At 42.9% G+C, this 144,179-nt stretch overlaps 2 protein-coding genes and 1 pseudogene across 9 annotated transcripts; 1 reads left to right on the forward strand and 2 right to left on the reverse strand.

Moving 5' to 3' along the window:
- Window positions 1-1,279: 1,279 nt before the first annotated feature.
- On the reverse strand, window positions 1,280-5,725 carry LOC132511893 (regulatory factor X-associated protein-like; annotated as a pseudogene).
- Window positions 5,726-19,459: 13,734 nt separating this feature from the next.
- COIL (coilin) lies at window positions 19,460-35,960 on the reverse strand. Of its 2 annotated transcripts, XM_060134651.1 has the most exons (7): window positions 35,708-35,960; window positions 26,917-28,021; window positions 26,707-26,793; window positions 26,167-26,214; window positions 24,178-24,247; window positions 21,421-21,509; window positions 19,460-19,775 (listed from the first exon to the last, which is right to left on the reverse strand). In XM_060134651.1, exons 1-7 carry the CDS (start codon window positions 35,950-35,952, stop codon window positions 19,665-19,667), a joined length of 1,755 nt encoding a protein of 584 aa, XP_059990634.1. In that variant the 5' UTR covers window positions 35,953-35,960; the 3' UTR covers window positions 19,460-19,664. The 2 variants fall into 2 exon arrangements, with proteins under 2 accessions (XP_059990634.1, XP_059990635.1); XM_060134652.1 differs by lacking the exons at window positions 19,460-19,775; window positions 21,421-21,509 and having other exon boundaries at window positions 24,214-24,247; window positions 26,167-26,268; window positions 26,704-26,793.
- A 9,040-nt stretch (window positions 35,961-45,000) lies between these two features.
- On the forward strand, window positions 45,001-116,606 carry SCPEP1 (serine carboxypeptidase 1). 7 transcript variants are annotated; one of them, XR_009537799.1, is made up of 16 exons: window positions 45,001-45,102; window positions 46,968-47,116; window positions 51,555-51,644; window positions 53,798-53,953; window positions 54,297-54,371; window positions 66,835-66,907; window positions 70,985-71,022; window positions 71,512-71,640; window positions 72,254-72,347; window positions 73,128-73,241; window positions 75,836-75,973; window positions 76,984-77,147; window positions 94,375-94,607; window positions 96,132-96,253; window positions 96,961-97,073; window positions 116,097-116,606. XR_009537799.1 is itself a non-coding variant. In XM_060135945.1 (13 exons), exons 1-13 carry the CDS (start codon window positions 45,039-45,041, stop codon window positions 89,040-89,042), a joined length of 1,347 nt encoding a protein of 448 aa, XP_059991928.1. In that variant the 5' UTR covers window positions 45,001-45,038; the 3' UTR covers window positions 89,043-89,465. The 7 variants fall into 7 exon arrangements, 1 of the variants encoding a protein (XP_059991928.1); XR_009537801.1 differs by lacking the exon at window positions 116,097-116,606 and adding an exon at window positions 109,806-109,961; XR_009537800.1 differs by lacking the exon at window positions 96,132-96,253 and having other exon boundaries at window positions 116,097-116,604.
- The last annotated feature ends 27,573 nt before the right edge of the window (window positions 116,607-144,179 follow it).

The following is a 144,179-nucleotide window of genomic DNA, read 5'->3' on the forward strand; positions in this document are numbered from 1 at the left end:
AATAAATAAAATGAACAAAAAGATTCCTTCTCTCCTTAAGTACATCTTAGAACAGCCATGACTAAGTTTAACTTGATACATGTTTCAGAGTTTAAAACCCAAGAAACTAACAAATTTTTGCACAAGTTTAACTTGAGGCATATGCATTTATTGTCCTAACACTGGAAATACTTTCTTGACATTTGATTTGATACTCTTATTGGTAAGCTTTGCCTTTTAAAAGTTTTCCTGGGAGAAAATACAAGAAAAAGGTATCTATCCAGATTACCCATCACTCTTTGAACATTACTTAGGAATAACACAATCTTAAAATAGCTCAATTTTGAAAAACACTGAGAAAATGCTGGAGTGTTACTCTTACACTCAGGATCTCTTTTTGAAAAAGAAATGAGTATAAAAAAGTAATTTTGTCCTGACATTGGTGGGATGAGACACATTGGTACTGTTCACAAATTCTACACACAGGACTGCCTGTTTTAAATAAGATCAACACAAATAGGGAACAAGAAGTAGAGAAGCCAACTTTAGGAGATGCATTCATTCCAGGGTACTTGGTTAATGCCTCTCGGGTTTTACCAGCGTATCTCTGAAAGGAGATGCACATCCTAATCTCACAGCTATTTAACAGTGATCACTTTCCTTATACACAGAAAATATGCTTACCTCTTTGACAGCTCCAGTCTTGACTGCAAAGAAAAGGTTATTACAAGAACCCAATTCTAGGTGCCCAGCTACATTTTATCATCACAAATAGCTCTCAGTGTTTCTAAACAGGAGGATTATTGGCATTACGTGTAACATAATTTTTAGTTGTGGGGGACCATTCCAGACACTTAGCATTCCTGTCCTATTCACTAAAAACCAGCAGTTTTCAAGGTCGCTGTGACAAACAAAAACATACCCATATGTTTCCAACTGCCCCTTAATGAGAATCACTGAGATCCAAGATTAAAATCTATTAACTTCGTGACTCCCACAGAAAGCAACTGCTTCATTACCTTCAGTAACAATGACTGAAGAGGAACACGTTGTTTAAAAAAACATTGTAATTAAATATTACTTTGGAAAGATAAGCTGATTTCTTCACATCCACAGTGATCTGAAAGGATTAGATGCACAATGTGCAAAACTTATCGTCCCCAATTGGACACATACAGTGACAGGAAAATGACTGTTTACCTTCTACTGGCAAATCTTACCCCATTTATCTTTAGTATAAAAATATGTCCACCCACTACAATAAGATAAAAAAACGTATAGATCTTCTTGATAAATTCCCTCACACTGATGTTCCTGGAAACTGCTGTTGTCTTTGCTCCAAAACTTGCTAATATAATAGTTGTTGCTGTTTCTGTAAAAACTGCACCACTTCTGGACTTCTTAGTAAGAAGTCTTTTTTAATTTAACACTTGTTCTGAAAGAGTAGGTCTTGCAGGTTGATCCCCAAAAGATCCTGTTTTCTGTTTAACAGTAGAGAGTGTATTATCTGCACTTTCCTCAAGTTTGACGTTTCCTGCGCTGCCAGCCTGGGTGGCCGCACTGCAGTTCAGGGCTTGGTCACTTTTCTTCTTCTTGTGCTTATCCTTGTACATCTTGTTGCGATGTTTCTTGCACATCCACGGCTTGCGCTGTTTGGCCACCTGGCTCGTGATCTCGCTGCAGCCCTCGTAGGTGCAGGTCTTGCTCATGAGGCCCCCGCCGCTGCCCCTGCCTCTGCCCCGGCCCCGGGTTCCCGCACTGCCGCCCTCTCCCCCAGAGTGGGTCTCCTCGTCCTCCAGATCCTCCAAACTAGCCGTGCTCTCGCCTCCCCCCGGGGTCCGAAGTGTCCAGCAGGTCTGTCTCATCTTCCCTCGCCTCCTCCTCGCCATCCCCCGCCACTTCGCACAGGTACCGAACGGGCTTGCTAGCCCTGGCGCTGCCCCCCCAGGGCCGGAGCCTGCCGCAGGACACATTTCGGCCGCAGTCTCGTCCTGCTCTCCACAGGGGCGCATCACCAGCAGGGTAAACTGTGAGGCCGCAGCCGGGACGGGGGCTGGAGCCAGGGCCTGGCCGGGGGCAGGGGCGGGGGCCCCGGGGCGGAGCGCCCCGCTAGCGGCGCCGGCCCCGCGCCCTCGGCGACAGCCTGCACCTCCGTGCTGCTGAGACCTGGCGAGGGTCCACGACCCCAACATTTCAGCACCTGCCGGTCCCAAGTGCACTTAGCAAACCAAGACCCGGGACCCGCGAGAGGAAAAGGGGCTGGAATATAGTTGATTAACAATGTTGTGTTAGTTTCAGGTGTACAGCAAAGTGATTCAGTTATACATATACATGTATCTATTCTTTTCCAAATTATTTTCCCATTTAGGTTGTTACATAATATTGAGCAGAGTTCCCTGTGCTATACAGTAGGTTCTTGTTGGTTATCCATTTTAAATATAACATTGTGTACATGTCAATCCCAAACGCCCTAACTATCCCGTCTTCCAGTTACATTTCTGGTGGTTGTTCTAGGGATTATAATTTGCATCCTTAACTCATCACAGTCTATTTAGAATGAATATATTAAATGAATGAATATGTAAAATATGAGAATCTTATTACATTAAAATTGTATTTACCGCCTCTTTTGCTATTGTTGTCATGTGTTTTACATAGACATACATAATAAACCCCACACTATCGTGAAAGTCATTAACAAGGAAGTCATTAGACTAGGGTGGCTCTAATGCTTTGACCCCCAAAGTAAGCAAGCCAAAACCTAAGCCAGAGTCAATTTCTATAAATGCCTCAAGGGTAAAAAATCAAAACTTGAGAACAGCCAATCACAAACAGCCAACTAGACTTTCCCAGATGATGCAACTGCTCAAGCTAGAGCCCGTTAAATAATGTCCTTGCTTTGCTCCTGCGACTGCTCTGTAAAAGCCTTTTCCCTTGGCTCCTGACAGTAGAGTGCCCTCTAACCAGTTTCAGTTTGGCACTGCCTGATTCAAATCAATGTTTGCTCCAATGAACTCTTCAAAAGTTTAATGTGCCTCAGTTTATCTTTTAACAGTATTATATTATTACATTTACTTTATTTTTTTTATAAATTTATTTATTTATTTTTGGCTGTGTTGGGTCTTTGTTGCTGTGCACGGGCTTTCTCTAGTTGTGGCGAGCTGGGACTACTCTTCGTTGCAGTGTGCGGCCTTCTCATTGCGGTGGCTTCTCTGGTTGTGGAGCATGGGCTCTGGGCGCAGAGGCTTCACTAGTTGTGGCACACAGGCTCAGTAGGTGTGATGCACAGGCTTAGTTGCTCCCCGACATGTGGGGTCTTCCCGGACCAGGGCTCGAACCCGTGTCCCTTGCATTGGCAGGCGGATTCTTAACCACTGCGCCACCAGGGAAGTCCCCATTGTGGGTGATATATTTTAAGAAGTCTGGATTACATTGTCTTCCTTTAAAGGGTATTGATTTTTGTTCTGGTAGGTAGTTAAATTACAGGTATATCCTTTTGGCCATTTTAGCCTTGGTTTTATTCTTTATTAGAGTGGGTGTATTTCAGTTTGGACCTTTTTTTTTTAAAATAAGTTGATTTATTTATTTTTATTATTATTTATTTATTTATTTTTGGCTGCATTGGGTCTTCGTTGCTGCACGCAGGCTTTCTCCAGTTGGGTAGAGTGAGGGCTACTCTTTGTTGTCGTGCGCGGGCTTCAGTAGTTGTGTCACGTGGGGTCAGTAGTTGTGGCTTGTGGGCTCACTAGTTGTGGCACACGGGCTTAGTTGCTCCACGGCATGTGGGATCTTCCCTGACCAGGGCTCGAACCTCTGTCCTCTGCATTGGCAGGTGGATTCTTAACCACTGCACCACCAGGGAAGTCCCTCAGTTTGGACTTTAATCTTAGAGCTCAGCCCTTAAACTAAGACATATTCCTGACTCCTAAATTTTGTCTTTTCTGGAGTCTCACCTGAAAGTCCAAAGTGCTCATAGAAGTCTCTGCACTCTGGCTTGGCCAGACACTAATACCTCTCAGAACAGCTCAGAACAGCACAACCTCTAGTATCACCATTCAGCTCTCAGCCCACAACAGATCATCTTTGCTAGGCCTCACAGAACCTCACCCTGTGCCTGTGCAGCCTAGCTGTCACCCAGGGACCATGGTGAATTCCTGTGCAACTTCCTCTTCTTTAATAACCTGCCCCCAATTTTCAGCTGCTTTAGTAGCCTAGTAACCCACTCCCTGCCCCCTCAGCTCAGCGCGCCATCCTTCCACTTAGGATTCACCTCCATGCACCACAGAAGAAATCTGCGATGATTGTGAGGCTTACTTCACATGTTTCTCATCTCTCCAGTATCATACCCCTACACCAACCATCTTTTGCTTGAAAAAAGGTGCATCACATATCTCGTTCAGTTCTATAGTTGTTCAATGAGAGGGAATCTTGTGCCAATTACTCTGTTATAGCCAGAGGTGGACATTATTATGTCTTTTTTTACTTTTTTAAAAAAAATTATCTTCTCATTTCTCTTTATTTATTTTATTTATTTGTTTTGGCTGCGTAGGGTCTTAGTTGCAGCATGCAGGATCTTTGTTGAGGCATGTGGGAATCTTTCTTGTGGCACAGGCTCTTCTTGTGGCCACAGGCTTCTCTCTAGTTGTGGCATGCGGGTTTTCTCTCTCTAGTTGCAGTGCTCGGGCTCCAGGGCACGTGAGCTCTGTAACTGCAACACACAGGTACTCTCATTGAAAAGTGTGAGCTCAGTAGTTGTGGCGCACTGGCTTAGTTGCCCTGCGGCATGTGGGATCTTAGTTCCCCGACCAGGGATCGAACCCACGTCTCCTGCATTGGAAGATGGATTCTTTACCACTGGACCACCAGGGAAGTCCCCTATTCTGTCTTTTTTGACATCAGATTCTTTCAGAACTTTTTGTTTCTCATGGTTTTTGTTTTTGTTTTTTTAATATTTATTTATTTTGGCTGCACTGGGTCTTAGTTGCAGCACATTGGATCTTCGTTGAGGCATGCAGGATATTTTAGTTGTGGCATGTGGGCTTCTTAGTTGTGGCACGTGGACTCTTAGTTGTGGCATGTGAACTCTTAGTTGTGGCATGCATGTGGGATCTAGTTCCCCAACCAATGACGTGTCCCCTGGGTTGGGAGCATGGAGTCTTACCCACTGGACCACCAGGGAAGTCCCTGTTTCTCATGTTTTTGATGCTCCTTTCTACTGGGGCCCTAAGCTTAGGCCTAGCCCACCATTTGGATAATCCAGCACCACCCTGTCTCCTATTCCAATTTTTTCCCACTCTATCTTCTAATCCTAAAAATGGATTAAGATCAAGAGAATAAGGAGACAAGCCACAGAATGGGAGAAAATATTGGCAAAACACATAGCTGGCAAAAGACTGTTACTCAAAGTATACAAAGAACTCTTAAAACTGAATAATAAGAAAACAAACAACCCAAATAAAATATGGGAAAAGACCTGAACAAGCATTTTACCAGAGAAGATATACAAATGTCAAATAAGCATATGAAAAGGTGCTCCACGTGATATGTCACCAGGGAAACGCAAATTAAAGCAAAGAAATACCATTCTACATTGATTAGAATGGCCCAAATCTAGAAGCCTGACAACACCCAACAGGAACTCGCCTTCATTGTTGCTGGGAATACAAAAATGGTACAGCTACTTTGGAACAGTTTAGCAGTTTCTTACAGAGCTAAACATAGTCTTACCATTCAATTCAGCAATCATGCTCATTGACATTTACCCAAAGGAGTTGAAAATTTATATCCACACAAAAGCCTACACACAGATATTTATTTCAGCTTTATGCATAATTGCCACAACTTGGAAGCAGTCAAGATGTCCTTCAGTAGGTGAATGGGTAAATCAACTTTGGTACATCCAGACTATGGAATATTATTCAGCTAAAAAGAGATAAGCCATCAAGTTATGACATGGAGGAAAGTTAACGTGTATTACTAAGTGAAAGAAGACAAGGCTACATACTGTATGATTCCAATTATATGACTTCTTGGATAAGGCAAAATATAGGGAGACTCTACAAAGGATTAGTGGTTTCCGGAGGATTTTTAAGGTTATGAAACTATTCCGTGTGATACCATAATGGGGGGTACATGTCATTTAGTAATACATTTAGTAAATGCATTTAGTAAAACCCATAGACTGTACAACACCAAAGTGAACCTTAGCACAAACTATGGACTTTGAGTGATAATGATGTATCTATGTAGGTTCATCAATTGTAACAAATGTACCACTGTGGTCTCTGATGTTGCATGTGTGGGGTCAGGGGTAGATGGGAACTCTCCCACAGTACAGTTTTTTGCTGTGACCCTAAAACTACTCTAGAAAGAAAGTCTATTTTGAAAAATGGATTAGGAGTCAAAACGATGTTGGATTAAACAAATGCTAGAGGGAACTCCAGCTAAAGGAAATGTAACACACTTAGGGAATTTCCAGGAGAATGTGTTGTTTACATGGGTTATGAAGCCATCTAAAGCTAGACAGAGTTCATTTATACTTAGAACATTAGCCCATTCTTTTAACTGGACTCACAGAGGAAGCAATAGTTCTACGAATTCAAAACATCAAATAATTGCTTAACAACAAACAAACACGATGGGCATTTTAGAGCCCAGGAGTTTATCATCCTGAGTAGTATGCTTTAGACTAATTTTAAAAATGAGTTGTGGAAAAAAAAAAAAAAAGTAAAAAAAAAAAAAAAAAAAAATGAGTTGTGGGGCCTCCCTGGTGGTGCAGTGGTTGGGAGTCTGCCTGCCAATGCAGAGAACACGGGTTCGTGCCCCGGTCCGGGAAGATTCCCACATGCCGCGGAGCGGCTGGGCCCGTGAGCCATGGCCGCTGAGACTGCGCGTCCGGAGCCTGTGCTCCGCAACGGGAGAGGCCACAGCAGTGAGAGGCCTGCGTACCACAAAAAAAAAAAAAAAAAAAAAGAGTTGTATTTCTATGCATTTTATCCCCAATGATATTCATTGTGGCTTTTTTTCATAATAACAGCAACCTGGAAACTATCTAAACATTTAGTAATAAAGGACTGCTTAAGTAAATTGATACATCCATGTGATGTGACAGTATACGAACCTTCACAAAGATGCTACAGGCGAATATTTAAGGACATGGGGGAATACTTTCATGATAACTTTTTTTTTTTGTTTAGTTTTTGAGGTGATTGTATTTTTATTCTAGCTTTAATTCCATTTTAAGAAAAACAGTTTGCTAAAATGTTTTATTAAAAATTATGAAACATTTGGGGAAAACATATTTTTACTTTGTTTCCCTATCTCTCATTTTTTTTTTCTTTTGAGAAAGACCAAAGACACACCATCATTTTGCATCTGTTATATTTACTTATATTCTTTTTTGTTGCTATTGTTCTAGCCATGATGTGATATTCTAGGTGAAGTTTTTAACCACTATATAGCAACATCATTTGGGAGTAGGTTAAATAGCCATTTGCATGTATTGATTTTATGTTTCTAGATATTAATGTTTTTCTTTTTTCTTTTTTGGTTTTCTTGAAGTATAGTTGATTACTGTTGTGTAATTTCTGCTATACAGCAAAGTGATTCAGTTATACATATATATATATTCCTTTTTTATATTCTTTTGCATTATGGTTTATCACAGGTTATTGAATATTAGTTCCCTGTGCTATATAGTAGGACCCTGTTGTTTATCCATTGTATATATAATAGCTTACATCATGATAACATTTTTAAATTTTTTTTTTATTTTTTGCGGTACGCAGGCCTCTCACTGTTGTGGCCTCTCCCGTTGCGGAGCACAGGCTCCGGACGCGCAGGCTCAGTGGCCATGGCTCACGGGCCCAGTCGCTCCATGGCATGTGGGATCTTCCCGGACTGGGGCACGAACCCGTGTCCCCTGCATCAGCAGGCGGACTCCCAACCACTGCGCCACCAGGGAAGCCCCATGATAACATTTTTAAGTGAACAAAGCAACATGCAGAAGAGTATATACAATTTGATCCTGTTTCATTTAAATTTATTTGTGTGTAGAAAGAGGTTATACATCAAAATGTTTAGTTATTTGTGGGTAAATGTATTATGGGCATTTTTCTTCTTTATCATTTATGCATTTTCTAAATTTTTACACTGTATATATTGTTTTTAAGAAGAAAAATATATAATTTTTAAAATGAGTTGAATGATATGAACAAAAAGGAGTTAATGTTAGAAATAGGGAAGATGGTTGATTTTTATCAACTTTATTTCCACAGAAGAATGATGGTTCATGACATTAAGCAAAATGTTATTACATTAAATTAGAATCATACTAATCTTCTCATAATGTGCCCCCCCGCCCAAAAAAAGAAAGTAGTAAGTGAACAGTATTTTCTATAGTTTACCCTTCTTCTATAGGAAATGGCCAGGTACGCCTCTTATATACCAGGAGCTTTGTATCAATTTTTTAGGAACCCTCATAACTCTGAGTTTGCGTTCTCCTTCAGCTCCCCGTTTCTTCGGAGCTCTTAAGTGACTTGTCCAAGTTCCTATGACTTTTATATGAGACATCTGTTAAAAACAAACAAAAACAAACAAACAAAAAGACCCCAACAACCTACATTATAAGATTCCGAAATACACACTTAAGCGGCTTAAGATTCTTGTTGGTATAGCACAGTGGTCAAAGACACCGACACCAGCTCTGGAGCTCAGAATAGCTGGTTTCAAATCCCAAGTCTGCCGTTTATTCTGTGTGTCTTCTGGACAAATTACTTGGCTTCTTGGTGCCTCCGTGTGTTAGCCATAAAAGGGAGGCAACTTGACTTAGGGTTTCTGTGAGGATCAAATGAGTGAAGGTATGTAAAGCACTTAAAACAGTAAGAACTCAATAACTGATAAAGGTCAGCTGGAGCGCAATGTCACATCCATTCTCTTCCATCCTACGAGCCAGATCGTTGCTCAGATGCAGTATTGTGACTGGAAAGCAGGGCTCCAACTCTGCTGATCTATTGTTCTTAGCTCCTGTCTGCCAGGGAGCCCTCACTAGTTTAAATCGCCATGGCCTCTGAGGGTGTGCGACCTGCAAAAAGCCACCTTGAGGGTATGATCAGAGCGTTAGTATACTCCTTCAGTTAGATGAGCCAAAAGAAATGCTCTAAAGTTGGAGTTTTTCATCTGAGGTCCTTGGATCTCCAGTGTTACCTGTGTTTGTGGCTGTCCTTCAAACCCACACAGTAAAATCAGGGACATTATATTATAGTTGTACCTCATTTGGAAACAAAGATGGTATCTCCACTTTGTCCACCAAACTTGGCTGTTTCCAGAAATTAAATCTGGAATTCAAAATAGAAGATTAGCCATGTTTTTATCACTGTCATTACTGTAATTATTTGACTAGCTTTCTCTAGATTGTTGCCCAAAAGGAGATCCAAAGAGGGTTGGCAGACTGGCAGTTTTAATGCAATAAGTGTTTGGAAATCCAAGGGTTTTATAAGACAGCATTTGTTTTAAAAAATGGGAAGGGGGAGCATGTTACCTATATTTCTTCTATTTCTATATTGTTGTTAAAAATCTTAATATGACCATGCATGACACATCATACATTTGGATTTATATGGAAGGGAAAAAAAAAACTAAAACTATTTCACTGGTTATTATCATAAAGAAATTAAAAAAAAAAAGCAGCAAGATCCTTATGTTGCACACAGAGCAGCTCATTCTAATTATCTATTAAGAGGCCAAAAATACATTCTGGAACTCAATTGTGCTTGGCTTTTTTTACCTAATGATTTTGCAAGAGCTCATTCTTAAGAGATTTAGCTCCAAACCTTTTGCTCAGCTCCTAACAGTGGAATTTTGTTTGTTTGTTTCTTCTTGCTCAGCTACTAACCACGTGATGGGGAGGTGGGACCCTGCACGTTTGGCCACACCCCATCAGCTGCTGGCAACTGGCCACTGCCAGGTCTGGATGTCTGCGGAGGCACCGTGATTGAGGCCCTGGGTCACATTTCCTTGGTGTCCCCCAGGCTCTCCGCCCCCACAGAGGGTTATGCTTTTGGACAATTGCAGATCCCTTATTCTTTCCCCCGTCGCCTGGGGTAACTGTGGAGCCTCAGGAAGACAGAAACATCTATGACGGTCAAGGTTTGCTGTACGTTTCTTACTCCATGTTGGAAATCCATCAGGGCCTGTATCACTAAGCTGCTTCTGCATCTTCTCTCCCCGCGCCCACCCCAACCCTACAACTTCTGTCCTTCCTGTTGCCCAGTAGTTCTGCTTTCTGATGTTTTCCTAAGTAACATTCCTACTGATACCATATCCCTTTAAAACCTACTACAAAATTATACAGGTATGGCATGCTCGTGGCAATACATTTACAGAGAGGAAGGATTAAAACAGTGAAAAGCCCCCATCCATCAGTCCCTCTGTGCAGAGGTGACCACTATTAAGTTTCACAGAAGTCCTTCCAGAATATTTTTATCCATATCCTGTATCAGGAACCTCTTTTCTAATGCAAATGGGAAATATACTCTATAACTATATTATGTGCTACTATTTGCATTTTCACTTAATACTACATCTATGTCTTCCCTGGAATCTTCTACTGCTGGGGAGGTAGTAGAGCTTAGTGGTTAAGAGGACAGACCCTGAAGCGGACAACCTAGATCTGGACCCCGGCTCCTTCATCTGCTAGCTGTGTGATCACAGGCAAGGGACTTAACCTCTGTGCCTCAGTTTGCTCTTCTGTAGAAAGGAAATACTAACAGTTCCTATCTCATGTAAATGAATTAACACATGTAAAGTGCTTAGAAAAACATCGGGCCCAGAGCTGTCGTCATCACCTCTATTCTCCAAACTTCCCTGTCACGATCTTCTCATCTCCAGCCGTGGGTCTCAGTCTGGGACCCCTCCTAGGCTATGAGGATGACCGGGCCAGCATGGTGGTAGGGCTGCTCAGAGCCGCTCAGGCCATGCTGGGTCCATTTCCTGCTCCTGAATGAACTGCTGTGTCATGAAACAGTGTGCAAATGTGTGAGGTACCCAAAGGGCTCATGGCATCCTGTGTGCCAAGACTTGGATCCCCACAGCTTTGGGCCAGCCAGAACCCATGGGTGGTCACCTCTGGCCCCTAACAGCGTCATTTTCTTCTCCCAGTATGCTCTACCAATATAATTCTCTATGTGAGCCCCTGTGTAGGAAAGGTCACAAAGCACTGCTCACAGCACTCACTGAATGTATCAGTCCTGGCCCAGATAAAACATTCGGCCTCTGAAAGCCCTAAGCCAGCCCCCAGTTGTAGTGGCTGTGTCACTCCCTTTTTCCTCTGCAATGAAAGCCCCAAGAGAACGCTTCACAGCAGAGAGCAGGTGTAGTCAAGCAGAAGTCCCTTTGAGTAGTCGGATGGGCAGGGCAGTACCAGCGTTCCGCCTGTGTCCTCCTCTGCCTCAGTACTTGGCAGATCTTCCTGTGCACGCGTCCCCTGTTTGGCTGGGGTTTGGTTAATGCAACTTCCGACACAGCAGGTCTGGGGTGGGCGGAGACCCTGCATTCCTAATCAGCTCCCAGGAAGGGGCCGCTGCTGATGTGCGGACCCACGGAGCAGCAAGGTCTTGCCTTAGCTTGCTGAACCCTCTCCCTCAGTGTTTGAAACCCAGGAGCCAAGAGAGTGGTTTGTGCCATTGACCCTGAGGCTGTATCTCAGCGAAACCGACCTGGTTCAGTGGAAACTTGCTGGCTGAGATGTGTCACCAACACAACCAATGCCTTTGGACTCTGTTATTATGGGTTTGTTTTTTAAAAGAAAAAAATTCAGACATTACCTTATAGCCACATTTCATACAGTAAAACCCTCCCCAATCCAGTCACTTAACACGTGGGGTAGCATTACTGCAAGGTTAACAAATTTACCAGCCTGTGTGTCCTGCAGAGCAAACTGCCAATCCCCTTATATCCCAAATGCATTTTTTCTGGGGTTTCATTATACTTATGTTCCCATAATCTCTCACTGGTTCATCTCCGAATGACTTTTCTGTTAACTGGAACAAAACAAAACAAAACAAAAAACCACCTGAGTTGTTTTCTTAATATAACCACTTTGAAAGTGGAGATCATGTGTTCTAAGTGGCTAGAACCCTGGGAGAAAAGCGGTACCACTCAAACATTAGAATAAGACACAACAGTTTGGAGATAATGGGTGGATGCGCAGAAATCTCCAAGCCTCCTATTCTAAAAAGCATCACTGATGAGAATTAGATGACTGACCTCCTCCTACCTGCAAGAGGAAATTAGAGAAAATCTAAACATGACAAATATGATATGAAATATGACACATTATTTCTAACAGGTGAAAATAAATTAAAAATAAGGGGGTTCAAGTGCTACCAAAAATTTGGAGCAGGACGTTGGGCAAGTCACGTAATGGAAACATAAATGATAATGTCCCATCAAGCGCTTGCTATGTGCCAGGGCCTGTGCTAAAATGTTTACATGCATTAGTATCTCACTCAGTCCTCACCACACTCCTGTTGGCGGATATTGTGATGAGGAAAATCGAGGCTCGGAGAGCTTAGATAACTTGTCTTATGAAAAAACTACTAAGAAGAGTATAAGGCAGAACTGTACCTGGTTCATCAGACGCCAGCACCCATGTTCTAACCACAAGCATCTCTGTTATTTCACCTATGCTGAGTCTGCCGTTTCAGGGTAAAAGGGAGGTTGGGCTTCATTATTCCAAAGGTGGCTTCTGGCTTTAACATTTTGTGACCCTACAATGACCGAAGATTGTATGCTTAGATTCCAGTAAAGACTCACAGTTCAGGGCTTCCCTGGTGGCGCAGTGGTTGAGAGTCCGCCTGCCGATGCAGGGGACGCGGGTTCGTGCCCCGGTCCGGGAAGATTCCCACATGCCGCGGAGTGGCTGGGCCCGTGAGCCATGGCCGCTGAGCCTGTGCGTCCGGAGCCTGTGCTCCGCAACGGGAGAGGCCACAACAGTGAGAGGCCCGCGTACCGCAAAAAAAAAAAAAAAAAAGACTCACAGTTCAGACCGGAGCTTTATTTCTCCCTTGAGTCCACTGGGACACGGAAGGGATGATATTCTCCTGGCTGACCCATTCCCATGGGGGTGCCTGGACGGTTTAAAGAGCTGCTCACTGTAACCCCACTCTCATTTAGGCAGTGAATCTTTAGAATGAACATCTTAAAACAGGATACCTAAATATAACTTGAAAGTGAAATGAATCCACCATAAAGAATGTCCTATGCTAATACTCAGTAGAGACTTTTCTTTCTGAAGTTTAAGTTGGAGTTTACTTCATTTTTATTTTTTTATTTAATGGGGCCGCGCTGCGTGGCACGGAGGATCTTGGTTCCCTGACCAGGGATAGAACCCGTTCCCCCTGCAGTAGAAGCACAGAGTCTTAACCACTGGACCGCCAAGGAAGTCCCAGAGTTGGAGTTTATTATTATTATTTGGCCACTCCACACGGCTTGTGGGATTTAAGTTCCCTGACCAGGGATCGAACCCAGGCCCTTGGCAGTAAGAGCAAGGAGCTCTAACCTCTGGACCGCCAGGGAATTCGCCAGAGTTGATTAATTAGGTTCTTTTGAGTCTTACTAAAGTCTTAAGAGTAGACCAGTACTTTCTGAATGTAACATTTTCAAGCATTACTTTAACATTTCATTATAAATCTAAGGGTGGGTTAGTCTCAGTCTACAAACGAAGACACTCACCCTTTGTCACCCAGCTCAGATGAGGACGCAACTCGGATTTCAAAACCCGTTTTCTTTCCACTATGACAGCAGTTCTCCAGATGTAGTCTGTGGACTCCTGCAGGTCCTCTAGATGCTTTGGGGGGGGGTCTGTGAGGTCAAAACTCCTAAGACATCATTTGTCTTTTCACATCTTGATGTTTGCAATGATGGTGCAAAAGCAACAAACTGCTGCACTTGAGCACCAATCTAGTCAGTGGTGTCCTTGGCCTTACTCACAGTAGGAAAGAAAAAAAAAGCCAGTTGCACTTAAGAATGTCCCTGATGGAGCAGAGACTATTGTTATTAAGTCGTGACCCTTAAAGGCACAGTTTCCACAGCATACCGCAGTACGGCAGTTGTCTTAAGAAAAACCACTCGTGCAACTGGTCCCATTGCGAGCTGGACTGCCCCATTTTTCAGGGAACACCAGTGTTACTTGAAATAAGTACAGACAGAAAATCAGTGGTCATTCTGACATGGGTATTGGCAGACATTGTCTTGACAATGAATGAAGTGAGCCTCTCACTTCAAGAACAACTGACAGTGTTAGCTGCCAATGAAAAAATTTGAGCTTTCAAGCAAAAATTAGAATTTTGGAAAACTCCTATCTGCTATAGTGAGCTGATAGCTTCCCACTACTTAGACTTTTCTGATGAGATGAGGTGCTTGGCAGTATTAATAAGTGTAATTTTAAAATACTGCATAATTAAATGTGTCAGGATTTGAAAGATGGCAGATATCCAGCAACCCTCCCAACAAGGTCTGATCACAACCCAGGGGGTGAAGGTATTGCAGACTCTTCCTTGGGGGCTCTATCTCAGCCCTAGGGATTGTGGCTGCTCCTCATATATGACTCCAGCCCCTGCTATAGTTAGTAGTTCTCTGGTTGAATTACCGTGTGGTCTCTCTCTCTCCTGATTGGATCGAGGCTGATACAGCTGGCCTTGCAGGCAAGCGCTGAGATCAGTCACCAGGGAAGAAAACCAAACCAGAACAGTCACTGCTGTGAAGGGAAGAGAGCAAGGAGAGGGGCACGACCAACCACCCTCCTCATCTTTGTCAACAGCAAGAGCTGTCTATTTGACACGGAGGAGGGTGGGGATGCGGTTTGAAGGAGAAAGTTTGGAACAGCTGCTTTTAGATATAAATAAAGAATTGAAAATTAGACTCAAGGGCTTCCCTGATGGCGCAGTGGTTGAGAGTCTGCCTGCCAATGCAAGGGACACGGGTTCGAGCTCTGGTCTGGGAAGATCCCATATGCCGCGGAGCAACTAGGCCCGTGAGCCGCAACTACTGAGCCTGCACGTCTGCAGCCTGTGCTCCACAACAAGAGAGTCCGCGACAGTGAGAGGCCCGCGCACCGCGATGAAGAGTGGCCCCCACTTGCTGCAACTAGAGAAAGCCCTCGCACAGAAACGAAGACCCAACACAGCCAAAAATAAATAAATAAATATTTTTTTTAAAAAAGTAAAATAAAATAATTTTTTAAAAAGATTTTTAAAAAAAGAAAGAAAATTGGACTCAAATAGTACCTACACTCCAGCAGGCTAGTTCTTTCACCAGTGCAAAGAGTCTTCGTGACGTCATCCCTTCAGAACAGTTAAAGGACTAGGGAGTGAATGACCCAACCGGTTCAGGTTTGGAAGTAGCTTAAAAAATAGTTAACAGGTGATGAAGTTACCATCACAGTGTCCAAGATGAGGACAGCAAAGAGGAGACCAATCATATCAGTGATGTGAGTTGAACTGGAGAGCTTGAAGGTTTCACAAGAAGAGGAAAAAGACCCAGTGTGAAATTGGACCAAGTCAGGGTCAGAGTCTTTCTATATAGAGTTGAACAGCTGAGAGCTAAAACAGTTTAGAACTTAACAGTGACCACGGTCACTGCAGCATTATTTACAATAGCCAAGATGTGGAAACAACCTAAGTGTCCATCCATGGTATGTATCATGTGGTAATACATACCATGGAGTATTATTCAGCCTTAAAAAAGGAAATCCTGCCTATGTGACAACATAGATGAACCAAAGGGCATTATGCCAAGTGAAATAAACCAGTCACAGAGGGACAAATACTGCATGACTGCACTTACATAAGGTATCTAGAAAAATCAAACCCATAGAAGCAGGGAATGGTGGTTTCCAGAGACTGGAGCTAGAGGAAACAGGGAGCTCTTGTTCAATGGGTATAAAGTTTGTTATGCGAGATGAATGCATTCTAGAGATCTGCTGTACAATATAGTTAACAATACTGTATCGCGCACTTAAAATTTTTGTTAAGAGGGTACAAAACAAAAACAAAACAAAAACAAAAAAAAGTGTATGGAAACTTTCGGAGGTGACAGATATTTATTACCTTGATTGTGGTGATGGTTTCACAACTGTGTGCATTTATCAAATTGAATAAATATGTGCAGTTTTTGGTATATCAGTTATAACTCAATAAAGCTGTTTTTTTAAAATTTTTAATCCAAACCAAAACAATAAACACTTGATTAAAAAAAAAAAGAAGAAAGAACTTAATGGTGAGGAGACAACCTGAAGATGGACAAAACTGGGCCATGGGGCCAGAAAGGTAATTAGCCAGAAGGTTCACATGAGCTCCCAAGGATAAAGGCAGCAAGGGGAAATGTGAGGCAGGCACCCTGATGCTGCTGACACTCAGGCCAAGACAGAGCCTCTTTAGGGACAGCCACCATCCTGCTCTGAAATGACACTAGACTCTCCCTCTTCTGGTTGGGTGGTCTTTGGCAAGTTATTCAATTTTGAGTTGAGAGGAGTTAGATGAGTCACTGCTGTGAGCCCAGAGAATAATCCTAGAATAATACGGGCTGACATCAAGAACTGTGCTTCTGGACCACCAGTCCAGGAGCAGCGAGGCACATTCAGTCCCTGGCATGGGCTTTCTGCCTAGCACCTGTTTTCACCTCTCCTCTTCTCTGTCACTCCTAGAATAAACGGTATTGTTTAGAGTTTCCACAACTGAAAATTACGTCTGATTTCGAGCAGTAAGAAATACATTTACATTTTACATGGTGATCCAGGACACCTGGATATGGCATATGGCTATATGTAAATTATGTCTTTCATAAAGCAAACTGAAATTTACTAAATGTGGTACACTATTTTTCTATTCTATTTCATTTTTCAAAATGCAGGTCATGACCCCCTAAATCAATACCATGACTCTTCTAGTAGACTGCTATTCATAGTTTGAAAACCACCACCATAGAGGAAAAAGGTGACTAATAAACTGATTATAATCTGAAGAAAAGACACCCTGAGGTCAACACTTTCCTGTGGTCTAGTCAATGTTTAGTAGTTATCTTTTTTTTTAAACTGAGGTATAACTGACATATAACGTAAGTCTCAGGAGTACAATATATTCAGTATTTGTATACGTAGCAAAATGATCACCACAAGTCTAGTTACCAGACGTAGTAACAATTTTTTTTCTTGTGATGAGAATCTCTAAGATCTACTCTCTTAACAACTTTCAAATACAGTATGCAATACAGTATTAACTACAGTCACCATGCTGTATCTTACATCCCCAGGACTTATTTATTTTATAACTAGAAGTTTATACCTTTTGACCTCCTTCACCCATTTTGCCCACCACCCAGCCCCTGCCTCTGCCAACCACCAATCTGTTCTTTGTAAGTTTGGGTTTTTTTTTGAAATTCCACAGATAAATGAGATCATACACTATTTGTCTTTCTCTGTCTGACTTAATTCATTTAGCATAATGCCCTCAAGATCCATCCATGTTATCACAAATGACAAGATTTCATTCTTTTTTCTGGCTGAATATATATATATATATATATATATATATACACACATACACACACACACACACACACACACACACTACATTTTCTTCATCCATTCATCCATCGATGGACATCAGTGTTTCCGTATCTTGGCTATTGTAAACAATGCTGCAATGAACATGGGGGTGCACATATCTTTTTGAGTTAGTGTTTTGCTTTTTTTCACATCTTTATTGGAGTATAAATGCTTTACAATGTTGTGTTAGTTTCTGCTGTACAACAAAGTGAATCAGCTATACATATACATATATCCCCATATCCTTTTCCTCTTGAGCCTCCCTCCCACCCTCCCTATCCCACCCCTCTAGGTGGTCACAAAGCACTGAGCTGATCTCCCTGTGCTATGCAGCAGCTTCCCACCAGCCATCCATTTTACATTCGGTACTGTGTATACATCAATGCTACTCTCTCACTTCATCCCAGCTTCCCCTCCCCCGTCCCCTTGCCCTCAAGTCTGTTCTTTACGTCTGTGTCTTTATTCCTGCCCTACCACTAGGTTCATCAGTACCGCTTTTCAAAATTCCATATAGATGTGTTAGCATACGGTACTTATTTTTCTCCTTCTGACTTCGAGTCAGTGTTTTTGTTTTCTTCGGATAAATACCCACAAGTGAAATTGCTGGATCATATGGTAGTTCTACTTTTAATTTTTTGAGGAATCTCCATACTGTTTTCCATAGTGGATGTATCAATTTACACCCATAGTGCACAGGGGTTCCCTTTTCTGCACACGCTTTCCAACAATTGTTATTTCTTTTCTTTTTGATAAAAGCCATCCTAACAGGTGTGAGGTGATATCTCACTGTGGTTTTGATTTGCATTTCCCAGATTAGTGACGTTGAGCGTTTTTTTTTTCATGCACCTGTTGGCCTTTACTATTTGTCTTGTTTTCCAAACCCTAGAAAGAAAGCATGCTTACACAAGAAACCCAGTGCCAAGATTCCATCATTCGTGTTAATCTCACTCTTTCTGGAGTCATACCTCTCAAATCAATAAATACACACTTTGATACACATCAATGTCATGCAAATTAAAACTGGACAGCATCTCCTTTGGTCCAATAGCTCCCAAATCTAACAAACTCCATTGGACTAAACCTTGCAACACCAGAGTCTTTAGTCAAGGCAAACCTTGTTCCAGAAATTTTTAATCTTTTGCATTACTATAAAACAAGACAGCAATTTGCAAAACTCAACCGAACAAGATGACTCAGCACGGAAGTTTAGTTCAATATGATTTTATTTAAAATCTGCAAAGCTGAAGGAGGGATCTGATGTTTTGTGAAAAGAAAACAATTTTCACACTATATATTTTAAGCTTTTTAGTTCTGTGCTGAATAATAACAGAAAAGGAAGTTTCTGTTCACGATCCCAACTCCAGCACACTCAGCCAGGTGCTCGGGATTTGGAGCAAGATAACCCTGGTCTGAGCCCACAGTAAATCCTCTCCCCCGAGTGGAGCCCCAGTTCTTCCCCAGGCACACATACTTATTTCCACTGCTCTCCACAGGCCCTAAGAATCCTTCATTTTAAAGAAAGTTGGAAAGAGTATGAAAGGATTCCTTAACTCACTGCCTGCAATAAACCCAACTACTGGTTAACGCTTGACAATTACAAGTATAAAATACTTGAAATGTATAAGACGTTCCATATTGAATGGAACATCTTAAATGTTAAAAAATTAAGTCAAGTAACATGCTTTCACGTTTTAAAATATTACTTAATAAAACTTACTGAGACAAGAAATGCAGCACTTTTTTGTACTTGGTATTATAAACTCCTACTGACAATGGCTACTTGATGGTCAAACAAAATAAAAACGAGAAGAAACCATACATACTGCTTTATACACAAAGCCTGAAGAATGTCATGCCTGCTTTATACACAATGCCTGAAGAATGTCATGTTCTGAATTTTGTTACTAAAATTAAGCCTGCGGAAAAAAAAGAGGTCTAAAAAAGCAACACCCATGTTATTTTAAATGATGAGGTAGATTTTTTCCTATGCGGTAAAGATAACCAAAAATGCATACAACTCTCAAATTTTCTTTAAAAGAAAAAAAAGAAGTTCAAGTTATAGTCACTTTCACAAATAAGACATTTATAAACCATGAGGTGGAGAGATCATACTCAGGGAAGCTCCGCACTTTGTGTTACTTGGAGGTTCGATAATCAGTCTTGGATCAATTAATTCTCTCCAGAAAATGGTGATCTGAGGAAAAACAGAAAATATTCAGTTTAGAGACTTCATTTTGAGGTCGTATGACTTTTAGTCATTTAAAAAGTCAATTTCCATTTATGCAGAATGCTTGAAGACCTGGAGTAATTTGAGTCCCAGTAAACTCAGTTCATTTAGGGTGGAAGGTCTTGTTTACCTAGAATGCAGCTAAATTTTACAGTAAACATACTTCATCTTTCTTTGATTTAGAGCAGGGGCTGCATGGGGAGGGTAGCTGGTTACAAAGCGGTCAGGAGGATTTGCCCAGCAAGCCTCTGTGGAAAGGCAGCCCACAGACCTCCCGGGAGGCAGATGTGGCCCAGGAAGGTTATCACTATACTGCTGATGCCCTTTTGTGCAGCTCTGTAGTTCTTTTCCTGTGCTGCCTAAAAATAGGAGGTATTTCACATTTTATCAAGAGAAAGCAAAGCTAACATTGGCCATATGAATAATGAGAGCCATCTAGTGTCAAAAAAGGTAATTACAGGCCCTATTTCAGGCTGCTGCTTAGTGAGGCCTCCAAGAGGAAAGCCTTCAACGTTTAATTTTCCAATGTAGTTTCCAAGAATACATTTCTACAAAAAAGTGGGGCTGCATATATTGCAAATGAAGAAGTACAGGAGACTGGGCAACATCTGCTGAGCCTACCACAGACCCTAAAAATGTGCTTTTGGAGTAAATCCCTGAGTGGCATCTACCCCAAAGACAAAGCAAAACATACAGTCAGCTTAGGGTTTCCACAAATTCACATTTCAGATAAAACGTGACTCTGCAGTACTAAAACTCAGAATACTATCATAACATTTCAAGTATAAACACCTTAAGAAGTGGTTTCTTAACTATAAATTCTACTCACTTCAATGCTACCATATTCTAATGAGGCAGCCATTCCAGCAACTCTGCAAGTCTACAAAGCTCTAAACCATATACTTCCTAAAATGGAAATTTAAGGACTGAAACAAAATCAAAAGACAGATTCATCATTTCACGTCATTCTTCAAAACAACCTGTGCTGTTGTAAGTCAGAATCATGGTTAACGTTTGAGAGGTAGTAGTAAGTGCAAGGAGGTGTGATGGAGATTTCTGGAGGGGCTGCTCATGTGCTATTTCTTGATCTGGGTGCTGGTTACTACATGGGGTATGTTCATTGGTGAAAATCGCCCAAGCTGTACATTTATGTGTACTTTTGTTTTTAAAATGCTACTCTTTTCTACTGACACCCTTATAAAACTGTGATTTGATCTGATTTGATTTTGATTTTTGGCCATGCCTCATGGCTTGTGGGATCTCAGTTCCCTGACCAAGGACTAAACCAGGGCCATGGCAGTGAAAGCCCAGAATCTTAACCACTAGGCCACCAGGGAACTCCCAAAACTGATTTTATGCAACTGTACACTCTTAAATAAGACTTATTTGTGCATCTTGTCTTATAGGCTCTCTGACGTTCAAGATGCACCCTAACTTGGCACTTGGCACTGTCACAGCCATCCTGCAGGCACGACAGAGGTCCCCAAGGCTGAGATCCTTTATGATTTTAACACAGGCAGTTCAGGAAGCTTCAGTGTCCCCTTCCAGGCCACCAGTGGCCAGTCAAGAGAGTGGACGACCAAGGAAACCCCAAGAAGAGAAGCGCGCCTACCCTCTTCTCCTGCGTCACCGCGTACTCCACTACCTCGGCTCCATTTTCGTTGTGATAAACCAGATCAAACTTCCCAGGTTCTTTCACGGCTGAAAGCAGACGGTAGGAAGGAGAGACAGTAAGTCATTTCCCAGTAGTGAAATGTTCCTCTACAGGGAATTCATATCATTAGAAAAACAACCACAAACACACTGTCCATTGATGTGGAGGCTGGCGACACACATGAAAGTATGGAGTGCTCAGTGACGGGAGAGCCTTCGAAAACCCTGTATCAAAAGACAGGAGCTTCTCGGCTACTGATCAGTGACAATCTTTCCTTCATCAAAAAGAAATGAGCTTGATCCGCTACCACTAGTAATCCCAGAAAAGAACGTGTAACCACAAGATAATCCCCAAAATAGCTGGTATGTTTCAACAAGGGACGGTAATGTGAATTCTGCCAAGTCCTTATATCTTGCTGTATCCTCAGAAATCACACAGGCTTACTACTTGGTAATACAGCAGTCCTCACTTTACATGGTAGGGTGGGGCCGTTAAAGTGACCATGCAGGCTGAAATCATGCAAAACAATCTTAATCAATGGGAAAACTTATGATTGTCTCATGAGCTTTAAAATTTTTTGTCAAAACTTTAAAACCTTTACTGTATAGGGAAATGAAAAAAATACTACAACTGCTATTTATGTAGTACACGGATCTAATTTAAAACAGAAATACTGAGAATTAAAGTGTTCTATGTCTTTGTAAGAAACTTATCAAGGGTAGTTTAAGCAGTGCTCACCTTCTTGTCATGTAACCACAGTACAGAGTGAGAATCTTTTCTACGCCTTACATAACTGTCATACTCCTCTCAGTTTGTTATTCTTTGAGCTTTTAACGTCATGAAATAGCTCTCAGAGTTTCTTTTCCACAGTTTTGCGAAGTTTTTGCTGATGTCACTTCTAGGACATCCTCATCCCTTTCATCACAACCACTTTCCTCGTTGACGTCAAGAAGCTCACATAAAGCTCAATGTCAACATTCCCACAGTGAGCTACTTCTTCTACGATTTCACTTAAACTCGATTTGGATGTCACTTTTAGCATTATCACTTTTTGTTTCTTTGTTGTGCTTTCATCTTTGTTGGCCAATTCCCTATTTCAATTATCCATTTTTGTAAGGTGTTACGTGGATTTACCACTGAGAGACAAGGAAGCAGCACAACTACACACTTTGCTGTGTTATGGGAATTGAGTAACAGATGCACAGTGACCAACCACCAACAGACTTTGAAAGAAGTGATGTGACTTGTACTAATCATATAGCCATGTGTTATTTATGCAGTGATTTGTGGACGGGAGAGCTAGCGGTACTCTATACAGTTACTTACAGTTAAGAGTTACATACCAACGTCACCGGGGAGCTGGTTTTATTTAACTAAATCATGGTAACTGAAATTGATGTATATTAGAAACATGCAAAGTACTACCTGTACTTTTGCTAGAAAACAGATAAAGTGTTTCCTGATGCTCCCAAAAAGAAAAGTTCTAATTGGATGTCATCACTGTCAATCACCTGACAAGAAGTGATCAGGCTGTGTCCACAAAATTTGATCATGGACAAACCTCTGTCCACCATTCCAAAGAAGGGGGATTTCTTCAAATGAAACCTAATCAGAAGAAAGCTGGAAAACCAGTGGAAGGTGTGTGTGTGTTTGTGTGTGTGTGTGTGTGTCTGTGTGCGTGTGTCTGTGTGTGTCTGTGTGTGTGTTTTCTGGCTGCACTGCATGGCTTGTGTGATCTTTGTTCCCCGACCAGGGGTTTCTCTGAAAAACCTTTTTGAATGATTTCTGTGTACTGGAGTTTTGAATCTTTTACTCACTACCTTATTTAAACACGAACAGAAAATAATCAATTCCTTAGAGTCTGCTAAAGAAAAAGACATCTCCTCTACTCCCTGGCCAGGGACCCCTGCAAACACAACCCCAGTTAAGCCATATACAGTAAAAGCCCTCTTATTCCAGGATTTCAGAACCAATAATGGGTGGGGTGAATCAGGGATAAAGCAGGGAACCATTTAAAATAATGTGTGAGCGTGTGGATACACTTATACTTTAGACATTTTATTTTGACTTAACACACAGAAGTATGTTCATTTGCCAATCTTTTGAAACAGAGCTAGCAGGTCTTATGAGTCCACCAACTAGAGCTGTCTTTCTTTTATAAATCATATCCTTAATGTATATATGTAATTTCCACAATTTTTGAGTTTTGAGGGTTTTTTTTAAAGTGATGCAAGAATGAATAATAATAAAAAAAAGAACACAAAAGCTAGCAACACAATGTAAGTGTAGAATCGTCACAGATTTTTACCAAATTCCTCCCAATCTCTTATAGCTGACCCACCACATATAATTCAAAAGCAAATTTTTCAGTAACAATCCTGAGTCAGCATTCAACTTAGGTTTCACAGACATAATTTTTTTTGCCATCAATTTTCATCAATTTATGTAATTTTATGAAATTACATAACTACAGTAACAAGAACAACTCGCCTAACAGCTCTGGGAACAAACCCAACAACTCTTAGTAGACACGCATCTCCACTTGTGGGAGTGCAGCACCCATCCTCCCGGCCCCTCTGTGCTGACAGAGGTATGCAGAGCGCCAGGCAGCCATGGGGGCCAAGGAAGACGGCAGCGCCTGTGTGTGAAAGCTGTTTAGAAACCAGTGTAGATGTGAAGAGCCTACATTGCCAAATTCTTTTCTAGAACACTCACCAGGTAAAGATGAAAGAATTTCTATATCTACTTGCTGGGTCTCCGGATTATGGCTTAATATTTTTCCTTCCTTTCAAAAACAAAAGTTCAAGTCAAAAATCAACATGTCAACTATTACGAATATACTAAAGCCACTGAATCGCACAATTTAAAACAGTTAAATAGTGAGTTTTGTTATGTGGGTTTTATCTCAACAAAAAAAGTTTTTAAATAAATCAACATGCATTTGAAATAGAACTCCCACATACCAAGCCAGCATTTCCCCTGGTCTCAATCATCCCAGGAGCAGGTACCAAACAGGGACAGCCCCTATAGCCAACAGCCTGCTACTTATTCAGACTAGCTGATCCTAAGCTGTCTCCCTCACCCTGCCTTGCCTACACCAAGGAAACCCCGATAAAAGCTCCTCCCTCCTGCTTCTGCCTCCCAGCCACAACCAGGTGCTGTCCCCCGTGGTCCTGCCTGGTGTGGCATCCCCCTCTTCTCTCGGGAAATGTAAGTAATAAATTCCTTTCTCAGTAGCACTGACTTCTCTGTGTCATCACTCAGTCACCTCCATAAATTAAAATTCCACGGATACAAATGAGACAGGTTAGAGGCTGAGGAGACTACATTCTTTGAAGGTAGATTTGACTTTTAAAGACAAGCTTAATGAATAAAGCCAATGATCTAGCTGGATAAAAGTACTTGACATCAAAGCAAAAAAGTGATACTGATTTTCACCCTTGAAACGGTTTTGAAAGCAACTTCAAAAAAGTTCTAAAAACACTGGGAAATAAAGTAAGCAAATAGCTTACCAAGATGATAACTATAATGACGAACATCCATTTAATATGAGTTTAAAAAAAATCAATATCATCTAGAATCAACAATCGGTAGAGGCCGTGGGACATACCAATTCATGTTTATCTCCATTTCCTCATGTACCACAGAATTGAATTAGTCATCTATGGTAGGGTGAAAAAACATCCTGGTTTGCCCAAGACAGGTCCATTTACATTTCCTTTCAGTATAATTATTAATACAATATTCACTTTTTTCACTCACAAGTGTTCTGATTTATATAAGTTATGTGGTCACCTATATTAAGGGGCTAAGATGAAAAAGATGATAAAACACCAGTTACCCAGAACTAACCAACCAAATCCCTTCATGAACTGATTCTTCTTCTAGCCTGCTTTTGAAGAAAGATTCTTACCAAGATTTTAAAAGGCTACCTAGGGATCAACTCAGATTGAATCAAATCTTCTTATACCTTATCCGTATCACTATATTATACGTTATAATATTATACGTTATATATTAACGTTATCAATTATTCCCTTAAAAAAATGGACTTACATTCTGAATCTCACATCAAAATAAGAAAGTATGCATTTTAACAAGATTTTCAGCAAAATTTTGAATGGGTGAGAAAGGGAAGGAAACATGTAATTACTGATTGAGTCAAACTTTTACTGAACTGTGATAAAGTTCATATGCCAACATGAAGTCCCATACAAATATTCAGTGAGTAAATTCCAAAGACAGTATTTGTGAACTACCAGTGGTTAACTGGTAAAGCAAAACAAAACATATTAGATGATAATAACCAGTAGTAATTCACAAATATATGAAGTAGATTCCTATGCTGAAAATAATCAAATTTTCTGGCTGAGAGCTATCTATTTTTCTCTTTCAAAGTTTAGGATCATGGGAGAGGGGTACTCAAATAACTTTGTGTATCTAAGCTGATTAGAAATAAATGAGTAATAAAAAAAAATTAAAATCGTCATTCTCATTCTATATTCTTCCCAAGTATTAAGAAAAATAACATTGGGAGACTTCAAAGTGATACTATCAAAAAGTTTACATTTTGAAAATATTTTTTCTACTTTATGACATTATTTACTCCATAAAAATCCGTATTATCCATATTAGCAGTATTAAACATGACTTTAGCTTCTTTAATATACTGACGTTTGATTATTTTAAAATAAAGAACCTTACCTTGTAGTCAGAAACATCAGGAGAATAATCGGATGTTAGTTCCAAAAGCTAAAAAAGAAGAAAAAAACTCACAAATACACATGCCCTGTGGCTCCTTTCCCCTACTCCTGAGAAAACAAAACACACAATATTGGGGTGCCCACTCCACCTCTCTGGGAGCCCTACCATGAGCCTGTGGCAAAACAGGGGTTCCAGTAGGAAAGTTTTTTTGGGGGTTTTGGAGGCTTTTGGGGTGATATGTAGAGGCTTTTTTTATTGAGCACTTGCTACGTTCCAGACACCAGGCTGAGCCATTTCTACTCATTCAGAAAACAATTACTAGGCACCTACTACATGCTAGGCAGGAGAACACGAAAGATATGATCCAGGAAGAGTTATTATAAATATGATTTAATATAAAGTAGTTTAATAAATTTATTAAATTTTATTAATATATATTAAATTATAAATATAAATGTAACCTGACATGTTAATGAGTAAGTTTATTTAGGGGGGAATAATCTTTTTTGTTGTAACTATTGTTGTTTTTTAAAAATATACCTTAAATGCAATCTTTTCTCCAACTTGAGGGGCAGCTGCTAAAAGCGGTAAGAGACTGTAGTCCTTCTTGTGTGTCTCTATGGGATTCTGAAAAACAGTATTAGTCATGTGATTTTGTTACTAGTGAGAAACTGTGAACCCATGACATCAATTCCAGAAACACTACATGAGGAAAGGGGAAGAGGTAAACTCACAATAAATAACACTTACCTGGATAACAGTAGATGAGTTTGTCACCATTTCATTCAACTGCTGTTGCTTCTGATAATCAGCATTTCTATTTAAAACACAGGGAACAGCATGCCCTCGTCCTCGACCTCTGCCCCGCATACCCCGACCCCTCGCTCCCTTCCAAGAAAGAAGGTCCTCTCCCCTACTCCAACCTCTTCCCAAAGTGATGGGGAGAGTCACATTGGGAGGAGGACCAAGGGCCTGTCTGCCACCATTTGAGTCCGACTGCTTCCATCCAGCAGCATTTGGAACCTGTGAGGATGGCCCTGGACAACGTTTTCCTGCAAAGAGACCTACAGTCTTTAAGAAATCTGCAGTACACACCGGGGTACTCTTTGACATCACACATTGGTTATCTGACTCTGAACTAGAGTCTGAACTAGAAGATGATGTTCTGGAGGTCTTGCCCTTGATGGGGGTAGAGGTAAAACCAGTATTTGCAGCCCCTTTGTTTGCAGTTGTGGTTTTCATAGAGGATCCTTCCTTTGATACTTCAGTCGAGATTTTCTCTGGGGAATGTGTGACCTCCAAGATGACATTGCTGAGACCATCACTGGTTGATTCATGATAAGACTCAGACTCTGAGGAGTCATCGGGACTCTCTTTTGTAGGAATGCTTGGGCCACCTTTTCTTTTGGCTTTCACAAGGCTGTTTCTAGCAGCAGGACCTTTTGGAGGACTGTACTTCAGGATGGTCCACTCTTTCACTGACTGTGCTTTAGAAGACTTGGGAGTCTTTGCCTGCTTTTTATATTCACATTTCTCCGTTTTCTTTGGTGATTTTCTTTCGGTCTCTCCACCATCAGCATCCACTACACCACATGTGGCTTTCTTTTTCCTCTTGTTTTTTTTACTCACACTCTGATCTGTGACAGCTTTTGGTTCTAGATCCAAAGTCTTCTCACTGTTATTGTTCTCATGCCTCTTCCAACGCTTCTTTGAATTTTTGTAATCTAGTTCGGTTTCTTCATCTTCCTCCAACTTAAATGCCCGCTTCTTTGCTTTTCTAGGTAATAAACGAGTACTATCACCATTGTTAACTGTTACAGGACTCTCAGCAACTCCTCTCTCTTCTAATTTAACTCTATCAAAAGAACAAGAGAGAAAGCTTTAGTAAGTAATTCATAAGTATGTCTCCAGGATGTAGTTATATACTAAGAGGACTGCAGACTGTCACTGTCATCAGGCAATGAAAAAATGTCAAATCGCTTAAGGACAAAAGACTCTTTTTAACAAAATGGCCTATATGGCATCACTTACGGTCAACTTTCAAATGACTAATTTTATTGATTGATCAACTACTGCATCCTAAACATTTCCTATAGATTTTCTCTAATCTAAACACGACCATGAAGTAAGTATCTTTCATTTTAAAACAGATCACAAAATTATGGTTCAGACAAGTAACTGCCCAGGATCCACAGCTAATAAGCCACAGAAATAGGATTCAAACCTGTTTGTGTAACGTCAACGTCCACAACCTTTCCACTACGTTATACGCCTGCGCTAAATGGTGATGATGCTAACTATCCGTTTTGGGTTTTAACTGTAAGCTACTATTTTAAAAATCAGATTTCATTTTTATTTTGTTTAAATTTAGGAAAACACCGACCATTTATAACTTATGTTCTCTGGGGTACTGACAGCCATCGTAAAATTCCAAAGCATTTGGTGATTATTGATTTTATGTGCCAACTTGACTAGGCCCTGGGGTGACCAGATATTTGGTTAAACATTGTTCTGGGCATGTCTGTCAGGGTGTTTCAGGATCAGATTAACATTTGAATTTGTACACTAAATAGACTGCCTTTGTGAGCAGATGGTCCCAGTGTGAATGGCCCTCACCCAATCCCCTGAAGGCCTGAACGGAATAAAAGGCTGAGCAAGAGGGAATCCGCTTTCCCTGCCTGCCTGTCTTTGAGCTGGGACGTCAGAAGAACTTCTGCCTCAGACTAGGAATCAGACTGAAACACACCATCTGCTTTCCTGGCCTTTGCACTTGGGCCGGAACTTTATCATCAGCTTTCCCAGGTCTCCAGCTTGCCGACTGCAGATCTTGGGACTTCTCTGTCTCCACAATCTCATGAGTCAGGTCCTTATAATAAATCTCATTTCTGTACCTAGAGCTATGTCTATGTCTATATCTATATCATCTCCTATTGTTTCTGTTTCTCTGGAGAACTCTGACTAATATACAGTTCATCCAAAGTCATTTCACTACAGTAAAGGAATTCTGTTCCTCCATGAACCGGCAACAGCTAATTCTAATAGGCACATCCCAGTGACAGAGAGCTGAGTGAGTGTCGTCAATGTCAAGCACATAATGGGTGTTTAAAAATGCCTGCTGGGGCTTCCCTGGTGGCGCAATGGTTAAGAATCCGCCTGCCAATGCAGGGGACATGGGTTCAAGCCCTGGTCCAGGAAGATCCCACATGCCATGGAGCAACTAGGCCCGTAAGCCACAACTACTGAGCCTGCACTCTAGAGCCCGTGAGCCAAAACTACTGAGCCCACATGCCACAACTACTGAAGCCCACAGGCCTAGAGCCCGTGCTCTGCAATGAGAAGTCACTGCAATGAGAAGCCCACTCACTGCAACAAAGAGTAGCCCCCGCTCACCGCAGCTAGAGAAAGCCCATGCACAGCAACGAAGACCCAATGCAGCCAAAAATAAATAAATTTATTTTAAAAAAATGTCTCCTAAAAACATACATTATTCTTTCAATACATTTACATCCAGCTGTATCTTTCATCAAGTACTTTTAGTGACCAGGGAAAGATGTGGACAATCATATTTGAAAATAAAGTACAGGGCTTCCCTGGTGGCACAGTGGTTAAGAATCTGCCTGCCAATGCAGGGGACATGGGTTCGAGCCCTGGTCCGGGAAGATCCCACATGCCGCGGAGCAACTAAGCCCATGCGCCACAACTACTGAGCCTGCGCTCTAGAGCCCGGGAGCCACAAGTACTGAGCCCACGGGCCTAGAGCCCGTGCTCCGCAACAAGAGAAGCCACCGCAATGAGAAGCCTGCGCCCCTCAACGAAGAGTAGCCCCCACTCGCCACAACTAGAGAAAGCCCGCACGCAGCAACGAAGACCCAATGCAGCCAAAAATAAATAAATTTATTTTTAAAAAATAGAAAATAAAGTATAATTGGTGAGTAATAAGATAGATTATAGGCATTCTTTAATTTTTTTTAAGGTATAGTAATCCTGTGGATTTATCTCAATGTGGTAGTTGAAAAAAATCCTCAATTATTCTTCAGAATACATAAAATACACAGACACATACAAGTGAAGATAAAATAAAAGCTACTGATACCAGGAGTAGGATGAAGAGAGAAATAAAACTCTGAAAGAGCAGGGACTTAAATAAAACTCACTACCCCCTGTTCTCAGCTGTGGACCTTGGCACCTAGCAGCAAGAAAGTAATTCTTAAACAGGCAAAAGCTAGTTTGGCATCCTGTGAATCTAAGAACTACTTAGGAACTTCCAGGATATGGAACTTTCCATAACATTCTTGATTAATTTGTTTTCACCTGTAGCAATGCTATGATTCAAGTTTCAATTCTGAGATGACAATTAGTACCAAACTTTCCATCACACTTTGAAAATGGATGCAAGACCTTCTGTTCAGTCACTGTGGTTCATTAATTCACTGGAACACTGCACGTGCTGCATCCCGTGTAGGCAGGACCCCTGGCTTTCAAAGGAGCCTACAACAGCATTATGCTTTCAAGAGCAGCTCCTGTCATCACCTCACCCATCCTGAAGATCATGGATCTGTGGACACTTGACCTGTGATTGCTGCAGCCTCGCTACCTGCTACTCCTGAAGAGAGTAATTTCAGTTTGGAGCATATTAAGACTGAGAAACAAAACACCATCCAGAGAACAAGAAACGTTTCACCTGGGTCTGCTCAGTTACCATTCTTTTCAGGGTGGACACTTTCCCTGGCAATGTTCTTCATTTCCCCACTTGGATCACAGACAACAAATGTAACTGTCCTTTTACAAACAGAAGTGAATGTAGCTGTCCTTTTACAAAGAAAAGTGAATTACCTGTATAATTAGCAATGAAAGAGATTTGATCCCAAGAAATGTTTAAAACAGACTCTCCACTGTTCATTCAAACTCTTTGCAGGGCAAACTGGGCACTAGTATCAAAATGCAAGGTATTCCCTTTCAATTTGCAAGTTCACCTCTAGGATTCTATCATACATAAATACAGACATGCCCATCTGCACTGCCTGACACCTCCCCACTCCCACTAGTCATTGCCTGCCAAGGCCAAAGTGACTGGATTCAAATCCTTCTTCTGCCTTTAGTTAAAAATTTAAAATATCATTACCTCAACTTTTCCCATCTGTACAAATGGGGGTAACAGTAATAATTATAGTACTCAGATGAGCTATCATATATATTTAGAGCCGTGCTGGGCTCAGAGCAAGTGCTATCTAAATGTTAGCTCTAATTTTTATTAATACAGTGAATGTTGTTAGTCCTCTGAGGGCAGGAGTTGATGGGTTTTTAATGAACTTGTCCCATCAAATGGAGGTGAAATTCAACAAAGAGGGTGAAAGCAGGGACCGGCAATCTCTTTGGGTCCCACCTGTTCCCTGCAGCCTCCCTCCTGCCTAGCTGCTGCTTGCAGTGCCCTGCATTACCACCTTCAGAGAAGTAAGTTACCTGACCAAGGGCACACAGCTAATGAGTCATAGAGCCAAGATTTGAATCCAGGGTTCTGATTCCAGGCCCTGAGCTCTTAATCACTCTGCTCTCTTACCTTTCGCACAATACTGAACAAAAGTAACTCATATATTTCTGGCATAAATACAGACCTGTACAACTCTTCTGGAGGCCAACTTGACAGTATTTATCAAATTTTAAAATTTGACCAAGGAGTACCCCTTCTGGGAATGTATCTTACTGAATCATTGCCCAAGTACACAAAGATATAGAAGAATACTCACCACAGCATTATGTAACAGTGAAAACCAGATGACAACTGCCAAGGGCTGAATGTTTTGGTGTCCCCCCCAAATTCATATGTTGAAATCCTAACCCTCCAATGTTATGGTGTTAGGAGATGGGGCCTTTGGGAAGTGATTACATCATAAGGGTAAAGCCCTCATGAATGGGATTAGCGCCCTTATGAAAGAGACCCCCAGGGCTCCCTAGTCCCCTTCTACCATGTAAGGACACAGGAAGAAGGTACCATCTGTGAACCAGAAAGCAAGCCCTCACCAGACCATAAGTCTGCCAGCACCTTGATCTTGGGCTCTTTGGCCTCTAAACTGTGAGAATTAAACTTCTGTTATTTATAAGCTACCCAGTTTATGGTATTTTTATTATAGAAGCCCAGTCAAACTAAGATTACCACCTAAAATGTCCATTAATAAGGGGCTGGTTAAATAAATTAACATGGCCATGCAAAGGAATAATATAGCATTTAAAAAGAATGACGTAGCAATTGCATCACATATCGTATATACTAAAATGAAAGATACCCAAGATACGTTAGGTTAAAAAAAGTGAGGTGCAGGAAAAATGTATATTATAATGACATGTGTATTTAAAGAGTGTAAGTATATATGTTTGCATATGTATGGAAAAGACACTCCAAATTTAACTGAGGATACTTCTGGAGAGTGGGGTGTAGGAAGAGTACGTGAGAAAAGAAATAAGGGATTCTGTACCCTGAACTATTTTGAAGTATAATTGTTTTTTAACAATAAGCCTTTTTGTTTGCTTTGTTTTAATAAAAGAATATGTTTCAATGTTCCACAATGAAAGCAGTCCAGGCCTAACTTCCACTGGTCTCTGTTCACCCACGGGCATTGGACAAACACACTCCTGGACATGAGAGAAGAGCTCTCAGTATTCTATATCCCCCAAACCATCAGCACGCTACAAAACGAGACTGAGCGTCAAGAGACCCAGAGCTGCACAAGGAGCGGCAGCCTTAACGGCAAGTATCTTCTTTGGCTCCCGAGGTTTCAGGAAACCAAACTGCCCTCAGCCTGGCTCAGACGCTCTGTCTTCTTCACTCCCACTGCCAGCCTCACAGACATGTCAAGAGGGGCTTGGCTGGCTATCCAAGGAGCCACTGATCACAGCAACATGAAATGAGAGCTCATCTCTAATGTTCAGCATTTAATAATCAGTATTAAATGCCGCAGAGTCAAAAGAGTGACAGAGGAGAGAAGGCATTCTGTTTCCTCACAGAATGACTCTTCAACAGGGAGATCTCACTCCAGCTGGTCGCTCTCCAGGTGCTGCAGCCAGGCCTCTGTGAAGCTCTCTTCAGGGGGTGTTATGGGATGTACTGTGTCCCCTCAAAATTCTTATGCTGAAGCCCTAACCCATAGTAGCTCTAAATGTGACTGTATTTAGAGACAGGGCCTTTAAAGAGGTAATCAAGTTAAGATGAGGCCGTTAAGAGCGGGGCCCTAATCCAATCTGACTGGTGTCCTTATGAGAGAGAAAATCTGGACACACAAAGAGACACCAGGTCACGTGCCTTTTTCTGAGAACAGAAAAAAGGTCATGTGAGGACACAGTAAGAAGAGAGACACCTACTAGCCAAGCAGAGAGGCCTCAAAAAGAAACAAAACTTGCCAACACTTAACCTTGGACTTCCAGCCTCCAGAACTGTGAGAGGGAAATTTCGGTTGCTTAAGCCTGTGGTGTTTTGTTAGAGCAGCCCTAGCAGATGGATGGGGCTCCAGGCAAATGGGAGCACTTCCTCCTCCCAGGGGAGATGGAGACCGCCTTGAGGAGCTCCACGTTAGCAGGCTGGGGGCAGAGGAAGTCAGATTCTGGGGGCTCAAAAGAAGGGGCTGTGAGGAAGTGGCCATGGCACACAAGTGTGGAGATGCTCGCGCCTCCAGGGCTAGTTCTCAGGATTCCCACAACCAGGCTCCGCTTCTCCTCATGGGAGCTCTCTCAGCACTCCTGGCAATCCCAACAGAATTCTTCTGCTGGTCAAACTCATCCCTTCACCAAGTCAGGGTAGCTTTTGCCTCCACAACTGTACGAGGTTATCCAACCTTCAAGGTACTGTGAAATTCCCTGACCATTTGTGTTCCACGATGATCTCTTCTTTTCAACCATCTTCTGCACTTAGCAGCAAAACCTGGTATGATTATCCAGTCAGATAATTATCCACTCCACATGACACAAGAACATAATATACAGAAACACAAAACTAGTTATTTTGGTCTACTCCAACAATATTGGGTATCTTTGAGAAAAGAAACTGTTTTCTTCTTTAGCTCTGAAGAAAAGTGAGTCTGTCAGGGGAAGACAGAGAATGACTATGGACATGAAACCACGAAAACATACAAAACTTTTCCAAATTCAACTTTTTCCTAAGGTCTGCCCCATTTACCACTGAAGCTAGCTGCAGAGGTATTTCTTGCCATATGCAATTGTGCATTCTGGTGTTTAGGAGGAATTCTGCCTGCCATTGTGCTGTATTTATTTCCCATAACAGCTTTCATGGTTTGCTTTTGACACTGTTGACTTCATTATAAAGAGTCTAATTTCCAGACAATTCATTAAATGAAGTATAACTGCAGTTAGCCATCAGCAAGTTATTAATTCATTAGACAGGAGATAGATGAGAAAGTAAACTTAACAGGAGAGGATGCAGTCCTTACAACGGCAATATTTAAATAGTCCCTGAATTGCAGAGAGAATGGAGATCTATTTCACAGTGAATAAAAAGGAAAAAGACCTCTTTTTGAAACTTGGATTATTTCAAATTGTCACTGGAAACGCTAAACGTTATTAGTAAATCAGTGTTCCTGCTTTTAAAAGAGAGAACGACACGCATATGCTCAAAGATGTAGCAGTTGTTCCAAGTTAAATTCCCTGATGCTCTGAAGAAATCTTATGAATCTGACATACTCTGGGGAAACGAATATTCAACATGCCACAAATGGCAAGCAGAAGTAAGTAACCTGGTTCACAACTCTAGAATTTTTTTCACTGTAGATGAAGCTTTTAAAAAGAAGCCCTGAATAAATCAGTCCAAGATATGAATCCGAACTGAAATCGTGTCTTACCATTTTATTGAGATAAATCAGCCACACGTGAGCAATTTACACCACAACCGCTCCTTGATACTCATCTCAGTATCATCTTTTAAAACTTCCAAAAGCATATTTAAAACTATTTTGTTTCCCAATTCACAACCCAAAAGGTTCCAAACACCTATTTAAGAGAACCCAGGTGAGACACTGAATGACGCCCACCAGTCCCAGCGGGTATTGCAGGAGCTCTGAGATTGGACACGCTGCAAGCGGTGAAGAAAACATGACTGCGGGTCCGTTTGCTTGGGTCTCCGGCACCTGACCCTGCGAACTGCCAGGGGAAGGCCGGGTCTCAGGCACGCCCGGCACCCCGCGCACCTAACACAGTGCCCGGCTAAGTGAGCGCTTGCTCAGTCAAGGCTGGAAGAAACGCGGGCCCTGCCCACACCCAAGATCAGGGTTTTTCCAAGTGTGGTCCACCAACCTTCTGCATTAGAAGCTTCCCGGGGAAAGATGCTAGTTACAAGGCAGACTCCTGAGCCCCAAACCTGACTGGACCAATCAGAATCTCCGGGGTTCACGGAAGTGCAGTTTGACAGCCCCCCCCAGCTCACCCCGACCCTCACCCGGACCCACACCCACACGCGGTCTCCAGACGCCGGAGGCGCCCCCGGACGTGCGCAGGCTCGTCCCCGGCGCCCCACCGCCGTGCCCCCATCCCGCCCGCGCACCTGAGGCAGTCGTTGTCTCGTACCAGGCGCGCACTCTCGGCGGGGGGCAAGAGCCCCCCCTCCAAGTAGAGGCCCAGGAGGGCCCCAGAACTGAAGCCGAAGCGCTGGCGGATGAGACTGATGAGATCCGTGACTACTCGGCATCTGTTCAAGTCGATGAGAAGCCAGAAGGACGTGCAGTGCGGGGTGGCTGGCGGCGGGTAATCAAATTGAAGGCGTAGCCTAACCGTCTCGGAGGCTGCCATCTTGCTCGATGCGCAACGGAAGCCGAGAGACTCCACGGGGCCGCCGAGAGGCGTGCTCGGGGCCCGCCCCCTGGAGCCTGTTAACGGGTGCCACCTGTTGGTGGCAAACGGCTGCTCCAGGCTTTGTGAATGACGAGAACGCGGAGCGGGATTGATTCAGGTCCGCTCAAGACAGGGCTAGGGAAGAGAATAAGCGAAATGCCTTTACTCCTTTCCTGCTGAGCCCTACGTAGGGTCCGAATTTAGGCAACTCTCTAGATAAACAAGCACTGCTCAGCTGTGGTCTTCTTCTAAGATATTTGCTCATATACATAAAATAATTTCAAAAACGTAACTCCCAATGCATCTAGTTTACAAAATGTTTCATCATACAGAGTTGCAAAAGATGTAATTCCTAATGTATTGTAAATATTGACATTTTAAAATAAAACCATTAATCACTCTTTTAAAAGTATTCAGTGGAATTTAAATACCTTAGCAGTTTAATACCTACCACCATGCAAATTTTAAAATATAAAAAATAGTCCTCTTATTAACTCTTAGGTAAGTGAATCAGAAGTTTTACATCACTTGAATTTCCATTCCATTTCTTCCGCATAGTATATTAACTCCTTTAGTTTTCATCACAAAGGTATGAATTATAAGCTATTATTATTCCCATTTTGAAGATTAAAAAAACCCAAAAAGTTCAGAGAGGCTAAGTAACTTCCCCAGGGTCACTGGACTAAGTACGTGGCTAATACCTTGCAGTCAGTAGATACGTTTAAAAAAGTTTTTTTTTAAGTTTTATTTTCCTGTGACCCTAATGCTCTAGGTCTTCTGGATTGAGTTATTACTATTATTAGAGGTACACAATTGATCAAAATAGCATAAAACGCCACACATTTTGTTACATAATTATTAAACGGAGAAAATAAAATGGACATGGACCATATCTATTAATAAAATAAATGGAGGTCTGTGTGGTTTTTTTAATTAGTCCAAGTCTCTGTGAATGGATATTGCTAAATGAGACAGGGCTCCCCATCAAACCTGGACCTATTTTTTGTTTTTATAGATGTGACGCCCTGAGAAAATATGTTCATTTGTGTAAGTAGACAAGAATGGAAGGACTTATGTTATTGGCTATATCAGTCAATTCCTTCAAACTCTTTCCAACTTACATGCTAAAATCACCTAGAGATCGTTCGTTAAAAATTATTTTCGGTACTCTTTCAGTCAACAATTCAGTTAGGTTCAATAATGTTAAAAACAAAGAATTGGGAATCACCTGACTTTCAAAGAAAGTGTTTACCCAGTCGCTAGAGTTGTTCACTTTCGCAATATCTGGGAAGGCTCTACTAAGATTTAAGTGATTATTATACCACTTACTTTTACAATTAGAGATGCCTTGTCTATGGCGCTAAACTTAGATGAAACGGGGGTAAAAATGACAATTCATAAAAATGGGGATTATGATCAAAGACCTGTATATTGATGACAGATGGATAGAGAGATGGGTGATTATATATAAATCATCCATATAAAACTCTTACATATAGATTTATTAGCAATTTAATCTGATAGTTGAAATCAATTATGTTTATAAATATTCATTTGATAGAATTGGAAGAGCATATCAACATCTAAGAAAGAAGAGTTAATCCCAATAAAATGAAGCTGGGTTCTCAAGTTCAGGGCATTGTTATATTTTTTGTATGAATGATTGCTGTCATGGACATGATTTACAGCAGAATCCACTACATGTTTCCCTAAAGTTAATCTAAATTTAATAATAGCTGGAGGAAACAAACAAGTACAGTAGGTGCTGTAAGGCTATGTGGATGGGGTCAGGAGGGAGAAAGACACTTTGAGAACAGAAACAGTGCCCAGGCGCATTCTCAGGCAATCAGCTGTAGGAAGGAGTCCCCGTGAAAGAAGGAGATGAACTGAATTCTCTTAAAACCACGCAGGCCTACCTCTCCTTAGAAAGTGCGTGTGACTCCTCAGGACACATTTACGCCCAGTTAGAAGACGGCTACTCCAAAACATGGAAGGTTAGCTAAGCTGTGTTTACCTGGCTAGTCTTGTTTCCTTTCTGGAGATGCGCAAAACACCACCATTCCCCCTATTATCGGGACCTCGAGTGTGTCCTCTGTGGTTTCTGGTGAGAAATCTGCTATCCTTGGAATTGTCTTTACTTTATAGGTAAGGTGTCAGTTTTCTCTGCTTTCAAGATTTTTTTTTTGTCTTTGGGTTTCAAAATTTTAATTATGCTGTGTCTTGGCATGGATTTTTTTAGGTTTATCCTGCTGGAGTTTCACTCAGCTTTGAGAATCTGTAGGTTTATATCTCATGCCAAATTTGGGGCATTTTCAGCCATTATTTCTTTGGGTACTTTTTCAGCCTCTCTTCCTAGGATTCCAATCGCTTAAACGTTAGGTCTCTTATTATAGTCCCACAGATTCTTGAGGCTCTTTTTTTTTTAACTTTATTTTCTTTCAGTTGTTCAGATTGTGAATTTTCTATTGTTCTCTTTCAGATCACTGATTATTTCCTCTCTCCCCTCCATTTTGTTGTAGAGTCCATCACTGAGCTTCTTACTTTGGTAATTGTATTTTTCAGTTCTAAAATTTCCTTCTGGTTCTCCTTTACATCTTCTATTCCTTTGCTGAGACTTTATATTTCCTTGCTGAGTCTTTCTTTTCTTTCATTCATTTCAACATGTTTATCCTGTCTGCTTTAAAATATTTGTCAGATAATTCTAACAACTCCATTATCTCCGTGTCGGCATCTATTAATTGTCTTTTTTTCAGTTTGAGATCTTCCTGGTTCTGGGTATGAAATTGAAGAAGTTGAAATCTGAACATTTTCATATTATGGTCTGAGATTCTGGATCTTGTTTATTCTGTTTTAGCTGTCTTTCTCTGACACTGCTCTGGTGGGGGAGGGGAGGTACGGCAGGTGGGGATTGAAGTCCAAGTTCCTTACCTGGGCTATGTTAACACCTGAAGGCGCAAGTGGCAGAGAAGCTCCTCCTTGCTGCTGCCACTGGTGGGAGTTCCCATCCTGGTTGACATGTAAGAATGGACTCGAGCAAACTCATTTGTCTCTGGTCCCTGATTTATTTTTATCTGAGTTTCGAAATTTGAGAAACAAGGTGCATTCTGATTCACCCCACATATAGAGTTGAATTCCTGTTGTTGCACCTACAGGATTTAAATTTAGAAACTGAAGCTGAAACTAAGGAGCATGAAAATAGCATTGGCTCCTGGGTTTTCCTCGCTCCTAAGAATGATTTCTAGTCCATTCCTTCTCTCATATTTTCCTGTTCTCACTCAGCTTTGTCAAGCACATTTATATCTTCCCTCCTCCTTGACTGGGGGGGCTTTGTTACGATTCCCTGCCTGCTATCATCCTTTTCGAGTTTTGGAAATAATTGCTATGGCGTTTAGTCCGGTTCCTTCAGGAAATTAGCCCTGAAGAAGAGAAAAAACACTTGTGTTGCAACTATGAAACAAAATTGCCTGCCCCCCCACCCCCCGCAGATCTGGTCATGTGATTGCGTGCCGAATCCTCTTCCCAGGATTCACACCACCTGCAGTGAATCCTGAATTAGTAGCTTGTCCGCAGTAGCTGCATTCTGATCCAGACCAACCGAGACCCCTTGTACTTTATTCTGCAACAATTCACTGCGAAGGCCTTTAACGAACCCCCAGGCAATGAGCCCCCATCAGCTTCTCAGACCTTTCCCCAACATATAATTTAAAAAATAAAGGATTGTTGCAAACACAGTTTTGAGATAAGTTTCTTCCAATCCTGTTGCCTCCCCCAAAGCTCTATTACATTTTTGATCTGTCCCGAGAGGACGAGTTTACATCACAGAAAATGCAAGTTCAAACTGAACCACAAGCACAAGCATCACCTTAAAAAATGTGCCTTTGCCACTCTCCATGAGAGAAAATTCCATTGGCTCTTCAGTCTTAACTCTCTTTTGCTGGTCTTTCTGCACAGTCCCCTTCTTTTCATCTATCTCGCTTCTTTCTCTCCTAGAAGGAAACCAAATTCCTCTCAAATTCCTGTGCAGCACAGTTTAGCAATTCTTTGTTGCCTTTGCTGATGCCCCTATACTCTCAGCTCCCACCTCCTCATGTCAAGGAACCAATAAGTTTTTTTTTTCTCATTATGGTTTATTACAGGATATTGAATACAGTTCTCTGTGCTATACAGTAGGACCGTGTTGTTTCTGTATTTTATATATAGTAGTTCGTATCTGCTACCCCCAAACTCCTAATTTATCCCTCCCCACACCCTTTTCCCTTTTTAATCATCCATTGGTTTTCTATGTCTGAGTCTATTTCCGTTTCATACATAAGTTAATTTGGGTCGTATTTTAGATTCCACGTATAAGTGATATTTGTCTTTCTCTTTCTGACTTACTTCAGTTAGTACAGTGGTTTCTAGGTCCATCCATGTTGCTGCAAATGGCATTATTTCATTCAAAGAGATATTTTTCTTAAACAAAGACCATTCCAGTTGTTGGGAGGAACTTTACTGCTGGCTCTTAGAATAACAATCTTTCACTTGGTTCCCAGGCGTGTTTTGTTGCTTTGATTCTAGTGATTATAAACTGTAAAGAAAAGGGGATATGTTAGTGTTTGCCCTCATAAAAGACCACCCAGTGTTGAAGGCCAGATTAAAATGGAGATTATAGTGCACCTACTCCCAGTGTGCTATACTTAACACCACCATTTATCTACACAGCCACTGTAAGTGACTCATTGGTGATTCTTGTGTCATAAGAGCATTTTGGGGGTTCCCTTGTTTGGTTAGCCTTTGCTTATATCGTCAAAAACTTAAACAGATGAAATAGTATGCATTTCAAGTCCTAAGGCATTTTAAGAATGGACTTCTACAATCCATCAGAGGTCTAGTCCTACTTTTTCCTAGCTTTTTCCTTATATTTTATTATAAAAATTTCCGGACACATATAAAGTTTGGAAAAAATATATAGTGAACACCCATATACCTGCCACCCATATTCCACCATTAACATCTTACTATAATACTTGCTTTATCACATATTTATCCATCTATTCATTGCTCTTTCCACCCATCATTCCATCGTATATTTTGGATACATTTTAAAGATTGCATACACTTCCTCCTAAACACTTCAAACCCATATGATTAACTAAAGGTGAAGTTTTGTTTACAATTTTTTCCTTTTCAAGCAAAATTTGTCTCTTATGAAACGAGCAAATCAAGTGTATGTTTGCTGAGTTTCGACAAATATATACATCTTTGTAATCCAAACACCTGTTACAAACAAGACAACAGGCCCCAAATGAAGTCACTTATGCTCAGCCCCACATCACCAAATCGAGACTTAATTACAGTTTTGGCTGTCCCAGAAATGGAATCTTAAACCAGTCCATCAGGATTTGCCTATTCAGCACCAGTTAATCTGCCTGAGAGACCCCTGCCATCCCGTAAAGGCAAGTAAACTTGCAATAACCAACCCACTTTTTTGTCTGTATAACTTCCTCATTCTGCTCCTTTCTACCTATAAAAGTCTTTCATTTTGTACATTGGAGATCCTTTCTATCTGCTAGGTTGAATGATGTCTGATTCATGAATCACTGAATAAAGCCAATAAGGTCTTTAAAATTTACTCAGTTGAGGGGACTTCCCTGGTGGCCCAATGTTTAAGACTCCACCCTCCCAATGCAGCGGGCACAGGTTTGATCCCTAGTCAGGGAACTAAGATCCCGCATGCTGCAAGACGTGGCCAAAAAAAAAAAAATTTTTTTACTCAGTTGAATTTTCTTCGTTAACACACCTATCAAAATGTGCAATATTACCACTACCCCCAGGAAATTTCATATCCCTTCCCTGTCAATGCCTACCTTTTATCCCTTTGATACCTGCCTTTTATCAACCACAGTTTCTAGTTGATTTTTACTCTGTCATTTTATCAGGGAGTTCCCTCCCCTCCATTACTTCTACTGAATAAGCCCATCCCATGATTTAAAAATAACACTTTTAACGTTATATTCAGTCGCCCCTCAGTATCTATAGGGGATTGGTTCCAAATCACCCCACAGATACCAAAATTCACAGATGCTCAAGTCCCTCATATAAAATAGTGTATTTGCATATAATCTCCCATACACTTTAAATCATCTCTAGATTACTTATAATACCTAATACATGCTATGTAAATAGTTGTAGATACAGGCGTGACTCATTTTATTGTACTTCACAGGTATTGCATTTTTCACAAATTGAAGGTTTGTGGCAACCCTGTTTCAAGGAAGTCTATTGGTGCCATTTTTCCAATAACATTTGCTCACTTTGCATCTTGTGTAACATTTTGGTAATTCTTCACAATTTGCCAATATTTCAAATTTTCATTATTATTATATTTGTTACGGTGATTTGTGATCTGTGATCTTTGGTGTTACTATTACAAAAAGATTATGACTTGCTGAAGGCTCAGATGACGGTCAGTATTTTTTTTAGCAATAAATTTTTTTTTAATTAAGACATGTACATTTTTTAAGGCATAACACTATTGCACACTTAATAGACTACAGTATACTGTAGACATAACTTTTACATGCACTGGGAAACAAAAACATCTGTGTGACTCTATTGTGGTGGTCTGGAATCAAACCGGCAATATCTCCAAGGTATGCCTGTACAATGTTAATGCTATGTAAATAGTTGCTTGCATGCAGTAAATTCAAGTTTTGCTTTTAGGAACTTTCTAGAATTTTTTCCAAATATTTTTGATCTCCTGTTGGTTGAATCCACAGATGTGGAATCCACAGATATGGAACCAGCCAATAGTGAGGGAGGGCTGACTTGCAGAATAACGGTTGCAGCCTTTAATGCAATAGTACCACTTCTATTTTATCTTAGAGAAATAACCCCAAATATGGAAAATACCATAGGCAAAATATAGATACTTATCATAGTGCTATTTTTCTGTGACAAAGTGAAGCCCTAGAGTCTAATTATGGAAGGGTTTAAGTGTATTTGAAGCTCTGGCGACACAGAACAACTTTGAATGTTTAGCTAGGAAAAGTTTAGGACAATCTTTGTTACATCATTACTTCTGTTTGACTAACGGTGTAACTTTTACATAAATAATATCTTTCAAATGTTTCTCCAGAGGCTCATCCCCAATACCAGCATTATGGGATTTTACTCATTCTGGAGCATCCCATGCTAAAGTTTAAGAGAACCTGGTTGCATATTTCTCTTCTCTGGCCCAAATCTCAGCACCCTCCCCCTTCATCTGCAGCACTCTGCCATTTCACAAGGCTGCAGATGAAAACATCTGTCTGTTAATTACCTGCAGGGGCAGAGGGTTAGAGAAGGGAACAGGAAAGAGAGAGTTGTCACATGTACTTTGTTTTTCTGTTTTGCCATGTGCACCTTTGAAGCAGAATATTTAGAAGTAACCTGACCCTCTTACCACCCTGCACAATCTTGTTTCCTAGCTCTGAGGTGAGTTATTCTGTACACCCTAAAATAAAAGTGACATTTAGACACACACACACACACACACACACACACACACACACAAGAAAACACCTCTCCCATCCTTTTTCCTCCCTTCCCCTTCCCAAACCTCTAATTGCCTCTTTAAAATGATTGTTGTCATGTTAACGAAACGGTTAGGTGTTACTTAGGTGGCTCGGTCCTTTATGTCTCAGCGTAGAAAGGATTCAGCGAGAGACAAACTGATAGGTAAGAAGTGATTTATTAGAATAGGACACTTGCGAGGCTTAACAAGCAGTCAGGCAAGCATTGCGATGCCCCGAGTACTTAGTGGGTTACATTTTTATAATCAGAGGAAGAGAGAGGAGGGGGAGAAGACCTTCTTTGTCTTTCTTGAGTAGATGTCATGCTTTCCTCATCAGTTCCTCCTCCAGATTGGGTTTTTTGTCCCTACATAGTCAGGCCAGAACTGTCATGGCACTTTGGAAAACTTATTTCAGGTCTCAGTACAATGAGGACCTTTCACTTTGATATGTCACCTTTCCATAAATGATTGTTTTTTGTGTGCACAGAGCATGCCACCATTGTTGTACTGTATTGTTCCGGGGCATGTCTCAGGCTTCTGTTGCATTATTTTGTTGCTAATCAAGCTAGCTTTATTTTGTTGTTAAGCAAGCCAATCTGGCTTTGATGCTAAGCCACTTGTTCTGCTTTGACTCAAGCAAGCCCACATTTTTTCAGGATTTTCCCATTACTTTCTTGAGTGATCATTAATCTACTGTGGTCTCCCAAAGCTCCCTAAAGTTCCCTGTCAACAATCCCCCTAACGGGTTTCTAAGCTAACTATTTGATTATCCTACTCAGTCCCTATCATTAACAACACAGAATTATGCCAATGACAAAGTATCGAGAAAGAAAACAGAATAAAAAATTTTATTATCCTATTTAAAAAGATGACGTAAAAGACTAGAGGAAAAAAAATCCCAAATGCCAACACTGTTTATGTAGTATCTAATTTTCCCCCCAAATTTCCAAAATGTCCATTATATTCGTAATTTTATAAGAAAAATAATTTTAAGAACAAATCTATGAAAACGGAATCCCACAGTTTCCAGATTAAGCTGGCCAGGTTTAATCTGATTGGGGCAGATGCAGCAGTTTGAAATGCCAGGTCTTTTGTTGGGGATGGAAGAGATGGGCGGGGCAGGAAGGACGGTCCTCGTGGTTATTTCTCTGTAGCGTCTCAGTTCTGTCGCACAACCCAAGTCAAATCAATGCATTAAACGCCTCTTCCTTTCTGCTTGTCCCCAAAACGGCAAAGAACGACGTAGTGGGGCAAAAAGAACACCCCGAGCGCCGTTGCAGGGATCCTAGTGGGCCAACTGGGCAAAGGGCGCGCGAGACGTCGCTAGCCTCTCCACCCGCCCAAGCCCCGCCCCGCCCCGCCCCGCCCCAGCCCCGCCCCCGACGCCCAGGCCCCGCCCCTGACGCCCAGGCTCCGCCCCCGTTCCGGCTCGGCCTCGCCCAGCCCGCAACCGTCACGTGCTGAGGCGCGGCGTCCAGCCCGTAGCTGATGCTGCCGCGCGGTATTCGTCATGGAGCTGGCGCCGCGGAGTTGTCTTATGCCGGTGCTGCTGCTGCTCCCGGGCCTGAGCACGGGTAGGTTCGGGCAAAAGTGTTTCAGCGGCCGGTGCCTCCTTCTCTTCTTTAGGGATAAGAATCTGTTAGTGGGTTTGTGCTTTTTAAAGCATATTCCTTTTCCCCTGTTTCTGCCTTGCGTAATTATTTTTGCTTTTGAGTCTCACTCTATTTTTTTTTTTCCGGATTCAAAGTTCTTTTTCTACTTTTTTCTGGCTCTGGGTGGTCTGCTGCCTTGTTTCTTCCCTGCGTGTAGGTAGAAGCAGTTTTGCAAAATGTAAGATTTGGAGAAGCTCCTGATCAATGAGGGTTCCGCAATCTTAAGGCCACCTCCCTTTTCCTGCCGCGATTGGCTGCTAAATGAGATTATAAGGTCTTTTTATTTTGAGCTGAAACACACGGTACCAAGACTGAAAAATCCTACCACGAATGAGACGTTTAATTGCGAGTAAGCCTTTCTCCCTCTACCTGATCAGAACAGGCAGGATAATATGTCCCCTCACCGCAGTCCTTTTTGGCAAAAACAAATTCGTGTTTAATGGGATGACTTGCAAATTGATTTTCAGTCTTTTCTTTAAGCAAAATGAGCCCTGGTGTGAATCAAGAACTGAGAATTCGAACTAACCACAAACTTGCCTTGTGATCTTAGGCAAGTTGCTTTACTTGTTTTCCCTTTTGTAAAATGGGGATCATATGACCCTTCGACTTGTGTCTGGGAAATGTTGTCGAATAGGTTGCCCCCCGATTTTTTTTATATAAATTTATTTTATTATTATTTATTTTTGGCTGCGTTGGGTCTTTGTTGCTGCGCGCGGGCTTTCTCTAGTTGCGGCGAGCGGGGGCATTTATTGAATGCCTGGTAAGTGCTAGGTATTGTACAACTATCTTGATTGTTTCAAGGATCTTGCATTTTTTAGTTGGTCTAACGATTAAGGAAATACCCTTTTTCATATTTGTTGCCGACCTTTCTTTGTTGTTTTGCCTTTTATTTTTGTTGTACAGAAATGTAACAAGTTTCTGTCCTCAACTCTTGAATTTTGTTTTATAGTCTCTAGGGTATGCTTTAATCGTTTCCCCATCCAGAGGTCAAAGAGACTTTCAACTCTATTTTCATATTATTTTTCACATCTAAATTTTAAAATTGAAATATCTGATCCACTTGGAATTTATTTTGGTTTAGAGTGTTAAGAAAGAACCTACATCTCTATTTTTTTTCTTCAAAAATCTTTTACTCCAGAGTAATATAGTGAGTAATCTTGCCCCACTAACTTGTGATGCTGCTTCTTCTTTTTTTTTTTTTTTTTGCGTTATGTGGGCCTCTCACTGTTGTGGCCTCACCCGTTGCGGAGCACAGGCTCCGGACGCGCAGGCTCAGCGGCCATGGCTCACGGGCCCAGCCGCTCCGCGGCATGTGGGATTTTCCCGGACCAGGGCATGAACCCGTGTCCCCTGCATCAGCAGGCGGACTCTCAACCACTGCGCCACCAGGGAAGCCCGTGATGCTTCTTTAATTGTATATTAAATGAGGAACAAAAATCAACGTGCTGCATTTTGAGATTTTTTTCCCCCAAAGTGTAAATCTCTCTCTTTTAAACAGAATTATAAACACGTTTTATGCTTCCTGTTAAAAATCCAAACATTACAGAGGGTGTAGGTGAAAATGTGAAAGCCTCCAGCCCCCTGTGCCACTATTAAGTTTGGTATGTTTTTTCATAGCTGAGTTTTTTGAGGTTTTTTTTCCTTATCTCCACAATATATTGGAGTAAATAAATTGTCTGAAGTATAAACCAAATCATCACTAGCCTAACCCAGCCGTGTCTCCTGGGCTGGGAATTTAACTGGACATAGACATTCTTCCGGAAAATCGAATTGTGCTTCTGTTTCAGGAGCTGTCATCAGCTGGCCCACAGAAGAGGGCAAGGAAGTATGGGATTATGTGACTGTCCGGAAGGACGCCCACATGTTCTGGTGGCTCTATTATGCCACCAGCCCCAGCAAGAACTTCTCAGAACTGCCCCTGGTCATGTGGCTTCAGGTAAAATTGGTTTCACTGCCTGGCCTGAGGTTGAGGCCAGGTTTCCCCCACTTACCACCTTGCTTGCCCTTAAAGGCTCACAGCTCAGCAGTGAAGAACTGATGTGGTCCAGCAGCCAGCTGGGGCTCTCCGAGGCTTGGGAATTCAGCGTCCTTCTGAGGCAGGCAAAGGCGATGGTACAGTCAAGGAAGCCAAATCAGAGAGTGAGAGGTTCTAGTCTTTTACGGGGGTCTTTTTCTATTGAGCCCAGCACAGGCAGCAGTAGGAACCTTACTGGAAGCTCCTGAAGACACATTTGACAATATGCTGACAGAAAGTGTTTCTGGAAGGTTCCAAAGCAAAGACTGAGGTACCCTGACCAGCCCTTCCTCTCCCCTCCCAGTCCTTTCCTAGATCTGAATTCCTTGCCCCTAGAAAAACTGGTATTTTCAAAGAACTCAGCCTTTTGTATCTTAGCATTAAGTGTCGGGCCCTATCCTTCTCCCTAAAGAGTGTTTGCATTTTTAATCTTGAGCTCTAGTGGTAGGATTGAAGACAGGAAACTGGTTGGAAATTATTTGAGGGCAGGCAGAGGATCCTTCCTTCCTTTCATTCCTAAAATGTCTGTACAAAGGTGGCCCACACCCACCTGGAAGACCAAGATCTAGGGAGGGGTTGAGGAATGCGGTCTTGCTTCACCTTCTGGAAACTGTAGGCATGGCCCAGCTGGGGCACCAGGTTGCTCACCAGTAAATAGGGCGCCCTAGGGCTTCCCTGGTGGCGCAGTGGTTGAGAGTCCGCCTGCCCATGCAGGGGACACGTGTTCGTGCCCCGGTCCGGGAGGATCCCACATGCCGCGGAGCGGCTGGGCCCGTGAGCCATGGCCGCTGAGCCTGCGCGTCTGGAGCCTGTGCTCCGCAGCGGGAGAGACCACAACAGTGAGAGGCCCGCGTACCGAAAAAAAAAAAAAAAATAGGGCGTCCTGATACTCACCCCCATGGGATGTAAATGTCACTTCCTCCAAAAATGTCATTATTCGTAAGCAGCCTCCCAGTGCCCCCAGCTTTGCTTTCCAGACCAGTGGATACAGGCTTTCTGATGAGATAAGAAGAGCAGTTTGCACGGAGGGGCCTTTTTCTCTTGGGATTATCGCAAGTCTTTTCTTTGAAGGCTGGGGTGAGGCTCAGCCCGAGAGCGCAGATATGAAAATGTCTCAGAAGAAGAACCCGTCTGTGTGTCCCAGGGAGCTTTTGTGCATCCCGGGCAGCTGGAGATGAAGCTGTGGCAGGGCTGTCAGGGAGAGCCGTGCAGTGGACAAGCCCAGTTCTGCCTTCCTCCCACTTAGAGCCGTGGCAAAACACTTCCCTTCTCTGGGCTTTGGTCTGCGGGATTTCAGCGGTTTTCAAACTTTTTATTAATCAGCAGAACTTCTTCCGCTCCCAAGTGAAAGCTTGCAGACCAGCCAAAGCAGAAGGAAGTGCTGGGGCCGAGGTTGGGGCAGAGTGTCAAGTCCCACCCATTCAGCCTCCCCTTTGTCACGTGCTGCCCCTCAGGCACTTTCTGGGCTTCCAGGAACACAGTTTGAAAACCACTGAATTTCTGAAACTGCAGACCTTCCTTCTGGTTGACTGCAGAGTAGGGCAGTTGTTTTATTTGAATGAGTTGCCAACATTTACAAATCAAGACATTTCCTTCCTTTTTCCAAAAACCAGGAGATGCGATTACTTGGGGCCTGAACTTGCTGTTCCGGAGCGGAGTGGTGGGGCCCCTCTTGCACACAGGCAGGAGCTTCTGGGGGACCCACCTGCCCTCTCTGCTCCGTGTGGTGCACTTCTGGCCCCTCAAGACCGTGCAGTTTGTGACCTTTGGTTTCTGTGAGCTGAGATGCTATTTGATGGTTATCAACGGGCTCACTGTCCTGCTCTTCATCTCCTCAGAGGCCCAAGGGAAGGGGAAAAGAGTATGATTGAGGAAGAAATAATTAATTCAGGTTAAAAGGAGATCTCTTTTAGCAGCCTACTGAGAATCCATGCACTGACTTCTCTGGACAGGTCTTTGGGAGTCAAGGTCACGTCATCTGAGTGGAGTAGCTCTGAGTGATGTAGTGTGCTACGTTAGGTACACTTTCAAGTCATTTAAGCGTTTTAGTTTGCCCTTGGACACACTTGCCATATTTCAGAGTCACTGCATAGTCCCGGGCCGTGACAGGACCCCCATCCCAAAGTTCTAGACAAAGAGATTTTGCAGTGGTATGTTATCAAGTAGAACAGGACAGGAGAATGGGATTTCTCCCACAAAGACCATACCTCTAGGATTCCAGCTTCTCTCCTTTCACTTTGGTCCTATCCCAGCCCAGTAAGTCCACTAGGAAAAAGGGGCCCAGCTTTCACTCAAGGACCCTTGCTTTTATTTTATTTTGTTTTTTGCTTTGCTTTTTTTTAAATTGAATAATAGTTGGTGTACAGTATTATATGTTACAGGTATACAGTATAGTGATTCACAATTTTTAAAGGTTCTTCTCCATTTATAGTTCTATAAATATGGGCTATATTCCCCGTGTTGTACAATATATCCTTGTAGTTTATTTTATACATAGTGGTTTGTATCTCTTAATCCCCTTCCTTTACATTCCCCCCTCCCTTCCCTCTCCCCCCTGGTAGCCACTAGTTTGTTCTCTATATCTGTGAGTCTGCTTCTTTTCTGTTACAGCCACTCGTTTGTTGTATTTTTTAGATTTTCCATATAAGTGACATCATACAGTATTTGTCTTTCTTTGTCTGACTTATTTCACTTAGCATAATACCCTCAAAGTCCAATCATGTTGCTGCAGTTGGCAAAATTTCATTCTTTTTTATGGCTGAGTAGTATTCCATTGTATATATATACACCGCCTCTTCTTTATCCATTCATCTGTTGATGGGCACTTAGGTTGCTTCCATATCTTGGCTATTACAAATAATGCTTCTATGAACATTAGGGTGCATGTATTTTTTCAAATTAGTGTTTTTGTTTTTTTCAAATATATACTCAGGAGTGGAATCACTGGATCATGTGGTAGTTCTATTTTTAGTTTTTTGAGAAACCTCCATACTGTTTTCCACAGTGGCTGCACCAATTTACATTCCCACCGACAGTGTTACAAGGATTCCCGTTTCTCCACATCCTCACCAACATTTGTTTGTGGTCTTTTTGATGATAGCCATTCTGACAGGTGTGAGGTGGTATATCGTTATGGTTTTGATTTGCATTTCCCTGATGATCAGCAGTGTTGAGCATCTTTTCATGTTCATGCTGGCCACCTGCATTTCCTCTTTGGAAAAATGTCTATTGAGTTCTTCTGCCCATTTTTTAATCAGGTTGTTTGTTTTTTGATGTTGAGTTATATGAGCTGTTCATATATGTTGGATATTAACCCCTTATTGGTTGTATCATTTGCAACTATTTTCTCCCGTTCCATAGGTCTTTTCATTCTGTCGATGGTGAGGACATTGCTTAGAGGGATTTATAGCCTCCCAGTTTTATAATAGTTAGCTTGGTGTCGGTTCAAAACATTCAATAGTTTCATAAACTCTCTGTTGGGGTCCTTTAGTTACCCCTGAGCCCTGACTCTATGTTGTCTTTTTTTTTCCTTTAGATTTCCCTGTACAGATTGCCCTGGTTTCTGTTTTGCCTGAGCTGTTTCCTTCCATCATTGTGTATCTCCCTTTCCTAACCATCTTGCACAGGGAGACAGCATCCTTTTATTCAAGGCCCTCGGCCTATCCTGTTGGCTCAGCTGACCCCTGAGGTTTTGTCCAGAAAAGCACTGACCATCCTTACCCCTGACCATCTCCTGAAGGACCTCCTCCCCTCTCTTAGCCCTTAGAAGCCATAGAACCTCTGCCTCCCATTGTCTGGGCCCCCAGCACTGAGCTTCTGTTCAGAATCCTGCCCACAGTGTTGAGTGCTTCCTGCCCAGGGACTTCCGCATTTACTATGTTATATCCGGGGGATCATCTTGATCAAACTGCCCCTCAGTCTGGGTCCCTGGTAAATCCTCAGGGACACTGAGGAGAGGGTGGTGGAGAGTCACAAGGCCCCGGGTCCAGTCCTGGTGGAGCCCCTAATTGCCATGTTCCCTCTCTGGGCCATACTGCTCATCTTTGAAGGGAGAGGTTTGGACGAGATGTTTTGAGGTCAGCAAACCCCACGGGTCAAGCTCAGAGAATCAGAGGTAGGAACGTTCCCTCTGGGGGCTCTTAGCCCGGTTGCTTCCTTTTCTTAGAAAGACTTGAGCAGTTACCAGGGGCTCAGTTAGTGCAGACACTGGGTCAGTTGTGTCCTGTGTGTAAGGTCGACCCAACCATCACTGACTCATAAATTGTTTATAGTGAATGGGGTCATTGTTGTAGTGACGAAGGTTTGACTGACATTTTCTCTGACTTTATTTTTGTTTGTTTGTTTGTTTTTGCTTTCACAGGGTGGTCCAGGTGGTTCCAGCACTGGATTTGGGAACTTTGAGGAAATCGGGCCCCTTGACAGAGATCTCAAACCACGAAGAACTACTTGGGTACAGTGAGGAAGGCCTCGAACTCAAACTGCCGTGTGGCCTCCCCCAGGCTGAGTCCCACCCAGCCCTACACCATTCTGGGTGGCGTCACAAGTTGAGCCATCCCACTCCACCCCCCTCCCTCTTCCTCTGTGTCCAGGGGGACCTTGCGTACTTGTCCACAGGCTTCCTCTCTGGCCAGCCTCTTCCATTTCTTGGGGCAGCTTATCCCACACTGGTCACCTTCCCAACTCGGTGACCTTTCTCTCCACTTGCCTGCAGAAACCTCTGTCTACTCTAGCAGACCCTCTGGACCTTGTCATGACCCACATATTGGCCATCCCTGCAATCTGAGACGCCAGGGTCCCACCTTCTGGCCACAACCTGCAATCCTTTCCCCTCCTACTCTCCTACTTCCATTCTTGTCTTCCTCAGGACTTCAAACCCCTTGTCCTCTGCCCTTTTGATGTCTCTCTAATTCTCTGTCTCACCCTGCCCCCTCATTCTTCGCTTCACTTCCTTACCTAACCCCCACCCCTGGTTCCCTCATTCTTCTCCCTCCGCATCCTTGCCATGCCCAGCCTGGGGTCAGTCCCCCTGTCCACCTGCTCAGCCCCTTCCTCCAGGCTGCCAAACACTGGTGGGTAAACCCACACCAGTGGGCAGGGTGGGGCTGTTGCTCCCAGCTGGTGGCCACCCTCTGCTCTGTGCTTCTCCTCTGCTCCTCTCCCATCTGTTGATGGACACTTAGGTTGTTTTCACCTTTTGGCTGTTGTGAATAATGCAGGGAACATTAGCGTACAAATATTTGTTTGGGCCCCTATTTTCAATTTGGTGGGGCGGGGTGGGGAATTGCTGGGTCCTATGGTAGCTCTATGTTTACTACCCAAGTGTTGCTAATATTCTTCATCCACCCCTTTTCCATCGCCTCTTGTGGGTGCTTTCAACATGCCCCCCCACCCCCAATCCACTTCCCACATGGTGCTTGGGTGAAACCCTCCAATGCCAGTCACTCCTTAGTTTACTCTCTTTCAGTTCCCCAAAGATCGGATCCAGATTCCTGGGCGTAAACTGGCTTCTGCTAGCCATACCTCCCAGCTTCTCTGCATGCGCACTCTCCTTGAGGCCTCTGCGCGGGCCATTCCTGGGCTTGCACTTCATTCCTTTGGTCACCCGGTCACACCTAGCTCACCAGACTCACCTCTAAGACTCTGCAGGAGCACCTCCACCTGAAGATCCCCTCTGAGCCCTTTGATTTTCTTGTCTGTCTCCATACTGGTCTTCTTTAAGCACATTTTACTTACTCTTGCCTCAGGGTCTTTGCACATGCTGTTCCCTCAGCCTAGAACATTCACATACTCACTTCCAGTAGCAGAGTACCCCACTGGCTTGTCCCCAAGCCTCCCACGACTAATAGGGTAATGTGACTGGGGCAGAGAGCCTGAACAAGAAGTGAGGAGATGCTGGCCTTGGTCCTGACGCTGCCATTACCTATCCAACTTTGTGACCTTGGACAAGTCCTGGGCCTTTCTGGGCTTTAATGTCCTGATCAGTAAAGGACATGGCTGTAGTGTGTCATCACTAGGGATCCTTCAGGATGTAAAATTCTATAACTCTAAACCTCTTTGGGAAAGGTGTTAGAATAAATTCTGTTCTTGTAGTGTTCAGCAAAGCCAGGCCAATGTGGAAACTGGATTCATCTTGAAGAAAACAGACGTGTGGTATTCCAACCTCTCACTGCTTCGAGCTGTTGCTCAGACTGACACTGCATGGTTCTACCTGCACGAATGAATTACATTCAGGACATTTGTAGTGTCTGAAAGTAACAGCCTAGATGCTTCGATCCCTGTGTATATGTTAATTTTTCCTTCTTGCCTCTCCTTTTCTTTGCCTTTCTTTGCTATACTAGTCTGTGTTCCTGTTCCAATTTTTTTTTTTTTTTTTTGCGGTACGCGGGCCTCTCACTGTTGTGGCCTCTCCCGTTGCAGAGCACAGGCTCTGGACGCACAGGCTCAGCGGCCATGGCTCACGGGCCCAGCAGCTCCGCGGCATGTGGGATCTTCCCAGACTGGGACACGAACCCGTGTCCCCTGCATTGGCAGGTGGACTCTCAACCACTGCGTCACCAGGGAAGCCCCTGATTGCAACATTTGACTTTCCTCTGTGGCTTGTAGCTCCAGTCGGCCAGTCTCCTGTTTGTGGATAACCCAGTGGGCACTGGGTTCAGTTATGTGAACAAGAGTGACGCGTACACCAAAGACCTGGCCATGGTGGCATCAGACATGATGGTTCTCCTGAAGACTTTCTTTGAATGCCACAAAGAATTCCAGGTAAGCAAGCTCAGAGGGGGCTAGCAGTTGCAGCACTGCATCCATCAGATGCAAACTTCCCCAAGAGCTACATGCCTAACTGATTCCAGAGAAAACTTTTTTGCACCCAGGATCAGATTGTGGGCTTCTGTTTCAGTCATCACTAAAGGTGGTTTTAGCTTGAAAAAAATGACCCTGCAGCCAGTATTCTAATTAAACATAATAATCAGATATGGGAGGAAAGATCAGCAAAAGCAGATTTGTTTTGTCTGGCCATTACATGCAATAGAAATTTGAAATTGATTCGTGTGAATTAAAAGACATTCAGGATATTTAATTCTTTGTAAATTCCTTTTCTTCCTAGACGATTCCATTCTACATTTTCTCAGAGTCCTATGGAGGAAAAATGGCTGCTGGCATTGCTCTAGAACTTTATAAGGTAACAAGGAAGATGACTTTGTTTTGATGTTGGACAGAAACTGATTACCTTACTTGTTATAGTCACCTGATAATTGAACATTCTTTGAATAGGACCTTGTACATACAGAGTAAGTCTGTAATAATAACCATGAAAAGTTTCAAAAAGAACAATGAAGTTTGCCCCACCAGATATCGAACAGGCTATACAGCTAATCGAGTAAAGCAATTTGCGGCTGGCATAGCAACAGAGAAATGCAGATACATGCATCAGGCTAAAGAATCTAGAAACATATTTTATATATACTTATGTATATGTATATATGTATCTGTGTATGTTTATAACACATACATATGTATCATACTTACATATGAACATATAAATGATAAGGTGGTATTTCAAATCATTGAGGAAAACAGAATGTTCAATAAATGATATGGAGACAAGTGGCTATCACTTTGGAAAATAGTAAAGTTAGATTCTTGCCTTACATGAAACATCAGTTCTTTTTATTTTTGGCTGCGTTGGGTCTTTGTTGCTGTCCACGGGCTTTCTCTAGTTGTGGCGAGCAGGGGCTACTCTTTGTTGCATTGCGCAGGCTTCTCATTGCGGTGGCTTCTCTTGTTGCAGAGCACAGGCTCTAGGCGTGAGGGCTTCAGGAGTTGTGGCTCACGGGCTCTAGAGCACAGGCTCAGTAGTTGTGGTGCACGGGCTTAGTTGCTCCGCGGCATGTGGGGTCTTCCCAGACCAGGGCTTGAACCCGTGTCCCTTGCATTGGCAGGCGGATTCTTAACCACTGCGCCAACAGGGAAGCCCCAAAACATCAGTTCTTGATAGATTAAAAATCTAAACATAAAAATCAAAACTGTAAGAGAACCTGAAAATATAGGAGAAAAGTTTTATAATCTTGGGTACGAAAAACTTGCTTTTCCTTCATAAGATGAAACACCCAAAAGCAAAAAGAATAAGTTTGACGTATTTAGACCACATAGAAATTTAAAACTAATTAGAGTTTCATAAACAATTTTAAAAGATATATACACACAAATAAATATATAGTAGAAGTAGTATTCACATCAATAAGTGCATTAAAAAAGATAATATTCTAGGGGGCTTCCCTGGTGGCACAGTGGTTGAGAGTCCACCTGCCCATACAGGGGACGTGGGTTCGTGCCTCAGTCCGGGAAGATCCCACATGCCGGAGCGGCTAGGCCCGTGAGCCATGGCCGCTGAGCCTGCATGTCCGGAGCCTGTGCTCCGCAACGGGAGAGGCCACAACAGTGAGAGACCCGCGTACCACAAAAAAAAAAAAAAGATAATATTCTAATAGAATATTGGCCAGAAAATATGGGCAAACAATTTATAGAAGAAATGCAAACTGCCTATGGACATGTGAACAATGTTCAACTTTTAGTAGTAAGTCAAATCTGTGAGATTTGCAAATATTTTTAAAAATTGGTGGGAGGTCTCTGGGGGTCCAGTGATTAGCACTCCATGCTTCCACTGCAGGGGGCACGGGTTCGATTCCTGGTCGGGGAACTAAGATCCCACATGCCACATGGCATGGCCAAAAAAATAAATAAATAAAATAAAATAAAGTAAAAATTTGGTAACCCCCAGTTTTGGTAAGCAGTCAGGGAAATAAGTGCTCTTGTGCACGTTTGATGGGAATGAAAACTGGTAAATCATTGTAAAAGGGCACTTTGGCAGTATCTATAAACTTTTAAAATGTATGTGCCCTTTGACCCAATAATTTCACTTCCAGGAATCTGTCCTGTGGGAATACTTATACATGTGTGTGTGTCAGAGGATGTTAAGTTCATCGTTGCTTATAATGTCCATAAACGGAAAACAAGATCAGTGGCTGTGTGTAGAGGATTACTTAAATGAAATACGTGGATCCTTCCGTGATGGACACTTTGAAGCCATCAGAAAGAATGGGTAGATCTGTGCATATGTATACATGTATGTATATATATATGCTTGTGAAAACAAAGAAAGGAGTTAGAAGGATATATACCATGTTAACTGGTTAGTGAGCGTGAGGGTGCAGGTGGGGCAGAGGTAGAAGTATTTTCACATTTTCTCCTGTCTCCTTCTGTGATTAAACTTTTTACAGTGAGCTTGTATGAGCTTTTTTAATTGAAGTATAGTTGATGTACAATATTATATAAGTTACACATATACAATATAGTGATTCACAATTTATAAAGATTATACTCTATTTATAGTAAAATATTGGCTATATTCCTCGTGTTATACAGTATGAGCTTTTTTTTTAAGATTTATTAATTCTCTTTAAAAATGAACCTTTTATAAGAAGCAGTATAGGTGCATAACAGAAAATTAGAAAATACAGCAAGCACAAATTAAAAAAATTAAAAAGAGATCACCATTGTTAACACCTCAGTGTACAGCCTTTAAATCTTTTTCTGCGCTTTTAGAAATAAGTAAATTTTTTAACCAATAGGAGATAGTAGTATACATAATGTCTGTAGCCTGCTTCCTTCCGTCACTAGTCCTCCCTTTCCTACTTCAGTAAACTTTCATCTCAAATATTCAGGCTTTAATAATCCCAACACGTCCTTTGTGGTCAGTTTGTTTAAGCCAGGACTCAGTCCAGATCTGTGAATTACATGTGGCTGGGATGTCCCTAAAGTCTGTTTTCATCTAACACAGTTCCTTTTGTATGACCCCCATTTGATAAAGAAACCAGACTAACAGAATATCCCATTTTCTGGAATTGTGTGGTAGCATCTTCATGGTGTAATTTAGTTTATTCCTCTCTTCATGGTGTTTCCTACAAAACTGGAGGTCATAGTTAAAGGCCTGATGCATTCAAGGTAAAAGTTTTGAAGAGAATATATTATAATAGGTCAGATTTCAGGAAACGATGGCCTATAGGTCAAATTCAGTCCACCACCTGCTTTTATACGACTCATGAGCTAAGAATGGTTTTTACATTATCGAGTGACAGTGGTGGGGTGGGGTGGATTAAAAGAAGAATAATATTTCATGACACATGAAAATTGTGTGAAAATCAAATTTCAAGGTCCAAAAATAAAGCTGGGTTTTTTTGTAATTTTTATTTTATTTTTTTTAACATCTTTAGTGGAGTATAATTGCTTTACAATGGTGTGTTAGTTTCTGCTTTATAACAAAGTGAATCAGTTATACATATACATATGTCCCCATATCTCCTCCCTCTTGCATCTCCCTCCCTCCCACCCTCCCTATCCCACCCCTCTAGGTGGTCAGAAAGCACCAAGCTGATCTCCCTGTGCTTTGTGGCTGCTTCCCACTAGCTATCTATTTTACATTTGGTAGTGTATATATGTCCATGCCACTCTCTCACTTTGTCCCAGCTTACCCTTCTCCATCCCCATATCCTCAAGTCCATGCTCTACTAGGTCTGTGTCTTTATTCCCGTCTTGCCCGTAGGTTCTTCAGAACTTTTTTTTTTTTTAATGTTCCATATATGTGTGTTAGAATATGGTATTTGTTTTTCTCTTTCTGACTTACTTCAATCTGTATGACAGACCCTAGGTCCATCCACCTCACTACAAATAACTCAATTTTGTTTCTTTTTATGGCTTAGTAATATTCCATTGTATATATGTGTCACAACTTCTTTATCCATTCATCTGTTGATGGACACTTAGGTTGCTTCCATGTCCTGGCTATTGTAAATAGAGCTGCAATGAACATTTTGGTACATGACTCTTTTTGAATTATGGTTTTCTCAGGGTATATGCCCAGCAGTGGGATTGCTGGGTCGTATGGTAGTTCTATTTTTAGTTTTGTAAGGAACCTCCATACTGTTCTCCATAGTGGCTGTATCAAATTAAATTCCCACCAACAGTGCAAGAGGGTTCCCTTTTCTCCACACCCTCTCCAGTATTTATTGTTTGTACATTTTTTTATGATGGCCATTCTGACCGGTGTGAGATGATATCTCATTGTAGTTTTGATTTGCATTTCTCTAATGATTAATGATGTTGAGCATTCTTCCATGTGTTTCTTGGCAATCTGTATATTGTCTTTGGAAAAATGTTTAGGTCTTCTGCCCATTTTTGGATTGGGTTATTAGTTTTTCTGATATTGAGCTGAATGACCCTCTTGTACATTTTGGAGATTAATCCTTTGTCAGTTGCTTCATTTGCAAATATCTTCTCCCATTCTGAGGGTTGTCTTTTGGTCTTGTTTATGGTTTCCTTTGCTGTGCAAAAGCTTTTAAGTTTCATTAGGTCCCCTTTGTTTGTTTTTGGTTTTATTTCCATTTCTCTAGGAGGTGGGTCAAAAAGGATCTTGCTGTGATTTCTGTCATGTAGTGTTCTGCCTATGTTTTCCTCTAAGAGTTTGATAGTGTCTGGCCTTACATTTAGGTCTTTAATCCATTTTGAGTTTATTTTTGTGTATGTTGTTAGGAAGTGTTCTAATTTCATTCTTTTACATGTAGCTGTCTAGTTTTCCCAGCACCACTTTTTGAAGAGGCTGTCTTTTCTCCACTGTATATTCTTGCCTCCTTTATCAAAGATAAGGTGAACATATGTGCGTGGGTTTATCTCTGGGCTTTCTGTCCTGTTCCATTTATCTATATTTCTGTTTTTATGCCAGTACCATACTGTCTTGATTACTGTAGCTTTGTAGTATAGCCTGAAGTCCAGGAGCCTGATTCCTCCGGCTCCGTTTTTCTTTCTCAAGATTGCTTTTGCTATTCGGGGTCTTTTGTGTTTCCATACAAATTGTGAAATTTTTTGATCTAGTTCTGTGAAAAATGCCATTGTTAGTTTGATAGGGATTGCAATGAACCTGTAGATTGCTTTGGGTAGTAGAGTCATTTTCACATTGTTGATGCTTCCAGTCCAAGAACATGGTATATCTCTCCATCTATTTGTATCATCTTTAATTTCTTTCATCAGTGTCTTATAATTTTCTGCATACAGGTCTTTTGTCTTCTTAGGTAGGTTTACTCCTAGATATTTTATTCTTTTTGTTGCAATGGTAAATGGGAGTGTTTTCTTAATTTCACTTTCAGATTTTTCATCATTAGTGTATAGGAATGCCAGAGATTTCTGTGCATTAATTTTATATCCTGCTACTTTACCAGATTCATTGATTACCTCTAGTAGTTTTCTGGTAGCATCTTTAGGATTCTCTGTGTACACATCTCTATGTATCACGTCATCTGCAAACAGTGACAGCTTTACTTCTTTTCCGATTTGGATACCTTTTATTTCTTTTTCTTCTCTGATTGCTGTGGCTAAAACTTCCAAAACTATGTTGAATAAGAGTGGTGAGAGTGGGCAACCTTGTCTTGTTCCTGATCTTAGTGGAAATGGTTTCAGTTTATTACCATTGAGGACGATGTTGGCTGTGGATTTGTCATAGATGGCCTTTATTATGTTGAGCAAATTTCACTCTATGCCTACTTTCTGGAGGGTTTTTATGATAAATCGGTCTTGAATTTTGTCAAAAGCTTTCTCTGCATCTATTGAGAGTATCATATGGTTTTTCTCCTTCAGTTTGTTAATTTGGTGTATCACATTGATTGATTTGCATATATTGAAAAATGCTTGCATTCCTGGAATAAACCCCACTTGATCATGGTGTATGATCCTTTTAATGTGCTGTTGGATTCTGTTTGCTAGTATTTTGTTGAGGATGTTTGCATCTATGTTCATTGGTGATATTGGCCTGTAATTTTCTTTCTTTGTGACATTTTTGTCTGGCTTTGGTATCAGGGTGATGGTGGCCTTGTAGAATGAGTTTGGGAGTGTTCCTCCCTCTGCTACATTTTGGAAGAGTTTGAGAAGGATAAGTGTTAGCTCTTCTCTAAGTGTTTGATAGAATTTGCCTGTGAAGCCATCTGGTCCTGGGCTTTTGTTTGTTGGAAGATTTTTAATCACAGTTTCAATTTCAGTGCTTGTGATTGGTCTGTTCATATTTTCTGTTTCTTCCTGGTTCAGTCTCGGAAGGTTGCGCATTTCTGAGAAGTTGTCCATTTCTTCCAGGTTGTCCATTTTATTGGCACAGAGTTGCTTGTAGTAATCTCTCATCATCCTTTGTATTTCTGCAGTGTCAGTTTTTACTTCTCCTTTTTCATTTCTAATTCTATTGATTTGAGTCTTCTCCCTTTTTTTCTTGATGAGTCTGGCTAATGGTTTATCAATTTTGTTTATCTTCTCAAAGAACCAGCTTTTAGTTTTATTGGTCTTTGCTATCGTTTCCTTCATTTCTTTTTCATTTATTCCTGATCTGATCTTTATGATTTCTTGCCTTCTGCTAACTTTGGGGTTCTTTTGTTCTTCTTTCTCTAATTGCTTTAGGTGTAAGGTTAGGTTGTTTATTTGAGATGTTTCTTGTTTCCTAAGGTAGGATTGTATTTCTATAAACGTCCCTCTTAGAACTGTTTTTGCTGCATCCCATAGGTTGGGTCATCATGTTTTCATTGTCATTTGTTTCTAGGTATTTTTTGATTTGCTCTTTCATTTCTTCAGTGATCTTTTGGTTATTAAGTATAGCTTCCATGTGTTTGTATTTTTGTATTAAGTTTATTAAGTTTGTATTAAGTTTATTAAGTTTTGTATTAAGTTTGTATCATGTTCAGCCTCCATGTGTTTGTATTTTTAACAGATTTTTTCCTGTAATTGATATCTAGTCTCATAGCATTGTGGTCGGAAAGATACATAATACGATTTCAGTTTTCTTAAATACCAAGGCTTGATTTGTGACCCAAGATATGATCTATCCTGGAGAATGTTCCATGAGCAGTTGAGAAAAATGTGTATTCTGTTGTTTTTGATGGAATGTCCTATAAATATCAATTAAGTCCATCTTGTTTAATGTATCATTTAAAGTGTGTGTTTCCTTATTTATTTTCATTTTGGATGATCTGTCTATTGGTGAAAATGGGATGTTAAAGTCCCCTACTATGATTGTGTTACTGTTGATTTCCCCTTTTATGGCTGTTAGTTGCCTTATGTATTGAGGTGCTCCTATGTTGGGTGCATAAATATTTACAATTGTTATATCTTCTTCTTGGATTGATCCCTTGATCATTATGTAATGTCCTTCTTTTTCTCTTGTAATAGTCTTTTTTTAAAGTCTATTTTGTCTGATAAGAGAATTGCTACTCCAGCTTTCTTTTGATTTCTATTTGCATGGAATATCTTTTTCCATCCCCTCACTTTCAGTCTGTATGTGTCCCTAGGTCTGAAGTGGGTCTCTTGTAGACAGCATATATATGGGTCTTGTTTTTGTATCCATTCAGCCAGTCTATGTCTTTTGGTTGGAGCTTTTAATCCATTTACATTTAAGGTAATTATCTATATTTATGTTCCTATGACCATTTTCCTAATTGTTTTGGGTTTGTTATTGTAGGTCTTTTCCTTCTCTTGTGTTTCCTGCCTAGAGAAGTTCCTTTAGCATTTGTTGTAGAGCTGGTTTGGTGGTGCTGAATTCTCTTAGCTTTTGCTTATCTGTAAAGGTTTTAATTTCTCTGTCAAATCTGAATGTGATCCTTGCTGGTTCGAGTAATCTTGGTTGTAGATTTTTCTCCTTCATCAGTTTAATATGTCCTGCCACCCACTTCTGGCTTGCAGAGTTTCTGGTGAAAGATCAGCTGTTAACCTTATGGGGATTCCCTTGTGTGTTATTTGTTGTTTTTCCCTTGCTGCTTTTAATATTTTTTCTTTGTATTTAATTTTTTTTTCTTTTCTTTTTGCGGTACGCGGGCCTCTCACTGCTGTGGCCTCTCCCATTGCGGAACACAGGCTCCGGACGCACAGGCTCAGTGGCCATGGCTCACAGGCCCAGCCGCTCCGCGGCATGTGGGATCTTCCCGGACCGGGGCACGAACCCGTGTCGCCTGCATCGGCAGGCGGACTCCCAACCACTGCACCACCAGGGAAACCCTGTATTTAATTTTTGATAGTTTGACTAGTATGTGTCTTGGCATGTTCCTCCTTGTATTTATCCTGTATGGGACTCTCTGTGCTTCCTGGACTTGATTAGCTATTTCCTTTCCCAAATTAGGGAAGTTTTCAACTATAATCTCTTCATATATTTTCTCAGTCCCTTTCTATTTCTCTTCTTCTTCTGGGGCCCCTATAATTCGAATGTTGGTGCGTTTAATGTTGTCCCAGAGGTCTCTGAGACTGTCCTCAGTTCTTTCATTCTTTTTTCTTTATTCTGCTCTGCGGTAGTTATTTCCACTATTTTATCTTCCAGGTCACTTATCCGTTCTTCTGCCTCAGTTATTTTGCTACTGACCCCTTCTAGAGAATTTTTAATTTCACTTATTGTGTTGTTCATCATTGTTTGTTTCCTCTTTAGTTCTTCTAGGTCCTTGATAATTGTTTCTTGCATTTTCTCTATTGTATTTCTAAGATTTTGGATCATCTTTACTATCATTATTCTGAATTCTTTTTCAGGTAGACTGCCTATTTCCTCTTCATTTGTTAGGTCTCGTGGGTTTTTACCTTGCTCCTTCATCTGCTGTGTGTTTTTCTGTCTTCTCATTTTGCTTATCTTATTGTGTTTGGGGATCTCCTTTTCGCAGGCTGCAGGTTCATAGTTCCTGTTGTTTTTGGTGTCTGTCCCCAGTGGTTAAGGTTGGTTCAGTGGGTTGTGTAGGCTTCCTGGTGGAGGCAACCTAGTGCCTGTGTTCTGGTGGATGAGGCTGGATCTTGTTTTTCTGTTGGGCAGGTCCACGTCTGGTGTTGTGTTTTGTGGTGTCTGTGGCCTTATTATGATTTTAGGCAGCCTCTCTGATAATGTATGGGGTTGTGTTCCTGTCTTGCTAGTTGTTTGGCATAGGGTGTCCAGCACTGTAGTTTGGTGGTTGTTGAGTGGAGTTGGGTCTTGGTGTTGAGATGGAGATCTCTGGGAGATTTTCGCCATTTGATATTACGTGGTGCTGGGAGGTCTCTTGTGAATCAGTGTCCTGAACTTGGCTCTCCCACCTGAGAGGCACAGCCCTGTCGCCTGGCTGGAGCACAAAGAGCCCGTCATCCACACGGCTCAGAATAAAAGGGAGAAAAGAAAGAAAGAAAGAAGAAGATAAAATAAAGTAAAATAAAATAAAGTCTTTAAAATTAAAAATAAAAATAATTATTAAAAAATTTTTAAATTAATAAAAAGAAAGAGAGAAAGAAAGAAGAGAGCAACCAAACCAAAAACCAAATCCAACAATGATAACAAGTGCTAAAAACTATACTATGAAAAAAAAAATGGACAGACAGAACCCTAGGACAAATTGTAAGAGCCAAGCTATACAGACAAAATCACACACAGAAGCATACACATACTCACAAAAAGAGAAAAAGGGAAAAATATATATATATATATATATCGTTGTTCCCAAAGCCTACCTCCTCAATTTGGGATGATTCGTTGTCTATTCATGTATTCCACAGATGCAGGGTACATCAAGTTGATTGTGGAGCTTTAATCCGCTGCTCCTGAGCCTGCTGGGAGAGATTTCCCTTTCTCTTCTCTGTTTGCACAGTTCCCGGGGCTCAGCTTTGGATTTGGCCCTGCCTCTTTGTGTAGGTCACCTGAGGGCATCTGTTCCCGCTCAGACATGATGAGGTTAAAGGAGCAGGTGATGGGGGGTGGGGGCTCTGGCTCACTCAGGCCGGGAGGAGGGAGGGGTACGGATGTGGGTCAAGCCTGCGGCGGCAGAGGCCGGCATGACGTTGCACCAGCCTGAGGCGCGCCGTGCGTTCTCCCGGGGAAGTTGTCCCTGGATCTCGGGACCCTGGCAGTGGCGGGCTGCACAGGCTCCCAGGAGGGGAGGTGTGGAGAGTGACCTGTGCTGCACACAGGCTGCTTGGTGGCGGCAGCAGCAGCCTTAGCGTCGCATGCCCGGTTCTGGGGTCGTCGCCGATAGCCACGGCTCGCGCCCGTCTCTGTAGCTCCTTTAACCAGCGCTCTTAATCCCCTCTCCTCGCGCACCAGGAAACGGAGGCAAGAAAAAGTCTCTTGTCTCTTCGGCAGCTCCAGACTTTTCCCAGACTCCCTCCCAGCTAGCCGTGCACTAGCCTCCTTCAGGCTGTGTTCACGCCGCCAACCCCAGTCCTCTCCCTGGGATCCAACCGAAGCCCAAGCCTCAGCTCCCAACCCCCGCCCGCCCCGGCGGGTGAGCAGACAAGCCCGTCGGGCTGGTGAGTGCTGGTCGGCACCGATACTCTGTGTGGGAATCTCTCCGCTTTGCCCTCCGCACCCCTGTTGCTGCCCTCTCCTCCGTGGTTCCGAAGCTTTCCCCCTCCGCCACCCGCAGTCTCCGCCCGCGAAGGGGCTTCTAGTGTCTGGAAACCTTTCCTCCTTCACAGCTCCCTCCCACTGGTGCAGGTCCCGTCCCTATTGTTTTGTCTCTTTTTTCTTTTGCCCTACCCAGGTATGTGGGGAGTTTCTTGCCTTTTGGGAGGTCTGAGGTCTTCTGCCAGCATTCAGTAGGTGTTCTGTAGGAGTTGTTCCACATGTAGATGTATTTCTGATGTATTTGTGGGGAGGAAGGTGATTTCCACGTCTTACTCTTAGGACATCTTGAAGCTCCTCCACAAATAAAGTTTTATTAGAACTCTCAGTTGTTTACATATTGCTTGTGGCTGCTTTAGCAGTACAGTGGCAGAGTTGAGTAACTGCAACGTAGTAGACTTTTGTTCTACAAAGCCTAGAATATTTAATATCTGCCCCTTATAGAAAAATTTGCCAGCCTCTGACGTAGGGGATGCTGTGCACTTCATTTTGCTTTGACTCAGAGGGCACATAATAACCAGATATAGTCTGATCCCTCCAGTGAACTCCTATACCCTCCGCCTGGGCAGAAAGTGATCTGAGTGGTGTTATTTTCACCTGACATGGATGTCCAGTTCTTCATCCATTTTTCGCTGAATAACGGTTTTAACATCAATTTTTAATTCTTACGCAAGTCAGTAATTTCATTAGGAGTTTCCAAATGATGGTTTTCTCCTCCCTTCATTTTGTTCACATTTGTTAGCTGGTATTCTCCTATAAAGTGGAACTTTTCCTCATCAGCTGGTACTATTTAAGTAACTTGAAATAAGTTCCTTTTGGAAAAGCCAAATAATGGCATAAGTTTTTCTCTTTTATTACCAGTGTTCAAAGTCAGGCTATTCATTGTTTTCTTATTTTAGATCTCTGAATAGCTTGTGCATTCACATAATTCAAAATTCAAAATATGTAAAAGGTGTGATATAAAAATTATCCGTCTCGGGCTTCCCTGGTGGCGCAGTGGTCGAGAGTCCGCCTGCCGATGCAGGGGACACGGGTTCGTGCCCTGGTCCGGGAGGATCCCACATGCCGCGGAGCGGCTGGGCCCGTGAGCCATGGCCACTGAGCCTGCGCGTCCGGAGCCTGTGCTCCGCAACGGGAGAGACCACAACAGTGAGAGGCCCGCGTACCGCAAAAAAAAAAAAAAAAGGTCCGTCTTGCCTCTGTCCCCTGCCCAAGGCAACCTCTATTAGTTTTTTCTGTACCTTTTCAGAGTATTTCATGCCTATATAAGCTAGTTCATGTATATTCTTTTCCCCCATTTTTATACAAATGATTGTATATACTGCACACTCTTCTACATGTCTCTTTTTTACTTTAACAATATACCCTGGAGATCTTTTTATATTCGACCATAAAAAGCCTTCTCATTCCTTTTGTTTGTTCGTTTGTTTTTTGCGGCACGCGGGCCTCTCACTGTTGTGGCCTCTCCCATTGCGGAGCACAGGCTCCGGACGCACAGGCTCAGTGGCCACGGCTCACGGGCCCAGCCGCTCCGTGGCATGTGGGATCCTCCCGGACCGGGGCACGAACCCATGTCCCCTGCATCGGCAGGCAGACTCTCAACCACTGCGCCACCAGGGAAGCCCCTCATTCCTTTTTGTAAGCTGCATCATGCACCATGGAAATAACCGTAATTAACTTAGCCCACCGTATTGATAAATATTTCAGTTGTTTCCAATGTTCTGCTACTGGGCAGATGAATTCCTTTTAAATGGATAACAGCAGCAGGGGGCATGAGTTCCCAGTCCTAAGGCATCCATCCCACCCTCAAGGACCTTCTGAGGAGGCCTCCCAGCTCTCCAGTGACCACTGGAGACAGTGGCGATTGTACCCAGAGAGCCCCCAGAGCACCTTGTGAGAAATCAGAGACCTCCAGGGGAAAGAGTGCCAGCATCCCTTCTAAGGAAGAGATAGGAGCTACGCCAGGCCCCCCGCACATCCTGCCAACACCCTTGGGAAAACTCAAACAGTTCCTACTCATTTTGCAAATGGCAGCAGGAAAGAGTTACCCTTGCCCTCTAGTGGGCATCTGTTGTCTTTGGATAGCCAGGGTATCCTGGGTGGGCAGGAGCTGTCTCTGCTCAGGAAAGGCAGTGTCTAAAGGCCTGGCTCCCTCCTGTTGAGGGAGGGATAGAGGCCCTTGGGTCTTCTTGACAAGGATATTTCTTGGCTTCACTTTCAGGCCATTCAGCAAGGGACCATCCAGTGCAACTTTGCCGGGGTTGCTTTGGGCGATTCCTGGATCTCTCCCATCGGTAAGTAGGGAATTTTCAGACATTTTAAAAGTCCCTTTCCCTACCCTTCGGGACTTTGGGCTGTGGTATCTAGATCAAAGAACAAGGCAACGGAATTCTCTGGGTCCTTGAAAAAGTCAACACAGAAAATGTTTGCTCCAGGAGTATTCCAAGAAATTCAGGAGTGAGAACTCACTTACAGTGCACCTACCGTGGACTGCTACAGGTTGAACCGAGGTCTCTTCTTTGATTTTCACAACAAAAGAATCAAATTTTACAGTTGAAGACATTCTAGAGATGTAGAAAGATGATGGAATTTGCCCTCTGACACACAGAATGAGTTGCCTGGGCAGGATACAAACCCAAGTCTGTTTGTCATCTCGTCCTGTCCACCATCCTTATGCTAACATGAGCATTTGGGGTGAAATTCCCACCTGTTGCTCATTTTGATGGTGAGGCAGGGCTACCATCTGGTCCTGTAACTCAGAGGTTCAAAGTTTCATAACCTGAGCATCCTTGTTGGGAGTATAGATAAAAGTTGTTTGGATTGTATACACCCAGGGTGTGGCTTCAGGCATCTGAAATAGTCACTGTGGTAGGGTTAACTCTAGTGAGGATTTCTAAATCTCAGCAATGTTGATGTTTTGAGCCTCATGTGATTCTTTGTTGTGGGGGGCGTGTCCTGTGCAGTGAAGGATGTTAGCAGCATCTCTACCCGTTAGATGCCCGCATTTCCACCCCAGCTTGGCAACCAACAATATCTCCAGACATATTGCCAAATGTCCCCAGGGGACAAAATCACCCCAGTTAGGAACTACTGCCCTAACCTAACAAAAGGTGACTTTTCACAGGCAAAACCAAACGGTAGAGTTAGATTTCAGAAGAGAAGTTGCCTCTGAAATAGGGAGGGGAATAAGCTGGAAAGGGACACGAAGGAACTTTTTAGGCTCTCGTTGGGTGGTTGTTACATGAGTGGATGTGTTAATCAAAACTCTTCTAAATGTATGTCTATGGTTTGTGATGATGCCTCAGGTTTTTAAAAATAATAATTTATAAAAGGTAATATTTTTCCCTTAAAAGATAGAGATTTGGCTTGTTACAGAGCCATGTCCCTGATGGATTCAAGACATTCTGAAGCTGCTTGGAATGGTTATTTCTTGCCCTCGTTCTTGGCATCTCCAGGGCAGGGGTTAAAGGACAGAACTGAAAGCTCAGTCCGCATTGTGAAAAGGGCTGCTCTTTGTGTTTCCTTCCTGGATGTACTTCCTAGGATGCCAAGATGTTGCAGAAGCCTTGACCTGAGGCGTGAGGGAGTCAGCAGGTTTCTTGACAGGTGTGTCACTCAGAGTGACGGTCCTGGCCTCACACTTCCTTCGAGGGTCTCATCACAGCTGTGTTAATAACACTAAACACTTTTCATGTGTTAACTTCACTTAATGCTTGCAACAGCTCCATGGGATGGATGGTATTATTATCGTAGTTTTGGAGGTGATGAAATGGAGACTCAGAGAGGTTAAGCAATCTTCCTAAAGTCACACAGCTAAAGCCAGGATGCACATGAAGGCAGCAGGCAGTGGAATCCATGCACTTAACCATTACGAATTCACATTGTTGTGACCCACCTCCCCTTTTGAATCTTCCTGCCCAGCTCTTAATCCCTCCTTCCAGGTCCGCCTTGATCCCTTCTTCCAGATCCACCTTACGTATCACTCTTCCACCCCAGAAGTACTCTCTTTTTTGAAGAAGTACTATTAATTTTCACAAGCAATTATTAATTGCTTGCTAGGGAGTAGTTGTTTTGTTGGGTGCTAGGAAAGATGCAGACATGCTTCATTTCTTCAAGAAGATCTGCACAGTTCAATATGGTAGCCGTAGCCACATATGACTATTTACATTAATTAAAATACATAAAATTTTCCACCTTTCATTTGTACTACCCACAATTTCAAAGTGCCCAATAGCCACGTGTGGCTGTTGACTATTGTTTTGGACCACACAGATACAGAACATTTTGAGAGTTCCCTGGCGGTCCAGTGGGTTAGGACTCTGTGCTTCCACTGCAGGGGGCACGGGTTCAGTCCCTGGTCATGGAACTACGATCCCACAAGCCTTGCAGTGTGGAAGAAAAAGAAAAAGATATAGAACATTTCCATCATTGCAGAAAGTTCTACTGGACATCAGAGGTCCTCATCAGAGTTCAGCAACTACGGCCTCCAAGTCAATTCTGTCCTGCCACTCTGCTTTAGTAAATAAAGTTTTTACTGGGACACAGTCAAACCTATTTATTTACATATCCTCTGACTGTTTGGAGGCTGCCGAAACAGAGTTGAGTAGTTGTAACAGAGATCAGCTGGCCTGCAAAGCCAGAAATATTTATTATTTATCTCTTTCTTTCAGAAAAAGTTTGTCAGTCCCTGGTCTAGATCAAGCAGGGAATGGGATGCATTGGAGAACTGCAGATGATTCTTTATAAGAAACTGAGGGGGGCTTCCCTGGTGGCGCAGTGGTTGAGTCCGCCAGCCGATGCAGGGGACACAGGTTCGTGCCCTGGTCCGGGAAGATCCCACATGCCGCGGAGCGGCTGGGCCCGTGAGCCATGGCCGCTGAGCCTGCACGTCTGGAGCCTGTGCTCCGCAACAGGAGAGGCCTGCGTACCACAAAAAAAAAAAAAAAAGAAAAAGAGACTGAGGGGCTTCCCTGGTGGCGCAGTGGTTGAGAGTCCGCCTGCCGATGCAGGGGACACGGGTTCGTGCCCCGGTCCGGGAAGATCCCACATGCCGCGGAGTGGCTGGGCCCGTGAGCCATGGCCGCTGAGCCTGCGCGTCCGGAGCCTGTGCTCCGGAACGGGAGAGGCCACAACAGTGAGAGGCCCGCGTACCGCAAAAAAAAAAAAAAAAAAAGCAACAGAAACAGAAACTGAGGCACAGGTTTGATGGTTTAGCTGGAGAGGTGAATGACAGCTGGGTTCTGTAGGACCTGGTATGCCTGCATTTCTCAGGGCGTGCTCTGAAGAATACCAGTCCAATGAAGTGCTATGCAAAGGGCTCCATGGCCAAATAAGTTTCAGAAGTGCCAAATACTGGTCCCACTTCCTCACGGTTCACAGGTACATTAAAGGCTCTGAGAAGTCCTGCAGTAAAAAATAAAAATATGTTGTCTTTTGCATAACCCCAAAGGTATTTCACCACCAAGTCATTTTTCCTTCTAATACTTTGGTTAACATTCTGTAGAACTGGGGTTATTTGAAACAGACTTTGAGATACTTGGGCTTAGGGGGAACCATTGAAGGCTTTTAAGCAAAGGAGTGACGTGTTCAAATGTGCTCTATAAGTTGTGGTCCTTGATGGAAATCAACTATACTTCAGTTTTTTTTTTTTTAATTACAGAGGAAGAAAATCTCATAAGCCAAAAAAAAAATCTTGTGGGCCTTGCTGCTTTTTTGGCACATCTCTCAATGGCACTAGCCATACTTAGTGTTATGGTAGTTGTGAACTTGTCCAAACCAAGCCCAACTATTCTCTTTGAAGTCAGGTATTGTCTTACTCGTGTTTATATCTTATAAAGCTCCTTACTGGCTTTAGGCCCATAGTAAACTCTCAATACATTTTCGGGATTGAAATGAATTGATTGGCAGTTACAGCACAGACACTTGTGAGGTCATTAGTCTTCTTCCTTAATTAGCTCCTTGACGGAAGCTGGCGTCCCCAAATTGGAGGAGCAGGCAGGATGCAGAGCAGAACTCTGAAGGTGGAGAAATATTTTAGGCTGTCACGAAGTCTAGAAGTCTGCAAATGAGGGCCTCCACTGCACACGCACTGCTTGGCTGTGGTACCATCCCTGGACTCACTGGCTGCGCCAGTATCAGGCCAAATTAATGTAGCATTTAGTCCAGTCACCAGAAAGACCCCCACAGCCTCGCGCCACCTCCCAGCCACTGAGACATCAGGCCTGCATGGGCCCTGGTGAGTTAAGGAGCCTTCAGACCCAAAGCCACTGCATTTCTTCTGTCTCTTTCTGCTTTGGAAGGAAAACTAGTTAGGTATTTTGTGGGGAGGACAGAGCCACAACAAACTTATTTTCTTATGTGGTTTCCTTTAGATTCAGTGCTCTCCTGGGGACCTTACTTGTACAGCATGGTAAGTAGATGAGTCCGCAACTCTGCACCTTCTGTGGTTAACAGCCCAGCTGACGTCTTCTGGCTCTGTCCGAAGGAAGGACAAAGCTAGCTGGGTTTGCCTGTGTGGTTGACATTGCCCCTTAGGGACTTATCAAATAATCTGTATCAAATCAAAGGCCCTAAGCAACAGCCGGCCTTGGGGACAAATTTAAAGAAATATCAGCACAGTTATCCCATTTCTCCAGCTATAAGAAATGCACATTTTAAAATTCCCCCCCCAGCTTTTTATTACAGACATTTTCAAATACACAGAAAAGTTGGAAGATCATGGGGAACACCCATATACCCATCACTTAGACTCAGTTACCGTTTTCCTATATTTCCATCATCAATATGGACGGTCCCTTCTCCTTCCTGCCGCTCTTTCTGTTACCCATCCCTAACTGGAGCCATGCCAGGTTTGTGTCTCTCACAAAGTGGGCCTTTTAGTTCTTGCTTTGCGTTCCAGTCTCTTCTCGACGACCAAGGTCTGGCAGAGGTGTCTCGGGTTGCAGAACAAGTCCTGGATGCCATAAATAAGAGACTCTACAAAGAGGCCACCGAGCTGTGGGAGAAAGCAGAAATGGTCATTGAACAGGTAAGAGGGGACGCGCTCGGGGCCAGCCTGCTTGGCTTTTCCCCTTGGGTGAAGGGACCTTGGTTGGCGTTGTTAGGATTGGGATCTATCCTGAGACTGCCCACAAGTCGAGAAATGATGTCAAACTAAACGATAAATCTGACGAGTCTGAGCAAAGACAGGGTCAGAAAGCCACCCAGCCTGCAAGACTTGCCTGCCTCTTGACTGAAGGTATGGCTTCTGTAAAAAGGAATATGTCCCACAGAGGCAACTGTTTGGATCCCTGCCAAGCAGTGCTTTGGCCCCAGTGAGCCAGGAGGGAGGAATGCACAGGCTGAGGACTTGAGTATGAAGGACACTCTGTAGCTCGGTTTTCCCTGGTAATTAACACACAGGCCCTTGGTTTCCTCCTGCGGCATCAGAGCTCCACTGGAATGAGCTGCTCACTGCCAGGAGACTGGGCTGACACTGCTGGTCTCTGAGCCTTAAGGGCTACGTTTCTTTCTGGTCCGAGCAAATGTACAGAGTTAAAGCTGTCCTCGGATAAGGTGGAGAGCCAGGTGCCGTTCTGTTTTGCAACTTTGATAATGAATAAGTAAAACAAACAGCCGAATATATTTCTTCTGTATCTCAGAACACAGACGGGGTGAACTTCTATAACATCTTAACTAAGACGTCTCCCACGTCTACCATGAAATCGAGTCTAGAATTCACCCAGAGCCACATAGGTGAGTGGACCTTGAAGTTGCTAGACCCTGTCTCAGCCTCCGTGTGAGAGGAAACCAATTTTTTAAAAAGCTTTATGGATATATAATTTACGTACCATAAAATTCACCCATTTTAAGTGTGTAATTCCATGGTTTTTAGTTTATTTACAGAGTTGTGCACTTATCACCACAATCGAGTTTTAGCACATTTCCATCACCCCAGAAAGATCCCACGTGTCTGTCTGCAGTCAATTTCTGTTCCCACTCCCAGCCCCAGGCAACCACTAATCTGCTTTCAGTCTCTCTACATTTGCCATTTCAGGACATTTCACATAGACGGAGTCATTCACTAGGTAGGCTTTTGCATCCGGCTTCTTGCACTTAGACAGTGTTTTGAAGTTTGGAAACCAGCTTCTGCACATTGAATGACGATGTTGGTTCTCCTAAAGGCTGGATTGAGTTGTCTTCCCTGCGGGTGCTGAATGCCTGGTATCCTCCCGCCGTGTAGAAGCTGCAGGAGGCCCCTAGATTCCACTCAGCTGATTGCCTTTGGCCGTGCTGGGTAATCTCAGTGGCCTCAGAGTACATAAAATGCAGCAATCAAAACCAATGAAGCATCTCCACTTTGAACATGTTCCTGACTCCCCCCATCCCCCGCCATCTCGGGGGAATCAGGGGGACACTTTTCTTCTTCCAGGTGCAGGTCTCCCTCTTACACACAGCATCCCCGGCCGCTTAGAAAAGAGGTTCTCTTGGTCTTATTTCCAGTCCTTTGACTCACCGTGTACCAGTTTGTTTTAGTTCACCTTTTCCAGCGCCACGTGAGACACTTACAGCAGGATGCCTTAAGTCAGCTCATGAATGGTCCCATCAGAAAGAAACTCAAAATTATTCCTGAAGATTGCTCCTGGGGAGGTAACTTGTGTGATCTAATTAAAACGTCTTTTGTAGAGCTGGGGGGGTGAAAAAGGTGGAAATTCAAAGGCCTTAATCTGTTGAATGGGCTTTGGTGGTGGCGATAGTGTGTTGCAGGCAGAATAGTATTGACATTGATAGATGAGCAAACATAGAAAGACAGTAAATAACATGCCAAAATTGGTTCAAAATCAGGGGTTGGTAAGGGAAGTGGCTGGGGAGAGAAATGAAGCGACTTTTTATAAGTGGAAGCCAGGAGTGAGTACATGGGAATCATCACACCCTCCTCTTTACTTTTGTATCAGTGTGAGGTTTTCCATAATAAAAAATTGAGATTAAAAAAGCCATGCCCAGGGATTCCCTGGTGGCGCAGTGGTTGAGAGTCCGCCTGCCGATGCAGGGGACGCGTGTTTGTGCCCCGGTCTGGGAAGATCCCACATGCCGCGGAGCGGCTGGGCCTGTGAGCCATGGCCGCAGAGCCTGCGCGTCCGGAGCCTGTGCTCCGCAACGGGAGAGGCCACAACAGGGAGAGGCCCGCGTACTGCAAAAAAAAAAAGAAAAGCCATGCCCAAGGCCACAGTTGGTTGTGGGTGAGACTTCCAGACAAAGGCCCTTTCGGACGGGGTTTGAGAAGCTCTCTCGGGCTGGCCTCTGCAGGCGTCCTGATGTGGATGTGGTCTACCATCTATTGCCTTCTGGTCTGAAGGTCATAGTGGGGAAATACAGGGGTCCTCAGGGACCCCAGTAAGTTCCTGCTCAGTCTTATAGGGAAGCTGTGAGTAAGTGGGACCACCAGACTCCTGGAGGGGAAACACTCAAGCTGAGGAGGGTTTTATTCATGTCTAAGAGACCCCAAAGCTATGCCTCTATTAGGGCAGAACGTTGACAGCGGCGGAGAGGCTGGGACTTGGCTCTGGCCCTGGCTTCTTCAGGGGACACGGCCATCTCCCAACACGCAGTCAACAGAGGACTCGTCCTAGACCTAGTGTCTTCATTTCCCCCTCATCCCTTAGAGTTTTCTAGTAATGAGGGAAAAGTTAGCTCAAACAAAAGAATGTGGTGTCAGAGCTTAAAGGGGCACAGACACCCATGGGAGGTTGGATGCTGAGAAGGAGGAGATGTGAGCACCCCCAGGAGGCCAGGTGAAGGTCAGGCTCACAAGAGCACATCTTTTCAGCTCAACCCCCTCATCTTACCTTCATGACAGTGTCGTCCAGCCCCAGCTTCTCTCGTTATAGGGACCCTCCCTCGCTGCCCAGTGTGGCTAGACGGGCGAGCCAACTACACTTTGGCAGATGAAAACTGATAAGAGCAAACTCTCCCTGGCTCGGGTGTGCCTGTGTATGGGTCTGGAAAGGACAGACTGTCCTTTCCGGGTACCCTCAGTGTCCCAAGTCCAGTTTGTAGTTAAGGCCTACATACTTCGGAGTCAGCCAGGCCTGCGTTCCGGTCCCAGCTTGCCACTGGCTGTTTGGCCTGGGGTGTGTTGCTCAGCCTCTCTGAGCCTTATGTTCTTTAGCCATTGCACAGGCTAAAGAGCCTAACCTTGCAGGGTTGGTGAAGAAAGGAGGCAATGGGTTGTTGCTTGCAGAGTGCTTACTTAGCACAGTGACCGGCAACTAAAAGTCAATGATGGCTGCTGCCGTCGTTCAGGACATACGATGACACTGATGGTCAGGGACCCAGCAAGAAGGCTGTGCGGACCGCCTCCTCTCTTGCCTGGGGCTAGTCATCCATGTGACTTTACCAAGGGCCAGCTCTGAATTGGTTTCGGACTGATTTGTTGATTACTAAGGTAGCCCTACTGGTTCAGAGCTTAAAACTTGGCCCTGAAAAAGCAAAAACAAAGCAAAACAAAAAAACCTTGTCTCTGGTGTGACTCAGCAAAGGAGGAAGACTAATGCTGGCCCCAAATCAGTTTGTCCCCTGAGAGGACCAGCGCAATGGGTATTTTCTTCTTTTTAAAAATTTTATTTATTTTTTTGGCTGCATTGGGTCTTCGTTGCTGCGCGCGGGCTTTCTCTAGTTGTGGAGAGTGGAGGCTAATCTTTGTTGCGGTGCGTGGGCTTCTCATTGTGGTGACTTCTCTTGTTGTGGAGCACGGGCTCTAGGCATGCGGACTTCAGTCGTTGCGGCACGTGGGCTCAGTAATTGTGGCGCACGGGCTTAGTTGATCCGCGGCGTGTGTGATCTTCCCGAACCAGGGATCGAACCCGTGTCCCCTGTGTTGGCAGGTGGATTCTTAACCACTGCGCCACCAGGGAAGTCCCTCAAAGGGTATTTTCTAAACCTCCCTGTTTCCTTGGGTGTTAGCTTTCTCTGGGTTTCCATCCCTCATGACAGATGGCATCTGCTGTCATCACAAGCACCTGGATGAACAGACACGTGTGCTGTTTGGGCTCCCCTTCTACACGGCCAGCTCGGGGCACAGATTTCTGGGCCAGCTGGTCCCTGTTGGTGAAGCAGCTGTGTATTCGGTCTTTGTTAGGTGCTGCACGGTGGTCACTTTTGGGTGCTGGGTGCTCTGGGCTGAAAGGTGCCTCTTGTTCTGGCAGGTTCCAAGCTGCTACCTCTTTCTCCTTCCCCTTGTACAGGCCAGGCTGCCAGCGTCTTCCTGAACATGAAGGGGGACTTCATGAAACCCGTCATCAGCATTGTGGACGAGCTGCTGGAAGCCGGGGTCAACGTGACCGTGTATAATGGACAGCTTGACCTCATCGTGGACACCATGGGTAGGAACCACTCGGGGCCCATGGAGGCAGTGTCGTGGGTTGAGCTGGAAGGGAACTGGCCTCTTGGGGGACTGTTGACATTGAAATGGCAGGAGGAAGGCCATTTCCTGTTACATGCATCCACCCCTGACCTTGACTCTTTGAAGAGGGTAGGGCTGCACGAGGTTGTGACCCCTCAGAGAAGCCTGGCCTGTCCAGCTTTTGAGGCCTTAGGTATGATTACAGAAAAGGATAATACCCACGCCCACCTCGAAATTTAAAAAGAAGACATTTCCCTAGCCACTGGACAGAGGCACCATTTAACTGAGGGAAAACCTCATTTTTGTGCAGCGTCACAGGGGATGGGAAAGTACTGCAGCGTGAATCAAGACAGCCCTGCCGACCCTGTAAAGATGAGGACCCAGGGGAAATGGTCTTGGTGGGGTCCCTCCCGCGTTGGCTGCCACCTGTGCCCACCTCTGGTTTCAGGGAGGGCCAGGGAGAAGCTCAGGCAGTTCTCAGAACTGGCAGATAAATCGAGGCACATGGTCTGGAGGGTATGAGCGTTCCTCAAAGTCAGCAGGACTGAATATTTTTGCGACTTGGGAGCCAAGCTTACTGAGGACGATTTGAAAAGGTTCTGTGTTTCTTCCACGACCTCCCCGGTGTGATCCAGCATCTCCTTACCCTGAGGCTTCTCCGTCCTCCTGACAGTGCTGTCCACCTCCAGAGGTCCCCGATTTCCTTCCTACAGAGCGTAGGGCAGTGGGAGGGTCAGGGGCAAAAAGTAGTCACAGCTGTTAGGTTTCTCCTGGGCAGCCTGGCTGTGGCTGGGACAACCAGTGCTACAAATGCAGAGTCCCAGGCCATGCCCAGACCTACTGCATTGGAATGTGCATTTTAACAAGATCCCAAAGTGAGTTTTATGTACATCCCAGCTTGCAGATTCTATGCCGAATCATGGGACCCAGATTTTGGGTTCTCCTCCACTCAACTCTTAATGCTGGGGCCTTCTTTATCCCCCTCGCCAGGTCAGGAGGCCTGGGTGCGAAAACTGAAGTGGGCAGAACTGCCCAAATTCGGTCAGCTGAAGTGGAAGCCCCTGCACAGTGACCCTGAGACTTCAGAAACGTCTGCCTTTGTCAAGTCCCACAAGAACCTGGCTTTCTACTGGATTCTCAGAGCTGGACACATGGTGAGAGAGGGTCAGCGTTTGTTCCAGATTTGCCACTCGAGTTGGGGGTGGGGGAGCCACACGCACTGGTCTCATAAGTGCATTGGGTTTGGGGGTGTTTTGGGGTCGCTAATGAAACTATTTGTGCTTCATTGAAAAAGTAAATCCTCCTGAGAGACGTACGCTGGGTTCTCTATCCTCTGCTCTTTAGGTTAAATGAGTTGAATGTTACTTTCCTCTGGACAGTTTGTCCTGAAGGAACAACTTGTCCCGAGGGAGGGAGGGAGGAGAGAGAAATTGTCTTTCCCTGACATTTTCAGGGAGTGAAATCAGAGCTCGGTGGTCTGTAAGGCTGAGCACAGTGCAGAGTACAAGTGTTTGTGAGGAGCGGTGGCTCTGGAACTTCAATTCAGAAGAGGCTTCACCTGCAAAGACGGGCACTGAGGCTGCAGCACTCCTGCACTTGCCTAGCGAACACGGTGTTTTCCCTTAGGCTGTAGGTGGACTGAGTAGCTTTCCCTGGGCTGAGGGAGATGATGGAGGGATGGATCCACTATGCAAGCACATGCACACGCATACACACGCATACACACACAGACGACCTGCAAAGGAGCCAAAGACGGGAATGCCCAGGAAGCAGAGGGGCCCAGGTGTTCCCCTCACGGTTATGCTTCGGTCCAGCCGTTTAAATGCAGGCTCTCCTTTCGTCCCAGATGGCAGTTTACTGGAGGAGACCTGTGGGAGAGATGGGAAGGCTCAGCGCCATAGCGCTAAGACAGAATCTCCACAGAGACGGGGCTGAGGGACAGCTGTCTGGCTGGAAAGGAGGGCCTAAGGAACTGGCCTTAAAGCTTCATGTGCACAGTGAGCACATCATAGAGCATTCACTTGGACCGCCAAGGAAATGCTGAGGGACTTGGGGGTTACCAACAGTGGTTCTCAACTGGGGTCAGTTTTGCCCCAAGGCCTCTTCAGGGATGTCTGGAGACATTTGGGGTTGTCACAGCTTGGGGAAGGTTGCTACTGGTATGTGGTGGGCAGAGGCCATGGATCCTGGTAAACATCGTGCCGCACACAGGCCAGCCCCCCGCCACAGAGAATTGTGCTGCACGAAACGTTAGTCGTGTCAAGGTTGAGAAACCCTGACCTAGAGGAAAGTGGGAGCTTGGGTATATGGTATACTTGTTCTCACAATAGTTATTAGGTATCTTGGCCATGAATAGCTTATCCTCAACCTCTCTGACCTTTAGTCTTCTATTTTTTTATATATATAAATTTATTTATTTCATTTATTTTTGGCTGTGCTGGGTTTTTGCTGCTGAGCACGGGCTTTCTTTAGTTGTGGTGAGGGGGGCTACTCTTCGTTGCTGTGTGCAGGCTTCTCACTGCAGTGGCTTCTCTTGTGGGGCACAGGCTCTAGGCGCTTGGGCTTCAGTAGTTGTGGCACGTGCGCTCAGTAGTTGTGACTCGTGGAATCTAGAGCGCAGGCTCAGTAGTTGTGGCACATGGGCTTAGTTGCTCCGTGGCATGTGGGATCTTCCCAAACCTTGCATGGGCAGGCAGACTCTCAACCACTGCGCCACCAGGAAAGCCCTTCCCTTAGTCTTCTCTTAAGAACCTCCCAGAGAGAGACGGGAAGATAGCAGAAGAGTAGGACGTGGAGATCACCTTCCTCCCCACAGATACACCAGAAATACATCTACACGTGGAACAACTCCTACAGAACACCTACTGAACTCTGGCAGAAGACCTCAGACCTCCCAAAAGGCAAGAAACTCCCCACGTACCTGGGTAGGGCAAAAGAAAAAAAGAAAAAACAGACAAAAGAATACGGACGGGACCTGCACCAGTGGGAGGGAGCTGTGAAGGAGGAAAGGTTTCCAGACACTAGAAGCCCCTTCGCAGGCAAAGACTGCGGGTGGCGGAGGGGGAAAGAAGCTTCAGAGCCATGGAGGAGAGCACAGCAACAGGGGTGCGGAGGGCAAAGCGGAGAGATTCCCGCACAGAGGATCAGTGCCGACCAGCACTCACCAGCCCGAGAGGCTTGTCAGCTCACCCGCCGGGGCGGGCGGGGGCTGGTAGCTGAGGCTCGGGCTTCGGAGGTCGGATCCCAGGGAGAGGACTGGGGTTGGCGGCGTGAACACAGCCTGAAGGGGTTAGTGCGCCATGACTAGCTGGGAGGGAGTCTGGGAAAAGTCTGGAGCTGCTGAAGAGACAAGAGACTTTTTCTTGCCTCTTTGTTTCCTGGTGCGCGAGGAGAGGGGATTAAGAGCGCTGCTTAAAGGAGCTCCAGAGACGGGCGCAAGCTGCAGCTAACAGCAAGGACCCCAGACACGGGCATGAGACGCTAAGGCTGCTGCTGCCGCCACCAAGCAGCCTGTGTGTGAGCACAGGTCACTATCCACACCTCCCCTCCTGGGAGCCTGTGCAGCCCGCCACTGCCAGGGTCCCGGGATCCAGGGACAACTTCCCCGGGAGAACGCACGGCGTGCCTTGGGCTGGTGCAAGGTCACGCTGGCCTCTGCCACCGTGGGCTCACCCTGCATCCGTACCCCTCCCTCCCCCCAGCCTGAGTGAGCCAGAGCCCCCAAAGCAGCTGCTCCTTTAACCCCGTCCTGTCTGAGCGAAGAACAGACGCCCTCAGGCGACCTACATGCACAGGCAGGGCCAAATCCAAACCTGAACCCTGGGAGCTGTGTGAACAAAGAAGAGAAAGGGAAATATCTCCCAGCAGCCTCAGAAACAGCGGATTAAAGCTCCACAATCAACTTGATGTACCCTGCATCTGTGGAATACCTGAATAGACAGCGAATCATCCCAAATTGAAAAGGTGGACTTTGGGACCAAGATAGATTATTTTTTCTCCTTTTCCTCTTTTTGTAAGTGTGTATGTGTATGCTTCTGTGTGACATTTTGTCTGTATACCTTTGCTTTCACCATTTGTCCTAGGGTTCTGTCCGTCCATTTTTTGTTTTGTTTTGTTTTGTTTTGTTTTGTTTTGTTTTGTTTTACTTTCAAAATATTTTCTTAATAATTATTTTATTTTACCTTACTTTATTTTATTTTATCGTCTTTCTTTCTTTTTTTTCTTTCTTTCTTTCTTTCTTTCATCTTTCTGTTTTTTCTACCTTTTATTCTGAGGCGCGTGGAGGACAGTCTCTTGGTGCTCCAGCCAGGTGTCAGGGCTGTGCCACTGAGGTGAGAGAGCCAAGTTCAGGACACTGGTCCACAATAGACCTCCCAGCTCCACATAATATCAAACAGTGAAAATCTCCCAGAAATCTCCATCTCAACGCCAAGACCCAGCTTCACTCAATGACCAGCAAGCTACAGTGCTGGACACCATATGCCAAACAACTAGCAAGACAGGAGCACAACCCCACCCATTAGCAGAGAGGCTGCCTAAAATCATAATAAGGCCACAGACACCCCAGAACACACCACCAGACATGGACCTGCCCACCAGAAAGACAAGATCCAGCCTCATCCACCACAACACAGGCACTAGTCCCCTCCACCAGGAAGCCTACACAACCCACTGAACCAACATTAGCCACTGGGGACAGACACCAAAAACAACGGGAACTACGAACCTGCAGCCTGCGAAAAGGAGACCCCAAACACAGTAAGATAAGCAAAATGAGAAGACAGAAAAACACACAGCAGATGAAGGAGCAAGGTAAAAACCCACGAGACCTAACAAATGAAGAGGAAATAGGCAGTCTACCTGAAAAAAATTCAGAATAATGATAGTAAAGATGATCCAAAATCTTGGACATAGAATAGAGAAAATGCAAGAAACATTTACCAAGGACCTAGAAGAACTAAAGAGGAAACAAACAATGATGAACAACACAATAAATGAAATTAAATGTACTCTAGAAGGGATCAATAGCAAAATAACTGAGGCAGAAGAACGGATAAGTGACCTGGAAGATAAAATAGTGGAAATAACTACTGCAGAGCAGAATAAAGAAAAAAGAATGAAAAGAACTGAGGACAGTCTCAGAGACCTCTGGGACAACATTAAATGCACCAACATTCGAACTATAGGGGTCCCAGAAGAAGAACAGAAAAAGAAAGGGATTGAGAAAATATTTGAAGAGATTATAGTTGAAAACTTCCCTAATATGGGAAAGGAAATAATTAATCAAGTCCAGGAAGCACAGAGTCCCATACAGGATAAATCCAAGGAGAAACACGCCAAGACATATATTAATCAAACTATCAAAAATTAAATACAAAGAAAACATATTAAAAGCAGCAAGGGAAAAACAACAAATAACACACAAGGGAATCCCCATAAGGTTAACAGCTGATCTTTCAGTAGAAACTCTGCAAGCCAGAAGGGAGTGGCAGGACATATTTGAAGTGAAGAAGGAGAAAAACTTACAAGCAAGATTACTCTACCCAACAAGGATCTCATTCAGATTTGATGGAGAAATTAAAACCTTTACAGACAAGCAAAAGCTGAGAGAGCTCAGCACCACCAAACCAGCTTTACAAAAAACGCTAAAGGAACTTCTCTAGGCAAGACACACAAGAGAAGGAAAAGATCTACAATAAAATACCCTAAACAATTAAGAAAATGGGAATAGGAACATACATATCGATAATTACCTTAAATGTAAATGGATTAAATGCTCCCAGCAAAAGACACAGACTGGCTGAATGGATACAAAAACAAGACCCATGTATATGCTGTCTACAAGAGACCCACTTCAGACCTAGGGACACACACAGACTGAAAGTAAGGGGATGGAAAAAGATATTCCATGCAAATGGAAACCAAAAGAAAGCTGGAGTAGTAATTCTCATATCAGACAAAATAGACTTTAAAATAAAAACTATTACAAGAGACAAAGAAGAACACTACATAATGATCAAGGGATCAATCCAAGAAGAAGAGAAGATATAACAATTGTAAATATTTATGCACCCAACATAGGATCACCTCAATACATAAGGCAAATACTAATAGCCATAAAAGGGGAAATCGACAGTAACACAATCATAGTAGGGGACTTTTTTTTTTTTTTTTTTAGTCCCCTCGGCTCGTGCCCCCAAAGCAAAGCCCCAACTCCACAGTCGAGTAGGGGACTTTTAACACCCCACTTTCATCAATAGACAGATCATCCAAAATGAAAATAAATTAGGAAACACAAGCCTTAAATGATACATTAAACAAGATGGACTTAATTGATATTTATAGGACATTCCATCCAAAAACAACAGAATACACATTTTTCTCAAGTGCTCATGGAACATTCTGCAGGATAGATCATATCTTCGGTCACAAATCTAGCCTTGGTAAATTTAAGAAAATTGAAATCGTATCAAGTATCTTTCCGACCACAATGATATGAGGCTAGATATCAATTACAGGAAAAGATCTGTAAAAAATACAAACACATGAAGGCTAAACAATACACTACTTAATAACGAAGTGATCACTGAATAAATCAAAGGAAATCAAAAAATACCTAGAAACAAATGACAATGGGTACATGACAACCCAAAACCTATGGGATGCAACAAAAGCAGTTCTAAGAGGGAAGTTTATAGCAATACAGTCCTACCTTAAGAAAGAGGAAAGGGCTTCCTTGGTGGCGCAGTGGTTGAGAGTCTGCTTGCCGATGCAGGAGACACGGGTTCATGCCCCCGTCTGGGAAGATCCCACATGCCGCGGAGTGGCTAGGCCCATGAGCCTGCGCGTCCAGAGCCTGTGCTCCGCAACGGGAGAGGCCACAACAGTGAGAGGCCTGCATACCACAAAAAAAAAAGAGAAAGAAACAGGGAACATCTCATTAGAGAAAGAAGAACAAAAAAACCCCAAAATTTAGCAGAAGGAAAGAAATCATGAAGATCGGATCAGGAATAAATGAAAAACGAATGAAGGAAACGACAACAAAGATCAATAAAACTAAAAGCTGGTTCTTTGAGAAGATAAACAAAATTGATAAACCATTAGCCAGACTCATTGAGAAAAAAATGGGAGAAGACTCAAATCAATAGAATTATAAATGAAAAAGGAGAAGTAACAACTGACACTGCAGAAATACAAAAGATCATGAGAGATTACTACAAGCAACGCTATACCAATAAAATGGACAACCTGGAAGAAATGGACAAATTCTTAGAAATGCACAACCTGCCGAGACTGAACCAGGAAGAAATAGAAAATATGAACAGACCAGTCACAAGCACTGAAATTGAAACTGTGATTAAAAATCTTCCAACAAACAAAAGCCCAGGACCAGATGGCTTCACTTGCGAATTCTGTCAGACACGTAGAGAAGAGCTAACACCTATCCTTCTCAAACTCTTCCAAAATATAGTAGAGGGAGGAACACTCCCAAACTCATTCTATGGGGTCACCATCACCCTGATACCAAAACCAGACAAAAATGTCACAAAGAAAGAAAACTACAGGCCAATATCACTGATGAACATAAATGCAAAACTCCTCAACAAAATGCTAGCAAACAGAATGCAACAGCACATTAAAATGATCATACACCATGATCAAGTGGGGTTTATTCCAGGAATGCAAGGATTCTTCAATATACGCAAATCTATCAATGTGATAAACCATATTAACAAACTGAAGGAGAAAAACCATATGATCCTCTCAATAGCTGCAGAGAAAGCTTTCAACAAAATTCAACACCCATTTATGATAAAAACCCTGCAGAAAGTAGGCATAGAGGGAACTTTCCTCAACATAATTAAGGCCATATATGACAAGCCCACAGCCAACATCGTCCTCAATGGTGAAAAACTGAAACCATTCCCACTAAGAATAGGAACAAGACAAGGTTGCCCAGTCTTGCCACTCTTATTCAACATAGTTTTGGAAGTTTTAGCCACAGCAATCAGAGAAGAAAAATAAAAGGAATCCAAATCGGAAAAGAAGAAGTAAAATTGTTACTATTTGCAGATGACATGATACTATACATAGAGAATCCTAAAGATACTACCAGAAAACTACTAGAGGTAATCATTGAATCTGGTAAAGTAGCAGGATACAAAATTAATGCACAGAAATCTCTGGCATTCTTGTACACTAGTGATGAAAAATCTGAAAGTGAAATTAAGAAGACACTCCCATTTACCATTGCAACAAAAAGAACAAAATATCTAGGAAAAAACCTACCTAAGGAGACAAAAGACCTGTATGCAGAAAATTATAAGACACTGATGAAAGAAATTAAGGATGATACAAACAGATGGAGAGATATACCATGTTCTTGGATTGGAAGAATCAACATTGTGAAAATGACTCTATTACCCAAAGCAATCTACAGGTTCAGTGCAATCCCTATCAAACTACCACAGGTATTTTTCACAGAACTAGAACAAAAAATTTCACAATTTGTATGGAAACACAAAAGACCCCGAATAGCAAAAGCAATCTTGAGAACAAAAAACAGAGCCGGAGGAATCAGGCTTCCCAGCTTCAGGCTATACTACAAAGCTACAGTAATCAAGACAGTATGGTACTGGCACAAAAACAGAAATATACATCAATGGAACAGGACAGAAAGCCCAGAGGTAAACCCATGCACATATGGTCACCTTATCTTTGATAAAGGAGGCAAGCATATACAGTGGAGGAAAGATAGCCTCTTCAATAAGTGGTGCTGGGAAAACTGGACAGCTACATGTAAATGTATGAGATTAGAACACTCCCTAACACCATACACAAAAATAAGCTCAAAATGGATTAAAGACCTAAATGTAAGGCCAGACACTATCAAAGTCTTGAAAACATAGGCAGAACACTACATGACATAAATCACAGCAAGATCCTTTTTGACCCACCTCCTAGAGAAATGGAAATAAACAAATGGGACCTAATGAAACTTAAAAGCTTTTGCACAGCAAGGGAAACCATAAACAAGACCAAAAGACAACCCTCAGAATGGGAAAAAATATTTGCAAATGAAGCAACTGACAAAGGATTAATCTCCAAAATTTACAAGTAGCTCACGCAGCTCAATAACGAAAAAACAAACAACCCAATCCAAAAATGGGCAGAAGACCTAAATAGACATTTCTCCAAAGAAGATATACAGGTTGCCAACAAACACATGAAAGAATGCTCAACATCATTCATCATTAGAGAAATGCAAATCAAAACTACAATGAGATATCATCTCACACTGGTCAGAATGGCCATCATCAAAAAATGTACAAACAATAAATGCTGGAGAGGGTGTGGAGAAAAGGGAACCCTCTTTGCGCTGTTGGTGGAAATGTAAATTGGTACAGCCACTATGGAGAACAGTATGGAGGTTCCTTAAAAACTACAAATAGAACTACCGTACGACCCAGCAATCCCACTACTGGGCATATACCCTGAGAGAACCATAATTCAAAAAGTCATGTACCAAAATGTTCATTGCAGCTCTATTTACAATAGCCCAGAGATGGAAACAACCTAAGTGTCCATCATCAGATGAACAGATAAAGAAGATGTGGCACATATATACAATGGAATATTACTCAGCCATAAAAAGAAATGAAATTGAGTTATTTGTAGTGAGGTGGATGGACCTAGAGTCTGTCATACAGAGTGAAGTAAGTCAGAAAGAGAAAAACAAATACCGTATGCTAACACATATATATGGAATCTAAGAAAAAGGGAAAGAAAGGTCATGAAGAACCTAGGAGTAAGACGGGAATAAAGACACAGACCTACTAGAGAATGGACTTGAGGATATGGGGAGGGGGAAGGGTAAGCTGTGACAAAGTGAGAGAGTGGCATGGACATATATACACTACCAAACGTAAAATAGATAGCTAGTGGGAAGTAGCGACATAGCACAGGGAGATCAGCTAGGTGGTTAGTGACCACCTAGAGGGGTGGGATATGGAGGGTGTGAGGGAGGGAGACGCAAGAGCGAAGAGATGGGAACATATGTATATGTATACCTGATTCACTTTGTTATAAAGCAGAAACTAACACCATTGTAAAGCAATTATACTCCAATAAAGATGTTAAAAAGAAAAATACAGTCAGTCATTAGGATGCTTGAAACAGGAAGGGAAGTGACCATAACATCTCATGTAGCTCAGAGTCTCTCTGATTATGTCACAGTGAGTACTTAAAACGAGTGCAAAACTTGAAGCAAAGCTGCCTGTTATTCTTTAAAAAAAGAACAAGTATCCCAAACTTAATGACCTTTTCTCTAATGGCAAGTGGCTGTCTAGCAGGTATTTTACTCTTTGGTTCCTTTATTCACTGAGCAAACATTTTAGTGTCTCATAACTACTCATCTCTGTGCCAGGTATTGGGAGTACACAGATGGATGATACACCATCTCTGTCCTTTGGGAGCTCATGGACCAGAACGGCAGACAGGCAAAGAGACTCTAGTAACATGGGGTGAGAAATCCCACGATGGGGCTTGGCCCTGAGAAGGGGGCCCAGCCCAGGCTTGGGGGTCAAATACGAGGCCCTAAGGATGGGCAGGAGTTAGCTGGGTAAAGAGGAGAAGGTGTGGGGTCAACGAGAGCAGTGCATGCAAGTCCAGAGGCGCCTTCAGGCAACTGCGGCCTCGGAGGGTTGTCTCCGCATCACTGAGGAGACATGAGGCTGGAGAGGGAGACTTTGCATGCCTTGGTAAGGAGCTTAGACCTACCCTGAAAGCAATGATGTGCCACTGGGGGGTTTTAAGCAAAGGAGTAAAATTACCAGATTTGTCTAAGAAATAACATTCTAGCAATAGAGGGCATGGGACAAGACTGGAGCAGAGAGCTGATCTAAGATGCTTTTATAATAGTCCAGGCGGGAGTGACATATAGAGGAATTTGATGTAGGAAGGGAGAATAAGCAGGACTTGGTAACTGTTTTTCGATAGACCAGCCGAGTGGGCTATCCATAGGCAATTGACTATATAAACTGTGTATTTGTGGGTCTGGAGTTAAATGTTTGTCCTTAGAGATAGAGATTCGGCAGTCAAATATGGAAAAGGCCAGGGTCAGGGCCCTGGATACACCAGTATTTAAGAGGCAGGAGGAAAAAGAAGGACCCACAAATGAGACTTGAGTAAAGAACAGCTAGAAAAGTAGGAGGGAGACCAGGGGCATCCCCAAAGCGGAGAGGGGCCAGTGGTGTCGAATGCTGCCAGGAGCTCAGATAAAGGACTGAAGCGTAAGCTGTGATTCGGGTGCACCGATGTTGGTGGTAATTGTGGCGAAAGCATGTTTCGTGAATCTGCAGGCTCAGAAGCCAGCACGGAAAGGACAGAGGGAATGAATGAGCAGTGAAGACTGAAGACAACTTCCTTTAAGAAACCCGAAGGAAGTAGTAGCCCACCCTTTTAATAAACTTGATGCGAAGAGACAGTGGACAAGGCAGCAAGACACAGGGTTAAGAAGGCATTTTGTCATGGCTCTGAGTACCTTCAGTGTTGACTGGGAAAAGGCAGTAGGAGGTCTTAGAGCAGAACACTATTCCAAGAAAGGGTCTCTGCGGAGTCAGAGAGGAGGGGGAGGCAGGAGGAACCAGCTGTGGGCTGTCACTGGTGTGAGGAGTTCAGGCCCGTTTCCTCTTGGTTTGTCACCCATAGAGCAAGGCATCAGTTGGGGCAGCCTTAAAATAGCTGTTGGAGACTGTTATTAAATCATCCCCCAACCGCTTCCTCTTTAGCTGATTAAGTGTCATTTTGGCATACCCCACCGTGCCTGTGCCTCCTGGGGGCCAAGCCTGGCAGGAGAGTCGGCAGGAGTGTGAGAATCGTGGAGCCGCAGAATTTCAGAACTTGGAGCCATCTACTCTACCGCCATCCTTGTGAAGGACGAACTGAGGCCTCTGCCCCTCCCCCTCTTGATGGTGTGTGGGAAGGAGATGTTTTACAAGGATTATTTGAAAAATCTTACAGGAAAACAGAAAGTTGAATAACTGTAAAAGCAGGGGTGCCCCAAACAAAGGGTCTTGTTGGTTTACAGATTTGCTGTTAGTTCCCCTTCCACTCTGGGACCTTCCTACACATAGAATCCTTTAAAGTGTTTACAATCTTCCCTCTTCCTTGAACAGGCTGGATCCTAGTAACATAAGCACAGCCCTTATAAAGAAATCAACAGGGACTTCCCTGGTGGTCCAGGGGTTAAGACTCCACGCTTCCACTGCAGGGGGTGAGGGTTCCATCCCTGGTTGGGGAACTAAGATCCTGCATGCAGTGTGGCCAAAAAAAAAAAAAAAAAAGAAAGAAATCAGCAGATCAGCCCCAATGGAATAGGAGATTCCTTCCTAAATGCTGGCTTCTCTAGACCCCTGCAGCCCAGCAGGTGGGGGCCCAGACGTAGGGTCATTTCACAGAAGGGACGCTCTTTTTTTTTTTTTTTTTTTTTTTTTTTAAGCAGAGGCCTTCTTAGAAGCCCATATGATTTAGATTTATTTATTTATTTTTATTTATGACTGTGTTGGGTCTTCGTTTCAGTGCGAGGGCTTTCTCTAGTTGTGGCAAGCAGGGGCCACTCCTCATCACGGTGCGCGGGCCTCTCACTATCGCGGCCTCTCTTGTTGCGGAGCACAGGCTCCAGGCGCGCAGGCTCAGTAATTGTGGCTCACGGGCCCAGTTGCTCCACGGCATGTGGGAGCAACTTCCCAGACCAGGGCTCGAACCCGTGTCCCCTGCATTGGCAGGCAGATTGTCAACCACTGCGCCACCAGGGAAGCCCTAGAAGGGATGCTCTTTTAAGGAATGGCACCTAAGTGCAGCTGTCCTCCCAGGTTGCTGTCACAGAGCTGGCCCCCTTCCTGGGAGCAGGGTCTCGGGATGCTGGCCCTGACCCCAGCTCCAGGTATAGAACCAGGAGTGCTAACGCAGATACTGCTTGCTTCCAGGTTCCTTCCGACCAAGGGGACATGGCTCTGCAGATGATGAGGCTGGTGACTCAGCAGGAATAGGATGGCCTTGGGCTGGAGGTGAGCTGCTTGGCCTTGGGGCACGGAAGCCGAAGCAAGCGCCCTGAAGGTGTAGGAAACACTCTTCTCCCTTTGAATCTGACTCGGGGGGAGAACCTCACTTGGGCTGTGATTGTGAAGGGTCCCATCAGCTTCGACAGAGAACAAAATCATTGCCTCTGTGACAACTTGGAAATCATTTCTGCTTCTGAAAACTAAGTTTTAAAAAACTGGATTTGGGGCTTCCCTGGTGGCGCAGTGGCTGAGAGTCCGCCTGCCGATGCAGGGGACACGGGTTCGTGCCCCAGTCCGGGAAGATCCCACATGCCATGGAGCGGCTGGGCCTGTGAGCCATGGCCACTGAGCCTGCGCGTCCGGAGCCTGTGCTCCGCAACGGGAGAGGCCACAACAGTGAGAGGCCCGCATACCGCAAATTAATTAATTAATTAATTAATTAAAATTAAAAACTGGATTTGTTTTCATCAAAATAAAGGGTTGAAATAGATTAACATTTTCTTATTACAAAAGCAAATTATGCGATTTATAGAAAAGTCAGGAAATACAGGCAAACAAAGAACAAAATGAACACTCATGCTCCCTTCCCACGGATAAGCACTGTTACCACTTAAGTGTGTATTCTTGCAAATCTTTTTTTGCTATGTATACATATATATTTTACACAAAAAACGCAATCATTGCTATGTTATTTCACAGTCTACTTTGTTCACACGTCAGTATGATGTCTGCTGAGCATTCCATTTTATGGATGTACCATAATTTACCTACCAAATGCCCAGTGTTGCCCATGAGCAGTGTCTAGTTTGTGGCTTTTATAAACGGTGCTCTGGTGGTTTGTCCTGTTAGTTACATTTTTACACACATCCTTATCATTTTCTTAGAATAATTTCCTAAAAGCATACTTGCTCAGTTAAAAAATTGTAACATTTCTTTAAAATTGAAATGATGAGTTTGGGACTTTAGAGTTTTAATTCATGGCTCAAGATCTGCAAAGGGACCTGATAGCTTCTATGGTAGCCCTGAAAGAAATACCACTTCCTGTAGTTGTGGGGCTGAGATTTTGAAAACCAAAGTCTTGTCCTGCAGTATGTGAGGAAAGAGTTACTAACAGGTTATGCCTACGTGACCAGCCCCTTCTGACCTGAGACTAAAACAGGCTTCCTCGGATGGTGCTCCACGCTTTCCCCACAGTTCGGTTTGCTGTTGGGAAGAGAGGGCTCCTGTACTCCTGTGTGGATGGGGAAGAATGCAGAGACTTGTGCTGGGCCCCTCTGGACTCCACCAATGTGTATCGTTCTCCTGCTGCTTCTGCCGGGTATCGTTTGCTGGAAAAAAATTGAACTATGAGTATAACTAGTTACTGGGTCTTATGAGTCCTTTGGGCGTTGAATTACAACATAAGTTGAATTCCCATCCTCACAGAGTCTTTTTGTTAGAGGTTAGGGTATTTGGGGGGAAGGAGTGAAAGTTTGAACATTAGGATATGTCATATGGGCAGATTCCAATGAACCTGGGACCTCAAAGCTTTTTTGCCATTGGGAGCAGCCCTTCCATCCCTGTCTGAGGAGGTTAGTCTCTTGCCCTAAGATCCTATAGCAAATTCCCAGACTTGCCTAAGGCCCCTGTTCCTGCTACATTGTATTCTCTCTCAACCCACACCCATGCCTTCATGGGATTCCCTATGATGTGTTGACTGAGGAAGAAGAGTCTCAGGCTTGGTTTGTAGGTGGTTCTGTGCGATATGCATGCATCGCCTGAACGTGGACCGCTTTGGCACTGGAGTTCCTCTCTGGGACAGCCCTGGAAGGTGGTGGTGAATGGAAATCCTCCTACTGGACAGAACTGGGAGCAGTGCACCTGTTTATTTTGCCTGCAAAGAGATGGCCAGAAGAAAGGGTCTGCCCTGAGTCATGGTTTGGTTGGGTCGTTGAACTGGAAGGAGCACAACTGGAAAATCAAAAGGTCTGAAGGAGAGAGGTCTGAGGATAGAGCTCTCTGATTGGCAGAGCGTGAAGATATTTGGGTTCCATGTGAATGCTCACTGAAGGGCAGGGGAAGGTTTTAATAATCGGGTGGATGGGATGACCCATTTGGTAGACATCAGACAGCCCCCTTCCCCAGCAAGTCCTGTGGACTTGTGAACAGAGTGGCCCTGGTGATAGCGATGGAGGCTATGCATGGCCTCAGCAACATGAACGTGTGTTCACCAAGACTGAACTGGCTACAGCTACTGCTCAGTGCCCAACCTGCCAGCAGGAGACAGCGCTGAGCCCCTAATGTGGCACCATTGCCGCAAGGAATCAGCCAGCTACCTGGTGTTAGGTTGATTACATTGGACCACTTTCATTTTGGAAGAGGCAGCAAGTTGCTCTTACTGGAACTGACACTTGCTCCGGGCATAGATTTGCCTTCCCTGCCCACAGTGCTTCTGCCAAAACTACCACCTGTGGCCTTACAGGATGTCTCATCCGCCATCATGGTATTCACAGCAAATGAAATACAGCAGTGGGTTCGTGCTCTTGGGATTCACTGGTCCAACCCTAGTCTTCATCATCTCAAAGCAACTGCTTTGACAGACAATTGAATGACTTTTTGAAGATTCAGTTATATTGCCGAATAGGTGGTGACATCTTGCAAGGGCTGGGGCAGTGTCCTCCGCTTTGTGGTAAATTCTCTAAATCAGCATCATGTTTCTCCCATACCCTGGATTCAGAAGTTCAGGAATCAAGGGATAAATATGAAAGTCAATCCTCTCAGTATTAACCCTAATGATCCAATAGTCAAAGTTTTGCTTCCCATCTCTGCAGTTTTAGCATCTGCTGGTGTAGAGATCTTGGAGAAATGCTTTCACAAGGAGACACAGCAAAGATTGCATTAAATTGGAACTTGAAGCTGCCATCTGGCCTCTTTGGGCACTGAATCAATAGGCAGAGTACTGGCTGGGGTGCTTGACCTGACTATCAAGGGGAAACTGGGTTGCTGCTGCATGGTGGGGGTAAGAAGGAGTACTGCGGGAGACCCTTTGGGGTGCCTCTTAGTACTCCCATATCCTCTGATTAAGATCAATGGAAAACACATAAACAACAAGGTCCTACTACTGTATAGCACAGAGAACTATATTCAGTATCCTATGATGAACGATATTAAGAATATTAAAAGAATATATATATGTATAACTGAATCACCTTTCTGTACAGCAGACATTAACACAACGTTGTAAATCAACTATACGTCAATAAAACAAACAGACAAAAATCAGTGGAAAACTACAACCGCCCAATCTAGACTGCTAACGTCCCCTATCCTTCACAAAGGGCTTGAGTCATTCCACCAGGCAAGGAGCTATGACGACGGAGGTGTTTGCTGAGGGCAAAAGAACTATGGAATGGGCAGTAGATGATGATAGTTACAAATACTAGCTGTGGCCTTGTGACCAGCTGTAGAATGAGGACTCTAATAGTTTAAAGTATTTCTTCTTTATTTTGATGTGACTATATTTTAATAAATATTAACCAAAAATTTTTTATCTCCTCTCTCAAACTCTTATCATCTAACCTGAGATGTGCTCATAATCACTTTATATGTAAGTGTTTTAAGTTACAAGATGTCAAAACAGGAGTGTGAATCAGCTAGGAAAAGAATGAATGTTATCCAAAGATGAAAAAGGGACCTTGATGCTCTCCTGGGGATGAGGTTAGAATGGTTTTGGTTGTAAGAGGGGTAGTGTGTCATGTTAAGCAGAAGCATAGCTTTGTTTTTGTCTTTATTTGGAGATTAAATGGTGTTTCGGGCAACGTGTGGGTGGCCAGTTGAGAAGGGGTAGACTGTAGTCTTTGTAATGTTTCAACTTGCCTTGGCCAAACTCTGTTTTCCAGAGTTAAATTTCCGCTATGTTTCTGATTAGAGTGGCCTAGAAGACTGGAGATTCTATGACCTTTGGAGGATGGAAATTGATTTTTCCTAGTTAGGCCAGCTGCTGTTTCACCTTGTGAACTGTTGTCTTCTCATCTGTTTCTTAATTTCTTATTTCATGAGCTCAGTGTTTGCTTTAATTTCCTTGAGAGGAAGCAAAGTGTTTAGAGTTTCCTAGTACAAACCTTCCAAGGAATGTTTCTCATCTGTTTCATCTATCTTTTGTATTTTGTGTTGATTTCCTCCATTTTAGTTGAGGTTGGTTGTGTGTGTGTTTTTTCGTGTTTATTGTGTTTGCTTGTTTATGTATACTTATCTTTGAATGAGGGTAGTTATAGAATAATCTCGTTCCCCATCCTGTTCTTTTGGTTAATTTTTAGCTTGTCCCCTTAGTTCTTATTCTGGAAGATTGGATGTTGTGGGTCCATATGGTCTGTTTAGTTGTTCAGGTGCCTAAGGGAGGTGGATGCTGGGATCTTGAGCAATAAGAACAGGTCTTCCTCGACTTTGATGGGGTTACATCCTGATAAATCCATCGTAAGCTGAAAATAAGTCAAAACTGCATTTAGTATACCTAACCTACCTAGCTTACCTAGCTTAGCCTAACCTACCTTAAACGTGCTCAGAACACTTCCATTAGCCTGCGGTTGGGGACAGCCATCCAACACAAAGCCTGTTTTATAATGAACTGTTGAATATCTCATGTAATTTGTTGAATACTGTACTGAAAGTGAAAGAATGGTTGTCGGTGTCTCATGATCATGTGACCGACAGGAGCTGTAGCTGCTGCTGCCCAGCATCACAAGAGAGTGTTGTACCAGGTATCGCGGCCCGGGGAAAGATCACGATTCAAAATCTGATGTATGGTTTCTACTGAATGTGTATTGCTTTTGCACCACCTAACGTCGAAAAATTGTAAGTCAAACCATTGTAAGTCGTGGGCTGTCTGTATTGGGAACCTTACTTGGGGCCCTTATTCACTCATGGCAGAGGCACCTAGATTTTCTTGTTGTCCCCTGCTGCAGGATGGACCAATCACTTTGGTTTTTTTCTTTGTTTGTTTTTGTTTATTTTGGACCAACCACTTTGGTAAGAAGCAAAGTCCAGAGAGACCTAGGGACTCTTTATTTGATGGATTAGTATTAGTTCCCTATTGCTGCATAATAAATCACCCAGAAATGTAGTGACTTAGAACATTAGTATCTGATCGTTTCTGTAGGTCAAGTTGGGGTCTCTCCTGGGGCTGCCATCAAGCTATTAGCCAGAGCTGCAGTCATCTCAAGGCTCAACTGGGGAAGGATCTGCTTACAAGCTCGCTCATGAGATGGTTGGCAAGACTCAGCTCATCACAGGCGGTTGGACTGAGGGCCTCTCTCAGTTATTTGCCACGTGAATCTCTCCGCAGGGCAGCGCATGACGTGGCAAAGTGAGAGAGAAGAATCAGGGAGAGAAAGTGAGCAAGGTACAGGTCACAGTCCTTTATAGCCGAATCCCAGTGTGCCATCTTATCACCTTTGCCTATTCTATTCTTAAGAAGCAAGTCAGTATGTCCTGCCCCGTTCAAGTGGAGGGAATTACACAAGGGCATGAATACAGGAAGCAGACATCGCTGAGAGCCATTGAGAGACTGTCTACCAGGTGGGCCAGCACTCATTTTCTCATACCTCCCTCTGTCTTTCTTCACCTCAGAACTCTTCTTGTCATGAGAGGGGTCAGAGGAGAAAGTATGGTGATGTGTAGACTTTCAGGCTCTCTTCACACCTCACACTCCTGAGGTGGAAGAATGGGCTTCCCCATGGCCTTAGGTTCAAGTCCAAAATCCTTAACCAGACCCAAAGACCTAATAGAATCAGGGCCCTCTTCAGCCTCATTGGTGTCTCTCTACCCCTTTCTCTTTTCACTGCAGTGCTATTAGAAGTTGGGTTCCTGGAGAGGGCCCTATAAGTTGTATCCTCTTCCTTACCCAAGTTCTGAAACAACTGAAAACAACACAATAAAGTCAGCAGATAAGAAAACCAAAATAAACTGGAAGATGTAGCTTAGTGTTTGAATCAGAATGCACTTGCTAATTGCAAATACCCAGTCTTGACCTTGGACCAGCCCATCCAAGGGAAAGGGACAGTGTGTAGGGCAGACACTGCCTCCTGCTCATCCTGGTAGAGAGGGGAAAAGAAAGCCAAATCCCCCCAAGCCAGCATTCATGCTAGATTGGCTCTACCCAGTCAAGAAATGTAGACCACCACCTGTGCCCCAGTGTGATGAACACTATGAATTACTTGCCAGTCCACCCTCACAGGCACCTTCCGGAGTGCAGAGGTCAGAAAGCCCAAACTATACTCACAGATGCCTTTGTAGCTAGGGTTCGTGTTGTAAATGAGGTGGATATTAGATGGTGGCCCTTTTGGTTTGGTTTTGTTTTTCTCGCAAGCCAGGTTGTAGAATCGTGAGATTTTTTCAGCAGCAACGTTCCAGGACCCATTCTTCCTGTGTATGAAGGATCTTTTGGGGTGGCATCTTCTTGCCTGAGGGCTCCTGGTCCCTGACTTACAACTATGGTGGTCTGTGTTAAATCAGTGTTCCAGTGGTAGGAGCTACAGTAGTGGACGAGTTCTTCCATGTTCTTGGACTCACCCCTGGAGACCCTATCCTCGAGCCATTTCTTCCCTCCTTCCAGTCTTTCCAATGAAGTAGTGAGCACTGATACTGATAAATCCTTTCCTACCCAAAATATCTACAGTGCTTTCTATTTCCTGCACTAAACTTTGGATGATATTGTAGTGGAAGTGCCTGACAATTAGCTTATTTGATTGTAATGTAGGTGCCTGACATTAAACTTTCGATTGAATAAGCACATTGCCAGCTACACAAGTACATAAAGAGCCAGGCCACTGCACCTATGAAGTTCCCCCTTTAGAAAGCCCTGGGTGACCTAGATGACTGACCGCTTGAGTGATCCTGCTTTTTCCCTTCCTGCTCCTTCATTCCCAATCCTGTGTTCTAAATTAACCAATAAAGAGTGAACTCATGAAACTCTAGGCACCCCAGTAAAGGCAGAACCCAGGTATGCACTCTCTTTCTCTTTGGCCATGACCTCAGTATGTAGGCCCCAGGCATACGTGTACCCTCCAGGGCTTGTGAGTAATCAACCTTGCTTTTTCAAAGTTCCCTGAGGGTTGCTGTGAGGTGCATCTTGCAATCATGATCAGAACCACAAGAGCTAATCTAGCCACAACACTGGCTCCAGTAAGGGAAGAGGAGGCTCACCACAGGTAGCAGGGGCCCAGGTGAGTGCCCGCAGGCATTCCGAGCAGATAGGTAGCATCACTGTCCATAGGCTGAGACTGCCACAAAACAGATACCCATCAGATAACTCAGCCTTCCTCATTGCGGAGGATTAAAGTGAGGCAAGAGCTCTGAGTCTTCAGGAAGACTTAAAGCCAGAAACAGGGAAGACGCCTTTCCCCTCTCCACTCTTCAGCACCCAACAGTGGACTTTTCATGTGTCCTTCTTATTGAAAGACCTCCTGCCCCTCCCCACGTAGCTACTTTCTTACTCATCTTTCAGGTTTCAGCATAAACCTGACCTTCTCTCATAAGCCTTCCCTGATTCCCCTGGGAAGTTAGCAGCCCCCTTACTCAGTCCCATAGCCCTCTACCCGTACTCTGTGATCCTCAGTCTTCTAGTGATTACTTCCTGGGGCCCTGGTACAGGGAAGGCCTTCAGGGTTCGCTAGTTGTTTGGCTGAGTAGCACTCCAGAGCAGGAATGAGGAAGGAACACAATGGACCTCTTCCACATTGTGCAGTCCCTGAGCTGCACTTGAGTTTGCTTTGTTCCAGGTGCTTGTCTTCCTCATTGGCTCTGACTGGGATTTCACCATTCAGTGATACCCACTTTTTGCCATATCTGTGCATGAAAATTTGCCACATTTTCTCGTTTCAAAAACTTGACCTTTTCATTTGTGCTGTTCTCTTTCCAACTTTGTTGGCAGATGTAGTTCACTGTTGCAGAAGTCTGGGGAGCAACGTCTTCAATGATAGCAAGAACAAGAATTGTATTTCTCACGAGGAGCTGTGCCCCTGACTTAGGGCCATCTGTTGCAAGGTTAGTTACACTTTATGGAGGTCTATCTATGCTGTAGGATAGGTAATCGAGCAGGTTGTAGGCAGAGAGTGCCAATACGAAAGCCCTTCTGAATGAGGTATCACCTCACAGAGGTCAGAATGGCCATCATTAAAAACTCTGCAACAATAAATGCTGGAGAGGGTGTGGAGAAAAGGGAACCTTCCTACATTGTTGGTGGAAATGTAAATTGGTACAACCACTATGGAGAACAGTATGGAGGTTCCTTAAAAAAACTAAAAATAGAATAAAGATGCAGATGTAGAGAATAGACTTGAGGACATGGGGAGGGGGAAGGGTAAGCTGGGACAAAGTGAGAGAGTGGCATGGACATATATACACTACCAAATGTAAAATAGATAGTTAGTGGGAAGCAGCTGCATAGCACAGGGAGATCAGCTCGGTGCTTTTCGACCACCTAGAGGGGTGGGTTAGGGAGGGTGGGAGGTAGGCGCAAGAGGGAGGAGATATGGAGATATATGTATACATATAGCTGATTCACTTTGTTATACAATGGAAACTAACACACCATTGTAAAGCAATTATACTCCGATAAAGATGTTTTTTAAAAAAAAACTAAACTAAAAATAGAGCTACCACATGATCCAGCAATCCCACTCCTGGGCATATATCTGGAGAAAACCATAATTTGAAAAGATATATGCACCCCAGTGTTCACTGGAGCACTATTTACAATACATGAGACATGGAAGCAACCTAAATGTCCTTCGACAGAGGAATGGATAAAGAAGATGGGATATGTATATACAATGGACTGTTACTCGGCCATAAAAAAAGAATGAAATAACACCATTTGCAGCAACATGGGTGGACCTAGAGATTATCATACTAAGTGAAGTCAGACAGAGAAAGACAAATATATGATATCACTTATATGTGGAATCTAAAAAGATGACATAAATAAACTTATTTACAAAACAGAAACAGACTCACAGACTTCGAAAACAAACTTATGGTTACCAAAGGGGAAAGGTTGGGGGGAGGGAGAAATTAGGAGTTTGAGATTAACATATACACACTACTATATATAAAATAGAGGGAGTCAAGATGGTGGTGTGGGAAGACGCGGAGTTAGCATCTCCCCACAACTAGGGCGCCTGCCGGCTGCTGGTGGGGGACTCTGATGCCCAAAGAGATGGGAGGAATACCAAAGTGAACTGATAGGATGTAGGGGGACTAAGTGGGGGAGGAGAAGTGGAGGCTAGACAGGATTGACGCCACTGAGGGTGGGGAGATCAGGAGAAGCAGGCGGGAGGGACTCTCCAGGAAGAGCAAGAGAGGAGTGGAGGGCGATCGCCTTGCCCACTTGGGCCGGGGAGACTGCTGAGCTCCCAGGCCGGTACCCCCACTCCAAAGCCCCATCCAGGCCACGTAGGTCCTGGGGGCATAGGAGGGAGGCTGGGGAGATCAGGAGAGGCAGGTGGGAGGAGCCATCCAGGAGGAGCAGGAGAGGAGCGGAGGGTGATTGCCATGCTCACTTGGGCCTGGGGAGCCTGCTGAGCTCCCAGGCTGATCCCCTGCCCTCAAAAGCACCCTCCAAACCCCTCTCCAGGTCATGTGGGTCCTTGGGGGCATAGGAAGGAAGCTGAGGGGAGAACAGGAGAGGCAGGTGAGAGGAGTGGGAGAGGAGCAGAGGGCAATTGCCATGCCCACTCGGGAGCAGGGAGGCTGCTGAGCTCCCAGGCCGATCCCCTGCCCTCAAAAGCGCCCTCCAAAGCCCCCTCCAGGCCACACGGGTCCTTGGGGGTCATAGGAGGGAGACCGGAGATCAGGAGAGGCAGGTGGGAGGGGCCCTTCCAGACCAGAGGAGCAGGAGAGGAGAGGAGGGTGTTTTCCCTGCCCATTTGAGCCCAGGAAGCCTGCTGGGCTCCCAGGTGAGGTCCCCTGCCCTCTGAGACCAGGGATGGGTGGTACACCTGGGCCCCTTCTGTTTCTTGAACCTAAGCCCCACACCCCACAGCTCCCAGGGCCTTTTCTGACTCTGTGGGTCCTGAGCATTGGCCCCACCCACCGCCCAAACCTTTCCCTTGTTTAGTCCCTGCCCTCCACAGCCAAGCCCTTTCCCCACCCTTTTTTTTTCTTTTCCCTCCTCCTTTTTACTATTGTAGTACTGATGTACCTTCCGGTTATTGATTCATCTATATTTTTATTTTTATATTCTTCCTAACTTATCTGTTAGTTTACTAGTCTATTTTTATTTTTTACTTTTTTCTTCTTGCTGCCCCAGGCAGCTTGAAGGATCTTGGTTCATGAGCCCAGGGTCGGGCCAAAGCTCCTGCAGTGGGAGCTCTGAGTCCCAACCCCTGGACTAACAGAGAACCTCAGACCCCAGGGAATATCCATAGGAGTGAGATCTCACGGAGTTCTTCATCTCAGCACCAAGACCCAACTCTACCTAATAGCCTACAAACCCCAGTGTTGGAAGCCTCAGGCCAAACAACCAGTAAGACAGGAACACAATCCCACCCGTCAAAAAAATAAATAAATAAATAAGATGACAAAAAACTGTCACACATGAAGGAGCAAGGTAAAAACCTACAAGACCAAATAAATGAAGAGGAAGTAGGCAACCTACCTGAAAAAGAATTCAGAGTAATGATAGTGAACATGATCCAGAATCTAAGAAATAGAATGGAGACATGGATTGAGAAAATACAAGAAATGCTTAACAAAGGTCTAGGAGAAGTAAAGAACAAACAAACAGAGATGAACAACACAATAACTGAAATGAAGAATACATGAGAAGGAATCAATAACAGAATAACTGAGGCAGAAAAACGAATAAGCGAGCTGGAAGACAAAATGTTGGAAATAACTGCCAAGGAGCAGAATAAAGAAAAAAGAAGGAAAAGAATTGAAGACAGGGGGCTTCCCTGGTGGCACAGTGGTTAAGAATCCACCAGCCAATGCAGGGGACATGAGTTGGAGCCCTGGTCTAGGAAGATCCCACATGCTGAGGAGCAACTAAGCCTGTGAGCCACAACTACTGAGCCTGTGCTCTAGAGCCCATGCTCTGCAAAAAGAGAAGCCACCACAATGAGAAGCCCACGCACTGCAACGAAGAATAGCCCCTGCTTACCGCAACTAGAGAAAGCCCACGCACAGCAATGAAGACCCAATGCAGCCAAAAATAAATAAATAAAATAATTTTATTAAATAAAAAATTGAAGGCAATCTCAGAGACCTCTGGGACAGCACTAAACACACCAACATTCGAATTATAGGGGTCCCAGAAGAAGAAAAGAGAAAGAAAGGGTCTGAGAAAATATTTGAAGAGACTGTAGTGGAAAACTTCTCTAACATGGGAAAGGAAAGAGGCAACCAAGTCCAGGAAGCACAGAGAATCCCATACAGGATAAACCCCAGGAGAAACACACCAAGACACATATTAATCAAAGTAACAAAAATTAAATTCAAAGAAAAAATATTAAAAGCAGCAAGGGAAAAGCAAAAAATAACATACAAAGGAATCCCCATAAGGTTATTAGCTGATTTTTCAGCAGAAACTCTGCAGGCCAGAAAGGAGTGGCAGGATATACTTAAAATGATAAAAGAAAAACACCTACAACCAAGATTACTCTACCCAGCAAGGATCTCATTCAGATTCGATGGAGAAGTCAAAAGCTTTTCAGACAAGCAAAAGCTAAGAGAATTCAGCACCACCAAACTAGCTTTACAACAAATGCTAAAGAAAGTTCTCTAAGTGGGAAACATAAGAGAAGAAAAAGACCTACAAAAACAAACCCAAACAATTTAAGAAAATGGTAATAGGAACATACATATTGATAATAACCTTGAATGTAAATGGATTAAATGCCCCAACCAAAAGACACAGACTGGCTGAATTGATACAAAAACAAGACCCATATATATGCTACCTACAGGAGACTCACTTCAGTCCTAGGGACACGTACAGACTGAAAGTGAAGGGATGGAAAAATATATTCCATGCAAATGGAAATCAAAAGAAAGATGGAGTAGTAATACTTGTATCAGATAAAATAGACTTTAAAATAAAGACTGTTACAAGAGGTAAGGAGGGACACTACATAATGATCAAAGGATCAATCCAAGAAGAAGATATAATAATTATAAAGGTTTATGCACCCAACATAGGAGCACCTCAACACATACGGCAATTGCTAAAAACCGTGGAAAGAGAAATCAACAGTAACACAATAATAGTAGGGAACTTTAACACCCCACTTACACCAATGGACAGATCATCCAAACAGAAAATAAATAAGGAAACACAAGCTTTAAATGACACAATAGACCAGATAGATCTAATTGATATTTAGAACATTCCACCCAAAAGTGGCTGAGTACACTTTCTTCTCAAGTGCACAGAGAACATTCTCCAGGATAGCTCATATCTTGGGTCACAAAGCAAGCCTTGGAAAATTTAAGAAAATTGTAATAGTATCAAACATCTTTTCTGACCACAATGCTATGAGATTGGAAATCAATTACAGGAAAAAAAAACTGTAAAAAACACAAATACATGGAGGCTAAACAGTGCACTACTAAATAACCAAGAGATCATGGAAGAACTCAAAGAAGAAATTAAAAAATACATAGAAACAAATGACAATGAGAACATGATAAGCCAAAATCTATGGGGTGCAACAAAAACAGTTCTAAGAGGGAAGTTTATAGCAATACAGCCTCAAGAAAAATCTCAAATAAAACAATCTAACCCTACACTTTAAACAACCAGAGAGTGAAGAACACAGAAAACCCAAACTCAGTAGAAGTAAAGAAACCATAAAGATCAGAGCAGAAATAAATGAAATAGAAATAAAGAAAACAATAGCAAAGATCAATAAAACTAAAAGCTGGTTCTTTGGGAAGATAAACAAAATTGATAAATCCTTAGCCAGACTCATCAAGAAAAAAAGGGAGAGGACACAAATCAATAAAATTAGAAATGAAAAAGGAGAAATCACAGCTGACACTGCAGAAATAAAATGGATGATAAGAGACTACTACAAACAACTATATGCCAATAAAATGGACAACCACGAAGAAATGGACAAATTCTTGGAAAGGTACAATTTTCCAAGACTGAACCAGGAAGAATTAGAAAATATAAACAGACCTATCACAAGCAGTGAAATTGAAAACATAATTTAAAATCTTCAAACAAACAAGAGTCCAGGACCAGATGGCTTCACAGGAGAATTCTATCAAACATTTAGAGAAGAGCTAACACTGATCCTTCTCAAACTCCTCCAAAAAATTGCAGAGGGAGAAACACTCCCAGATTCATTCTACGAAGCCACCATCACCCTGACACAAAACCAAACAAAGATAATCACACACAAAAAAGAAAATTACAGACCAATATCACTGATGAACATAGATGTAAAAATCCTGAACAAAATACTAGCAAACAGAATCCAACAACACATTAAAAGGATCATACCATGATCAAGTGGCATTTATCCCAGGGATGCAAGGATTCTTCAATATATGCAAATCAATCAGTGTGATACACTACATTAACAAATTAAGGAATAAAAACCATATGATCACCTCAGTAGATGCAGAAAAAGCTTTTGGCAAAATTCAACACGGGTTTATGATGAAAACTCTCCAGAATATGGGCATAGAGGGAACTTACCTCAACATAATAAAGGCCATACATGACAAACCCACAACAGGCATCATACTCAATGGTGAAAAACTGAAAGCATTTCCACTAAGATCAGGAACAAGACAAGGATGTCCACTCTTGCCACTCTTATTCAACATGGTTTTGGAAGTCCTCGCCACAGCAGTCAGAGAATAAAAAGCAATAAAAGGAATACAAATTGGAAAAGAAGAAGTAAAACTGTCACTGTTTGCCAATGATGTGATACTGTACACAGAAAATCCTAAAGATTTCACCAGAAAACTACTAGAACTATTCAATGAATTCGGTAAGGTTGCAGGATACAAAATTAATGCACAGAAATCTCTGGCATTCCTATGCACCAACAGTGAAAAATCAGAAAGAGAAATTAAGGAAACACTTCCATTTACCACTGCAAGATAAAGAATAAAATACCTAGAAATAACCCTGCCCAAGGATGCAAAAGACTTGTACTCAAAATTATAAAACACTGATGAAAGAAATCAAAGATGACATTAAACAGATGGAAAAATATACCATGTTCATAGATTGGAAGAATCAATATTGTGAAAAGGACTATACTAACCAAAGCAATCTGCACATTCAGTGCAATCCCTATCAAACTACCAATGCCATTCTTCACAGAATTAGAACAAAAAACTTTACAATTTGTATGGAAACACAATAGACCCCAAATAGCCAAAGCAATCTGGAGAAAGAAAAACTGAGTTGGAGGAATCAGGCTTCAAGCTATACCACAAAGCTACAGTAATTAAGACAGTATGGTAATGGCACAAAAACAGAAATATAGATCAATGGTACAAGATAGAATGCCCAGAGATAAATTCACACACATACAGGCACCTAATTTACGACAAAGGAGGCAAGAACATACAATGGAGAAAAGACAGCCTCTTCAACAAGTGGTGCTGGGAAAACTGGACAGCTACATATAAAAGAATGAAATTAGAACACTATCTAACACCATACATAAAAATAAACTCCAAATAGATTAAAGACTTAAATAAGACCAGACCCTATAAAACTCTTAGAGGAAAACATAGGGAAAATACTCCTTGACATAAGCCACAGCAAGATCTTTTTTGAACCACCTCCTAGAGTAACAGAAATAAAAACAAAAATAAACAAATGGGATTTAATTAAACTTAAAAGCTTTTGCACAGCAAGGGAAACTATAAACAAGACAAAAAGACAACCCTCCGAATTGGAGAAAATATTTGCAAATGAAACAACAAAGGATTAATCTCCAAAATATACAAACAGCTCATGGAGCTCAATATCAAAAAAACAAACAATCCAGTTAAAAAATGAGTGAAAGACCTAAATAGACATTTCACCAAGGTAGACATACAGATGGCCAAGAGGCACATGAAAAGATGCTCAGCATCACTAATCATTAGAGAAATGCAAATCAAAACTCCAATGAGGGGGCTGCCCTGGTGGCACAGTGGTTAAGAATCCACCTGCCAATGCAGGGGACACAGGTTCGTGCCCTGGTCTGGGAAGATCCCACATGCTGTGGAGCAGCTAAGCCCAGAAGCCACAACAACTGAGCCCAAATGCCACAACTACTGCAGCCCATGTGCCTAGAGCCCATGCTCCGCAACAAGAGAAGGCACCACAGTGAGAAGCCCATGCACCATAATCAAGAATAGCCCCCACTCACTCCAACTAGAGAAAGCCCGTGTGCAGCAACGAAGAACCAACATAGCCAAAAATAAATAAATAAATTTATTTAAAAAAAAAAAAACTCCAATGAGGTATCACCTCACACCAGTCAGAATGGCCATTATCAAAAAATCTGGAAACAATAAATGCTGGAAAGGGTGTGGTGAAAAGGTAAATTGGTATCAATTTACAAAAAGGTATCAATTTACAATCCATAGTAAATTGATACACCCACTATGGAAGACAGTATGGAGGCTCCTTAAAAAACTAAAAATAGAACTACCATATGACCCAGCAATCCCACTACTGGGCATGTACCCTGAGAAAACCATAATTCAAAAAGACATGTACCACAATGTTCATTGCAGCTCTATTTACAATAGCCAGGACATGGAACCAACGTAAATGTCTATCAACAGATGAATGGATAAAGAAGATGTGGCACATATAAACAATGGAATATTACTCAGCCTAAAAAGAAACGAAATTGAGTTATTTGTAGTGAGGTGGATGGACCTAGAGTCTGTCATACAGAGTGAAGTAAGTCAGAAAGAGAAAAACAAATACCGTATGCTAACACATATGTATGGAACCTAAAAAACAAACAGAAACAATGGTACTGAGTAACATAGTTGCAGGGCAGGAATAAAAAGGTAGACAGAAAATGGACTTGAGGACATGGGGTGGGAGGGGGAAGCTGGGGCGAAGTGAGAGTAGCATTGACATATATACACTACCGAATGTAAAATAGATAGCTAGTGGGAAGCAGCCGCACAGCACAGGGGGATAAGATTGGTGCTTTGTGACCACCTATAGGAGTGGGATAGGGACGGTGGGAGGGAGATGCAAGATGGAGGAGATATGGGAATATATGTATATGTATATGTATAGCTGATTCACTTTGTTATACAGTAGAAACTAACACACCATTGTAAAGCAATTATACTCCAATAAAGATGTTTAAAAATAAATATAAATAAACAAATAAAAGAATGTGTCTTACTCATCTTCAGATCCCAAGTACCTGTCCCAATGCCTGACATATAAGAGCACGCAGTAAATATTCGACAAACCAAACTAAATTATGAGCATCATGCAGGAAGCCTGGAACCTACTTAAGAAATGGAGAAGTGCATTTCCAGTTTCATGTTTCCAGTTTCATTTGGGACTTAGGTGATACATATATCTTTTCTAGTTAGTGTTTTTGTTTTCTTCAGATAAATACCCAGTAGTGGAATTGATGGATCATATGGTAGTTCTATTTTTAATTTTTTGAGGAATCTCCATACTGTTTTCCATAGTGACTGCACCAATTTACATTGCCACCAACAGTGCGTAAGGGTTCCCATTTCTCCACACTCTCACCAACACATGGTATTTGTTGTCTTTTTAATTTATTTATTTATTTTTTTGCGGTACTTGGGCCTCTCACTGCTGTGGCCTCTCCCGCCGCGGAGCACAGGCTCCGGACGCGCAGGCTCAGCGGCCATGGCTCACGGGCCCAGCCGCTCTGCGGCATGCGGGATCCTCCCGGACCGGGGCACGAACGCGTGTACCCTGCATTGGCCGGCGGACTCGCAACCACTGCGCTGACAGGGAAGCCCCTGTTGTCTTTTTAATGATAGCCATTCTGACACTTATGAGGTGATAAATCATAGTATAGTTTATTTACTGATTCATATGTATATTATATATATACATATGTATATATATGTCTGTGTGTGTATATATATATATATATATATTCTTTTTCAGATTCTTTTCCAATACAGGTAATTACAGGACATTGAATATAGTTCCCTGTGCTATACAGTGAGTCCTTGTTATTTATCTACTCACTGTGGTTTTGATTTACATTTCCTTGATGATTAGTGATGTTGAGCATCTTTTCATGTACTGGTTGGCCATATGTATGTCTCCTTTGGAAAAAATGTTCTGCTCATTTTTTAATTGAGAGGTGTTTTTGATGTTGAGTTGTATGCATTCTTTGTATATTTTGGATATTAACCCCTTATAGGAGATATTGTTTGCAAATGTCTTCTCCCATTCAGTAGGTGGCCTGTTCATTTTGTTGATAGTTTCCTTCACTGTGCAAAAACTTTTTAATTTGAAGCAGCCCAATTTGTCTGTTTTTGCTTTTGTTTCCCTAGCCTGAGGAGATATATCCAAAAAAATGTTACTAAGACTGATGTAAAAGTGTAGTGGTTATGTTTTCTTCTAGGAATTTTACGGTTTCAAGTCTTTGATCCGTTTTGAATTTATTTTCGTGCATGGTGTGAGAACATACTCTAGCTTGAGTCTTTTGCATGTAGCTGTCGAGTTTTCTGAAGACCATTTATTAGGCTGTCTTTTCCCCATGATGTATTCTTACCTCCTTTGTCATAGATTAATTGCCCACACAAGTGTGGGTTCATTTCTGGGCTCTCTATTCTGCTCCATTGATCTGTGTGTCTATTTTTGTGCCAGTACCATACTGTTTTTTTTTTAAATTTATTTTTGGCTGCATTGGGTCTTCGTTGCTGTGCATGGGCCCTCTCTAGTTGCGGCGAGTGTACGGGCACACCAACCCTCGCCATGGTGTGCGAGCTTCTCATTGCAGTGGCCTGTCCCGTCACGGAGCACGGGCTCTAGGCGCACGGGCCTCAGCAGTTGTGGCACGTGGGCTCAGTAGTTGTGGCTCGCGGGCTCCAGAGTGCAGGCTCAGCAGTTGTGGCACACAGGCCCACTTGCTCCACGGCGTGTGGGATTCCCTTGGACCAGGGCTCGAACCCATGTGCCCTGCATTGGCAGGCAGACTCTCAACCACTGTGCCACCAGGGAAGCCCCAGTACCATACTGTTTTGTTTTGGGTTTTTTTGTGGTACATGGGCCTCTCACTGTTGTGACCTCTCCTGTTGCGGAGCACAGGCTCCAGACGCACAGGCTCAGCAGCCATGGCTCACAGTCCCAGCCGCTCTGCAGCAATGTGGGATCTTCCCAGACTGGGGCATGAACCCGTATCCCCTGCATTGGCAGGCGAACTCTCAACCACTGCGCCACCAGGGAAGCCCAATACTGTTTTGATTACTGTAGCTTTGTAGTATAGTTTGAAGTCAGGGAGCATGACACCTCCAGCTTGGTTCTTCTTTCTCAAGAGTGTTTTGGCTATTCAAGTTCTTTTGTGTTTCCATACAAATGATAGAATTATTTGTTCTAGTTCTGTGAAAAGTGCCATTGGTATTTTGATAGGGATTGCATTGTATCTGTAGATTGCTTTGGGTATTATGGTCATTTTAACAATATTAATTCTTCCAATCCATGAGCACCATATATCTGTCCATCTGTGTCATCTTTAATTTCTTTCATCAGTGCCTTACAGTTTCCACCTACAGGTCTTTTACCTCCTTAGTTAGATTTATTTCAAGGTATTTTATTATTTTTGATACAATTTTAATGGGATTATTTTGTTAACTTCTCTTCCAATAGTTTATTGTTAGTGTATAGAAACACAACGTATTTCTGTATATTAATTTTTTTTTTTTTTTTTTTTTTTGCGGTACGCGGGCCCCTCACTGTTGTGGCCTCTCCCGCTGCGGAGCACAGGCTCCGGACGCGCAGGCCCAGCGGCCATGGCTCACGGGCCCAGCCGCTCCGCGGCATGCGGGATCCTCCCGGACCAGGGCCCAAACCCGCGTCCCCTGCATCGGCAGGCGGACTCTCAACCACTGCGCCACCAGGGAAGCCCTCTGTATATTAATTTTATATCTTGCAACTTTACCAAATTCTGATGAGTTCTATTAGTTTTTTGGTGGCATTTTTAGGATTTTCTATGTATAGTATCATGTCATTTGCAAACACTGACACTTTTACTTATTCCTTTACAATTCGGATTCCTTTTATTTCTTTTTCTTATCTGCTTGCTGTGGCTGGGACTTCTAATACTATGTTGAATAAAAGTGGCGAGAGTGGGCATCCTTGTCTTGTTCCTGATCTTAGAGGAAGTGCTTTCTGCTTTTCATCATGGAAAATTATGTTCAGCTGTGTGCTTGTCATATGTGGCCTTTATTATGTTGAGGTAGGTTCCCTCTATACCCACTTTCTGGAGAGTTTTTAATCATAAATGGATGCTGACATTTGTCAAAAGCTTTTTTTTTGCATTTATTGAGGTGATGATATGATTTTTGTTCTTCAGTTTGTTAATGTGTCACCTTGATTGATTTGTGGATATTGATCCGTCCTTGCATCCCTGGGGTAAATCCCCTGGATCGTGGTGTATGAGCCTTTTAATGTATTGTTGCATATGTTTGCTAATATTTTGTTGAGGAATTTTGCATCTATGTTCATTCATCAGTGATATTGGCCTATAATTTTCTTTTTTTGTGATATCTTTGGTTTTGGTCTCAGGGTGATGCTGGCCTCGTTGAATGAGTTCAGAAGCATTTCTTCCTCTGCAATTTTTGGGAATAGTTTGAGAAGGATAGATGTTAACTCTTCTCTAAACATCTGATAGAATTTACCTATGAAGCCATCTGATCCTGGGCTTTTGTTTGCTGGAAGTTTTAAAATTACTGATTCAGTTTCTTTACTGGTAATTGGTCTGTTCGTATTTTCTATTTCTTCCTGATTCAGTCTTGAGAGTTTGTACATTTCTAGGAATTTGTCCATTTATTCTAAGTTGTCCATTTTATTGGTGTTTAATTGTGTCATGGTAATTTATTATGATCCTTTGTATTTCTGTGGTTTTGGTGTTGACTTTTTCATTTCTGATTTTATTAAGTTGGGCCCTCTCTCTTTTTTTCTTGATGAATCTGGCTAAAGGTTTATCAGTTTCGCTTATCTTCTCAAAGAACCAGCTCTTAGTTTCATTGATTTTTTTTTTTTGGTCTCTATGTCATTTATTTCTGCTCTGATCTTTATGATTTCATTCCTTCTACTAACTTTGGGTTTTGTTTGTTCTTCTTTTTCTAGTTCCTTTAGGGGTAAATTTAGGTTGTTTATTTGAGATTTTCTTGTTTCCTGAGGTTAGCTTCCATCACTATAAACTTTCCCCTCAGAACTGCTTTTGCTATGTCCCATAGATTTTTGGATTGTTGTGTTTTCATTTTCACTTGCCTCTAGGTACTTTTTTATTTCCTCTTTGATTTCTTCAGTGACCCATTTGTCACTTGGCTTAATTTTCTCTATTCCTGATGATCACTGTCTGAGTACAGTTGTAAAGAATAGCTACCTCCCAAATACTTTTCCTGGACTCATGGTAGTTTCACGCCTTCTTTCGTAACTTCAGCCTTACCATCTGGGATCAAGAAGAGAGCGATCAAGCTCAGGCACCATGTGGAAATTTAATTTTTATGTGTTTTTAGTCATCATGTATTTATATTTTATATCCTACCCTTTTTTTCATTTAATAGTATTTCATATAAAACTTTCCAGTTATTGGACCTAATGGATTGGTGAACACATCAAGGTGCTGGGAGGGTGATGTGTCTAGAGAGGACATGGAAGCTGTGTACCCCTCACCCCATACTGTGCCCTACGTATCTCTTCCATTTGACTGTTCCTAAGTTGTATCCTTTACAATAAACCAGTAATAGTAAGTAAATTGTTTCCTGAGTGAGTTGTTCTAGTGAATTATTGAACCTTGGAGATGGATTTGTAGGAACCCCCAAACTTTAGCCAATTTAGATAGAAGTGTGGGTACCCTAACCACCCCATTTGTGACCAGTGTCTGATGTATGAGACTGAGCCCTTAAACCTGTGGGCCTGATGCTAACTCTGGGTGGTTAGTGTTAGAATTGAGTTGAATTGTAAGACACCTAGTTGGTGTCAGAGAATCAGAGAATTGGTTGTTGATGTGAAAAAAAAACCCATGTTTGGTATCACAAGTATTGTGTGTTAAAACAGCTCTTTCAGTGTCAGAAAAAATGTGGGATTTGCTAAAACAGCCTTGCTCACTGAAACATGTGATTTGGGAAGAGGAAAAGTGAGTGGAGTATAAGAAACCTTTAATCCCTGGGTAGTCATGTGGCCATCCACAGTTAGGAGCAGCAGCTGTGGTAGGATAAATTACTAACAGTAAAAATTAATAGCTCCCAGGGAGTTGGTATGCTGGATACAAAAGAAATGCAAACGAGGGCTTCCCTGGTGGTGCAGTGGTTAAGAATCCGCCTGCCAATGCAGGGGACAGGGGTTCGAGCCCTGGTCCAGGAAGATCCCACATGCCGCAGAGCAACCAAGCCCGTGCTCCACGACTACTGAGCCTGCGTGCTACAGCTATTGAAGCCTGCACGCCTAGAGCCCACGCTCCACAACGAGAGAAGCCACCGCAATGAGAAGACCGCGCACCACAACAAAGAGTAGCCCCGCTTGCTGCAACTAGAGAAAGCCCGTGCACAGCAGTGAAGACCCAATGCAGCCAAAAATAAATAAATAAAATTTTTAAAAAAACTGCAAACGAATAAGAAAAAAGCAAAACCCACAGTCCCTAAGTTATTGTTATCTGTAAAGACTAAAATGATATTAAAAGAGAGTGCTGGGTCAGACCTTGATACTGAACCATGCTCACATTTCTATCAGTCTGAGCTTCAGCCTCAAGCCTCAAAGCCACCCCAAAAGTATGGATTACTTGGGGACAACAGAGAGTAACTCCAATACCTCTGGTCACCAAGGAGGTGGTCCACATTGGGGGAGGGCAAAATCAAGAAACAATTGAAACTAGAGGGTACAGCGTGAAGAATCTTATTTTGTGGATTGGTATCATCAGCTTCCCGAAGAATCTTTACTAGAATAGATTATGAGAGTAATTTAGGAGCACTGTCTTTGGTTTTGAAAGCTGCACAGTGGAAGAGCATGTTTGGGTTGATGTAGGACTCACAGCTCACGATGGAGCAATCACAGGTGGCTGTGCAAGATTCAGAAACATAATAGGCTATTCCCAAGGAAACACCAGTCTGGTGAATGACTAAAAGTGAATGTAAGGTCTTTTTACCCTGAGAAGGGAGACAGTCTGACTCTCCCTATAAAGGCCAAGTGAACACCGCACATGAAGCAGCTGATATGCTCTGTATGCAAGCTGTGTGGGACTGGCTTTATGGTGACCAGGGTATTCACCTGCAGCAAAATGGGTTTATTTGGGAACAGCAAAGAACTACAATTCAGGACATAAAATCTTTGACGAAGCACCAGCAAGTCTGGAGAACAAAGGAAAAGAATGTTCTTTTATAAAGGAAAAGGAGGTATTGGGAGGGGCTGTTGTAAATAAAGAGTCCATTGGAGGAAACTGGGAGTTCCAAGTGTAGTGGCTTTTCATTGGCTGAGTGGTGACAGCCTCTCATTGACTGGGCTGTTGCTGGGCAAGGAGAAATTCTTCCTTCTCCTGCTTGGTAGTAAAGTAGTAATCTTCTTCCTGTTGGAGACGCAAAGGTATGTCTCTTCCTATTGGGTCTGCAATTGACTACAAGTGGTAGTGCATAAGAGCTCCCCGTTCTGGCCTCCTGACTCCATTTTATTAATTAATTAGTTTATTTTGGCCACACCGCACAGCATGTGTGATCTTAGTTCCCCGACCAGGATTCGAACCTGTGCCCCCTGCAGTGGAAACGTGGAGTCTTAACCACTGGACCACCAGGGAAGTCTCATCCTGACTCCATTTTTTTTTTTTTTTTTTTTTTAATGTGGTACGCGGGCCTCTCACTGTTGTGGCCTCTCCCGTTGCGGAGCACAGGCTCCAGATGCGCAGGCTCAGTGGTCATGGCTCACGGGCCCAGTCGCTCCACGGCATGTGGGATCTTCCCGGACCAGGGCATGAACCCGTGTCCCCTGCATCGGCAGGTGGACTCTCAACCACTTGCGCCACCAGGGAAGCCCCTGACTCCATTTTAAATGAGGTTTCTGTTTATCAATTTTCACACCTGTAACCCAGGTCATGATAAATTCTGTGGTTAAGAGGTGCCCTTTTTCACTGGGCACCCTGTGTAACTTTACTGCTGCAAAATTAGCAATAATTCAGAAGCCTTATCGAATTTGCTGTCTCAGTTTCTCCTCATGGGCTTTACAGATGCTAATAAAAACTCTAGGTTAATGAACAAGAGAATGTGGAAAGGTGGGGGGAGGGGCGGATCAAGGGATGCGTCCCAGCAGGATGGAAATCCTTAGAAATGAGATAAATAAAACTGGACATTGATGGGATTGAAACAAAAGTCTTAATACAGCACGCTTGAAGGTTGGGTGGGCAAAAGGGACCCCCTGGTGGGCCCCAAACAAGTCCACTCTATTTACTTCAGTTTGAAGAAATTTTTGTAAATTTAAAAAGCTGTCAGACAAAGATCACAAAGAGAAACCTGACCTGGAGTAAGTTGGGGCAATAGCTAGGCAGTAAACCAAGATGAAGACTGTTAAAGTAACCAGATTAGGGCCAAGATGGAGTCACTCACGCTAAACCACATGTCATCAAACCAAAACGTCACTAAGTTTTTATGTTGGGCTCTCCTGGGAAAGGAAGACCTAAGCCAACCCATCAGCTCTTGCCTGCTCAGCACAAATTACCTGGCCCAGCTCTTCTAAGACTTCCCTTTGCTCCGTGTAAGGAAAGAAACCCTGCCTTAACAAATCAGCAAACGCCCAGTATAACTTCCTTGTTCCTGCTCCCTTGTGCCTGTAACATTTCTTGCCTTGTATAGTTCTTTGAGGTTCCTATCTATCTATTGCTAGATTGATGCTCCCCAATTTATGAACCTCTGAATAAAGCCAACGAGGGCTTTAAATTTTACTCAGTTGGGGCTTCCCTGGTGGCGCAGTCGTTGAGAGTCCGCCTGCCGATGCAGGGGACACGGGTTCGTACCCCGGTTCGGGAAGATCCCACATGCCGCGGAGCGGCTGGGCCCGTGAGCCATAGCCGCTGAGCCTGCGCGTCCGGATCCTGTGTTCCGCAACGGGAGAGACCACAACAGTGAGAGGCCCGCGTACCGCAAAAAAAAAAAAAAAAAAGATAAGCAAAGCTGAACACTAGCTAAAGTGGTGAGGCTAGACTTTATTCAGTAATACTTTTGCAACAGGAAAGAGAGTCCAGCATAAACTCAACTCAACTTCAATTTGTGCAGGGGTCTGAGATAGAATTATAAATTTGAGGTCAATGGTATATAAATGGTGTGTTGATTGCCTTCCCAATATCATTTCTCTTCCTTTTTTTTCCCAAGTGAGATATAATTGACATATGACATTGTGTAAGTTTAAGGTGTACAGTGTGTTGGTTTGACACATTTCTGTATTGCAATATGATTACTACAATAGTGTTTGCTAACACCTCTATTACGTCCCCTAATTATCTCTTTTTTGTGATGAGAACAATTAAAATCTAGTCTCTTAGCAATTTTGAAGTTTATAATAGAGCATTGTTGACTATAAGTACTATGCTATGCATTAGATCTCCAGAACTTTTTTATTTACTAGTAGCAAGTTTGTACCCTTAAACATCTCCCAGTTCCCCCACCCACCCGACCCCACACACCCAGCCCCTGGTAACCACCATTCTATTCTCTGTTTTTAGTTCAGCTTTTTAGATTCCACATACAAGTGATATCATATAGTATTTGTCTTTCTCTGTCTGACTTATCTCTTAGCATTATGCCCTCAAGTTCCATCCATGTTGTTGGATGCAAATGGATGAATTTCCTTCCTTCTTTCTCATGGTTGAATAGTATTTCATTGTATATATTTAAATTTCCTCCATTCTATCAGAGTCTTAAATTTGTTCAGGATACCGTGTGCCCAGTTAAATATACCTTCCCTGACTTCCTGGCTGCTGACTTCCTTGTCAGCTCTGACCAAAGCGGTAAACAGAAGTAGTCAGGTAAGAGTTCCAGGAGACTTTATACAAAGTGATAGATTAGGCTTTCATAAATTTTTGTCATTCCCCCATCTACCTGCCTGGAATATGAACTTGAACCTGGGGGCAGAGCATCTATCTTGTTATTTAAGGCAAAAAGAGAATGAGAATGAAAGCTACATGTGAGGATGGTGGAGAGGAACAGTCAAGGGTCCCTAGAACGCTGATGACATGGCAGAGCCCAGATCATGTATTTTTTTTTAACATCTTTATTGGAGTATAATTGCTTTCCAATGGTGTGTTAGTTTCTGCTGTATAACAAAGTGAATCAGCTATACATATACATGTATAGCTATACATATACATATATAGATATATAGTATTTTTAATATTACTAGAAAAGCAAGCCCCCGTTTGGTTAAGCTAGAATAGTCACGTTTTTAGCTGTACAGTCGTCCCTCAGTATCCATGGAGGATTAGTTCTGTTGCAGGAGAGGGGATCCCTCCCAGGGCTCTTGTCTAACACTCAGAAATGAGTTGTCCGAGGAGACACATGCTGGCAAAGCAAGGGACGTTATTGGGAAGGGGTGCCCGGGCGGAGAACCGTAGGGTAAGAGAACCCAGGAGATCTGCTCTGCCACGTGGCTCACAGTCTCAGGTTTTAGGGTAATGGGGTTAGTTTCCAAGTTGTCCCTGGTCAATCATTCTGACTCAGGGTCCTTCCTGGTGGCCCGTGCATTGCTCCGCCAAGATGGATTCCAGCAAGAAGGATGCTGAGAGGTTGGGAGGACATATAGACTGAAGTCTCCTCTCTCCTTTTGACCTTTACCAAATTCTTCCGGTTGGTGGTAGCTTATTAGTTCCACGTTCCTTACCAGGACCTCCTGTTGTAAGATAACTCGTGCAAGTGGTTACGATCATATCTGGCCAGGGTGGGTGGTTTTGGTCAGTGGTTCCCCTAACAGTTCCAGAACCCTCCCCAAAAGGATGCCAAAATCTAAGGAAGGTCAAGTCCCTTATACAAAATGGCATAGTTGGCCCTCTGTATCCGTGGGTTCCACATCCATGGGTACAGAAGGGGCCAACTGTATGTAGGCAAATGCAGTCCTGATACTGATGGCAACTGAACCCAAGGGCCTTCATGCAATTGCACAGGGATAGAATCTAGACAGTGAGAGGAGAGGAGGGCCTAGGAAGAATCCTGTGAGAACTTGTAACACTTAACGGCCAGGTACTGGAGGCTGACTTGTAAGGGAGACTGTTTGAGAAAGAGTGCTTGGAAGTGTCGGCAAGACCAAGAAGGAGAGGGATTCAAAGAACGAGCTCTGTCACCAGAATTCAATCCTGGCTCAGGTTACTACTAGCCAGAGGACCTACAGTAATTGACTTAATTGTTCTGTGCCTCAACTTCCTCATTTGTAAAATGAGGCTAATAATAGGGTTATTGTGATGATGAAATGTGAAGGGCATAGAGTAAGCCCTCAGTCAGCACTAGCTGCTGTTATTGTTAATCATTCCACAGAAAGAGGAAGTTTTTCTTTTTCCTAAAGACTTATCTCTTGGGAAGCCTGGCACATGGTATTATCCCCCATGGGATTATCAGACATTAGTCATCAGACAGGTCTAATGAAATTTCTCTCTATGGTGTTGCAAAATTCCTTTTCCAAGTCTGCCTGGTTGGCCCTGTAGTTGTACACTGGCAAAAAGTTTTCCATTCAAAAAAACATTTAGAAGCATTTGTTGAACCCCTTTCATGTGTGAGGACTGTGTTGGGTGATGGTGGGATACAAAGATGAATGTAATATTGTGTGTGTGTGTGTGTGTGTATGCATGGGGGAGGGGGCAGCAACAGCGACTGCTACTCTCTTGTTTTTGCTAGACTTGAACCAGATCAGATGCGAACCTGAGGAAGCACCTTGTGAAGTCCAAGGATGAAGCTAACTTGGCAGACGGCAGAGCCAAGAGACAGAGAGATGTAGAGAGTCCCAGTGCGATGGCATGTTTGAACCCTGGCTCGAACAATGCCTTGTGAAAATTAATAAAGGGAAACCCTACTAAAATAGTCAGGAGGCCAGAAAGGGGAGATCTCATGCACATACAATTCAGATCCCAACCGGAAGAGATGTACCTTGCGTCTCCAGCAGGAAGTGACAATATTTTATCACCTCCAGAAAGAAGAAAAAAGATTCTCTTTGCTTGGCAAGAGCTCAGCCAATGAAAAGCCACTATACTGGGAAACTTCCAGTTTTCCTCTAATGGACATTTTGTTTGTAATAGTCCCTCCCAACTTCCCCTTCTCCTCTACAAAAGAGTTTCCTCTCCTTTGCTTTACCGGGACTTGCATGTGGTTTTCCGTAATTGCATGTCCCAAATTGCAATTTTTTGCTGCTCCCAAATAAACCCATTTTGCTGATAAAATAACTGGCTGTTTATTGTTTTAGGTTAACAAGCTGAAGAGGGTCGTATTTTCTAACTTTTCATGAATGGGATCCAATAAATTGCTTAATCCATGTTGAATTAGATTTTCCTTCCCTTAGAATGGAAACAGCCCTAAATGATGCTGGTGATAACATTTGCCTCCTGCCTTAAAATTTCCTAATGACTTTGTTCCCAGTTGTTAATGCCCTAATTAAATGAACTGTTGAAGTTGCATAGTTAGCCAGTTTCAGAAACAGGAGTAAATTCTAAGTATCTTTTTTCTTTTAATTACATTATGGAAAATTTCAAACAAATACAAAAGTAGAGACAATGGTATAATGAACCACTATGCTTCTCTCACTCTTTTCAACAGTTAATGAACAAACTTATTTCACCTAGTCTACCCTCCATCCCCTGAAGTGGACTATTTTAAAGCATATCCCATGCTTCATGTCATCTGATTAGTGTGCCCGGATCATAGGACTGCATTGTACCTGCCAAGGAGCAGGGAGAGGGGAGATCTAGCCCGCTTTAGACCCCAAGACTCCTCCAGCAGAGGATTCCTCTTGATGGTGGTAAGTCAAAAAAGCTGACTTTCCATTTTAAGTGGTAATAACAGTAATACAAGAGAGAGAGTAATCAGGAAAAGCTTTTGTATAGGAAAAAGGATTCAACTGAGCCCTATGAGGTGGGTTGAATGTAGGTACCTAACGAAACAAGAGAATAGGATTTATTTTTTATTTCTAATATAATAAATAAGTATAATAGTAAGAAAACTTGGAAAATTAAGAAATGTAGGAAAAATAGTCATTAAAATTCTTATTAACCAAAAAGCCATTGGGGTTTGGATTTTAATGTTTGATTTTTTTGTTTTGTTTACTTGTTTTTTGTTTTTCTTTCTATATATAGGTTAATTGTAACTGTACTACAAGTTTATATCCCTATATTTTTAGTTAACAGGGTAAGCAGTTTTCTAAGTTACCATGGACTCTTTGTAAACATAATTTTTTTTTTTTCTGGCTGTGCCACGTGGCTTGCGGGATCTTAGTTCCCTGACCAGGGATCAAACCTGGACCCCTGGACCCCAGCAGTGAAAGCACTGAGTCCTAACCACCAGACTGCCAGGGAAGTCCCTGTAAACATAATTTTTAATAGATGCATATTTCATTAAGGATGTATAGCATGGTTTATTTGATCAATCTCCCATATTTTGGCATTCTGATCCCTTTTATTGTGTCTGATTATATATAACTATGTAATGAGTATTTTTTTTGTTTAAAACTTTTTCTGAATTTTGAGTTAAATTGTAGCAAAATTACTGGTAAAAGAGTATGAATATTATAGAATGGGGTATTTCTAATACTGATTTTACACCATCTTATATTGTTATCTCAAAAGGTGATTCAAACTTCTTAAGGTAAAATTGATAGAAACATTAATTTTAAGAACATAAGACCTAGAGTGTATGTCATAGAAACATAATTTTGGGTTTGCTTTTTTTTTTTCTGGCCGTGCTGCACAGTTTGTGTGTGGGATTTTAGTTGCCCAACCACCAGGGAATTCCCCTACAAATATAATTTTTAAGTGGGCACACAGCCATCCAGAAAAAAGACTACATTTCCCAGCCTCCCTTGTAGCTAAGCGTGATCATGTGATTAAGTTCCGGTCAGTGAGATATAAGCAGAAGTGTTCTCTTGGCAGTGGATGGAAACCTTCCCCCGTGGGTGCTTTTTGCCTTTTTTTTTTCCTCTTCTTTTTTTACTTTACTGGCTGGTAATATGCATGCCATCATTTGGGATAATGAGCATAAGGACAAAAGCCTAGTCATGGTGGGAGACAAGCTGGAAGAGGCCAGGGTCACTGAGAACTTTGAGGAATGCACCCACCATTCCACTCCCTCCACTTCCCTCCCCTTTGCATGGGAGAGAGAAAGTTCCATCTTAAGCCACTGGTGGTTTGGGTTTTCTACCACATACAGCCAAACCTTATTCTAACGGAATATGGCTTTAGAAACTAGGAATAGCATTGTTACACTCTTTTTCATCAGCCCAGAGAAGGAAAGAGTTACTGCCCTGGAAAAAGCATTTCAAATGTACTTCGAGAACACGTCATTAGGTTTGGCTTAAGTATTGCTGATTCCAACAAAAAAGAAAACTTTAGTGTCAACAGCAGGAAATCCCAAGTAAAACTATAGGATTCATGATGTCCAGCTTCCAATTTAGTTACCTCAAGTGTAAAAGAAAAAAAAAAGAGAGTAGGGGTAGGGTAAATATATCCCAGTTTATCTTTTTTCCAGAGATTCCCATCCCTACTCCAAGAACTATGAAAAAGTCCTCCTGAGAAAACTGAAACCAAAAATAAAGTGGCACTGGCATCTCTCTGGGAACACATTTAACTCTGCTCTGAGAAGGAGAACCTGTTTTAATTTGCTAAAGCCCAAGTCTAGCTCTGTTTTCCTCTGAGCTGGGAAAAAGAAACCACTAAGAAAATATCTTAAAACAAAAATGTCAATCTAAAAAAGAGAAACAAAATGCCAAGTCAAAAGAAAGTCACGTTAGAATGTATTTTGGTGAAAGCACAGATAACTTTGGGGCTCAGATATGTTGGGAATGGGGAATCAGGGATTTTTGTTATTGTTTGTCAAAAAAAAGTGCTCATTTCTGGGGGCAGCGAAGGGAGTAAGATGTTTTGCTGGGATGTTTAGAAGCAATCCTGGGCCTTGCTTTTTCCTGCCATTAGGAATTTGTCGGCAGTCAAAATCAGGATCAGATTCAAAAGCAAAGAGCAGCCTGTAGGTGACCCTCTTCAGAAGGAAATAGCATCACCAATGACGTAGCTTAATTTGATGCCTTCTGGTGTAAAGAACTCTCTCGACCAGATCTCCCCACTCACTGTCCTCTCTGCAAAACCACATGTGATAGGTCTGACCAGTTCCTGTAAGATGCCTTCTTTCCCTCTAACTCATCCTGGATTGAAGATTTGGGTGCTTGCAAACGAGCTGTAGAGGGGCCATCCAGTCTGTGGTTACACACGGCAAGATGTCAGCCCGAGCCAGCTTCTTCCCGCCAGTCTGCACACCTCTGAACTACTCCAATCAGTGTTCACCTGGGGAAAGCAAAGTTGAGTTTTGTCTTAGGCAAAGCCTAACAGAGGTAGCAAATCTGTTTCCAAAATAAATCGTACAGTGCATCTCAAAGCCAATGGGATTAGAAAGAAACCTGCAGACATCCTCAGCCATTCTATTATTGAGATAAATAATTAACCTTCAGCAAGTCAAATTTACGTATGGACTTTAGGAGGTTTCTGATGTCATAAGTCTTTTTTTTTTTTTTTTGTGGTATGCGGGCCTCTCACTCTTGTGGCCTCTCCCGTTGCGGAGCACAGGCTCCGGACGCGCAGGCGCAGCGGCCATGGCTCACGGGACCAGACGCTCCGCAGCCTGTGGGATTTTCCCGGACCGGGGCACGAACCCACGTCCCCTGCATTGGCAGGCGGACTCTCAACCACTGCGCCACCAGGGAAGCCCCATAAGTCTTTTTAAAAATAGACATTTCACCTCTAGGGTAAAGGAGAGGGTTGTAGAACTTGGCAATAAAATCTATACTCTCTCGGAGAAAAAGAAAAAAAGACTGGGGCGTATGACTTTAATCGCTGATGGGTGTTAGCATTACATTCCAGTGTGTTCCACCAGCGGCACAGCTCGTTATTACCTTGGGCTTTTTCTTCAAAAGCCACCTGCCTGCTTCCCTAGCGCCTGGAAGGTTGCCCTTGTTCCTTGCTCACTTTCCCTTTAAGACTTGTTAGTGTTTCAGCTGGTAAAGGTCCAAGTGCCCTCTGGAATAATTGGCATGATGTGCAAATTTTCCATTTCGGAAGCGAAAGAGCCTGTTCTCCAGGGAGGGCTCTTCCAGGTAATTGCTCTCTGAGAGATTCCTGCCGCTACCTTTGGCAGCCTTCACCAGAGACAAATCCCTTTTGCTGTTAGGACAAGCTAGAAACCCAGAGATGGAAAAACAGGGGCTCAGGACAGACATGCCAAGACCTTTGAAACCAGTGACCTTTCCAAACAGAGGTCAGCACAGGCCAAGGCATATGAACCCCGCCTCCCCCCTCCCGGCAAGACAGGCACAACAGCTCTGCCCCAACATTTCCATCGCCTTCCTTTCTCAAAAGAGCTTCCTTTTTCGAAGGAGGGTTGGTAGAGGGAGCTAATGTATTAATCAGGATTCCAAGCAGGGAGAGAAAAGCCTTTAACAACTTGGGCTGGAGGGAGGCACCCAAAGGATGTGCTGGATGAGGAAAACTGGTTTGCTAACCCGAGGGCGGCTCCAAGAGGAATTTGGGTGAGAAGGGGAGAGTGAGAAGGAGAGACTTGGAAAAGAAAAGAGGGAAGTCCTCCCTCAGCCACCACCTGCCACCCCAGGCAGAGGATGTGTGGGGGAGCGGGGAGGGAGGCTGGAGGGAGCGGTGACAGAAGAACGGGTGGCAGGCTGGAAAGAAGCATGGAGGAATAAAAATGGAATTGTTGTCTTCTGTGAGCTGTGCTCTGGAGATCCCCTTCCTCAGCTCTGCTTTGAAATCTTCAGTAACGTTTCTGTTGCTCCCTGTGGTGGTCAGTGCATCCTTTTGGTTTTTTTGTCGTTGTTTCTTTGTCTGTTTTGTTTTGCTTTTTGTGGGGCTATTTTGGCCCTGCTGCGTGGCTTGTGGGATCTTGGTTCCCCGACCAGGGCTCGAACCCGCACCCCCTGCATTGGCAGCGCTGAGTCTTAACCACTGGACGGCCAGGGAAGTCCCGAGTGCATCCTTTTGGGGGACGCTGGGGAGCTGCTCATTCTGTGGTCTGTTGACGCTGAGTGAAAAGAGGGAGCGGCTGGACACAGGAGATAGGAAAGCCCCGGCTGGGTTACGGCACTTTGGTTCCTCTGTGTGTGCACATCTCAATCCTGGAAAACAGCAGAAAGGAAATGACATCCAGAGTTGTTTTCAGGTGGAGACGGGAGGCTCGAAGCCCCCAGGGTGAGGGGAGATGTGAACTTGGAACTGCCTGACTCCAAAGCTCATGCCTTAATTATCTGTACAGTCGCATCTTCCCACACCCCCCCCCTTTCCCAGCCCCTGCATGGAGCTTTGGGACTGTGGGAATTCATGTCTACGAGCTTCTGGCCCCTATATCTGGTAGGAGGAACATAGCATGGGGCATAAATGTGTGGGTTTTGGAGCCAGACTCTCTGGGTTTGAATCCTAGCTCGGCCGTTTACTAGTAGTGTGACCTTGGGCAAGTTATTCCGAGTCTCTGCACCTTTCTTATCTGCAAAGGCAAGACAATAATCATGCCTTCTTTATAGAGTTGTTAGATACGCACAGAAGAACTTTAGCCAAATGCACTAAATGTTAGTTGTTGTCATTATTTCTAACAACAACACAGGATCATGCCACGAAGAGCCCTGCAGTTCAGTGATGATTATGGTACCCTTATACCCATCTTTCTGATCCGCAGAAAGAGTTCAGGTTCTGAGGCCAAACAGACTGGGTTCCAATCTCAGCTCTGCCCCTTCTGGCTGAATCACTCTGGGCAAATTACTTAACCTCCCTGTGAAAGGGGTAAAAAACCACCTCACCTGAGGTGCAGGCTTGTTGGGCAGGTAAACTAACATGAAAAGTAGTTGACCAAGGCCTGTCCATCTGTTTTGATCATGACACTGTCTAGGAGCTCCCCTGCCCTACTATGCTTTGCTACACATATATTCTAAATAGCTCTGGGGGCTCCTAGGACATCAGGCTTTTCCCACGTTTGGTTAAGTTTGACTGGAGTCAAACTCAGTGAGAACTGTTCCCTCTGTTTTGTCTGGAAACCCAGTTGGCCTCATCTTAGCATCTTGCTGGGCAGGTTGGCTGAAGTATGACAAAGGCTATTTTGAGATTGCTGGGAAAACTAAACTGGCTAAGATGGAATAAACTAAGTCAAACACATTTATTATGAGCCAGAGCCTTTTCCTCTAGCTTTGGGCAGTTCTGCATGTTAGCTGCTTCCTCTTCCCCTTCCAGGGACCTCCCCAAAGGCTTTTGTCACTGATTGCCACAATCTGTAATGTTTATTCCTCCTAGGATACCAAGCCCCATTATAGTCCCTCTAGAAGGCTTGATTTCCCTTTGTGTGTTGCCCGGGGACCAAAACATTTTGTTTGGCTGTTGAAAGAGTAGCCCCAGAAAGTTGAAGGACTTGGGAGCATATATATCCCTATATATGTGGGTAGAGATGCATTGAAATTGCCCTAGAAGAATACACCTGAAGGCTAATGCAGCTATCTCTAAATGTGAGATAACATGTTTTGTTTTGTTTTTTTAATCTGTACTTTCTAATCTTTTCTACAACAAAAAGTATGGCTTTTGCAATAGGGGAAAAATAATTGTTAAAGATAAAAGTGATATTTTTAGCTAGAAAATCCCTCCAACAGATGTTTATCAAGGCTGTATTGTGGACAGCACTGGGCGTGGCACTGGATGAACAAAAGGGATAAGACCGCTGCACTCAGAGAAACTGTAATAAATGGAGGGAAACCTTCAGTAAACTAATAAATATGTCATGACAAAGTGAGATGCACGCTTTGAAAGAAATGACCTGGGTGCTGTGGTTGAGAGTGATGGAACCTGCTTGAGAAAGCAGTTCCCTAGGCTCAGATTTTTAGGAGGAAAAGGAGGCTGCAATGCACAGAGTGGACAGAGGACGGTTCCAGACACCGGAAGTGTCTGCAGGATGGTCCTGAGACAAGAGCAAGCTTGACACATGGGAAGGAGTGTTTGGAGAACAGAGGTGAGATTTGGAGGGGAGGGGCCAGTTCATGCAAAGCCCCTAGGCCTTGATAAAGAGTTTTTTGGTCTTTATTCTAAATGCAAGAGGAAGACCGTTAGGAGGCTCTTGAAAGAAAGGAGGCTGGGATGGTGCCCATGGAGATGGAAAGAGGTGCGTGGATTTAGGGCGTTTTGAAGACAAAACATGCTGTTGGACTGGAGGTGGGGAGTGAGAGAGGGCAGTGACACAGATGGCTTCCCATCTCCCGGCTTGGAATTATCCATCAAAGTGAGACAGACTGTGGGAGGAACAGGTTTGGACTTAAACTTCAGATGACTGGGTTTATTAAAAGGGCAGCGTTCAGAGGTGGCTCAGACCTCTGATGTGGTAAAGTTCAATGCAAACAAGAGAAACAATTCACCCAGTCGCTTTGGCACAAGTTAACAGCTTTAAAAAGGTTTAGTTCCTTATTTATAGAACTGTTAAGGACTTAAAAGAGTCATGTATGTGTTTGAGTTGTACCTGATTTCATTTTATGGCTGACAATACGTGCTAGAGGGGCAGTTGGTGGTTTGAGGTTTCACAAAGATAACAGGTATAACCCTTGTGAAAAAAGTCTTATTTTTATGGCAAGACAAGAAAAATTTAAACAAAAATCTCTGCCCTTTGGCCTCCTCTCTCCCCCACTGTGCATTGTGTATCTGCATTTTACATTGACCAGACCTCCCCCATCGGTAGAAATACCTGCTTAGCCAAAGAGCAACATTCTCCCAGCATCAACAAGACAACTCCTTAAAAGATAGCATTCCTTCTTGATCTTGTTAGGGGTCACATGACCCACCACGATGAGGCTTATATCTGGATTATGTAAACTGTCAATAATATGTCATTTGAGGTACAGTCCTCTGTCTCAAAAAACTTATGTAACAAAAACAAAACAAAAAAAACCTTATGTAACTGTGCCTTGACTTCTAAGGAGGTGGAACAGTTCTCAGAGCTTTCTGAGATGCTCTTCCCAGGTTATAATCCTCAAATTTGGCTTGAATAAAATTTTCCATTTTTTTCTTAGATTGAATGATTAATTTTTTGTTGACACCCTCATGAAAATCAAAGGTCTATTATAGATATACTAGACAACATATTTTGGACAAATTACTGGAATAATTTCCAATAAAACTTTATGGAAAATATAAAGTGGCTACTAGTTGGTATATAGTCTACGGATAGACAATAGTTGTCCTTTTTTTTTTTTTTTTTTGTGGTACGTGGGCCTCTCACTGTTGTGGCCTCTCCCATTGCGGAGCACAGGCTCCGGACGCGCAGGCTCCGTGGCCATGGCTCACGGGCCCAGCCACTCTGTGGCATCTTCCCAGACCGGGGCATGAACCCGTGTCCCCTGCATCGGCAGGCGGACTCTCAACCACTGCGCCGCCAGGGAAGTCCAATAGTTGTCCTTTATCTAGCACTTACTATGTGTCGCTCATTCTGTTATACACTGTAAATAAAAGTCCTGTTTGAGCCCCATGTTATTTACCATCCAATTTATATGTGAGAAAAAAGGCTCAGAAAGGTTAAGTAACTTCCACAGAGTCACAGAACTAGCTTGGGGCAGAGTCTGTATTGGATCCAGGTCTGGGCTGACTAGAAAGCTTGGGCTTCTATGAAGCAGATGTTGCCTCTGGTTTGCAGAATGGGTTATCTAGGAAGCATAGGCTGAGATGGGATTGGGAACGAGAAAGGTTTATTGGGAAGTGACACCCATGGAAAGGCAAGACTCCAGTGCAGACCTGTCAAAGTCTCTGGAGCCCAACATGGAGCTCTGTAAGCAAAAACAGAGATGGAGATGGCCAAGCCCTTGTTCCACTACTTCAGCTTACCTGTTGGCTGGGGAAGGCACTTAAGAAAAATGTGATCTCAGCTTGAAAGCTGGGCTGGACCCCAAAGGCTGTCAGTTAACTGTACTCCTTGCATCTGGGCAGGATTCCATCCTTAAATGGGGATCTGAACACTGCATCTCCTTGTTTGCCACATGCTCTAAAAATTACCAGTGCTCCTTCGTCCAAGAAAAGGCAGTGTATTAGTCATCCATTGCTGTGTAACAAATTGCCCCCCAATGTAGTAGCTTAAAACAGCAAATATGCATTATCTCATAGTTTCTGTGGGTCAGGAATCCAGGCCCAGTTTGGCTGGGAGCCTCTGGCTGAAGCTCTCTCAAGAGGTTGTAGTCAAGCTGTACTGGGGTCACGGTCTCATCTGAAGGCTCCACTGGAGAGGGAATATGCCTCAAAGCTCACTTGTGTGGTGGTTGACAGGCCTTCGTCCCTCATCCCAGGGACCTCTCCTCCGGACTACCTCATTACGTGGCAGCTGACTTCCCCCAGGGACAGTGAGAAAGAGGACCCAAGGTGGAAGTCATGGCCCTTTATAATGGAATCTTGGAAGTGACATCTTATCACTCCTGCCACATTCTATCAGGAGGCAGGGACCATTGGCAGCCATTACAGAGGCTTCCTCCCATAGGCAGGTGCATATTCAAGTAAACAACACTGATGACAATAATAATTTTAGCCACCATATGTTGACCATTTGCTATGAATCAGGTGTCGGATTTGGCCCTGAATACATCATCTCACCACAATGCCTTCATTCATACAAGATTCATCAGGTATCAGGCCCTGTGAGCTGCTGAGAACAGAATGATACATGAAATGCACTTTCTGCTCTTGAGGTGCTCATGTCCAGGGATACAATTTGACAAAGGAGGAAAAGAGAGGTCACACAGTTAGTGGGTAAGTGGCTGAGCCAGGAGGGCAAAACTGGTTAGTGTGACTTCAAGGCCAGTAATTTTTATGAAGACAGCCTACTCCAGAAAACATTGCTAGTCTAAGAACAATTGGGAGGAAGGAACAAGTCACAAAGAATATATGCAATGTCCTTCCATTTGTATGAAGTTCAAATACAGGGGCTTGCGGCTTCCCTGGTGGCGCAGTGGTTGAGAATCTGCCTGCTAATGTGGGGCACAGGGGTTCGGGCCCTGGTCTGGGAGGATCCCACATGCTGCGGAGCAACTGGGCCCGTGAGCCACAACTACTGAGCCTGCGCGTCTGAAGCCTGTGCTCCACAACAAGAGAGGCCACGATAGTGAGAGGCCCGCGCACCGCGATGAAGAGTAGCCCCCGCTTGCCGCAACTAGAGAAAGCCCTTGCACAGAAATGAAGACCCAACAGAGCCAAAAAATAAAAATAAATTAATTAATTAATTAAAAAAAAAACGGGCTTGCTTAGCGGTGCACAAATAGTCATAACCCTAAAGAGAAAAGCATGGAAATGATTTGCACAGGTTAGGATAGTGACTGTCTCTGGAGGAGGAGGGGAATATGATTTGGGATGGGGGCCTCACAAGGCTGAGTGCCCTTTTAGACCTGGTTGGTTGTTATATGGGTGTCCAGTTTATAATGATGCATTAAACTGTACATGTGTTTTTATTTACTCCTCTGTATATATCAGATATCTCACAATAAATAAAATGACAATAAAGAACCAATTGCATTGAGTGGGATGTTACTTGCCAGGTGCATGCACCTGTGATGGCAGGTGAAGAGCTCTCTTTTATAGACATGAGGGGCATAAGGTCTTTTTGCCTTTGGCACAGATAGATTCACAGCCTGGCTCACCCCTATGTTCTTAACATGTGTTACACCCAAAATAAATTCTGAGGAGGACAAGCGTTTGGTGAGATCATCTTGCAATTTGATACAGCAAGTCTGAGCAAGTGGGGTTTTCCTATTCCACAAAGGGCTGCTGGAGACGATTCCCATTATAACAATGGCCACTTAGATCAGTACAAAGCAAAGAGCAACTTTGTAGAGAAGTGCCAGGGAAAGCTCCCCCCCTGGGCACCTCAGACTAATTAGGCTTTAATTTATTCCCTTTTAGAATCTGTCCAAAACGCAGAGGGGTCTTTTAGGGTGGGTTCTGTGTGAGGCTGTGAAGCCAGACCAGCTGGAAATACTTGAGAGGGATTTGGAAGCCAGTCTCTGTCCATCGGTAGGGACAGGGGCCTGGGGGTCGGGAGCTGGGAGATGTCCTATCTCTTTGGGGGCTTTGGAGCTCCTTCTAACCAGTCCCACCTTAGTCAGTTGGAGATTTGCTCTCTGAATTACCAGCCCTCTAGATGCCCTGGGCTCAGGACAGCGTCCTTCCACCATCAATTTCAGAGGAGGTAGCCTTGCCAGATAAAGTACTGGACGCCTGTTAAATCTGAATAGCAGATAAACAATGAATAACTTTTTAGTATAAGCATGCCCCAAGTATTGCATGGGACGTACTTATACTAAATAAATTATTCATTGCTTATCTGAAATTCAAATCCAACTATTCAACTGAGCATCCTCTATTTTTATTTGTGTATTTATTTGGCAACCCTAGGGGAGAGAGTCCCCAGCATCTAGCGAAGGAAAGACAGCTGGATGCAGGCAAAATGCTCCTGGGCTCTGCAGCCAGCAGTGCCTACACTTGCTCGATCTGCTCACACTTCTCTCCCTTTTGCCAGCCCTTGGGGGTTTCTACCTAGTGTGCAGGGTGCACACCTGCTTTGCACTGGATAGTTGATAATATTAAGGAATTATTGTTGATTATGAAGTATAATAATGACATTTGGGTTTTTTCATTTTGTTTTTTACTTTTTTTTTGGCCACACAGTGTGGCATGAAGGATCTTAATTCCCTGACCAGGGATCGAACCCGTGCCCTGCCGCAGTGGAAGCACAGAGTCTTAACCACTGGACCACCAGGGAAGTCCTGACATTACGTATTTTTAAGGAGCTCTTATCTCTTAGAAATGTATAGTAAAATATTTATAGATTAAGCAATATGTGACATTTGCTTCAAAATAATATGAGGAGGGAACGTATGTTGTCCAAAAAAAAAAAAAAAAGGCAGCTCATGGTTGCCTGAGAACGGCAGCAGAGGGAGGGATGGACTGCAAATGGGCACAAGAAAGTTTGGGGGATGATAGAAATGTTTTGTGTTTTGATTATGGCAGCGGTTTCAAGGATGTATATATACATCTGTTAAATCTCATCAAATTGTACACTAAAATGGATGCAATTTATTGTATATAAATTTTACTTTAATAAAGGTATAACCTCAATAAAGGCATACCTCAATAAAAGTACTAGTTGAGGGCTTCCCTGGTGGCGTAGTGGTCGAGAGTCCGCCTTCCGATGCAGGAGACGCGGGTTCGTGTCCCGGTCCGGGAAGATCCCAGATGCCGCGGAGCGGCTGGGCCCGTGAGCCATGGCCCCTGAGCCTGCGCATCGGGAGCCTGCGCTCCGCAACGGAAGAGGCCACAGCAGTGAGAGGCCCGCGTACCGCAAAAAAAAAAAAGATAATAAAGAAAAAAGAAGAAGAAAACTCCAAATTAGATGTTTGGGGATTTCTCAATAAGAGACAGCTGCTAAAAAAAAATTAGATTTGATTTAAATAACTGCAAATGACTGAAAGATAATTATTATCTGGAAAAATGCTATACTTAGATCTCCTCTGACTGCAAATTCTGACTGCACGTTAATGAAAACAAAACATGAGAATCCGAAAGAGTGGGAATGCAAAATAATACAGCCACTTTGGAAGACAGTCTGGCAGTTTCTTAAAAACTAAACATAGTCTTCCCATATGATCCAGCGATCAGATTTCTTGGTATTAACCCAAATGCATTGGAAACTTATGTCTACACACAAACCTGTATACAAATGTTTATAGCAGCTTTATTCACAACTGCCAAAACTTGGAACCAAGCAAGGTGTGCTTCAATAGGTGAATGGATAACGAATCATGGTACATCCATACAATGTAATATTATTCAATGATAAAAAGAAATGAGCCACTTGGGGGCAGGGGTGGGGGAAATATTGGTCAAAGAGTACAAACTTCCAGTTATAAGATTAACAAGTTTGGGGATCTGAGGTACAACGTGGTGATTATGGCTAATAATACTGTTTCATTTACTTGAAAGTTGCTAAGAGAATAGATCTTAAATGTTCTCACCACAAAATAAAGGGAGGAAGGAAGGAAGAGAGGAAGCAAACAAGCAAGCCACCAAGCCAGGAAAAGCCATGGAAGAACTATAAATGCATATTTCTAAGTGAAAGAAGCCAATCTGAAAAGATTACATACTGTATGATTCTAAATATATGATGTTCTGGAAAAGGCAAAACTACAGAGGCAGTAAAAAGATCAGTGTTGTCGGGGGCTGGGAACGGGGATGAATGAGTAATGGAACATGGGATTTTTAGGGCAGCGAATCTATTGTCTGATACTGTGCATGACATTATGCATTTGTCAAGACACACAGAACTGTATGACACAAAGAGTGAGGCTTTATGTCAGCTAGGGCCCTTAGTTAATAATAATGCATCATTATTGATTCATTGATTGTAACAGGTATAACACACTAATGCCAGATGTTAATAACACGGGAAAGTGTATACTTGGGGAGAGGGGGTATATGGGAACTCTTTGTACTTTCTGCCCAATTTTTCTATAAACCTAAAACTGCTCTAAAAAATGTCTGCTAATTTTTTACAAGATAAATAAGGAAAATAGAAGAAAAAATCCAAATAAGATGTTTTGGAATTTTTCAAAAAATAAAATTTTTTGGAATTAAAAAAAAATCATTGGAATTAGATTTGGTTGAGAGAACTACAAACACCTGGAAGAAAATTATTAATTACCATCTAGAAGGATTGTACACACAGATTTTCTCTACAAATGTGCCCTTTGGTCTCTCTTTGTTTAGCCCAGCGGCATCTTGCCGATAACTGTCCGGTGTTTGCACCATTGTTCTCTGGTTCAGAAGGGTGACTCCTGTTCACAAAGGGTGAAAGAGCAGGGTATGCAGGGAGGCCTTCCAGAAATTTGACAAGAGTGAGGGGGACTTTGAAATATTAATCCAGCCACACTTACAAATCCTTCTGACAAGGCTGGGAAGTTGGGATACTGAGCTGCTTATAAGACTTCTCGCAGCAGGGGTGGCCTCCTTTAGCTGTTGGGAACCAGCCTCCAGCCTCGTGTCCGTGTCCGGGAGGACACACCCAGTTCTGACTAAATGAGAACGTGAAAGGTTCTGACTGGATTCTGCTGGCTGGGAATGGAGCCACCTGTCTGGAGGGAGAACAGGTCGTGCCTAACTCAAGGGTGCTCCCAAGTGGCTGTGGACCAGCAATGGTCCCCTGCAGAGAAGCAAGAAATGGCAGCCCAACTCCAAGTATCAGGACATGGAGAACATGGAGGAGCCTGGGATACAGAATCCTTGACTGCAACTTCCACTAGCGGGCTGGATATGTAAGCATCACAGGGTAAACCAGCAGTTCAGAACAACTACTGATGATAACTAATATTTATTCAGCACTTACTCTGTACAGGCATTGGGCTACGTGTTTATGTGAAATACCGCATATAATCTTCACAACCATCACAAAGCAGTTACTATTTGCATCTCCATTTTAAGAGATTAAGTAACTTGCCCAGGTCACAAAACTATTACGTGGTAGAGCTGGGATTTGACTTTGCCTGCTGGACCTTCCAGCCTATCCTCGTAAACACTGTCGTAGTGAGGAGGAGGGCAAAGAGATTAGAAAGAGGGAGTGTTCTTTAAATGGCTACAATGGCTTTGAGTCATCACCGCTTGATGAGGCCCATAGATGGGTCTAGTGATAATACAAGAACCTGAAAGTGGGGGTGAGGGGGTGGGCAGGGAGTCGAGGATGACGAACAGCTGTGATGAGTTGATGACCAGCTGTGATGAGTGCCCTCTTGCTGGATGAAAGCTTTTCAAGAGCAAAAGTGTGGTCTCTGTAGCCCCAGTGCCTAGCATGGTGATAGGCACATAGTAGGTGCTCAATAAAGGTCTGCTGAATGAATGCAAGAAAGAATTTTTTTGGCCATCAGAGCCATTTACATGGAACTCTCCCATAGGGCCCTAATAAACACCCGATTGCCTGCTGGTGATATTTTTTATTATGATAAAATATAGATAGCATAAAATTGACAATTTTAACCTTTTTTTTTCCAGAAGAAAGTAACCTGGCCTTTTAATGTTATCTTCAGAGCTGTCATAGGGCATCATACAATATCCGAACTGGAGAGTGGAATTTTGAAATTTGGTATTGCTCATGGTTACAGTCCAATCAGAAACCTCATATATATGCCCCTGCATTGCTCTCTGTGCTGTAGTGGGATTGAAGATGGACAGAAGTGGAAGGGGCTACATCAGTCTGGTGCTGAGCTAGGTGAGAGTGAGCAACTTTAAAGTGTAAATGAAGAGCATCATTCATGAAGGAGACTGATGTCACAGCTCTGGTACTTGGGCTCACAGCCTGCAGTAAAGTGGTGATGATACTGTAACCCCCTTAAAGGGGCTGTGCCGTTTTAACCATTTTTAAGAATACAGTTCAGTGGCATTGTGTATATTTACATCATTGCATGCTGACGATTTTTAAATGATACACAGATTAACGAAGCAATAATCCCTTTCCTTTCTAAACTAGTCTATATTAGTGTTGGTGAGGATGGCATAGGTTATGCTGTAGTAACAAAAAACTCCAAAATCTCAGTAGCTTGAAAACAATAAAGGTTTATTTTTAGCTCACGCTACATGTCCATTGCAGGTCAGCTGGGAACCAGGCTGATGGGAGAGACGCTATCTGGAGTATTGCTGGTTGCTACGGCACAGAGAAAAAAGTGGCGTATCTTGTACTGGCTCTTAAAATATCTGTTCACACGTAATTGGTCAAAGCAGGTCCCATAACCACCCCTAACTTAAAGAGGATGTGGAAGTACAGTCTTACCACGTGTCTGGAAAGAAAGAAGCAGAGTATTTGTGAAGAGCCCTGTGAAGGCTACAAGTCTCTTTCAGTTACAAATGGCAAATCATATTTGAATTGGCCAGAGCAGTAAGGGGAATTTGCTGACTTACCTGAGTCTAGGGGTCGTTTGGCTTCAGACACAGTTGGATCTAGATACTCAGAATCGTCTTCAGTGATCCAGCTCCCTTTTGTTTGGGCTTCATTCTCAACTAGTGTCTCCCTAGTCATGATAAAAATAGCAACCAGCAGTTTCTTATTATCCACAAACTCTGAAAGGAAGAGTCTCTTCCCATGATTTCCTACAAAACTCCCTGGAATGATTTTCTGGTCCTCCATTCTCTGGGGCCCCCTCCAGTCTTGTGGATCCTAGGGGCATAGGAGGGAGAGAGGAGGGGGGAAGAGGAGAGAGGCTGACGGTGGGGGGCAGACCCTCCAGGACTGGAGGATCTGGGGTGGCATGGAGGGTATCTCCCCCCTCACTTGGCCCCAGGAAGCCTGTTGGGCTTCCAGGTCTGGTCCCCTCCCTGCCTTCTGGGGCCCCCTCTGTCCGTATGGCTACTAGGGGCATAGGAGGGAGGGGAGGAGAAGAAAAAGAGATGCCAATGGGGAGGGGCCCTCTGGGATCAGGGGATCAGGAAGAACGTGCCTAGCATTTCCCCCACCCATTCGGGCCCAGTGAGCCTGCTGGGGTCCTGGACCTGGTCCTCTGCCCTCCAAGGCCAGAGGCACTCCTGGGCCCCTCCTGCTGAGTGAAGCCTAAGCCCCACCCCCCGGCCAAGGCCTTTTCCAGCTTCTTTTTTTTCGTCTCCTCTTTTTTACTACAGTGGTTCTGTTTTACCTTCTGGTTGCTGTTTCATCTATATTTTTACTTTTTTACTCTTTCTAACGTATCTGTTAATTTTCTAACCTTATTTTATTTTTTACTCTTTGTTACAGTTCTGCTCCTTTTATTCTTTTCTGTTTTTTGCTGCCCCACACGGCTTGTGGGACTTTGGTTCACAAGCCAGCGGTCGGGCCAGAGCTCATGCGGTGGGAGCTCCAAGTCCAAACCACTGGACTGACAGAGAGCCTCAGACCCCAGGGAATATTCATCAGAGTGCGGTCTCCAGGAGGGCCTCATCTTGGCACCAAGACCCAGCTCTACCCAACAGCCTACAAATTCCAGTGCGGGAAGCCTCAGGCCAAACAACCAGTAAGACAGGAACACAATCCCACCCATCAAAAAAAAAAAAAAAACGAGGACTTCCCTGGTGGCGCAGTGGTTGAGAGTCCGCCTACCGATGCAGGGGACACGGGTTCGTGCCCCGGTCCGGGAAGATCCCACATGCCGCGGAGCGGCTGGGCCCATGAGCCATGGCTGCTGGGCCTGCGCATCCGGAGCCCGTGCTCTGCAGCGGGAGAGGCCACAACAGTGAGAGGCCTGCGTACCGCAAAAAAAAAAAAAAAAAAAATGAGATGACAAAAAATATGGCACAGATGAAGGAGCAAGGTAAAAACCTAAAAGACCAAATAAATAAAGAGGAAAAAGGCAACCTATCTGAAAAAGAATTCAGAGTAATGATAGTAAAGATGATCCAGAATCTCGGAAATAGAATGGAGGAACAGACTGAGAAAATACAGGAAACGTTTAACAAAGATCTAGAAGGACTAGTGAACAAACAAGCAGAGATGAACAACACAATAACTGAAATGAAAAACACACTAGAAGGAATCAATAACAGAATAACTGAGGCAGAAGAACGGATAAGTGAGCTGGAAGAAAGAATGGTGGAAATCACTGCCAAGGAGCAGAATAAAGAAAAAGAATGAAAAGAATTGAGGACAGTCTCAGAGACCTCTGGGCCAACACTAAACATGCCAGCATTCGAATTACAGGGGTCCCAGAAGAAGAGAGAAAGAAAGGGTCTGAGAAAATATTTGAAGAGACTATAGTGGAAAACTTCCTTAACATGGGAAAGGAAATAGGTACCCAAGTCCAGGAAGCACAGAGAATCCCATACAGGATAAACCCTAGAAGAAACACACCAAGACACATATTAATCAAACTAACAAAAACTAAATTCAAAGAAAAAATATGAAAAGCAAAGGGAAAAGCAAAAATAACATACAAAGGAATCCCCATAAGGTTATCAGCTGATTTTTCAGCATAAACTCTGCAGGCCAGAAGGGAGTGGCAGGATATAGTTAAAGTGATGAAAGAAAAAAACTTACAACCAAGATTACCCAGCTAGGATCTCATTCACATTCAACGGAGAAATCAAAAGCTTTACAGACAAGCAAAAGCTAAGACAATTCAGCACCACCAAACAGGCTTTACAACAAATGCTAAAGAAACTTCTCTAGGTGGGAAACACAAGAGAAGAAAAAGACCCACAAAAACAAACCCAAAACAAGAAAATGGTAATAGGAACATACATACTGATAATGACCTTGAATGTAAACGTATTAAATGCTCCAAACAAAAGACACAGGCTGACTGAATGAATACAAAAACAAGATCCATATATATGCTGTCTACAGGAGACCCACTTCAGACCTAGGGACACATACAAACTGAAAGTGAAGGGATGGAAAAAGATATTCCATGCAAATGGAAATCAAAAGAAAAATGGAGTAGCAATACTCATATCAGATAAAATAAACTTTAAAATAAAGACTGTTACAAGAGATAAGGAAGGACAATACATAATGATCAAGGGATCAATCCAAGAAGAAGATATAACAATAATAAATATTTATGCACCCAGCATAGGAGTACCTCAATACATAAGGCAATGCTAACAACAATGAAAGGGGAAATTGACAGTAACACAATAATAGTAGGGGAATTTAACACCCCACTTACACCAATGGACAGATCATCCAAACAGAAAATAAATAAGGAAACACAAGCTTTAAATGACACAATAGACCAGATAGATTTAGTTGATATTTATAGGACATTCCACCCAAAAGTGGCAGAATACACTCTCTTCTCAAGTGCACACGGAACATTCTCCAGGATAGATCACATCTTGGGTCACAAATCAAGCCTTGGAAAATTTAAGAAAATTGCAATCATATCAAGCATCTTTTCTGACCACAACACTATGAGATTGGAAATCAATTACAGGAAAAAAACTGTAAAAAGCACAAATACATGGAGACCAAACAGTGTGCTACTAAATAACCAAGAGATCACTGAGGAAATCAAAAAAGAAATTTAAAAAATACATAGAAACAAATGACAACAAAAACACAATGACCCAAAACCTATGAGATGCAGCAAAAACAGTTCTAAGAGGGAAGTTTACAGCAATTCAATCTCACCTCAAGAAAGGAAAAATCTCAAATAAACAATCTATCCTTATACCTAAAGCAACTAGAGAAAGAAGAACAAAGAAAACCCGGAGTCAGTAGAAGGAAAGAAATCATAAGGATCAGAACAAAAATAAATGAAATAGAAACAAAGAAAACAATAGCAAAGATCAATAAAACTAAAAGTTGGTTCTTTGAGAAGATAAACAAAATTGATAAACCTTTAGCCAGACTCATCAAGAAAAAATGGGAGAGGATGCAATTCAATGAAATTAGAAATGAAGAAGGAGAAATCATAACTGACACCGCAGAAATACAAAGGATTATAAGAGACTACTACAAAAAACTATATGCCAATAAAAAGGAGACCCACAGAGAAATGGACAAATTCTTGGAAAGGTACAATTTTCCAAGACTGAACCAGGAAGAATTAGAAAATATAAACAGACCTATCACAAGCACTGTAATTGAAACTGTAATTAATATTCTTCCAACAAACAAAAGTCTAGGACCAGATGGTTTCACAGGAGAATTCTATCAAACATTTAGAGAAGAGCTAACACCTATCCTTCTCAAACTCTTCCAAAAAATTACAGAGGAAGGAACACTCCCAAATTCGTTCTATGAGGCCACCATCACTCTGATACCAAAACCAGAAAAAGATAACACAAAAAAAGAAAATTACAGACCAATATCACTGATGAACATAGATGCAAAAATCCTGAACAAAATACTAGCAAACAGAATCCAACAGCACATTAAAAGAGTCATACACCATGATCAAGTGGCATTTATCCCAGGGATGCAAGGATTCTTCAATATATGCAAATCAATCAATGTGATACACCACAATAACAAATTAAGGAATAAAAACCATATGATCATCTCAATAGATGCAGAAAAAGCTTTTGGCAAAATTCAATACCGATTTATGATAAAAACTCTCCAGAAAATAGGCATAGAGGGAACCTACCTCAGCGTAATAAAGACCATATATGACAAAACCACAGCAAGCATAGTACTCAATGGTGAAAAACTGAAAGCATTTCCACTAAGATCAGGAACAAGACAAGGATGTCCACTCTCACCACTCTTATTCAACATAGCTTTTGGAAGTCCCAGCCACAGCAACCAGAGAAGAAAAAGCAATAAAACGAATACAAATTGGAAAAGAAGTAAAACTGTCACTGTTTACCAATGACATGATACTGTACATAGAAAATCCTAAAGATGCCACCAGAAAACTACTAGAACTAATCAATGAATTTGGTAAGGTTGCAGGATACAAAGTTAATGCACAGAAATCTCTGGCATTCCTATACACCAACAGTGAAAAATCAGAAAGAGAAATTAAGGAATCACTTCCATTTACCATTGCAACAAAAAGAATAAAATACCTAGGAATAACCCTGCCTAAGGAGGCGAAAGACTTGTACTCAGAAAACTATAAAGCACTGATGAAAGAAATCAAAGATGGCATAAACAGGTAGAGAAATATACCACGTTCTTGGATTGGAAGAATCAATATTGTGAAAATGACTATACTACCCAAAGCAATCTACAGATTCAGTGCAATCCCTATCAAACTACCAATGGCATTTTTCACAGAATTAGAACAAAAATTTTACAATTCATATGGAAACACAAAAGACCCCAAATAGCCAAAGCAATCTGGAGAAAGAAAAATGGAGCTGGAGGAATCAGGCCCCCTGAATTCAAACTATACTACAGAGCTACAGTAATCAAGACAGTATGGTACTGGCACAAAAACAGAAATATAGATCAATGGTACAGGATAGAAAGCCCAGAGATAAACCCATGCACGTATGGTCACCTAATTTATGACAAAGTAGGCAAGAACATACAATGGAGATAAGACAGTCTCTTCAATAAATGGTGCTGGGAAAACTGGACAGCTACATGTAAAAGAATGAAACTAGAACACTACCTAACACCATACACAAAAATAAACTCCAAATAGATTAAAGACCTAAATATAAGACTGGACACTATCAAACTCTTAGAGGAAAACATAGGAAAAACACACTTTGACATACACCCCAGCAAGATCTTTTCTGACCCACCTTCCAGAGTAATGGAAATACAAACAAAAATAAACAAATGTGACCTAATTAAACTTAAAAGTTTTTGCAAAGCAAAGGAAGCCATAAAGAAGATGAAAAGACAACCCTCAGAATGGGAGAAAATATTTACAAATGAAGCAACGGACAAAGGATTAATCTCCAAAATATACAAACAACTCATGGAGCTCAATATCAGAAAAACAAACACAAAAATGGGCAGAAGACCTAAATAGATATTTCACCAAAGAAGACATACAGATGGCCAAGAGACACATGAAAAGATGCTCAACAACACTAATTATTAGAGAAAAGCAAATCAAAGCTACAACGAGGTAACACCTCACACCAGTCAGAATGGCCATCATCAAAAAATCTACAAACAATAAATGCTGGAGAGGGTATGGAGAAAAGGGAACCCTCTTGCACTGTTGGTGGGAATGTAAATTGATACAGCACTATGGAGAACAGTATGGATGTTCCTTAAAAAACTAAAAATAGAACTACCATACGACCCAGCAATCCCACTACCGGGCATATACCCTGAGAAAACCATAATTCAAAAGAACACATGTACTCCAATGTTCATTGCATCACTATTTACAATAGCCAGGACATGGAAACAACCTAAATGTCCAGAAATAGATGAATGGATAAAGAAGATGTGGTACATATATACAATGGAATATTACTCAGCCATAAAAAGGAATGAAATTGGGTCATTTGTAGAGACGTAGATGGACCTAGAGTCTGTCATACAGAGTGAAGTAAGTCAGAAAGAGAAAAACAAATATCATACATTAACGCATACATGTGGAATCTAGAAAAATGGTACAGATGAACCTATTTGTGGGCAGGAATAGAGACATAGATGTAGAGAACATGGTGGGGAACACGGTGGGGAAGGGTGCAACAAATTGGGAGATTAGGTTTGACATAAATACACTACCATGTGTAAAATAGATAGTTAGTGGGAACCTGCTGTATAGCTCAGGGAACTCAGCTTGGTGCTCTGTGACGACCTAGATAGGTGGGATGGGGGGGTGGGAGGGAGGTCCATGAGGGAGGGGTTATAGGTATACATACAGCTGATTCACTTCATTGTACAGCAGAAACTAACAGAACATTGTAAAGCAATTTTACTCCAATAGAAGAAAAAAAGAGTTAAAGGGTAGTTTCTACCCTTTAACTAAAGGGTAGTTTCTACTTCTCCAAGGCATCCACAACTTATCCAGGGAAAGAATGAGAACATTTTCTATGTCATTGCCTCTGACCTTACTCTCTCTTCTGGTTTTCCTTCTTTTGATCCTGGATTATATTGTTTTTCTGTGTGTGTGTGTGTGTGTGTGTGTGTGTGTGTGTGTGTGTGTGTACGTGCGTGCACATGTGTGTGTGTCTACAAATACCCATGCACATCCATGTATATGATGACATGGTCGACTATATTTACATATGTTTATGTATATCTTTTGATTATTGATCTCCCTACTACCAGTTGATCTATCCATGTTTCTAACTAAAAGGTTATTAGAACACTCAATTCTGCTAATCAGAATTATTATCATATTGGTTAAAAACCTGAGCTCTGTCAGCAGAGAGAACTGGGCTCCAATCTGCTATGCCATTTACTAATTCTTTGGCATATTTTAACTTATTCAATCTCTCTGAGACTTAATTTCCTAATCTGTGAAATAGGGATAGTAATACCTACTTCCCAGGGTCACAGAAATGATTAAATGATATAGGTGAAGTGCTTAGTATAGTACGTGGCACATAGAAGTAGCTATCATATACTGAGAATTCATTTTCAGTAATAATAATCATGATAATATAGCAGAAAATTCAAAGCCATGAAAACCATTCATAATATTATAGATTAAAAAGTCAGATTGTCAGAAGAGCATTTACAACATGATCTCATTTTTATTAAAATACACACACACACACACACACACACACATACACACACACAACTGGAAGGATATACACCAGAGTTTACCAATGATAGTGTGGGTAGAACTACAGGTGATTTTTAAAATTATATTTTACTTTGCACATATGTAGTTGGCTGTATATTATTCTGCCAATCTGTAATTCCTCTAGTTTGTACAATACATAGCAACTATTATGGAATGATAAAAAGAAACAAAAAAGCCATGTCATTATAAAAGAAAGAGAAACAGTGAGTGATTTTTCTGGAAGATCTAGCAAAGCTTCATGACCAGATGCCATGGGATGGATAAGGTACCAGCCTATCTTGGCAGGCTTCAGTTATCCTATTTTTTTTGTTTTGTTTTTTGTTTGTTTTTTCACTCTCTCAGTCTGTCTTTGATGAAAACAAGCACCGCTTCCAGGGAAATCCTACCACACAGACTCAAGGCTATCCTGGACATCAAAGAGCCTGGAGCAGTTTGTCGCTTATCTGGATGTGGGCACAGCTTGCCACTAATTCTTCTCTTTGCAGCTACTCTTAAGGATCTGTGATAATAGAAAGGAGAAGTGATAGAAAACATGAGGAGATCCTCCAAACCATTGGTGACTGAACCCAGGGTGTTCATCTACAGGTACTTAGTTTTTGTTTTGTTTTGTTTTGTTTTTTCGGTACGTGGGCCTCTCACTGTTGTGGCCTCTCCCGTTGCGGAGCACAGGCTCCGGACGCGCAGACTCAGCGGCCATGGCTCACGGGCCCAGCCGCTCCGCGGCATGTGGGATCTTCCTGGACCGGGGCACGAACCCGTGTCCCCTGCATCAGCAGGCGGACTCTCAACCACTGCGCCACCAGGGAAGCCCAGTTTTTGTTTTTTGAACCAGCAAATGTACTGTTCTGACAATTCGAAAGAGCTTGTATCCCCCAAGAGAGTGGCTGATGAGAGAGGAAACCAGGCTGGGGACTTTGGGCAAAGGTAAGGGTCTAATTCATACAGGAGATCAGTAATTTGAATAATTAATACGTGACTTCCCCGACTCTACACAGCCATTTGAGTTCACACAGACAAATGGCCATGACGTAATTAGGCTCTGGATGAGGAAGATTAGTATAAACTTAAGTCTCTCTTCACTTCCCATAGGTCTGGTACTCCAAACACTAGTTGTCTGGGAGCCTAGAGTGTGGGAGAAAGAAGTAGGATCATTTCGTCAGCTGGTAAAAGTGTTCATCTGTGAGGCTGCTCCTCACACATGGTTGATTTAGTATGTTTTACACTTTGGAGACTTTTATGGTAGTTACATATGTGCCCTTGTGCCTGAGACCTGATGGTACATCAACAACTAGCTATGTGGGTTGTGGAAGAAGCTGGGAATTGGTGTGACCAGGACTTGGCAAACTGGTGTAGCTGCAAGTTGGGTTCCTAAAGGCTCTGAGTCTGCAGACCTGAGAAAGGTGGTGGGTGGCAACTGGGTCTACACCTAACATTTGCTGGGCCCAAGTAAGAATATTAAATAGATTCATGTACCATATGTCTAAATAATTAAGAGTTTAGAATCAAACTAATAAACGGTTAAATAAAATAAATTCTAACTCTCACATACAGCTTCATCACAACAAAACAAACATACTTTCATAACAACAAAATTTTTTTTTAAAATCCATAAAGCTGTGGTTTTTAACATGACTTAAAGCCAACAAAATAGCAAAGATAACTGAATGTAATTATTACTGCAGCGAATATTAATTTCAATTTCCTTGTTTTTTTTTTCCTTCTGGTGGTTCATCAATATATATAATATATACGACTTGTTTTCCATGACTTTTGAAATGTTACCTTTATAATAATAAAGAAAAAGAAATAATACTTTTGATTATATTCTGTAATATGATCTAAGTAAATTGAGTACCTAAGTAAAATTTACTTCTAAGTATGTTGTATATGATTTTTCCTCTTACTTTAAAACACATTAAATTAATAATCTCATTTTTTGAGTCCTCCATTCTATATAGTGATCATCTGATGCATTTTTTTTTTTTTTTTTTTTTTTTGCGGTACGTGGACCTCCCACTGTTGTGGCCTCTCCCGTTGTGGAGCACAGGCTCCGGACGCGCAGGCTCAGCGGCCATGTCTCACGGGCCCAGCCGCTTCGCGGCATGTGGGATCTTCCCGGACCGGGGCACGAACCCGTGTCCCCTGCATTGGCAGGTGGACTCCCAACCACTGTGCCACCAGGGAAGCCCCATCTGATGCATTTTTTAACCTATATTACATGCTGAACATTTTTTCCCTTTTTTGTAGTTGTTTTTTCTTTTTTATCGTTTGTTTTTCTGTTTTTAAATTTATTTTTTCTTGTTTTCTCTTTTTCCATGCTGAACATTTTTGCATTATGTTGTAAAATAATTTTTATGAAACTGAGAAAATTTCCATTGTTTTCTGTAAATATTGAGCTGCCATTGCCACAAAAAGCATCATTATGCTTGATTAAATATTGGACACATACTATTTTATCCTCTAATTTAAAAAATTATTTTCCATTATGGTTTATTACAGGATATTGAATATAGTTCCCTGTGCTGTACAGTAGGATCTGGTTGTTTATCCATTCTATACATAATAGTTTGCATCTGCTAATCCCAAACTCCCAATCCAACCCTCCTCCATCCCCCTTTCCCTTGGCAACCACAAGTCCATTCTCTATGTCTGTGAGTCTGTTTATTTTGTAGATAAGTTCATTTGTGTCATATTTTAGATTCCACATATAAGTGATATCCTATGGTATTTGTCTTTCTCTTTCTGATTTATGTCACTTCATACGATAATCTGTAGGTCCATCCATGTAGCTGCAATAGCATTAATTCATTCTTTTTTATGGCTGAGTAGTATTTCATTGTATATATGTACCACATCTTCTTTATCCATTCATCTGTTGATGGACATTTAAGTTGTTTCCATGTCTTGGCTATTGTAAATAGTGCTGCTATGAACATAGGGGTGCCTGTATCTTTTTTTTTAAATTTTATTTATTTGTTTGTTTATTTATGGCTGTGTTGGCTCTTCGTTTCTGTGTGAGGGCTTTCTCTAGTTGCGGCGAGCGGGGGCCACTGTTCATCGCGGTGCGCGGGCCTCTCACTATCGTGGCCTCTCTTGTTGCGGAGCACAGCCTCCAGACGTGCAGGCTCAGTAATTGTGGCTCATGGGGCTAGTTGCTCCGCAGCATGTGGGTTCTTCCCAGACCAGGGCTCAAACCCGTGTCCCCTGCATTGGTAGGCAGATTCTCAACCAGTGCGCCACCAGGGAATCGCTCATGTATCTTTTTGAATTATAGTTTTGTCTGGATATATGCCCAGGAGTGGGATTGCTGGATCATATGACAAGTATATTTTTAGTTCTTTAAGGAACCTTCATACTGTTCTCCTAGTGATGGCCTCAATTTACATTCCCACCAACAGTGTAGGAGGGTTCCCTTTTCTCCACACCCTCTCCGGCATTTATTGTATGTGTTTTGTTTTGTTTTTGTGGTACACGGGCCTCTCACTGTTGTGGTCTCCCCTGTTGCGGAGCACAGGCTCCGGACGCCCAGGCTCAGTAATTGTGGCTCACGGGGCTAGTTGCTCCACGGCATGTGGGTTCTTCCCAGACCAGGGCTCAAACCCGTGTCCCCTGCATTGGCAGGCAGACTCTCAACCACTGCGCCACCAGGGAATCGCTCATGTATCTTTTTGAATTATAGTTTTGTCTGGATATATGCCCAGGAGTGGGATTGCTGGATCATATGACAAGTCTATTTTTAGTTTTTTAAGGAACGTTCATGCTGTTCTCCTAGTGACTGCCTCAATTTACATTCCCACCAACAGTGTAGGAGGGTTCCCTTTTCTCCACACCCTCTCCAGCATTTATTGTATGTGTTTTTGTTTTTGTTTTTGTTTTGCGGTACACGGGCCTCTCACTGCTGTGGCCTCTCCCGTTGCGGAGCACAGGCTCCGGACGCGCAGGCTCAGCGGCCATAGCTCACGGGCCCAGCCGCTCTGCGGCATGTGGGATCTTCCCAGACCGGGGCACGAACCTGCGTCCCCTGCATCGGCAGGTGGACTCTCAACCACTGCGCCAGCAGGGAAGCCCTGTATGTGTATTTCTGATGATGGCCATTCTGACTGGTGTGAGGTGATACCTCATTGTAGCTTTGATTTGCATTTTTTTAATAATTAGCGATGTTGAGCTTCTTTTCATGTGCCTATTTGCCATCTAGACACATACTATTTTATAAGAGCATCATACATAATATAAGAACATCATTTGTCTCTGTCGAATACTATTTTTGTTTTGCTGTTTATTCAATCTTTTAAAAATTAATTGTAGTAGTTACATATGTAATATTTTTTGTGTGCAAGTGGTGTTTCATTTTAGTCAAGAACCTAAGTGATTCCAGAAACAAACACCTTAATTGGCCAAAACTGATCATGAGGCTTGCTTTAAAATTTTGTCACAGTGGTAACAAAATACTGCTTTTGGACCTAGGATATAAAAACATATAACAGCTATTTCTACAATTTCTTTCTCCATCTAAAATAATTTTGCTGTAAAAT

Source organism: Lagenorhynchus albirostris, chromosome 20 (genome assembly GCF_949774975.1).
Source record: "Lagenorhynchus albirostris chromosome 20, mLagAlb1.1, whole genome shotgun sequence".
Lineage (NCBI taxonomy): Eukaryota > Metazoa > Chordata > Mammalia > Artiodactyla > Delphinidae > Lagenorhynchus > Lagenorhynchus albirostris.

Excerpts from the sequence above, each read along its gene's own strand:
- COIL (XM_060134651.1), bottom strand. The coding sequence starts at position 35,952 with ATGGCAGCCTCCGAGACGGTTAGGCTACGCCTTCAATTTGATTACCCG. Across the intron at positions 28,022-35,707 it reads CGAGACAACGACTGCCTCAG|AGTTAAATTAGAAGAGAGAG; the intron begins GTGCGCGGGCGG and ends TTCTTTTGATAG. Across the intron at positions 24,248-26,166 it reads CTGATGTTTCTGACTACAAG|GAAGGAAAAATATTAAGCCA; the intron begins GTAAGGTTCTTT and ends TGTTTTTGAAAG.
- SCPEP1 (XM_060135945.1), top strand. The coding sequence starts at position 45,039 with ATGGAGCTGGCGCCGCGGAGTTGTCTTATGCCGGTGCTGCTGCTGCTC. Across the intron at positions 54,372-66,834 it reads TTGCTCTAGAACTTTATAAG|GCCATTCAGCAAGGGACCAT; the intron begins GTAACAAGGAAG and ends CTTCACTTTCAG. Across the intron at positions 71,641-72,253 it reads CAGAAATGGTCATTGAACAG|AACACAGACGGGGTGAACTT; the intron begins GTAAGAGGGGAC and ends TCTGTATCTCAG.